Here is a 144,179-nt window from a genome sequence, read left to right on the forward strand (position 1 = left end):
CTATAGGGGATTATAATGAGAGATTAAGACTATTCTACACTATAGGGGATTATAATGAGAGATTAAGACTATTCTACACTATAGGGGATTATAATCAGAGATTAAGACTATTCTACACTATAGGGGATATATAATGAGAGATTAAGACTATTCTACACTATAGGGGATTATAATGAGAGATTAAGACTATTCTACACTATAGGGGATTATAATGAGATATTAAGACTATTCTACACTATAGGGGATTATAATGAGAGATTAAGACTATTCTACACTATAGGGGATTATAATGAGAGATTAAGACTATTCTACACTATAGGGGATTATAATGGGAGATTAAGACTATTCTACACTATAGGGGATTATAATGAGAGATTAAGACTATTCTACACAATAGGGGATATATAATGAGAGATTAAGACTATTCTACACTATAGGGGATATATAATTAGAGATTAAGACTATTCTACACTATAGGGGATATATAATGAGAGATTAGGACTATTCTACACTATAGGGGATTATAATGAGAGATTAAGACTATTCTACACTATAGGGGATTATAATGAGAGATTAAGACTATTCTACACTATAGGGGATTATAATGAGAGATTAAGACTATTCTACACTATAGGGGATTATAATGGGAGATTAAGACTATTCTACACTATATGGGATTATAATGAGATATTAAGACTATTCTACACTATTCCTCTCCCTCGTCAGAATGGAGCTATTACCTCAGGTGTGTTCCTCCCCCTGTCAGAATGGAGCTGTTACCTCAGGTGTGTTCCTCCCCCTGTCAGAATGGAGCTGTTACCTCAGGTGTGTTCCTCCCCCTGTCAGAATGGAGCTGTTACCTCAGGTGTGTTCCTCCCCCTGTCAGAATGGAGCTGTTACCTCAGGGGTGTACCTCTCCCTGTCAGAATGGAGCTGTTACCTCAGGTGTGTTCCTCCTCCTGTCAGAATGGAGCTGTTACCTCAGGTGTGTCCCTCCCCCTGTCAGAATGGAGCTGTTACCTCAGGTGTGTTCCTCCCCTTGTCAGAATGGAGCTGTTACCTCAGGTGTGTCCCTCCCCCTGTCAGAATGGAGCTGTTACCTCAGGTGTGTTCCTCCCCCTGTCAGAATGGAGCTGTTACCTCAGGTGTGTTCCTCTCCCTGTCAGAATGGAGCTGTTACCTCAGGGGTTTTTCTCCCCCTTTCAGAATGGAGCTGTTACCTCAGGTGTGTTCCTCTCCCTGTCAGAATGGAGCTGTTACCTCAGGTGTGTTCCTCTCCCTGTCAGAATGGAGCTGTTACCTCAGGTGTGTTCCTCTCCCTGTCAGAATGGAGCTGTTACCTCAGGTGTTTTCCTCCCCCTGTCAGAATGGAGCTGTTACCTCAGGTGTGTTCCTCCCCCTGTCAGAATGGAGCTGTTGCCTCAGGTGTGTTCCTCCCCCTGTCAGAATGGAGCTGTTACCTCAAGTGTGTTCCTCTCCCTGTCAGAATGGAGCTGTTACCTCAGGTGTTTTTCTCCCCCTGTCAGAATGGAGCTGTTACCTCAGGTGTGTTCCTTCCCCTGTCAGAATGGAGCTGTTACCTCAGGGTTTTTTCTCCCCCTGTCAGAATGGAGCTGTTACCTCAGGTGTGTCCCCCCCCCTGTCAGAATGGAGCTGTTACCTCAGGTGTGTTCCTCCCCCTGTCAGAATGGAGCTGTTACCTCAGGTGTGTTCCTCTCCCTGTCAGAATGGAGCTGTTACCTCAGGGTTTTTTCTCCCCCTGTCAGAATGGAGCTGTTACCTCAGGTGTTCCTCTCCCTGTCAGAATGGAGCTGTTACCTCAGGTGTGTTCCTCTCCCTGTCAGAATGGAGCTGTTACCTCAGGTGTGTTCCTCTCCCTGTCAGAATGGAGCTGTTACCTCAGGTGTTTTCCTCCCCCTGTCAGAATGGAGCTGTTACCTCAGGTGTGTTCCTCCCCCTGTCAGAATGGAGCTGTTGCCTCAGGTGTGTTCCTCCCCCTGTCAGAATGGAGCTGTTACCTCAGGTGTGTTCCTCTCCCTGTCAGAATGAAGCTGTCATGTAATGTAATCCTGTAGATTACATATATCATCCTAATGGAGGAGTAGATTACATCTATCATTCTAATAGAGGAGTAGATTACATCTATCATCCTAATGGAGGAGTAGATTACATCTATCATCCTGTAGATTACATCTATCATCCTAATGGAGGAGTAGATTACATCTATCATCCTAATGGAGGAGTAGATTACATCTATCATCCTGTAGATTACATCTATCATCCTAATGGAGGAGTAGATTACATCTATCATCCTAATGGAGGAGTAGATTACATCTATCATCCTGTAGATTACATCTATCATCCTAATGGAGGAGTAGATTACATCTATCATCCTGTATATTACATCTATCATCCTAATGGAGGAGTAGATTACATCTATCATCCTGTAGATTACATATATCATCCTAATGGAGGAGTAGATTACATCTGTCATCCTGTAGATTACATCTGTCATCCTGTAGATTACATCTGTCATCCTGTAGATTACATCTGTCATCCTGTAGATTTCATCTGTCATCCTGGAGATGACATTTGTCATCCTAATGGAGGAGTAGATTATATCTATCATCCTAATGGAGGAGTAGATTGGATTTCTCTTAATTCGACCAATGTCAACGTCTGCTTTAGTTCTAATACCAGGAGCTGTTGTAGATTTGACAGCTCTAACACAGTTCCACCTCTTGCACCATTGTTACAACAGCCTTCTCTTTGGCTCCCCCTCGCGTCCAGCTCAGGTGTTCGGCGTCGCCAGCCTTCTAGCTGCTGCCCAACCTGTTGCTGGCAAGCACCCTTCAGTCATCAATCCCGAACTTGTCTCGTCATCATTACACACCTGGTTCCAATCCCCACTCTATCACTGTATACGTACTCCCTCTGTCATTTGTCTTTGTCGGTCGTTGTAAATGTTGCTTGTTTTCCGGAGAGGAATCTCTCTTACTATTTCCTTAATAATTATTAATCGCCCTGTGCTTTTTTGTTTATGAAGACATATTTTTTTAGAACAACATCGTTTGGGTTTCGTCCAGCTTTGTTCAATGGTGGTTAAATAAATTCTGTAGCTCTAAACCTGCGAATGCCTCCTGCCTACTACTCCTCTCTACACCAGAGACAACCATCGAAACATCAACTTTGTGGATTTCAGCTGAAGCGGATCTGATTGAATCGAGCCCTAAGTTAACATATTGTAAAACTTTAACATCCAGAGGCATTTTTTTTTGCTTACATAACTGAACACAACAGCTGCTTCTTATTAAAGACAGGCTTCTATTTGAGCATCTTTTTTCTTAATGTTACCTCTTATTAAGTTAATTGTTTAATTCACTTCCTGCATTTTTAAAACATTTATTGTTATCATTTTCACACTGTGTCAAATTTATTTTCTCTTAATATGCCTCAATAAAAAAGTGACATTGACTATTCTGTCAAGGGAAATATTTAACCTCTTTGACTGTGCATTTTCGGCCGATTTCTGGGTGTTTGTGCTCCCAAAGTTGACTTTTTATGCTGTCGGTTCTCAGCTGTTATCAGTCGACGGCAGTTTCTTACTGGCGATAAAACGGATGATTGACGTCATTTTTTCGAGTCATTACTGAATTATTTTATGTAACAAAACAAACTTTAAACCTTGTAAATAATTAATAGTAATTAACGATAACATCGTGAACAATTAATTTATTTGAAACAGGTGTTTATTTGCTGAAATGTGTGTCTTTGCCCGGCTATTAAAAGGGACAGTCAACTTTCTGAGACAGCGTTTAATTGAAGTTTTATGGTATGTCAAATACATTAGCTCTACGCCCAAAACATTCAGACACACAAACCCATACACTTTGGCAAAAAAAACATTGAAAACATTCAGTGTAGCAGGATCGGACACACAAACCCATGCACTTTGGCAAAAAAAACATTGAAAACATTCAGTGTAGCAGGATCGGACACACAAACCCATGCACTTTGGCAAAAAAACATTTAAAAGCACATTTTTGGTAATTTACAAATAATTTACTGCAAGAAATATGAACAATATGTTACATGCAGAAAATGTATTGAGCATATTACAACAGGTATACAGGTATATAAAGTATCTCTGCTATTCATATTCTCGCCTCTAGAAAACAGTATTTAAAACATTTATCCATTCCCTATATCTAAATTAATAACACATTGACTTAAGTATGTGGACATCTGTTCGTCAAACTTCCAAAATCACGGCCATTGACTTGGAGTTTGTCTGCTCTAACTGGATCTCGCGTTGTGCAGCATTGTCATGCTGAAACAGGAAAGGGCCTTCCCCAAACTGTTGCCACAAAGTTGGAAGCACAGAATCACCTAGAATGTCATTCAATGCTGCATCGTTAAGTTTTCCCTTCACTGGAACAAAAAGGCCTAGCCCGAACCATGAAAAACAACCCCAGACCATTATTCCTCCTTCACCAAACTTTACAGTTGGCACTATGCTTTCAGGCAGGTATCAATCTCATGGCATCCACCAAACCCAGATTTGTCTGCGGACAGCGTGATTCGTCATTTCAGAGAACACTTTTCCACTGCTCCAGAGTCCAATGGCGGCGAACTTAGGCTTGTGTGCGGCTGCTCGGCCATGGAGACCCATATTATGAAGCGCCCGATAAACAGTTCTTGTGCTGACGTTGCTTCCAGAGGCAGTTTGGAACTCGGTAGTGATTGTTGCAACTAAGACAGACTATTTTAATGGCTGAGAAGCTGTTGCTCTTAGACGTTTCCACTTCACAATAACAGCACTTACAGTTGACCGGGGCAGCTCTACCAGGGAGGAAATTTGATGAACTGACTTATTGGAAAGGTGGCATCCTATGACAGTGACACATTGAAGGCAAGTGAGCTCTTCAGTAAGGCCATTGTACTGATATTGTTTGTCTAAGGACATTGCATGGCTGTGTGCTCAATTTTAAACACCTCTCAGCAATGGGTGTGCCTGAAATAGCTGAATCCACTCATTTGAAGGGGTATCCAACAAACGTTTGCAAAGTATTCAGGGCCCATTACTTTTTCCACATTTTGTTACGTAAAAGGCCCATGACAGCTTTCTTTCAGCTTGCTTTCAAAAGGCACCTAAAGACTCTCAGACCATGAGAGTCTGATCTGGTTTGATGAAACCCAGGTTGAACTATTTGGCCTGAATGCCAAGTGTCACGTCTGGATGAAACCTGGCACCATCCCTATGGTGAATCATGGTGGTGGCAGCATCATCCTCTGGGGATGTTTTTTCAGCGGCAAGGTCTGGGAGACTAGTCAGGATCAAGGGAAAGAAGGAACTGAGCAAAGTACAAAGAGATCCTTGATGTAAACCTGCTCCAGAGTGCTCAGGACCTCAGACTGGGACGAAGGTTCACCTTCCAACAGGACAACAACCCTAAGCACACAGCCAAGACAATGCAGGAGTGGCTTCGGGACAAGTCTCTGAATGTCATTGAGTGGCCTGGCCAGAGCCCGGACTTGAACCCTTTCTAACATATATGGAGAGATCTGAAAATAGCTGTGCAGCGACGCTCCCCATCCAACCTGACAGAGCTTGAGAGGATCTGCAGACAAGAATGGGAGAAACAACCCAAATACAGTTGTGCCGAGCTTGTAGCGTCATACCCAAGAAGACTCGAGGCCGCGGGGCCAGACGGATTACAAGGACGTGTACTCAAAGCATGCACCGACCAACTGGCAAGTGTCTTGACTGACATTTTCAACATCTCTCTAACCAAGTCTGTAATACCTACATGTTTCAAGCAGACCAACATAGTCCCTGTGCCCAAGAATAGCGAAGGTAACCTGCCTAAATTATTACCGCCCTGTAGCACTCACGTCTGTAGACATGAAGGTCTTTGAAAGGCTGGTCATGGCTCACATCAACACCATCATGCCGGAAGCACTAGACCCACCCAATATGCATACCGCCCCAACAGATCCACAGATGACACAATCTCAATCGTACTCCACACTGCCCTTTCCTACCTGGACAAAAGTAACAGTAACAAAAGTAACATTATTGAGTTTGCTGACGATACAACAGTGGTAGGCCTGATCACCGACAATGATGAAACAGCCTATAGGGAGGAGGTCAGAGAGCTGGCAGTGTGGTGCCAGGACAACAACCTTTCCCTCAATGTGAGAACGATGAAGGATCTGATCGTGGACTATAGGAAAAGGAGGGCTGAACAGGCCTCCATTAACATCGACTGGGCTGAAGTGGATGAGAGGTAGAGAGATTCAAGTTCCTTGGTGACCATATTTACTCAGGAGACTGAATGGGTCCCCAGATCCTCATTAAGTTATACAGCCGCACCATCGAGAGCACTGGTTGCATCACCGCCTGGTATGGAAACTGCTCGGAAGGCGCTACAGAGGGTAGTGTGTACGGCCCAGTATATCACTGGGTCCAAGCTTTAAAAAAAAGAAAAAAGTATTTAACTAGGCAAGTCAGTTAAGAACAAATTCTTATTTACAATGATGGCCTACCCCAGCCAAACCCTAACCCGGATGACGCTGGGCCAATTGTGCGCAACCCTATGGGACTCCCAATCACAACCGGTTGTGATACAGCCTGGAATTGAACCAGTGTCTGTAGTAACATCTCTAGCATTGAGATGCAGTGCCTTAGACCGCTGCGCCACTCGAGAGCTTCCTGACATCCAGGACCTATATACTAGGTGTTGTCAGAGGAAGGCCCCAAACATTGTAGAAGACTCTAGTCAAATGGCCACCGGACCATTAACATTGACACCCGCTTTGTTTTTATGCTGCTACTTTTCGCTGTTGTCTATGCATAGCCACTTTACAAATTACTTTGAGAAACCTGTGCCCTCTGCACATTGACTCGGTACCGGTACCCCCCCCCACCCCCCCCACCCAAATTGACTCGGTATCACCTGTATATAGCCTCATTAATGTTTTGTCATTTTCTTGTGTTACTTTTTGATATTTAATTTTTTCACATTAAGTATATTTAGTAAATATTTCCTGAACTCTTTCTTGAACTACATTGTTGGTTAAGGGCTTGTAAGTAATCATTTCACGGTAAAGTCTACGCTAAAGTCTACGTTATACTAGTTATTCATTATTTAACACCATGTCTGGTGTTTACCCTTCTAGACAGGTTGACAATCATCTGAAAATGTTGAGAGTATAGATTTGCCGCATCAAACAGTATGATTATCTTGAAGATTACCCGACAGAGTTTTCATGGCTACATCTAAGTCACTCAGTTACAAAAGTCATCTGAGTGACCCGGTGATGTTTTCTGACATCTCTGTAGTGACAGCCTTAATGCACAACCCTAATGCACAACCTTAACCCTAACTAATCCATTAGGATGTTAACCAACAGATAGTCCTTCCTGAGCTGTGAGAGAACCGTGTGCCAGCTAGTTGAGTATCCTCACTGTACACAGACGTCAATTCAACGTCTATTCAGCGTTAGTTCAACGTAACTTAATTGAAATGATTTGGAAACAACGTTGATTCAACCAGTGGGTCCAATCAAACCCAGTCCTCAACAGCAACACTACACTACCCCACATCAACCCACACTCTCCCTAAAATGGAGGAGGACAAGATCCAAGATGTCTGCTCAGTTTCTCTAGGTTTCCCTGGGTTGATATGGTTCTCCTGTCTGTAGTAGCTCACAATACGCCCTCAGGAGCAAACAGCAGTCTATCCTCTCTTCCTTATTTTTCTCTCTTCCTTTATTTTCTGCATTATAATTGTATTTCCCCTACCCAGAAACACCTGCGAGAAGCTACATGTGCATACGCCACTGTGAGATGTTAGACTAAAGTCTAAATCCAAGACTCTGTTAAAAAACGGCATGGTACATCCCAAAATGAGACGGTTCATTCCAAGAGGGTTCTATCCTGTTTGATAAAGGTTCCAGACAGACAAAAGTTCCAAAGGGGCGTGATAAGGTGTGGTATGTAGGGTGGTCAGGGCAGGCTGTGGCAGTTGTCAGCTGGGTCCTAGCACTCTACAGGTCTTGGTCCTCCTCTCCCCGGGCCTCCAGACCATTATGTAGAAACGCCTCTTTCTCAGGAGACATGGGCTCCATGTTGTGTGAGTGGCTGGCTATGTAGCCGTTCAGCTCTACATCAGACCCAGGACAGGAGCGGTCCAGAGCCGCCTCAGCACTGTGGTGGATCCCGTAGCCAAAGTAGATCACAAACCCTGCAATAAACAGAGGGGTTAATAATGGAATGTCTTGGAAGAGGATATATTTATTTTATTTTTGATTTAACCCATTGGGATATGTTTTTAGACCAGAGGACAGAGTGTCTCCAAAACCACTTCCAGCAGCATCTGGTCTCCCATCCAGGGACTGACCAGGACCAACCCTGCTTAGCTTCAGAGCCAAGCCAGCAGCATCTGGTCTCCCATCCAGGGACTGACCAGGACCAACCCTGCTTAGCTTCAGAGCCAAGCCAGCAGCATCTGGTCTCCCATCCAGGGACTGACCAGGACCAACCCTGCTTAGCTTCAGAGCCAAGCCAGCAGCATCTGGTCTCCCATCCAGGGACTGACCAGGACCAACCCTGCTTAGCTTCAGAGCCAAGCCAGCAGCATCTGGTCTCCCATCCAGGGACTGACCAGGACCAACCCTGCTTAGCTTCAGAGCCAAGCCAGCAGCATCTGGTCTCCCATCCAGGGACTGACCAGGACCAACCCTGCTTAGCTTCAGAGCCAAGCCAGCAGCATCTGGTCTCCCATCCAGGGACTGACCAGGACCAACCCTGCTTAGCTTCAGAGCCAAGCCAGCAGCATCTGGTCTCCCATCCAGGGACTGACCAGGACCAATCCTGCTTAGCTTCAGAGCCAAGCCAGCAGCATCTGGTCTCCCATCCAGGGACTGACCAGGACCAACCCTGCTTAGCTTCAGAGCCAAGCCAGCAGCATCTGGTCTCCCATCCAGGGACTGACCAGGACCAACCCTGCTTAGCTTCAGAGCCAAGCCAGCAGCATCTGGTCTCCCATCCAGGGACTGACCAGGACCAACCCTGCTTAGCTTCAGAGCCAAGCCAGCAGCATCTGGTCTCCCATCCAGGGACTGACCAGGACCAACCCTGCTTAGCTTCAGAGCCAAGCCAGCAGCATCTGGTCTCCCATCCAGGGACTGACCAGGACCAACCCTGCTTAGCTTCAGAGCCAAGCCAGCAGCATCTGGTCTCCCATCCAGGGACTGACCAGGACCAATCCTGCTTAGCTTCAGAGCCAAGCCAGCAGCATCTGGTCTCCCATCCAGGGACTGACCAGGACCAACCCTGCTTAGCTTCAGAGCCAAGCCAGCAGCATCTGGTCTCCCATCCAGGGACTGACCAGGACCAACCCTGCTTAGCTTCAGAGCCAAGCCAGCAGCGGTATATCTCTATAGAGGAGTTGATAATATTCTGATAATGTCTTGGAAGAGGATATCTCTATAGAGATGACATTGTTATAGAAAATAGTTTCTTACCTATAGCCATCCAGACAGCGAAGCGTATCCACGTGCCTCTGTCCAGTTGCATCATTAGGTAGACGTTGACAAACATGCTGACCACTGGGATGAACGGCAACAGGGGCACCTTAAGGGGTCGGAGGTAAAATACAAAGATTATGCAGAGGTCAGTGCGTCAGAAACAAGAGATGTAGTCGATATTCGAGTCGATATTCACCTTAAAATAAGAAATTCTCCTCAACCTAGCCCACAAATTGGAGAAAACAAATATTGTGTAAAAGAGCCTACTTTGTTGTCGATTTTCTGTCATACAGAAATAACAAAACATGCCAAAAATATATTGTGTTGTTCAGGTCAAACAAGGTAAAATATCCCTACCTAATCCCACGTAGGGATATATAGAGCCTGTGAGAAGAGTCTATTCGGTGTGGGAGACGGTGTCCAAGCAAGACACACGAAGGTATGTGTGTGGAAAACATTTAATCAGAGACATTTAACTTGTTTAGTATAGGCTGTTAGTAACTCCACTCACTATTTGTAGCTACAGTGGGGAGAACAAGTATTTGATACACTGCCGATATTGCAGCTTTTCCTACTTACAAAGCATGTAGAGGTCTGTAATTTTTATCATAGGTACACTTCAACTGTGAGAGACGGAATCTAAAACAAAATTCTAGAAAATCACATTATATGATTTTTAAGTAATTAATTAGCATTTTATTGCATGACATAAGTATTTGATACATCAGAAAAGCAGAACTTAATATTTGGTACAGAAACCTTTGTTTGTAATTACAGAGATCATAAGTTTCCTGTAGTTCTTGACCAGGTTTGCACACACTGCAGCAGGGATTTTGGCCCACTCCTCCATACAGACCTTCTCCAGATCCTTCAGGTTTTGGGACTGTCGCTGGGCAATACAGACTTTCAGCTCCCTCCAAAGATTTTCTATTGGGTTCAGGTCTGGAGACTGGCCAGGCCACTCCAGGACCTTGAGATGCTTCTTACGGAGCCACTCCTTAGTTGCCCTGGCTGTGTGTTTCGGGTTGTTGTCATGCTGGAAGACCCAGCCACAACCCATCTTCAATGCTCTTACTGAAGGAAGGAGGTTGTTGGCCAAGATCTCGCTATACATGGCCCCCTCCATCCTCCCCTCAATACGGTGCAGTCATCCTGTCCCCTTTGCAGAAAAGCATCCCCAAAGAATGTTTCCACCTCCATGCTTCACGGTTGGGATGGTGTTCTTGGGGTTGTACTCATCCTTCTTCTTCCTCCAAATACGGCGAGTGAAGTTTAGACCAAAAAGCTCTATTTTTGTCTCATCAGACCATATGACCTTGTCCCATTCCTCCTCTGGATCATCCAGATGGTCATTGACAAACTTCAGACGTGCCTGGACATGCGCTGGCTTGAGCAGGGGGACCTTGCGTGCGCTGCAGGATTTTAATCCATGACGGCATAGTGTTTTACTAATGGTTTTCTTTGAGAATGTGGTCCTGACGTGTAGTTCTGGGCTGATCCCTCACCTTCCTCATGATCATTGATGCCCCACGAGGTGAGATCTTGCATGGAGCCCCAGACCGAGGGTGATTGACCGTCATCTTGAACTTCTTCCATTTTCTAATAATTGCGCCTACAGTTGTTGCCTTCTTACCAAGCTGCTTGCCTATTGTCCTGTAGCCCATCCCAGCCTTGTGCAGGTCTACAATTTTGTCTCTGATGTCCTTACACAGCTCTCTGGTCTTGGCCATTGTGGAGAGGTTGGAGTCTGTTTGATTGAGTGTGTGGACAGGTGTCTTTTATACAGGTAACGAGTTCAAACAAGTGCAGTTAATACAGGTAATGAGTGGAGAACAGGAGGGCTTCTTAAAGAAAAACGAACAGGTCTGTGAGAGCCGGAATTCTTACTGGTTGGTAGATGATCAAATACTTATGTCAAATACTTATGTCAATAAAATGCAAATGAATTACTTAAAAATCATACAATGTGATTTTCTGGATTTGAGTTTTAGATTCCGTCTCTCACAGTTGAAGTGTACCTCTGATAAAAAAAATTACAGACGTCTACATGCTTTGTAAGTAGGAAAACCTGCAAAATCAGCAGTATATCAAATACTTGTTCTCCCCACTGTATATAGTCTGTTTGTTTGTGTTGTTGGTCTTGGCTAGCTTAATGCTCCGGTCGTTAGCTAGCTGGCACTCATTCACATGGCTGCTAGGACATCACAAGGGCATTTTATTTAACCTTCATTTAACTAAGTCTTATTTATAATGACGGTCTAGGAACAGTGGGTTAACTGGTCTAGGAACAGTGGGTTAACTGGTCTAGGAACAGTGGGTTAACTGGTCTAGGAACAGTGGATTAACTGGTCTAGGAACAGTGGATTAACTGGTCTAGGAACAGTGGGTTAACTGCCTTGTTCAGGGGCAGAACAACAGATTTTTACCTTGTCAGCTCGGGGATTAGATCTTGCAACCTTTTGAATACTAGTCCAACACTCTAACCACTAGGCTACATGCCTCTAACCACTAGGCTACCTTCCCTAACCACTAGGCTATGTTGCTCTAACCACTAGGCTACGCTGTTCTAACCACTATGCTACCTACTCTAACCATTAGGCTACCTACTCTAACCACTAGGCTACCTGTCTCTAACCACTAGGCTACCTGCCTCTAACCACTAGGCTACCTACTCTAACCACTAGGCTACCTGTCTCTAACCATTAGGCTACCTACTCTAACCACTAGACTACCTACCTCTAACCACTAGACTACCTGCCTCTAACCACTAGGCTACCTGCCTCTAACCACTAGGCTACCTGCCTCTAACCACTAGGCTACCTACCTCTAACCACTAGACTACCTACCTCTAACCACTAGACTACCTACCTCTAACCACTAGGCTACCTGCCTCTAACCACTAGGCTACCTGCCACTAACCACCTGGCTACCTGCTCTAACCACTAGGCTACCTACCTCTAACCACTACACTACCTACCTCTAACCACTAGACTACCTGCCTCTAACCACTAGGCTACCTGCTCTAACCACTAGACTACCTGTCTCTAACCACTAGGCTACCTACTCTAACCACTAGGCTACCTACTCTAACCACTAGGCTACCTACTCTAACCACTAGGCTACCTGCCTCTAACCACTAGGCTACCTGCCTCTAACCACTAGGCTACCTGCTCTAACCACTAGGCTACCTGCCTCTAAGCACTAGACTACCTACCTCTAACCACTAGACTACCTGCCTCTAACCACTAGGCTACCTGCCTCTAACCACTAGGCTACCTACCTCTAACCACTAGGCTACCTGCTCTAACCACTAGGCTACCTGCCTCTAACCACTAGGCTACCTACTCTAACCACTAGGCTACCTACCTCTAACCACTAGACTACCTACCTCTAACCACTAGACTACCTGCCTCTAACCACTAGGCTACCTGCTCTAACCACTAGGCTATCTGCCTCTAACCACTAGACTACCTACCTCTAACCACTAGACTACCTGCCTCTAACCACTAGGCTACCTGCTCTAACCACTAGGCTACCTACCTCTAACCACTAGACTACCTTTCTCTAACCACTAGGCTACCTGCCTCTAACCACTAGACTACCTGTCTCTAACCACTAGGCTACCTGCTCTAACCACTAGGCTACCTACCTCTAACCACTAGACTACCTGTCTCTAACCACTAGGCTACCTACCTCTAACCACTAGACTACCTGTCTCTAACCACTAGGCTACCTGCCGCCCCGCATGAGGGAAACCTTACAATATTATGTTTTTCTATGTAGTGAGAACACTCAGAAGCAGGCAGTGTTGAAAAAAAATATTTAGATATGTTGTACTTTTCTTAAATGTAGTTTTGTAGTTGACTAAAACAAGCAGACAACAAGTCAAATGGACAATTTGGTTTTCCGTTAAGAAAAAAATCATTAATTTACTCAGATTAATGGTCCAATTACCTATGTTGGAACGCTAGGGTCAGGCAATGAATGTATATCTACCACAGTCACACTCTTTACATTTTTTTTTAAACCTTTATTTAACTAGGCAAGTCAGTTAAGAACAAATTCTTATTTTCAATGACGGCCTAGGGACAGTGGGTTAACTGCCTGTTCAGGGGCAGAACGACAGATTTGTACCTTGTCAGCTCGGGGATTTAAACTTGCAACCTTCCGGTTACTAGTCCAACGCTCTAACCACTAGGCTACCCTGCCACCCCCCTTGAAGATACCTCGGCTACAACGTGTTTGTTTTTTCGTAAGGGTACACTACGACTTTATAAATGCCGACAATAAACCTTCTCTGGAGATAGTTTGGATGCGTCTCAATCCATCGCATCCAATAATGTCACACTTCCGCATGAAGATGGGGTGATGGAGGTGTTTGTCAGACCATGAGACATGTAGATGGGGTGTTGGAGGTGTTTGTCAGACCATGAGACATGAAGATGGGGTGTTGGAGGTGTTTGTCAGACCATGAGACATGAAGATGGGGTGTTGGAGGTGTTTGTCAGACCATGAGACATGCAGATGGGGTGTTGGAGGTGTTTGTCAGACCATGAGACATCCCAAAAATAGCTATTCTCACAAAATCGTTCACAGCATCCGAATGGTTAGGCCTATAAACTATTGTGACCTATCTATGGAAAGATGAGACTCTAACAAACACGATGGTGTTCTACGTTTTGCTTTACAGTCTGAAGTCAGTACAGCAGATCTGCCAACTTATGTCTGTGATTATCACAGTGAGTTCAGGAGAGGTGATTATCACAGTGAGTTCAGGAGAGGTGATTATCACAGTGAGTTCAGGTGTGACTAGTTGGCAGGAGAGGGGGCGTGTCAAGAGGGTGATTGGGAGTTTGTGGAATGGGCAGGACCCTTCAAAGCAGGCTAGATTGGCAGAAAGTTAACAGCTAGGAGGTTATTTGGTCCAATGTGCTTTATCTTGTTGGGGTGAGAGGTTTTAGTATGGGGTGGATTGGTCTTGGTGTTGGGGTCTTGGTGTTAGGGTCTTGGTGTTGGGGTCTTGGTGTTGGGGTCTTGGTGTTGGGGTCTTGGTGTTAGGGTATTGGGGTCTTGGTGTTGGGGTCTTGGTGTTAGGGTCTTGGTGTTAGGGTGTAGGGGTCTTGGTGTTGGGGTCTTGGTGTTAGGGTCTTGGTGTTAGGGTGTTGGGGTCTTGGTGTTAGGGTCTTGGTGTTAGGGTCTTGGTGTTAGGGTGTTGGGGTCTTGGTGTTGGGGTCTTCGTGTTAGGGTCTTGGTGTTAGGGTGTTGGGGTCTTGGTGTTGGGGTCTTGATGTTGGGGTCTTGGTGTTAGGGTCTTGGTGTTGGGGTCTTGGTGTTGGGGTCTTGGTGTTAGGGTCTTGGTGTTAGGGTGTTGGGGTCTTGGTGTTGGGGTCTTGGTGTTGGGGTCTTGGTGTTAGGGTCTTGGTGTTAGGGTGTTGGGGTCTTGGTGTTGGGGTCTTGGTGTTGGGGTCTTGGTGTTAGGGTGTTGGGGTCTTGGTGTTGGGGTCTTGGTGTTGGGGTCTTGGTGTTGGGGTCTTGGTGTTAGGGTCTTGGTGTTAGGGTGTTGGGGTCTTGGTGTTGGGGTCTTGGTGTTGGGGTCTTGGTGTTGGGGTCTTGGTGTTAGGGTGTTGGGGTCTTGGTGTTGGGGTCTTGGTGTTGGGGTCTTGGTGTTGGGGTCTTGGTGTTAGGGTCTTGGTGTTAGGGTGTTGGGGTCTTGGTGTTGGGGTCTTGGTGGGGTTAGGTATTGTATACCCACCTTAAAGGACAGCTTGGTCTTGCTCTCTGGTTGTCTCCAGATTATAAAGGTGAGGAGAACACACACCATGAAGATGACGGTCAGAGCTACGATGTTCCACACTGCAAATCCACCCTGTACTGCTAGTATACTGAACACCAGGATCAGAAGGCCTATAGGGGGAGGAGGAGGAGGAGGAGAGGAAGAGGGGAAGAGAGGGAGGAGAGGAGGAAAAGACACACCATGAAGATGACGGTCAGAGCTACGATGTTCCACACTGCAAATCCACCCTGTACTGCTAGTATACTGAACACCAGGATCAGAAGGCCTATAGGGGGAGGAGGAGGAGGAGGAGGAGGAGGAGGAGGAGGAGAGGAAGAGGGGAAGAGAGGGAGGAGAGGAGGAAAACACACACCATGAAGATGACGGTCAGAGCTACAATGTTCCACACTGCAGGGAGGCGGGAGGAGAGGGAGGGAGGGAGGAGAGGAGGTGGAAGAGGGGAGGAGAAGAGGAGAGGGAGGAGGAGGGAGGAGAGGAGGGCAGGCAATGGAGGAGAGGGCAGGCAATAGATGACAGAGGAGAGATAGAAAGGGATGAGAAGGGAGGAGACGACGGAGAAGGATGGGGTGTGTGTGTGTGTGTGTGTGTGTGTGTGTGTGTGTGTGTGTGTGTGTGTGTGTCTTATCTGTAGTCTTCCTGTACCCCCCTTTACCCATGAGGCTGACAGTGATGTTGACAGTGCAGCCAGACAGGGCTGAGGGTTCAGTGTTGTCAGGGAACAGGACAGTCTTCAGGCTGAAGTGCTCCTTCACACCAGGCAGGATGCCCATACTGGGGGCGGAGATACCATCATTTAGCTCCATCTCCTCCACGGTACTGGCCATCTGATAGGCCAAGGAGCTGGGATGCTCTGGTTGGTACCTGGAACAGAGAGGAGTTTTACTGTGTCTCAAATGTTCTCCTAACCTACTGTGTTAGTTCTCCTAACCTGCTATTTCCATATTGCAGTGTTTCTCAACCCTTCTCCTTGCGGACTCCCAGATGTTTCATGATTTTGTTGTAGCTCTGAAGTTTTGATTCAATTTTTTATTTATTTCACCTTTATTTAACCAGGTAGGCTGGTTGAGAACACCTTTATTTAACCAGGTAGGCCAGTTGAGAGCAAGTTCCCATTTACAACTGCTACCTGACCAAGATAAAGCATAGTGCGACACAAACAACAACACAGAGTTACACATGGGACAAACAAACGTACAATCAATAACACAATAGAAAAAAAATAAGTCTATATACAGTGTGTGTGAATGGCGTGAGGAGTTAGGCAATAAATATACCATAGTAGCGAAGTAATTACAATTTATCAAATTAACACTGGAGTGATAGATGAGCAGATGATGATGTGGAAGTGGAAATACTAGTGTGCAAAGGAGCAGAAAAGTCAAATAAAACAATATGGGGATGAGGTAGAATGGGTGCGCTATTTGCAGATGGGCTATGTACAGCTGCAGCGATCGGTTAGCTGCTCAGATAGCTGATGTTAAAAGGTAGTGAGGGAAATGAAAGTCTCCAGCTTCAGCAATTTTTGCAATTTGTTCCAGTCATTGGCAGCAGAGAACTGGAAGGAAAGGCGGCCAAGGGACAAGTTGGCTTTGAAAAAAACAGTGCCTTGCGAAAGTATTCGGCCCCCTTGAACTTTGCGACCTTTTGCCACATTTCAGGCTTCAAACATAAAGATATAAAACTGTATTTTTTTGTGAAGAATCAACAACAAGTGGGACACAATCATGAAGTGGAACGACATTTATTGGATATTTCAAACTTTTTTAACAAATCAAAAACTGAAAAATTGGGCGTGCAAAATTATTCAGCCCCTTTACTTTCAGTGCAGCAAACTCTCTCCAGAAGTTCAGTGAGGATCTCTGAATGATCCAATGTTGACCTAAATGACTAATGATGATAAATACAATCCACCTGTGTGTAATCAAGTCTCCGTATAAATGCACCTGCACTGTGATAGTCTCAGAGGTCCGTTAAAAGCGCAGAGAGCATCATGAAGAACAAGGAACACACCAGGCAGGTCCGAGATACTGTTGTGAAGAAGTTTAAAGCCGGATTTGGATACAAAAAGATTTCCCAAGCTTTAAACATCCCAAGGAGCACTGTGCAAGCGATAATATTGAAATGGAAGGAGTATCAGACCACTGCAAATCTACCAAGACCTGGCCGTCCCTCTAAACGTTCAGCTCATACAAGGAGAAGACTGATCAGAGATGCAGCCAAGAGGCCCATGATCACTCTGGATGAACTGCAGAGATCTACAGCTGAGGTGGGAGACTCTGTCCATAGTACAGCAATCAGTCGTATATTGCACAAATCTGGCCTTTATGGAAGAGTGGCAAGAAGAAAGCCATTTCTTAAAGATATCCATAAAAAGTGTCGTTTAAAGTTTGCCACAAGCCACCTGGGAGACACACCAAACATGTGGAAGAAGGTGCTCTGGTCAGATGAAACCAAAATTGAACTTTTTGGCAACAATGCAAAACGTTATGTTTGGCGTAAAAGCAACACCCTGAACACACCATCCCCACTGTCAAACATGGTGGTGGCAGCATCATGGTTTGGGCCTGCTTTTCTTCAGCAGGGACAGGGAAGATGGTTAAAATTGATTGGAAGATGGATGGAGCCAAATACAGGACCATTCTGGAAGAAAACCTGATGGAGTCTGCAAAAGACCTGAGACTGGGACGGAGATTTGTCTTCCAACAAGACAATGATCCAAAACATAAAGCAAAATCTACAATGGAATGGTTCAAAAATAAACATATCCAGGTGTTAGAATGGCCAAGTCAAAGTCCAGACCTGAATCCAATCGAGAATCTGTGGAAAGAACTGAAAACTGCTGTTCACAAATGCTCTCCATCCAACCTCACTGAGCTCGAGCTGTTTTGCAAGGAGGAATGGGAAAAAATGTCAGTCTCTCGATGTGCAAAACTGATAGAGACATACCCCAAGCGACTTACAGCTGTAATCGCAGCAAAAGGTGGCGCTACAAAGTATTAACTTAAGGGGGCTGAATAATTTTGCACGCCCAATTTTTCAGTTTTTGATTTGTTAAAAAAGTTTGAAATATCCAATAAATGTCGTTCCACTTCATGATTGTGTCCCACTTGTTGTTGATTCTTCACAAAAAAATACAGTTTTATATCTTTATGTTTGAAGCCTGAAATGTGGCAAAAGGTCGCAAAGTTCAAGGGGGCCGAATACTTTCGCAAGGCACTGTACCTGCTAGAGCGCGTGCTACAGGTGGGTGTTGCTATGGTGACCAGTGAGCTGAGATAAGGCGGAGCTTTACCTAGCAAAGACTTATAGATGACCTGGAGCCAGCGGGTTTGGCGACAGATATGTAGTGAGGGCCAGCCAACGAGAGCATAGAGGTCGCAGGGGTGGGTAGTATATGGGGCTTTGGTAACAAAATGGATGGCACTGTGATAGACTGTATCTAGTTTGCTGAGTAGAGTATTGGAAGCTATTTTGTAAATGACATTGCCGAAGTCGAGGATCGGTAGGATAGTCAGTTTTACAAGGGTATGTTTGGCTGCGTGAGTGAAGGCGGCTTGTTGCGAAATAGGAAGCCAATTCTAGATTTAATTTTGGATTGGAGATGTTTAATATGAGTTGGAAGGAGAGTTTACAGTCTAGCCAGACACCTAGGTATTTGTAGTTGTCCACGTATTCTAAGTTAGATCCGTCCAGAGTAATGATGCTAGTCGGGCAGGCGGGTGTGGGCAGCGAACGGTTGACAAGCATGCATTTGGTTTTACTAGCGTTTAAGAGCAGTCGGAGACCACGGAAGGAGTGTTGTATGGCATTGAAGCTCGTTTGGAGGTAACACAGTGTCCAATGAAGGGCCAGATGTAAACAGAATGGTGTCATCTGCGTAGAGGTGGATCAGGGAATTACCTGCAGCAAGAGCGAAGTCGTTGATATATACAGAGAAAAGAGTCGCCCCGAAAATTGAACCCTGTGGTACCCCCATAGACTGCCAGAGGTCAGGACAACAGACCCTCCAATTTGACACAGTGAACTCTATCAGAGAAGTAGTTGCTGAACCAGGCGAGGCAGTCATTTGAGAAACGAAGGCTGTTGAGTCTGCCGATAAGAATACGGTGAAAAAAAGCCTTGGCCAGGTCGATGAAGACGGCTGCACAGTAATGTTTCTTATCGATGGCGGTTATGATATCATTTAGTACCTTGAGCGTGGCTGAGGTGCACCCCTGACCAGCTCGGAAACTGGATTGCACAGCGGAGAAGGTACGGTAGGATTCGAAATGGTCAGTGATCTGTTTATTGACTTGGCTTTCGAAGATTTTAGAAAGGCAGGGCAGGATGGAAATCGGTCTGTAACAGTTTGGGTCTAGAGTGTCACCCCCTTTGAAGAGGGGGATGACCGCGGCAGCTTTCCAATGTTTAGGGATCGTGGACAATATGGAATAGAGGTTGAATCGACTGGTAATAGGGGTTGCAACAATGGCGGCGGATAATTTTAGAAAGAGAGGGTCAGATTGTCTAGCCTGGCTGATTTGTAAGGGTCCAGGTTTTGCAGCTCTTTCAGAACATCTGCTCTCTGGATTTGGGTGAAGGAGAAGCTGGGAAGCTGGGGAGGCTTGGGCAAGAGGCTGCGGGGGGTGCGGAGCTGTTGGCCGAGGTTGGGGTAGCCAGGAGGAAAGCATGGCCAGCTGTAGAAAAATGCTTCTTTAAATTCTCGATTATCGTGTACCTGATGATTTATCGGTGGTGACAGTGTTTCCTAGCCTCAGTGCAGTGGGCAACTGGGAGGAGATGCTCTTATTCTCCATGGACTTTACAGTGTCCCAGAGCTTTTTGGAGTTAAAGGATGCAAATTTCTATTTGAAAAAGCTAGTCTTTGCTTTCCTGACTGACTGCTTGTAGTGGTTCCTGACTTCCCTGAAAAGTTGCATATCGCCGGGACTATTCGATGCTAGTGCAGTCCGCCACGGGATGTTTTTGTGCTGGTCAAGGGCAGTCAGGTCTGGAGTGAACCAATGACTATATATTTTGTTAGTTCTACATTTTTTGAAAGGGGCATGCTTATTTAAGATGGTGAGGTAATTACGTTTAAAGAACAACAATGCATCCTCTACTGACAGGATGAGGTCAATATCCTTCCAGAATACCTGGGACAGGTCAATTAGAAAGGCCTGCTGCTCGCAGAAGTGTTTTAGGGAACGTTTGACAGTGATCAGGTGTGGTCGTTTGACCGCAGACCCATTAAGGCAATGAGGCAGTTATCGCTGAAATTCTGATTGAAAACAGCAGTTGTGTATTTGAAGGGCAAGTTGGTCAGGATAATATCGATGAGAGTCCCCATCTTTAGGGATATAGGGTTATACCTGGTGGGTTCCTTGATAATTTGTGTGAGATTCAGGGCATCTAGCTTAGATTGTAGGACTTCCGGGGTGTTAAGCATATCCCAGTTTAGGTCACCTAACAGAACAAACTCTGAAGATAGATGGGGGGCAATCAATTCACATATGTTGTCCAGGGTACAGCTGGGAGCTGAGGGGGTCTTTAACAGGTGGCAACAGTGCAAGACTTGTTTCTAGAGAGATTCATTTGTAAAATGAGCAGCTCGAACTGTTTGGGCACAGACCTGGAAAGTATGACAGAACTTTGCAGGCTATCTCTGCAGTAGATTGCAACTCCTCCCCTTTTGGCAGTTCTATCTTGATGGAAAATGTTGTAGTTGTGTATGGAAATCTCAGAATGTGTGGCGGCCTTCCTAAACCAGGTTTCAGAAATGGCAAGGACATCAGGGTTGGCGGAGTGTGCTAAGGTAGTGAGTAAAACCAACTTAGGGAGGAGGCTTCTGATGTTTTCATGCATGAAACCAAGGCTTTTTTGGTTACAGAATTCAGCAAATGAGAGCACCTGGGGACACACAGGGCCTGGGTTAACCTCCACATCACCCGAGGAACAGAGGAGGAGTAGGATGAGGGTATGGCTAAAGGCTGTCAAGACTGGTCATCTAGTGCGTTGAGGACAGAGAATAAAAGGAGCAGATTTCTGGACGTGGTAGAATAGATTCAGGGCTTAATGTACAGACAGGGGTATGGTGGGGTGCGGGTAAAGCGGAGGTAAGCCCAGGCACTGGGTGATGATAAGAGAGGTTGCGTCTCTGGACATGCTGGTTATACTGGGTGAGGTCACCGCATGTGTGGGGGGTGGGACAAAGGAGGTATCTGAGGCATGTTGATTGCGACTAGGGGCTCCACAGTAAACTAAAACAATGATAACTATCCTAAACAACAGTATACAAGGCATTTTGACATTTGAGAGAGACTTAAAGCGATGATGATTAATTGTTAAGTTGAATCAGGTGTGCTAGTTCTGGAATATATTAAATACATGGAACCGCTGGGGGGGTCCAGAGGAAAGGTTTGAGAAACACTGTCCTATTGTACTATGTAGGTAATCTGGTGGACAGACTATATAAACATAAATGGTAGCGTTGATCTGTCATGATACAACTAGATGCATATGAGATAACAAGCAGCAGTGCTTTGGATAAATCGTGATTTTGTATCTTTCACATTTCGGAAGGGGAGGCTCATGGACTTGCCCGTAACTTGCAAAGAGAGAGGGTGGAGCTCTTTGTTCTGGTGTTGTCACGTTCTGACCATCGTTCGTGTGTGTTTTCCTTGTTTTAGTGTTGGTCAGGACGTGAGCTGGGTGGGCATTCTATGTTGGATGTCTTGTTTGTCTATTTCTATGTCTGGCCTGATATGGTTCTCAATCAGAGGCAGGTGTTAGTCATTGTCTCTGATTGGTAACCATATTTAGGTAGCCTGGGTTTCACTGTGTGTTTGTGGGTGATTGTCCTTAGTGTCCTCTGTGTTAGTTTGCACCAGTTTAGGCTGTTTCGGTTTTCATTACGTTTATTATTTTGTAGTATTTGTATTTAGATTCGTGTTGCTATAGTTTAATAAACATGGATCGCAATCTACATGCCGCATTTTGGTCCGACTCTCCTTCACCCGAAGAAAACCGTGACAGAATCACCCACCACAACAGGACCAAGCGGCGTGTCAACAGGCAGGAGCAACAGGAGAAGCAACAGCGGCAGCAGGAGATACAAAATAAGGAATTCTGGACTTGGGAGGAGATCCTTGACGGAAGAGGACCCTGGGCTCAGCCAGGAGAATATCGCCGCCCCAAAGAAGAACTGGAGGCGGCGAAAGCGGAGAGGCGCTGGTATGAGGACGCATCTGGTCTCCAGTGCGTCTCCTTGGGCCGGCTTACATGGCACCAGCCTTGCGCACAGTGTCCCCGGTTCACCTGCATAGCCCAGTGCGGGCTATTCCACCTCGCCGCACTGGCAGGGCGACCGGGACCATTCAACCGGGTAAGGTTGAGCAGGCTCGGTGCTCAAGAGCTCCAGTGCGCCTGCACGGCCCGGTCTATCCGTCACCACCTCCACGCACCAGCCCTCCGGTGGCAGCCCCCCGCACCAGGCTGTCTCTCCGGCCCATCCTTACGGGGGCTCCCTCCTCTCCAGCGCTGCCGGAGCCTTCCTCCTCTCCAGCTCTGCCAGAGTCTCCCGCCTCTCCAGCGCTGCCGGGGCCTTCCTCCACTCCAGCGCAGCCGGAGTCTCCCGCCTATTCGGCGCTGACAGAATCACCCACCACATCAGGACCAAGCGGCGTGTCAACAGGCAGGAGCAACAGGAGAAGCAACAGCGGCAGCAGGAGATACAAAATAAGGAATTCTGGACTTGGGAGGAGATCCTTGACGGAAGAGGACCCTGGGCTCAGCCAGGAGAATATCGCCGCCCCAAAGAAGAACTGGAGGCGGCGAAAGCGGAGAGGCGCTGGTATGAGGAGGCAGCACGGCGACGCGGATGGAAGCCCGAGAGTCAGCCCCAAAAATGTATTGGGCAGGGGCCCACAGGGAGTAGGGCTACGCCAGGTAGGAGACCTGCGCAAACTCCCTGTGCTTACCGGGGGGCTAGAGAGACCGGGCAGGCACCGTGTTATGCTGTGGTGCGCACGTTGTCTCCAGTGCGGGTGCATAGCCCGGTGCGGTACATTCCAGCTCCGCGTATCGGCCGGGCTAGAGTGAGCGTCGAGCCAAGTGCCATGAAGCCGGCTCTACGCATCTGGTCCCCAGTGCGTCTCCTTGGGCCGGCTTACATGGCACCAGCCTTGCGCACGGTGTCTCCGGTTCGCCTGCATAGCCCAGTGCGGGCTATTCCACCTCGCCGCACTGGCAGGGCAACCGGGACCATTCAACCGGGTAAGGTTGGGCAGGCTCGGTGCTCAAGAGCTCCAGTGTGCCTGCACGGTCCGGTCTACCCAGTACCACCTCCACACCCCAGCCCTCCGGTAGCAGCTCCCCGCACCAGGCTTCCTGTGCGTGTCCTTGGCCCAGTACCACCAGTGCCAGCACCACGCATCAGGCCTACAGTGCGCCTCGCCTGTCCAGCGCTGCCAGAGCCTTCCTCCTCTTCAGCGCTGCCGGAGTCTCCCGCCTGTTTAGCGCTGCCAGAGCCTTCCGCCTCTACAGCGCTGCCGGAGTCTCCTGCCTGTTCAGAACTGCCAGTCTGCAAGGAGCTGCCAGTCTGTATAGAGCTGCAAGTCTGCATAGAGCTGCCAGTTTGCAAGGAGCTGCCAGTCTGCATGGAGCTGCCAGTCTGCATAGAGCTGCCAGTCTGCAAGGAGCTGCCAGTCTGCAAGAGCTGCCAGTCTGCAGGATGTCGCCAAAGCTGCCAGTCTGCATGGAGCCGCCAGAGCTGCCAGTCTGCATGGAGCCGCCAGAGCTGCCAGTCTGCATGGAGCCGCCAGAGCTGCCAGTCTGCATGGAGCCGCCAGAGCTGCCAGTCAGCATGGAGCAGCCAGGGCCGCCAGTCAGCATGGAGCAGCCAGGGCCGCCAGTCAGCATGGAGCAGCCAGGGCCGCCAGTCAGCATGGAGCAGCCAGAGCAGCCAGTCAGCATGGAGCAGCCAGAGCTGCCAGTCAGCATGGAGCAGCCAGAGCAGCCAGTCAGCATGGAGCAGCCAGAACTGCCAGTCAGCCAGACTCTTCCACATCTGCCAGTCAGCCAGACTCTTCCAGATCTGCCAGTCAGCCAGACTCTTCCAGATCTGCCAGTCAACCAGACTCTTCCAGATCCGCTAGTCAGCCAGGATCTGCCAGAACCGCCAGCCAGCCAGGATCTGCTGGATCCAACTACCTGCCTGGGCTTCCTCTCAGTGCTGAGCTTCCTCTCAGTGCTGAGCTTCCTCTCAGTGCCGAGCTACCCCTCAGTCCCGAGCTACCTCTGTCCTGAGCTGCCCCTCTGTCCCGAGCTGCCCCTCTGTCCCGAGCTGTCATTAAGGAGGGTAACCTATCTAGGGACGCTAAGGAGGTGGACTAAGACTATTATGGAGTGGGGTCCACGTCCAGCGCCAGAGCCGCCACCGCGGAGAGATGCCCACCCACACCCTCCCCTATAGGTTTAGGTTGTGCGTCCGGAGTCCGCACCTTGGAGGGGGGGTACTGTCACGTTCTGACCATTGTTCGTGTGTGTTTTCCTTGTTTTAGTGTTGGTCAGGACGTGAGCTGGGTGGGCATTCTATGTTGGATGTCTTGTTTGTCTATTTCTATGTCTGGCCTGATATGGTTCTCAATCAGAGGCAGGTGTTAGTCATTGTCTCTGATTGGGAACCATATTTAGGTAGCCTGGGTTTCACTGTGTGTTTGTGGGTGATTGTCCTTAGTGTCCTCTGTGTTAGTTTGCACCAGTTTAGGCTGTTTCGGTTTTCATTACGTTTATTATTTTGTAGTATTTGTATTTAGATTCGTGTTGCTATAGTTTAATAAACATGGATCGCAATCTACACGCCACATTTTGGTCCGACTCTCCTTCACCCGAAGAAAACCGTGACAGGTGTTATGATACTGATGATTTGTTGCCACGTTTGGCAACAAATCGTTGAAACGTTTACGTTTCTGGCTAGATGGATTAGGCCTACAGCTCTATCTAGTAGTGACATTGGGGACAACAATTAACTTTATCATTGTAGCAAAATCGAACCTTTTTCCTAACTTTAAACCTCATCCTTCTAACCTGCTAAATTAATTCAGCTAAACTGCTCAATTAGTTATCCTAGTCTGCCAATTTAATTATCCTAACCTGCTGTGTTAGTTCTCCTAACCTGCTGTGTTTGTTCTCCTAACCTGCTGTGTTAGTTCTCCTAACCTGCTGTGTTTGTTCTCCTAACCTGCCTTGTTAGTTCTCCTAACCTGCTGTGTTAATCATCCTAAACACTTGGTTTAGTTCTCCTAACCTGCTTTGTTAGTTCTCCTAACCTGCTGTCTTAGTTCTCCTAACCTGCTGTGTTAGTTCTCCTAACCTGATGTCTTAGTTCTCCTAACCTGATGTATTAGTTCTCCTAACCTGCTGTGTTAGTTCTCCTAACCTGCTATGTTAGTTCTCCTAACCTGCCGCGTTAGTTCTCCTAGCCTGCTGTGTTAGTTCTCCTAACCTGCCGCGTTAGTTCTCCTAACCTGACTCGTTAGTTCTCTTAACCTGCTCTGTTAACAGACCATCAGTATTACCACGCCAGTACTCTTAAGGTTAGAGGACATAGTCTGATCCTCGTTCAATCTCTTAGGTTTAGAGGACACAGTCAGAACGAGGATCAATCTCTTAGGGTTAGAGGACACAGGCAGACCATTACAGATGGAGATAATCCTTTTTTAATGGGCGTCATCTGTTGATAGATATGATTGTCCTCTAACCTGAGTACCAGAACACAGGGTTTAGGGTTTAGGATACTAACCTGAGTACCAGAACACAGGCTAACACCAGGGTTCAGGATACTAACCTGAGTACCAGAACACAGGGTGTAGGGTTCAGGATACTAACCTGAGTACCAGAACGCAGGCTGCAACCAGGGTGTAGGCCAGCAGAGTACCTATAGACATCAGATCTACCAGGTCCTTCAGGTCAAACAGAAAGGCCATGATAGCTGGGGGAGAGACAGAAAGGCCATGATAGCTGGGGGGGAGACAGAAAGGCCATGATAGCTGAAGGAGAGACAGAAAGGCCATGATAGCTGGGGGGGAGACAGAAAGGCCATACGGCCATGATAGCTGGGGGAGAGACAGAAAGGCCATGATAGCTGGGGGAGAGACAGAAAGGCCATGATAGCTGGGGGAGAGACAGAAAGGCCATGATAGCTGGGGGAGAGACAGAAAGGCCATGATAGCTGGGGGAGAGACAGAAACGCCATGATAGCTGGGGGAGAGACAGAAATTGCCATGATAGCTGGGGGAGAGACAGAAAGGCGATAAGGCCATGATAGCTGGGGGAGAGACAGAAAGGCCATGATAGCTGGAGAAGAGACAGAAAGGCCATGATAGCTGGGGGAGAGACAGAAAGGCCATGATAGCTGGGGGAGAGACAGAAAGGCCATGATAGCTGGGGGATCGTCAGAAAGGCCATGATAGCTGGGGGAGAGACAGAAAGGCCATGATAGCTGGGGGAGAGACAGAAAGGCCATGATAGCTGGAGGAGAGACAGAAAGGCCATGATAGCAGGGGGAGAGAAATAAAGGCCATGATAGCTGGGGGAGATACAGAAAGGCCATGATAGTTGGGGGAGAGAGAGAAATTGCCATGATAGCTTGGGAGAGACAGAAAGGCCATGAGGCCATGATAGCTGGGGGAGAGACAGAAAGGCCATGATTCCATGATAGCTGGGGGAGAGACCGAAAGGCCATTAGGCCACGATAGCTGGGGGAGAGACAGAAAGGCCATGAGGCCATGATAGCTGGGGGACAGACAGAAAGGCCATGATAGCTGGAGGAGAGACAGAAAGGCCATGATAGCTGGGGGAGAGACAGAAAGGCCATGATAGCTGGGGGAGAGACAGAAAGGCCATAAGGCCATGATAGCTGGGGGAGAGACAGAAAGGCCATAAGGGCATGATAGCTGGGGGAGAGACAGAAAGGCCATAAGGCCATGATAGCTGGGGGAGAGACAGAAAGGCCACGAGGCCATGATAGCTGGGGGAGAGACAGAAAGGCCATGATAGCTGGGGGAGAGACAGAAAGGCCATGATAGCTGGGGGAGAGACAGAAAGGCCATGATAGCTGGGGGAGAGACAGAAAGGCCATGATAGCTGGGGGAGAGACAGAAAGGCCATGATAGCTGGGGGAGAGACAGAAAGGCCATGACAGCTGGGGGAGAGACAGAAAGGCCATGACAGCTGGGGGAGAGACAGAAAGGCCATGATAGCTGGAGGAGAGACAGAAAGGCCATAAGGCCATGATACCTGGGGGAGAGACAGAAAGGCCATGATAGCTGGGGGAGAGACATAAAGGCCATGATAGCTGGGGGAGAGACAGACAGGCCATGATAGCTGGAGGAGAGACAGAAAGGCCATGATAGCTGGGGGAGAGACAGAAAGGCCACGATAGCTGGGGGAGAGACAGAAAGGCCATAAGGCCATGACAGCTGGGGGAGAGACAGAAAGGCCATTAGGCCATGATAGCTGGGGGAGAGACAGAAAGGCCATAAGGGCATGATAGCTGGGGGAGAGACAGAAAGGCCATAAGGCCATGATAGCTGGGGGAGAGACAGAAAGGCCACGAGGCCATGATAGCTGGGGGAGAGACAGAAAGGCAATGATAGCTGGGGGAGAGACAGAAAGGCGATGATAGCTGGGGGAGAGACAGAAAGGCCATGATAGCTGGGGGAGAGACAGAAAGGAAAAAGGCCATGATAGCTGGAGGAGAGACAGAAAGGCCATAAGGCCATGATAGCTGGCGAGAGACAGAAAGGCCTTAAGGCCATGATAGCTGGGGGAGAGACAGAAAGGCCATGATAGCTGGGGGAGAGACAGAAAGGCCATAAGGCCATGATAGCTGGGGGAGAGACAGAAATGCCATGATAGCTTGGGAGAGAGACAGAAAGGCCATAAGGCCATGGTAGCTGCGGGAGAGACAGAAAGGCCATGATAGCTGGGGGAGAGACAGAAAGGCCATGAGGCCATGATAGCTGGAGGAGAGACAGAAAGGCCATGATAGCTGGAGAAGAGACAGAAAGGCCATGATAGCTGGGGGAGAGACAGAAAGGCCATGATAGCTGGGGGAGAGACAGAAAGGCCATGATAGCTGGGGGATCGTCAGAAAGGCCATGATAGCTGGGGGAGAGACAGAAAGGCCATGATAGCTGGGGGAGAGACAGAAAGGCCATGATAGCTGGAGGAGAGACAGAAAGGCCATGATAGCAGGGGGAGAGAAATAAAGGCCATGATAGCTGGGGGAGATACAGAAAGGCCATGATAGTTGGGGGAGAGAGAGAAATTGCCATGATAGCTTGGGAGAGACAGAAAGGCCATGAGGCCATGATAGCTGGGGGAGAGACAGAAAGGCCATGATTCCATGATAGCTGGGGGAGAGACCGAAAGGCCATTAGGCCACGATAGCTGGGGGAGAGACAGAAAGGCCATGAGGCCATGATAGCTGGGGGAGAGACAGAAAGGCCATGATAGCTGGAGGAGAGACAGAAAGGCCATGATAGCTGGGGGAGAGACAGAAAGGCCATGATAGCTGGGGGAGAGACAGAAAGGCCATAAGGCCATGATAGCTGGGGGAGAGACAGAAAGGCCATAAGGGCATGATAGCTGGGGGAGAGACAGAAAGGCCATAAGGCCATGGTAGCTGGGGGAGAGACAGAAAGGCCACGAGGCCATGATAGCTGGGGGAGAGACAGAAAGGCCATGATAGCTGGGGGAGAGACAGAAAGGCCATGATAGCTGGGGGAGAGACAGAAAGGCCATGATAGCTGGGGGAGAGACAGAAAGGCCATGATAGCTGGGGGAGAGACAGAAAGGCCATGATAGCTGGGGGAGAGACAGAAAGGCCATGACAGCTGGGGGAGAGACAGAAAGGCCATGACAGCTGGGGGAGAGACAGAAAGGCCATGATAGCTGGAGGAGAGACAGAAAGGCCATAAGGCCATGATACCTGGGGGAGAGACAGAAAGGCCATGATAGCTGGGGGAGAGACATAAAGGCCATGATAGCTGGGGGAGAGACAGACAGGCCATGATAGCTGGAGGAGAGACAGAAAGGCCATGATAGCTGGGGGAGAGACAGAAAGGCCACGATAGCTGGGGGAGAGACAGAAAGGCCATAAGGCCATGACAGCTGGGGGAGAGACAGAAAGGCCATTAGGCCATGATAGCTGGGGGAGAGACAGAAAGGCCATAAGGGCATGATAGCTGGGGGAGAGACAGAAAGGCCATAAGGCCATGATAGCTGGGGGAGAGACAGAAAGGCCACGAGGCCATGATAGCTGGGGGAGAGACAGAAAGGCAATGATAGCTGGGGGAGAGACAGAAAGGCGATGATAGCTGGGGGAGAGACAGAAAGGCCATGATAGCTGGGGGAGAGACAGAAAGGAAAAAGGCCATGATAGCTGGAGGAGAGACAGAAAGGCCATAAGGCCATGATAGCTGGCGAGAGACAGAAAGGCCTTAAGGCCATGATAGCTGGGGGAGAGACAGAAAGGCCATGATAGCTGGGGGAGAGACAGAAAGGCCATAAGGCCATGATAGCTGGGGGAGAGACAGAAATGCCATGATAGCTTGGGAGAGAGACAGAAAGGCCATAAGGCCATGGTAGCTGCGGGAGAGACAGAAAGGCCATGATAGCTGGGGGAGAGACAGAAAGGCCATGAGGCCATGATAGCTGGAGGAGAGACAGAAAGGCCATGATAGCTGGAGAAGAGACAGAAAGGCCATGATAGCTGGGGGAGAGACAGAAAGGCCATGATAGCTGGGGGAGAGACAGAAAGGCCATGATAGCTGGGGGATCGTCAGAAAGGCCATGATAGCTGGGGGAGAGACAGAAAGGCCATGATAGCTGGGGGAGAGACAGAAAGGCCATGATAGCTGGAGGAGAGACAGAAAGGCCATGATAGCAGGGGGAGAGAAATAAAGGCCATGATAGCTGGGGGAGATACAGAAAGGCCATGATAGTTGGGGGAGAGAGAGAAATTGCCATGATAGCTTGGGAGAGACAGAAAGGCCATGAGGCCATGATAGCTGGGGGAGAGACAGAAAGGCCATGATTCCATGATAGCTGGGGGAGAGACCGAAAGGCCATTAGGCCACGATAGCTGGGGGAGAGACAGAAAGGCCATGAGGCCATGATAGCTGGGGGAGAGACAGAAAGGCCATGATAGCTGGAGGAGAGACAGAAAGGCCATGATAGCTGGGGGAGAGACAGAAAGGCCATGATAGCTGGGGGAGAGACAGAAAGGCCATAAGGCCATGATAGCTGGGGGAGAGACAGAAAGGCCATAAGGGCATGATAGCTGGGGGAGAGACAGAAAGGCCATAAGGCCATGGTAGCTGGGGGAGAGACAGAAAGGCCACGAGGCCATGATAGCTGGGGGAGAGACAGAAAGGCCATGATAGCTGGGGGAGAGACAGAAAGGCCATGATAGCTGGGGGAGAGACAGAAAGGCCATGATAGCTGGGGGAGAGACAGAAAGGCCATGATAGCTGGGGGAGAGACAGAAAGGCCATGATAGCTGGGGGAGAGATAGAAAGGCCATGACAGCTGGGGGAGAGACAGAAAGGCCATGACAGCTGGGGGAGAGACAGAAAGGCCATGATAGCTGGAGGAGAGACAGAAAGGCCATAAGGCCATGATACCTGGGGGAGAGACAGAAAGGCCATGATAGCTGGGGGAGAGACATAAAGGCCATGATAGCTGGGGGAGAGACAGACAGGCCATGATAGCTGGAGGAGAGACAGAAAGGCCATGATAGCTGGGGGAGAGACAGAAAGGCCACGATAGCTGGGGGAGAGACAGAAAGGCCATAAGGCCATGACAGCTGGGGGAGAGACAGAAAGGCCATTAGGCCATGATAGCTGGGGGAGAGACAGAAAGGCCATAAGGGCATGATAGCTGGGGGAGAGACAGAAAGGCCATAAGGCCATGATAGCTGGGGGAGAGACAGAAAGGCCACGAGGCCATGATAGCTGGGGGAGAGACAGAAAGGCAATGATAGCTGGGGGAGAGACAGAAAGGCGATGATAGCTGGGGGAGAGACAGAAAGGCCATGATAGCTGGGGGAGAGACAGAAAGGAAAAAGGCCATGATAGCTGGAGGAGAGACAGAAAGGCCATAAGGCCATGATAGCTGGCGAGAGACAGAAAGGCCTTAAGGCCATGATAGCTGGGGGAGAGACAGAAAGGCCATGATAGCTGGGGGAGAGACAGAAAGGCCATAAGGCCATGATAGCTGGGGGAGAGACAGAAATGCCATGATAGCTTGGGAGAGAGACAGAAAGGCCATAAGGCCATGGTAGCTGCGGGAGAGACAGAAAGGCCATGAAAGCTGGGGGAGAGACAGAAAGGCCATGAGGCCATGATAGCTGGAGGAGAGACAGAAAGGCCATGATAGCTGGAGGAGAGACAGAAAGGCCATAAGGCCATGATAGCTGGAGGAGAGACAGAAAGGCCATGATAGCTGGAGGAGAGACAGAAAGGCCATGGATAGCTGGAGGAGAGACAGAAAGGTCATGATAGCTTTGGGGAGAGACAGAAAGGCCATAAGGCCATGATAGCTGGGGGAGAGACAGAAAGGCCTTGATAGCTGGGGGAGAGACAGAAAGGCCATAAGGCCATGATAGCTGGAGGAGAGACAGAAAGGCCATAAGGCCATGATAGCTGGCGAGAGACAGAAAGGCCTTAAGGTCATGATAGCTGGGGGAGAGACAGAAAGGCCATGATAGCTGGGGGAGAGACAGAAAGGCCATGATAGCTGGGGGAGAGACAGAAAGGTCATAAGGCCATGATAGCTGGGGGAGAGACAGAAAGGCCATGATAGCTGGAGGAGAGACAGAAAGGCCATGATAGCTGGGCGAGAGACAGAAAGGCCATGATAGCTGGAGGAGAGACAGAAAGGCCATGATAGCTGGAGGAGAGACAGAAAGGCCATAATAGCTGGGGGAGAGACAGAAAGGTCATAATAGCTTTGGGGAGAGACAGAAAGGCCATAAGGCCATGATAGCTGGGGGAGAGACAGAAAGGCCATGATAGCTGGAGGAGAGACAGAAAGGCCATAAGCCATGATAGCTGGGGGAGAGACAGAAAGGCCATGATAGCTTGGGAGAGAGACAGAAAGGCCATAAGGCCATGATAGCTGGGGCAGAGACAAAGGCCATGATAGCTGGGGGAGAGACAGAAAGGCCATAAGGCCATGATAGCTGGGGGAGAGACAGAAAGGCCATGATAGCTGGAGGAGAGACAGAAAGGCAATGATAGCTGGAGGAGAGAGAGAAAGGCCATGATAGCTGGAGGAGAGACAGAAAGGCCATGATAGCTGGGGGAGAGACAGAAAGGTCATGATAGCTTTGGGGAGAGACAGAAAGGCCATAAGGCCATGATAGCTGGGGGAGAGACAGAAAGGCCATGATAGTTGGAGGAGAGACAGAAAGGCCATGATAGCTGGGTGAGAGACAGAAAGGCCATGATAGCTGGAGGAGAGACAGAAAGGCCATGATAGCTGGTGGAGAGACAGAAAGGCCATGATAGCTGGAGGAGAGACAGAAAGGCCATGATAGCTGGGGGGGAGACAGAAAGGCCATGATAGCTGGGGGAGAGACAGAAAGGTCATGATAGCTTTGGGGAGAGACAGAAAGGCCATAAGGCCATGATAGCTGGGGGAGAGACAGAAAGGCCATGATAGCTGGGGGAGAGACAGAAAGGCCATGATAGCTGGAGGAGAGACAGAAAGGCCATAAGGCCATGATAGCTGGAGGGGAGACAGAAAGGCCATAAGGCCATGATAGCTGGCGAGAGACAGAAAGTCCTTAAGGCCATGATAGCTGGGGGAGAGACAGAAAGGCCATGATAGCTTGGGAGATAAACAGAAAGGCCATAAGGCCATGATAGCTGGGGGAGAGACAGAAAGGCCATGATAGCTTGGGAGAGAGACAGAAAGGCCATAAGGCCATGATAGATGGGGGAGAGACAGAAAGGCCATGATAGCTGGAGGAGAGACAGAAAGGCAATGATATCTTTGGGGAGAGACAGAAAGGCCATAAGGCCATGATAGTTGGGGGAGAGACAGAAAGGCCATGATAGCTGGGGGAGAGACAGAAAGGCCATGATAGCTGGAGGAGAGACAGAAAGGCCATAAGGCCATGATAGCTGGGGGAGAGACAGAAAGGCCTTGATAGCTGGGGGAGAGACAGAAAGGCCATGATAGCTGGAGGAGAGACAGAAAGGCCATAAGGCCATGATAGCTGGCGAGAGACAGAAAGGCCTTAAGGTCATGATAGCTGGGGGAGAGACAGAAAGGCCATGATAGCTGGGGGAGAGACAGAAAGGTCATAAGGCCATGATAGCTGGGGGAGAGACAGAAAGGCCATGATAGCTGGAGGAGAGTCAGAAAGGCCATGATAGCTGGGCGAGAGACAGAAAGGCCATGATAGCTGGAGGAGAGACAGAAAGGCCATGATAGCTGGAGGAGAGACAGAAAGGCCATGATAGCTGGGGGAGAGACAGAAAGGCCATAAGGCCATGATAGCTGGGGGAGAGACAGAAAGGCCATGATAGCTGGGGGAGAGACAGAAAGGCCATGATAGCTGGAGAAGAGACAGAAAGGCCATAAGGCCATGAGAGCTGGGGGAGAGACAGAAAGGCCATGATAGCTTGGGAGAGAGACAGAAAGGCCATAAGGCCATGATAGCTGGGGGAGAGACAGAAAGGCCATGATAGCTGGGGGAGAGACAGAAAGGCCATAAGGCCATGATAGCTGGGGGAGAGACAGAAAGGCCATGATAGCTTGGGAGAGAGACAGAAAGGCCATTAGGCCATGATAGATGGGGGAGAGACAGAAAGGCCATGATAGCTGGAGGAGAGACAGAAAGGCCATGATAGCTGGAGGAGAGACAGAAAGGCAATGATAGCTGGAGGAGAGAGAGAAAGGCCATGATAGCTGGAGGAGAGACAGAAAGGCCATGATAGCTGGGGGAGAGACAGAAAGGTCATGATAGCTTTGGGGAGAGACAGAAAGGCCATAAGGCCATGATAGCTGGGGGAGAGACAGAAAGGCCATGATAGTTGGAGGAGAGACAGAAAGGCCATGATAGCTGGGTGAGAGACAGAAAGGCCATGATAGCTGGAGGAGAGACAGAAAGGCCATGATAGCTGGTGGAGAGACAGAAAGGCCATGATAGCTGGAGGAGAGACAGAAAGGCCATGATAGCTGGGGGGGAGACAGAAAGGCCATGATAGCTGGGGGAGAGACAGAAAGGTCATGATAGCTTTGGGGAGAGACAGAAAGGCCATAAGGCCATGATAGCTGGGGGAGAGACAGAAAGGCCATGATAGCTGGGGGAGAGACAGAAAGGCCATGATAGCTGGAGGAGAGACAGAAAGGCCATAAGGCCATGATAGCTGGAGGGGAGACAGAAAGGCCATAAGGCCATGATAGCTGGCGAGAGACAGAAAGTCCTTAAGGCCATGATAGCTGGGGGAGAGACAGAAAGGCCATGATAGCTTGGGAGATAAACAGAAAGGCCATAAGGCCATGATAGCTGGGGGAGAGACAGAAAGGCCATGATAGCTTGGGAGAGAGACAGAAAGGCCATAAGGCCATGATAGATGGGGGAGAGACAGAAAGGCCATGATAGCTGGAGGAGAGACAGAAAGGCAATGATATCTTTGGGGAGAGACAGAAAGGCCATAAGGCCATGATAGTTGGGGGAGAGACAGAAAGGCCATGATAGCTGGGGGAGAGACAGAAAGGCCATGATAGCTGGAGGAGAGACAGAAAGGCCATAAGGCCATGATAGCTGGGGGAGAGACAGAAAGGCCTTGATAGCTGGGGGAGAGACAGAAAGGCCATGATAGCTGGAGGAGAGACAGAAAGGCCATAAGGCCATGATAGCTGGCGAGAGACAGAAAGGCCTTAAGGTCATGATAGCTGGGGGAGAGACAGAAAGGCCATGATAGCTGGGGGAGAGACAGAAAGGTCATAAGGCCATGATAGCTGGGGGAGAGACAGAAAGGCCATGATAGCTGGAGGAGAGTCAGAAAGGCCATGATAGCTGGGCGAGAGACAGAAAGGCCATGATAGCTGGAGGAGAGACAGAAAGGCCATGATAGCTGGAGGAGAGACAGAAAGGCCATGATAGCTGGGGGAGAGACAGAAAGGCCATAAGGCCATGATAGCTGGGGGAGAGACAGAAAGGCCATGATAGCTGGGGGAGAGACAGAAAGGCCATGATAGCTGGAGAAGAGACAGAAAGGCCATAAGGCCATGAGAGCTGGGGGAGAGACAGAAAGGCCATGATAGCTTGGGAGAGAGACAGAAAGGCCATAAGGCCATGATAGCTGGGGGAGAGACAGAAAGGCCATGATAGCTGGGGGAGAGACAGAAAGGCCATAAGGCCATGATAGCTGGGGGAGAGACAGAAAGGCCATGATAGCTGGGGGAGAGACAGAAAGGCCATGATAGCTGGAGAAGAGACAGAAAGGCCATAAGGCCATGAGAGCTGGGGGAGAGACAGAAAGGCCATGATAGCTTGGGAGAGAGACAGAAAGGCCATAAGGCCATGATAGCTGGGGGAGAGACAGAAAGGCCATGATAGCTGGGGGAGAGACAGAAAGGCCATAAGGCCATGATAGATGGGGGAGAGACAGAAAGGCCATGATAGCTGGAGGAGAGACAGAAAGGCCATGATAGCTGGAGGAGAGACAGAAAGGCCATGATAGCTTTGGGGAGAGACAGAAAGGCCATAAGGCCATGATAGCTGGGGGAGAGACAGAAAGGCCATGATAGCTGGAGGAGAGACAGAAAGGCCATGATAGCTGGAGGAGAGACAGAAAGGCCATGATAGCTTTGGGGAGAGACAGAAAGGCCATAAGGCCATGATAGCTGGGGGAGAGACAGAAAGGCCATGATAGTTGGAGGAGAGACAGAAAGGCCATGATAGCTGGGTGAGAGACAGAAAGGCCATGATAGCTGGTGGAGAGACAGAAAGGCCATGATAGCTGGAGGAGAGACAGAAAAGCCATGATAGCTGGGGGGGAGACAGAAAGGCCATGATAGCTGGAGGAGAGACAGAAAGGCCATGATAGCTTTGGGGAGAGACAGAAAGGCCATAAGGCCATGATAGCTGGGGGAGAGACAGAAAGGCCATGATAGCTGGAGGAGAGACAGAAAGGCCATAAGGCCATGATAGCTGGAGGGGAGACAGAAAGGCCATAAGGCCATGATAGCTGGCGAGAGACAGAAAGTCCTTAAGGCCATGATAGCTGGGGGAGAGACAGAAAGGCCATGATAGCTGGTGGAGAGACAGAAAGGCCATGATAGCTGGAGGAGAGACAGAAAAGCCATGATAGCTGGGGGGGAGACAGAAAGGCCATGATAGCTGGGGGAGAGACAGAAAGTTCATGATAGCTTTGGGGAGAGACAGAAAGGCCATAAGGCCATGATAGCTGGGGGAGAGACAGAAAGGCCATGATAGTTGGAGGAGAGACAGAAAGGCCATGATAGCTGGGTGAGAGACAGAAAGGCCATGATAGCTGGAGGAGAGACAGAAAGGCCATGATAGCTGGTGGAGAGACAGAAAGGCCATGATAGCTGGAGGAGAGACAGAAAGGCCATGATAGCTGGGGGGGAGACAGAAAGGCCATGATAGCTGGGGGAGAGACAGAAAGGTCATGATAGCTTTGGGGAGAGACAGAAAGGCCATAAGGCCATGATAGCTGGGGGAGAGACAGAAAGGCCATGATAGCTGGGGGAGAGACAGAAAGGCCATGATAGCTGGAGGAGAGACAGAAAGGCCATAAGGCCATGATAGCTGGAGGGGAGACAGAAAGGCCATAAGGCCATGATAGCTGGCGAGAGACAGAAAGTCCTTAAGGCCATGATAGCTGGGGGAGAGACAGAAAGGCCATGATAGCTTGGGAGATAAACAGAAAGGCCATAAGGCCATGATAGCTGGGGGAGAGACAGAAAGGCCATGATAGCTTGGGAGAGAGACAGAAAGGCCATAAGGCCATGATAGATGGGGGAGAGACAGAAAGGCCATGATAGCTGGAGGAGAGACAGAAAGGCAATGATATCTTTGGGGAGAGACAGAAAGGCCATAAGGCCATGATAGTTGGGGGAGAGACAGAAAGGCCATGATAGCTGGGGGAGAGACAGAAAGGCCATGATAGCTGGAGGAGAGACAGAAAGGCCATAAGGCCATGATAGCTGGGGGAGAGACAGAAAGGCCTTGATAGCTGGGGGAGAGACAGAAAGGCCATGATAGCTGGAGGAGAGACAGAAAGGCCATAAGGCCATGATAGCTGGCGAGAGACAGAAAGGCCTTAAGGTCATGATAGCTGGGGGAGAGACAGAAAGGCCATGATAGCTGGGGGAGAGACAGAAAGGTCATAAGGCCATGATAGCTGGGGGAGAGACAGAAAGGCCATGATAGCTGGAGGAGAGTCAGAAAGGCCATGATAGCTGGGCGAGAGACAGAAAGGCCATGATAGCTGGAGGAGAGACAGAAAGGCCATGATAGCTGGAGGAGAGACAGAAAGGCCATGATAGCTGGGGGAGAGACAGAAAGGTCATGATAGCTTTGGGGAGAGACAGAAAGGCCATAAGGCCATGATAGCTGGGGGAGAGACAGAAAGGCCATGATAGCTGGGGGAGAGACAGAAAGGCCATGATAGCTGGAGAAGAGACAGAAAGGCCATAAGGCCATGAGAGCTGGGGGAGAGACAGAAAGGCCATGATAGCTTGGGAGAGAGACAGAAAGGCCATAAGGCCATGATAGCTGGGGGAGAGACAGAAAGGCCATGATAGCTGGGGGAGAGACAGAAAGGCCATAAGGCCATGATAGCTGGGGGAGAGACAGAAAGGCCATGATAGCTTGGGAGAGAGACAGAAAGGCCATTAGGCCATGATAGCTGGGGGAGAGACAGAAAGGCCATGATAGCTGGAGGAGAGACAGAAAGGCCATGATAGCTGGAGGAGAGACAGAAAGGCCATGATAGCTTTGGGGAGAGACAGAAAGGCCATAAGGCCATGATAGCTGGGGGAGAGACAGAAAGGCCATGATAGCTGGAGGAGAGACAGAAAAGCCATGATAGCTGGAGGAGAGACAGAAAGGCCATGATAGCTTTGGGGAGAGACAGAAAGGCCATAAGGCCATGATAGCTGGGGGAGAGACAGAAAGGCCATGATAGTTGGAGGAGAGACAGAAAGGCCATGATAGCTGGGTGAGAGAGAAAGGCCATGATAGCTGGTGGAGAGACAGAAAGGCCATGATAGCTGGAGGAGAGACAGAAAAGCCATGATAGCTGGGGGGGAGACAGAAAGGCCATGATAGCTGGGGGAGAGACAGAAAGGTCATGATAGCTTTGGGGAGAGACAGAAAGGCCATAAGGCCATGATAGCTGGGGGAGAGACAGAAAGGCCATGATAGCTGGGGGAGAGACAGAAAGGCCATGATAGCTGGAGGAGAGACAGAAAGGCCATAAGGCCATGATAGCTGGAGGGGAGACAGAAAGGCCATAAGGCCATGATAGCTGGCGAGAGACAGAAAGTCCTTAAGGCCATGATAGCTGGGGGAGAGACAGAAAGGCCATGATAGCTGGAGGAGAGACAGAAAGGCAATGATAGCTGGGGGAGAGACAGAAAGGCCTTAAGACCATGATAGCTGGGGGAGAGACAGAAAGGCCATGATAGCTGGGGGAGAGACAGAAAGGTCATGATAGTTTTGGGGAGAGACAGAAAGGCCATAAGGCCATGATAGCTGGGGGAGAGACAGAAAGGCCATGATAGCTGGGGGAGAGACAGAAAGGCCATGATAGCTGGAGGAGAGACAGAAAGGCCATGATAGCTGGAGGAGAGACAGAAAGGCCATGGTAGCTGGGGGGGAGACAGAAAGGCCATGATAGCTGGGGGAGAGACAGAAAGGTCATGATAGCTTTGGGGAGAGACAGAAAGGCCATAAGGCCATGATAGCTTGGGGAGAGACAGAAAGGCCATGATAGCTGGGGGAGAGACAGAAAGGCCATGATAGCTGGAGGAGAGACAGAAAGGCCATAAGGCCATGATAGCTGAGGGAGAGACAGAAAGGCCATGATAGCTTGGGAGAGAGACAGAAAGGCCATAAGTCCATGATAGCTGGGGCAGAGACAGAAGGGCCATGATAGCTGGAGGAGAGACAGAAAGGCCATGATAGCTGGGGGAGAGACCGAAAGGCCATGATAGCTGGAGGAGAGACAGAAAGGCCATGATAACTGGGGGGGAGACAGAAAGGCCATGATAACTGGGGGAGAGACAGAAAGGTCATGAGGCCATGATAGCTGGCGAGAGACAGAAAGGCCTTAAGGCCATGATAGCTGGGGGAGAGACAGAAAGGCCATGATAGCTTGGGAGAGAGACAGAAAGGCCATAAGGCCATGATAGCTGGGGGAGAGACAGAAAGGCCATGATAGCTGGAGGAGAGACAGAAAGGCCATGATAGCTGGGGGACAGACAGAAAGGCCATGATAGCTGGAGGAGAGACAGAAAGGCCATGATATCTGGGGGGGAGACAGAAAGGCCATGATAGCTGGGTGAGAGACAGAAAGGTCACGATAGCTTTGGGGAGAGACAGAAAGGCCATAAGGCCATGATAGCTGGGGGAGAGACAGAAAGGCCATGATAGCTGGGGGAGAGACAGAAAGGCCATGATAGCTGGAGGAGGGACAGAAAGGCCATAAGGCCATGATAGCTGGAGGAGAGACAGAAAGGCCATAAGGCCGTGATAGCTGGCGAGAGACAGAAAGGCCTTAAGGCCATGATAGCTGGGGGAGAGACAGAAAGGCCATGATAGCTGGGGGAGAGACAGAAAGGCCATAAGGCCATGATAGCTGGGGGAGTGACAGAAAGGCCATGATAGCTTGGGAGAGAGACAGAAAGGCCATAAGGCCATGATGGCTGGGGGAGAGACAGAAAGGCCATGATAGCTGGGGGAGAGACAGAAAGGCCATGAGAGCTGGGGGAGAGACAGAAAGGCAATGATAGCTGGGGGAGAGACAGAAAGGCCAAAAGGCCATTATAGCTGGTGAGAGACAGAAAGGCCGTAAGGCCATGATAGCTGGAGGAGAGACAGAAAGGCCATGATAGCTGGGGGAGAGACAGAAAGGCCATGATAGCTGGAGGAGAGACAGAAAGGCCATAAGGCCATGATAGCTGGAGGAGAGACAGAAAGGCCATGACAGCTGGGGAGAGACAGAAAGGCCATGATAGCTGGGGGAGAGACAGAAAGGCCATGATAGCTGGGGGAGAGACAGAAAGGCCATGATAGCTGGAGGAGAGACAGAAAGGCCATGATAGCTGGGGGAGAGACAGAAAGGCCATGATAGCTGGGGGAGAGACAGAAAGGCCATGATAGCTGGGGGAGAGACAGAAAGGCCATGATAGCTGGGGGAGATACAGAAAGGCTATGATAGTTGGGGGAGAGACAGAAATTGCCATGATAGCTGGGGGAGAGACAGAAAGGCCATGAGGCCATGATAGCTGGGGGAGAGACAGAAAGGCCATGAGGCCATGATAGCTGGGGGAGAGACAGAAAGGCCATTAGGCCATGATAGCTCGGGGAGAGACAGAAAGGCCATGAGGCCATGATAGCTGGGAGAGAGACAGAAAGGCCATGATAGCTGGGGGAGAGACAGAAAGGCCATTAGGCCATGATAGCTGGGGGAGAGACAGAAAGGCCATGAGGCCATGATAGCTGGGAGAGAGACAGAAAGGCCATGATAGCTGGGGGAGAGACAGAAAGGCCATAAGGCCATGATAGCTGGGGGAGAGACAGAAAGGCCATGATAGCTTGGGAGAGAGACAGAAAGGCCATAAGGCCATGATAGCTGGGGGAGAGACAGAAAGGCCATGATAGCTGGAGGAGAGACAGAAAGGCAATGATAGCTGGAGGAGAGAGAGAAAGGCCATGATAGCTGGAGGAGAGACAGAAAGGCCATGATAGCTGGGGGAGAGACAGAAAGGTCATGATAGCTTTGGGGAGAGACAGAAAGGCCATAAGGCCATGATAGCTGGGGGAGAGACAGAAAAGCCATGATAGTTGGAGGAGAGACAGAAAGGCCATGATAGCTGGGTGAGAGACAGAAAGGCCATGATAGCTGGAGGAGAGACAGAAAGGCCATGATAGCTGGTGGAGAGACAGAAAGGCCATGATAGCTGGAGGAGAGACAGAAAGGCCATGATAGCTGGGGGGGAGACAGAAAGGCCATGATAGCTGGGGGAGAGACAGAAAGGCCATGATAGCTGGGGGAGAGACAGAAAGGCCATGATAGCTGGAGGAGAGACAGAAAGGCCATAATGCCATGATAGCTGGAGGGGAGACAGAAAGGCCATAAGGCCATGATAGCTGGCGAGAGACAGAAAGTCCTTAAGGCCATGATAGCTGGGGGAGAGACAGAAAGGCCATGATAGCTGGGGATAGAGAGAAAGGCCATAAGGCCATGATAGCTGGGGGAGAGACAGAAAGGCCATGATAGCTTGGGAGAGAGACAGAAAGGCCATAAGGCCATGATAGATGGGGGAGAGACAGAAAGGCCATGATAGCTGGAGGAGAGACAGAAAGACAATGATAGCTGGGGGAGAGACAGAAAGGCCTTAAGACCATGATAGCTGGGGGAGAGACAGAAAGGCCATGATAGCTGGGGGAGAGACAGAAAGGTCATGATAGTTTTGGGGAGAGACAGAAAGGCCATAAGGCCATGATAGCTGGGGGAGAGACAGAAAGGCCATGATAGCTGGGGGAGAGACAGAAAGGCCATGATAGCTGGAGGAGAGACAGAAAGGCCATGATAGCTGGAGGAGAGACAGAAAGGCCATGGTAGCTGGGGGGGAGACAGAAAGGCCATGGTAGCTGGGGGGGAGACAGAAAGGCCATGATAGCTTTGGGGAGAGACAGAAAGGCCATAAGGCCATGATAGTTGGGGGAGAGACAGAAAGGCCATGATAGCTGGGGGAGAGACAGAAAGGCCATGATAGCTGGGGGAGAGACAGAAAGGCCTTGATAGCTGGGGGAGAGACAGAAAGGCCATGATAGCTGGAGGAGAGACAGAAAGGCCACAAGGCCATGATAGCTGGAGGAGAGACAGAAAGGCCATAAGGCCATGATAGCTGGCGAGAGACAGAAAGGCCTTAAGGTCATGATAGCTGGGGGAGAGACAGAAAGGCCATGATAGCTGGGGGAGAGACAGAAAGGTCATAAGGCCATGATAGCTGGGGGAGAGACAGAAAGGCCATGATAGCTGGAGGAGAGACAGAAAGGCCATGATAGCTGGGCGAGAGACAGAAAGGCCATGATAGCTGGAGGAGAGACAGAAAGGCCATGATAGCTGGAGGAGAGACAGAAAGGCCATGATAGCTGGGGGAGAGACAGAAATGTCATGATAGCTTTGGGGAGAGACAGAAAGGCCATAAGGCCATGATAGCTGGGGGAGAGACAGAAAGGCCATGATAGCTGGGGGAGAGACAGAAAGGCCATGATAGCTGGAGGAGAGACAGAAAGGCCATAAGGCCATGATAGCTGGGGGAGAGACAGAAAGGCCATGATAGCTTGGGAGAGAGACAGAAAGGCCATAAGGCCATGATAGCTGGGGGAGAGACAGAAAGGCCATGATAGCTGGGGGAGAGACAGAAAGGCCATAAGGCCATGATAGCTGGGGGAGAGACAGAAAGGCCATGATAGCTTGGGAGAGAGACAGAAAGGCCATAAGGCCATGATAGCTGGGGGAGAGACAGAAAGGCCATGATAGCTGGAGGAGAGACAGAAAGGCCATGATAGCTGGAGGAGAGACAGAAAGGCCATGATAGCTTTGGGGAGAGACAGAAAGGCCATAAGGCCATGATAGCTGGGGGAGAGACAGAAAGGCCATGATAGTTGGAGGAGAGACAGAAAGGCCATGATAGCTGGGTGAGAGACAGAAAGGCCATGATAGCTGGAGGAGAGACAGAAAGGCCATGATAGCTGGAGGAGAGACAGAAAGGCCATGATAGCTTTGGGGAGAGACAGAAAGGCCATAAGGCCATGATAGCTGGGGGAGACACAGAAAGGCCATGATAGTTGGAGGAGAGACAGAAAGGCCATGATAGCTGGGTGAGAGACAGAAAGGCCATGATAGCTGGTGGAGAGACAGAAAGGCCATGATAGCTGGAGGAGAGACAGAAAGGCCATGATAGCTGGGGGGGAGACAGAAAGGCCATGATAGCTGGGGGAGAGACAGAAAGGTCATGATAGCTTTGGGGAGAGACAGAAAGGCCATAAGGCCATGATAGCTGGGGGAGAGACAGAAAGGCCATGATAGCTGGGGGAGAGACAGAAAGGCCATGATAGCTGGAGGAGAGACAGAAAGGCCATAAGGCCATGATAGCTGGAGGGGAGACAGAAAGGCCATAAGGCCATGATAGCTGGCGAGAGACAGAAAGTCCTTAAGGCCATGATAGCTGGGGGAGAGACAGAAAGGCCATGATAGCTGGGGAAAGACAGAAAGGCCATAAGGCCATGATAGCTGGGGGAGAGACAGAAAGGCCATGATAGCTTGGGAGAGAGACAGAAAGGACATAAGGCCATGATAGATGGGGGAGAGACAGAAAGGCCATGATAGCTGGAGGAGAGACAGAAAGGCCATAAGGCCATGATAGCTGGAGGAGAGACAGAAAGGCCATAAGGCCGTGATAGCTGGCGAGAGACAGAAAGGCCTTAAGGCCATGATAGCTGGGGGAAAGACAGAAAGGCCATGATAGTTGGGGGAGAGACAGAAAGACCATAAGGCCATGATAGCTGGGGGAGTGACAGAAAGGCCATGATAGCTTGGGAGAGAGACAGAAAGGTCATAAGACCATGATGGCTGGAGGAGAGACAGAAAGGCCATGATAGCTGGGGGAGAGACAGAAAGGCCATGAGAGCTGGGGGAGAGACAGAAAGGCAATGATAGCTGGGGGAGAGACAGAAAGGCCAAAAGGCCATTATAGCTGGTGAGAGACAGAAAGGCCGTAAGGCCATGATAGCTGGAGGAGAGACAGAAAGGCCATGATAGCTGGGGGAGAGACAGAAAGGCCATGATAGCTGGAGGAGAGACAGAAAGGCCATAATGCCATGATAGCTGGAGGAGAGACAGAAAGGCCATGACAGCTGGGGAGAGACAGAAAGGCCATGATAGCTGGGGGAGAGACAGAAAGGCCATGATAGCTGGGGGAGAGACAGAAAGACCATGATAGCTGGGGGAGAGACAGAAAGGCCATGATAGCTGGGGAGAGACAGAAAGGCCATGATAGCTGGAGGAGAGACAGAAAGGCCATGATAGCTGGGGGAGAGATAGAAAGGCCATGATAGCTGGGGGAGAGACAGAAAGGCCATGATAGCTGGGGGAGAGACAGAAAGGCCATGATAGCTGGGGGAGATACAGAAAGGCTATGATAGTTGGGGGAGAGACAGAAATTGCCATGATAGCTGGGGGAGAGACAGAAAGGCCATGAGGCCAAGATAGCTGGGGGAGAGACAGAAAGGCCATGAGGCCATGATAGCTGGGGGAGAGACAGAAAGGCCATTAGGCCATGATAGCTGGGGGAGAGACAGAAAGGCCATGAGGCCATGATAGCTGGGGGAGAGACAGAAAGGCCATGAGGCCATGATAGCTGGGAGAGAGACAGAAAGGCCAATAGGCCATGATAGCTGGGGGAGAGACAGAAAGGCCATGAGGCCATGATAGCTGGGAGAGAGACAGAAAGGCCATTAGGCCATGATAGCTGGGGGAGAGACAGAAAGGCCATGAGGCCATGATAGCTGGGAGAGAGACAGAAAGGCCATGATAGCTGGGGGAGAGACAGAAAGGCCATGATAGCTGGGGGAGAGACAGAAAGGCCATGATAGCTGGGGGAGAGACAGACAGGCCATGACAGCTGGGGGAGAGGCAGAAAGGCCATGACAGCTGGGGGAGAGACAGAAAGGCCATGATAGCTGGAGGAGAGACAGAAAGGCCATGAGGCCATGATAGCTGGAGGAGAGACAGAAAGGCCATGATAGCTGGGGGAGAGACATAAAGGCCATGATAGCTGGGGGAGAGACAGAAAGGCCATAAGGCCATGATAGCTGGGGGAGAGACAGAAAGGCCATAAGGCCATGATAGCTGGGGGAGAGACAGAAAGGCCATAAGGCCATGATAGCTGGGGGGGAGACAGAAAGGCCATAAGGGCATGATAGCTGGGGGAGAGACAGAAAGGCCATAAGGCCATGATAGCTGGGGGAGAGACAGAAAGGCCACGAGGCCATGATAGCTGGGGGAGAGACAGAAAGGCCATGATAGCTGGGGGAGAGACAGAAAGGCGATGATAGCTGGGGGAGAGACAGAAAGGCCATGATAGCTGGGGGAGAGAAAGAAAGGCCATGATAGCTGGGGGAGAGACAGAAAGGCCATGATAGCTTTGGGGAGAGACAGAAAGGCCATAAGGCCATGATAGCTGTGGGAGAGACAGAAAGGCCATGATAGCTGGGGGAGAGACAGAAAGGCCATGATAGCTGTAGGAGAGACAGAAAGGCCATGATAGCTGGGGGGGAGACAGAAAGGTCATCATAGCTTTGGGGAGAGACAGAAAGGCCATAAGGCCATGATAGCTGGGGGAGAGACAGAAAGACCATGATAGCTGGGGGAGAGACAGAAAGACCATAAGGCCATGATAGCTGGTGGGAGAGACAGAAAGGCCATGATAGCTTGGGAGAGAGACAGAAAGGCCATAAGGCCATGATAGCTGGGGGAGAGACAGAAAGGCCATGATAGCTGGTGGAGAGACAGAAAGGCCATTATAGCTGGAGGAGAGACAGAAAGGCCATGATAGCTGGGGGGGAGACAGAGAGGCCATGATAGCTGGGGGAGAGACAGAAAGGCCATAAGGCCATGATAGCTGGTGGGAGAGACAGAAAGGCCATGATAGCTTGGGAGAGAGACAGAAAGGCCATAAGGCCATGATAGCTGGGGGAGAGACAGAAAGGCCATGATAGCTGGAGGAGAGACAGAAAGGCCATGATAGCTGGGGGAGAGACAGAAAGGCCATGATAGCTGGAGGAGAGACAGAAAGGCCATGATAGCTGGTGGAGAGACAGAAAGGCCATGATAGCTGGAGGAGAGACAGAAAGGCCATGATAGCTGGTGGGGAGACAGAGAGGCCATGATAGCTGGGGGAGAGACAGAATGGTCATGATAGCTTTGGGGAGAGACAGAAAGGCCATAAGGCCATGATAGCTGGGGGAGAGACAGAAAGGCCATGATAGCTGGGGGAGAGACAGAAAGGCCATGATAGCTGGAGGAGAGACAGAAAGGCCATAAGGCCATGATAGCTGGGGGAGAGACAGAAAGGCCATGATAGCTTGGGAGAGAGACAGAAAGGCCATAAGGCCATGATAGCTGGGGGAGAGACAGAAAGGCCATGATAGCTGGAGGAGAGACAGAAAGGCCATAAGGTCATGATAGCTGGGGGAGAGACAGAAAGGCCATGATAGCTTGGGAGAGAGACAGAAAGGCCATAAGGCCATGATAGCTGGGGGAGAGACAGAAAGGCCATGACAGCTGGGGGAGAGACAGAAAGGCCATGACAGCTGGGGTAGAGACAGAAAGGCCATGATAGCTGGAGGAGAGACAGAAAGGCCATGATAGCTGGGGGGGGAGACAGAAAGGCCATGATAGCTGGGGGAGAGACAGAAAGGTCATGATAGCTTTGGGGAGAGACAGAAAGGCCATTAGGCCATGATAGCTGGGGGAGAGACAGAAAGGCCATGAGGCCATGATAGCTGGGAGAGAGACAGAAAGGCCATTAGGCCATGATAGCTGGGGGAGAGACAGAAAGGCCATGAGGCCATGATAGCTGGGAGAGAGACAGAAAGGCCATGATAGCTGGGGGAGAGACAGAAAGGCCATGATAGCTGGGGGAGAGACAGAAAGGCCATGATAGCTGGGGGAGAGACAGACAGGCCATGACAGCTGGGGGAGAGGCAGAAAGGCCATGACAGCTGGGGGAGAGACAGAAAGGCCATGATAGCTGGAGGAGAGACAGAAAGGCCATGAGGCCATGATAGCTGGAGGAGAGACAGAAAGGCCATGATAGCTGGGGGAGAGACATGAAGGCCATGATAGCTGGGGGAGAGACAGAAAGGCCATAAGGCCATGATAGCTGGGGGAGAGACAGAAAGGCCATAAGGCCATGATAGCTGGGGGGGAGACAGAAAGGCCATAAGGCCATGATAGCTGGGGGAGAGACAGAAAGGCCATAAGGGCATGATAGCTGGGGGAGAGACAGAAAGGCCATAAGGCCATGATAGCTGGGGGAGAGACAGAAAGGCCACGAGGCCATGATAGCTGGGGGAGAGACAGAAAGGCCATGATAGCTGGGGGAGAGACAGAAAGGCGATGATAGCTGGGGGAGAGACAGAAAGGCCATGATAGCTGGGGGAGAGAAAGAAAGGCCATGATAGCTGGGGGAGAGACAGAAAGGCCATGATAGCTTTGGGGAGAGACAGAAAGGCCATAAGGCCATGATAGCTGTGGGAGAGACAGAAAGGCCATGATAGCTGGGGGAGAGACAGAAAGGCCATGATAGCTGTAGGAGAGACAGAAAGGCCATGATAGCTGGGGGGGAGACAGAAAGGTCATCATAGCTTTGGGGAGAGACAGAAAGGCCATAAGGCCATGATAGCTGGGGGAGAGACAGAAAGACCATGATAGCTGGGGGAGAGACAGAAAGACCATAAGGCCATGATAGCTGGTGGGAGAGACAGAAAGGCCATGATAGCTTGGGAGAGAGACAGAAAGGCCATAAGGCCATGATAGCTGGGGGAGAGACAGAAAGGCCATGATAGCTGGTGGAGAGACAGAAAGGCCATTATAGCTGGAGGAGAGACAGAAAGGCCATGATAGCTGGGGGGGAGACAGAGAGGCCATGATAGCTGGGGGAGAGACAGAAAGGCCATAAGGCCATGATAGCTGGTGGGAGAGACAGAAAGGCCATGATAGCTTGGGAGAGAGACAGAAAGGCCATAAGGCCATGATAGCTGGGGGAGAGACAGAAAGGCCATGATAGCTGGAGGAGAGACAGAAAGGCCATGATAGCTGGGGGAGAGACAGAAAGGCCATGATAGCTGGAGGAGAGACAGAAAGGCCATGATAGCTGGTGGAGAGACAGAAAGGCCATGATAGCTGGAGGAGAGACAGAAAGGCCATGATAGCTGGTGGGGAGACAGAGAGGCCATGATAGCTGGGGGAGAGACAGAATGGTCATGATAGCTTTGGGGAGAGACAGAAAGGCCATAAGGCCATGATAGCTGGGGGAGAGACAGAAAGGCCATGATAGCTGGGGGAGAGACAGAAAGGCCATGATAGCTGGAGGAGAGACAGAAAGGCCATAAGGCCATGATAGCTGGGGGAGAGACAGAAAGGCCATGATAGCTTGGGAGAGAGACAGAAAGGCCATAAGGCCATGATAGCTGGGGGAGAGACAGAAAGGCCATGATAGCTGGAGGAGAGACAGAAAGGCCATAAGGTCATGATAGCTGGGGGAGAGACAGAAAGGCCATGATAGCTTGGGAGAGAGACAGAAAGGCCATAAGGCCATGATAGCTGGGGGAGAGACAGAAAGGCCATGACAGCTGGGGGAGAGACAGAAAGGCCATGACAGCTGGGGTAGAGACAGAAAGGCCATGATAGCTGGAGGAGAGACAGAAAGGCCATGATAGCTGGGGGGGGAGACAGAAAGGCCATGATAGCTGGGGGAGAGACAGAAAGGTCATGATAGCTTTGGGGAGAGACAGAAAGGCCATTAGGCCATGATAGCTGGGGGAGAGACAGAAAGGCCATGAGGCCATGATAGCTGGGAGAGAGACAGAAAGGCCATTAGGCCATGATAGCTGGGGGAGAGACAGAAAGGCCATGAGGCCATGATAGCTGGGAGAGAGACAGAAAGGCCATGATAGCTGGGGGAGAGACAGAAAGGCCATGATAGCTGGGGGAGAGACAGAAAGGCCATGATAGCTGGGGGAGAGACAGACAGGCCATGACAGCTGGGGGAGAGGCAGAAAGGCCATGACAGCTGGGGGAGAGACAGAAAGGCCATGATAGCTGGAGGAGAGACAGAAAGGCCATGAGGCCATGATAGCTGGAGGAGAGACAGAAAGGCCATGATAGCTGGGGGAGAGACATGAAGGCCATGATAGCTGGGGGAGAGACAGAAAGGCCATAAGGCCATGATAGCTGGGGGAGAGACAGAAAGGCCATAAGGCCATGATAGCTGGGGGGGAGACAGAAAGGCCATAAGGCCATGATAGCTGGGGGAGAGACAGAAAGGCCATAAGGGCATGATAGCTGGGGGAGAGACAGAAAGGCCATAAGGCCATGATAGCTGGGGGAGAGACAGAAAGGCCACGAGGCCATGATAGCTGGGGGAGAGACAGAAAGGCCATGATAGCTGGGGGAGAGACAGAAAGGCGATGATAGCTGGGGGAGAGACAGAAAGGCCATGATAGCTGGGGGAGAGACAGAAAGGCCATGATAGCTGGGGGAGAGACAGAAAGGCCATGATAGCTTTGGGGAGAGACAGAAAGGCCATAAGGCCATGATAGCTGGGGGAGAGACAGAAAGGCCATGATAGCTGGGGGAGAGACAGAAAGGCCATGATAGCTGTAGGAGAGACAGAAAGGCCATGATAGCTGGGGGGGAGACAGAAAGGTCATCATAGCTTTGGGGAGAGACAGAAAGGCCATAAGGCCATGATAGCTGGGGGAGAGACAGAAAGACCATGATAGCTGGGGGAGAGACAGAAAGACCATAAGGCCATGATAGCTGGTGGGAGAGACAGAAAGGCCATGATAGCTTGGGAGAGAGACAGAAAGGCCATAAGGCCATGATAGCTGGGGGAGAGACAGAAAGGCCATGATAGCTGGGGGAGAGACAGACAGGCCATGACAGCTGGGGGAGAGGCAGAAAGGCCATGACAGCTGGGGGAGAGACAGAAAGGCCATGATAGCTGGAGGAGAGACAGAAAGGCCATGAGGCCATGATAGCTGGAGGAGAGACAGAAAGGCCATGATAGCTGGGGGAGAGACATAAAGGCCATGATAGCTGGGGGAGAGACAGAAAGGCCATAAGGCCATGATAGCTGGGGGAGAGACAGAAAGGCCATAAGGCCATGATAGCTGGGGGAGAGACATAAAGGCCATGATAGCTGGGGGAGAGACAGAAAGGCCATAAGGCCATGATAGCTGGGGGAGAGACAGAAAGGCCATAAGGCCATGATAGCTGGGGGAGAGACAGAAAGGCCATAAGGCCATGATAGCTGGGGGGGAGACAGAAAGGCCATAAGGCCATGATAGCTGGGGGAGAGACAGAAAGGCCATAAGGGCATGATAGCTGGGGGAGAGACAGAAAGGCCATAAGGCCATGATAGCTGGGGGAGAGACAGAAAGGCCACGAGGCCATGATAGCTGGGGGAGAGACAGAAAGGCCATGATAGCTGGGGGAGAGACAGAAAGGCGATGATAGCTGGGGGAGAGACAGAAAGGCCATGATAGCTGGGGGAGAGAAAGAAAGGCCATGATAGCTGGGGGAGAGACAGAAAGGCCATGATAGCTTTGGGGAGAGACAGAAAGGCCATAAGGCCATGATAGCTGTGGGAGAGACAGAAAGGCCATGATAGCTGGGGGAGAGACAGAAAGGCCATGATAGCTGTAGGAGAGACAGAAAGGCCATGATAGCTGGGGGGGAGACAGAAAGGTCATCATAGCTTTGGGGAGAGACAGAAAGGCCATAAGGCCATGATAGCTGGGGGAGAGACAGAAAGACCATGATAGCTGGGGGAGAGACAGAAAGACCATAAGGCCATGATAGCTGGTGGGAGAGACAGAAAGGCCATGATAGCTTGGGAGAGAGACAGAAAGGCCATAAGGCCATGATAGCTGGGGGAGAGACAGAAAGGCCATGATAGCTGGTGGAGAGACAGAAAGGCCATTATAGCTGGAGGAGAGACAGAAAGGCCATGATAGCTGGGGGGGAGACAGAGAGGCCATGATAGCTGGGGGAGAGACAGAAAGGCCATAAGGCCATGATAGCTGGTGGGAGAGACAGAAAGGCCATGATAGCTTGGGAGAGAGACAGAAAGGCCATAAGGCCATGATAGCTGGGGGAGAGACAGAAAGGCCATGATAGCTGGAGGAGAGACAGAAAGGCCATGATAGCTGGGGGAGAGACAGAAAGGCCATGATAGCTGGAGGAGAGACAGAAAGGCCATGATAGCTGGTGGAGAGACAGAAAGGCCATGATAGCTGGAGGAGAGACAGAAAGGCCATGATAGCTGGTGGGGAGACAGAGAGGCCATGATAGCTGGGGGAGAGACAGAATGGTCATGATAGCTTTGGGGAGAGACAGAAAGGCCATAAGGCCATGATAGCTGGGGGAGAGACAGAAAGGCCATGATAGCTGGGGGAGAGACAGAAAGGCCATGATAGCTGGAGGAGAGACAGAAAGGCCATAAGGCCATGATAGCTGGGGGAGAGACAGAAAGGCCATGATAGCTTGGGAGAGAGACAGAAAGGCCATAAGGCCATGATAGCTGGGGGAGAGACAGAAAGGCCATGATAGCTGGAGGAGAGACAGAAAGGCCATAAGGTCATGATAGCTGGGGGAGAGACAGAAAGGCCATGATAGCTTGGGAGAGAGACAGAAAGGCCATAAGGCCATGATAGCTGGGGGAGAGACAGAAAGGCCATGACAGCTGGGGGAGAGACAGAAAGGCCATGACAGCTGGGGTAGAGACAGAAAGGCCATGATAGCTGGAGGAGAGACAGAAAGGCCATGATAGCTGGGGGGGGAGACAGAAAGGCCATGATAGCTGGGGGAGAGACAGAAAGGTCATGATAGCTTTGGGGAGAGACAGAAAGGCCATTAGGCCATGATAGCTGGGGGAGAGACAGAAAGGCCATGAGGCCATGATAGCTGGGAGAGAGACAGAAAGGCCATTAGGCCATGATAGCTGGGGGAGAGACAGAAAGGCCATGAGGCCATGATAGCTGGGAGAGAGACAGAAAGGCCATGATAGCTGGGGGAGAGACAGAAAGGCCATGATAGCTGGGGGAGAGACAGAAAGGCCATGATAGCTGGGGGAGAGACAGACAGGCCATGACAGCTGGGGGAGAGGCAGAAAGGCCATGACAGCTGGGGGAGAGACAGAAAGGCCATGATAGCTGGAGGAGAGACAGAAAGGCCATGAGGCCATGATAGCTGGAGGAGAGACAGAAAGGCCATGATAGCTGGGGGAGAGACATGAAGGCCATGATAGCTGGGGGAGAGACAGAAAGGCCATAAGGCCATGATAGCTGGGGGAGAGACAGAAAGGCCATAAGGCCATGATAGCTGGGGGGGAGACAGAAAGGCCATAAGGCCATGATAGCTGGGGGAGAGACAGAAAGGCCATAAGGGCATGATAGCTGGGGGAGAGACAGAAAGGCCATAAGGCCATGATAGCTGGGGGAGAGACAGAAAGGCCACGAGGCCATGATAGCTGGGGGAGAGACAGAAAGGCCATGATAGCTGGGGGGAGAGAAAGGCGATGATAAGGCGCCATGATAGCTGGGGGAGAGACAGAAAGGCCATGATAGCTGGGGGAGAGACAGAAAGGCCATGATAGCTTTGGGGAGAGACAGAAAGGCCATAAGGCCATGATAGCTGGGGGAGAGACAGAAAGGCCATGATAGCTGGGGGAGAGACAGAAAGGCCATGATAGCTGTAGGAGAGACAGAAAGGCCATGATAGCTGGGGGGGAGACAGAAAGGTCATCATAGCTTTGGGGAGAGACAGAAAGGCCATAAGGCCATGATAGCTGGGGGAGAGACAGAAAGACCATGATAGCTGGGGGAGAGACAGAAAGACCATAAGGCCATGATAGCTGGTGGGAGAGACAGAAAGGCCATGATAGCTTGGGAGAGAGACAGAAAGGCCATAAGGCCATGATAGCTGGGGGAGAGACAGAAAGGCCATGATAGCTGGGGGAGAGACAGACAGGCCATGACAGCTGGGGGAGAGGCAGAAAGGCCATGACAGCTGGGGGAGAGACAGAAAGGCCATGATAGCTGGAGGAGAGACAGAAAGGCCATGAGGCCATGATAGCTGGAGGAGAGACAGAAAGGCCATGATAGCTGGGGGAGAGACATAAAGGCCATGATAGCTGGGGGAGAGACAGAAAGGCCATAAGGCCATGATAGCTGGGGGAGAGACAGAAAGGCCATAAGGCCATGATAGCTGGGGGAGAGACAGAAAGGCCATAAGGGCATGATAGCTGGGGGAGAGACAGAAAGGCCATAAGGGCATGATAGCTGGGGGAGAGACAGAAAGGCCATAAGGCCATGATAGCTGGGGGAGAGACAGAAAGGCCACGAGGCCATGATAGCTGGGGGAGAGACAGAAAGGCCATGATAGCTGGGGGAGAGACAGAAAGGCGATGATAGCTGGGGGAGAGACAGAAAGGCCATGATAGCTGGGGGAGAGACAGAAAGGCCATGATAGCTGGGGGAGAGACAGAAAGGCCATGATAGCTTTGGGGAGAGACAGAAAGGCCATAAGGCCATGATAGCTGGGGGAGAGACAGAAAGGCCATGATAGCTGGGGGAGAGACAGAAAGGCCATGATAGCTGTAGGAGAGACAGAAAGGCCATGATAGCTGGGGGGGGAGACAGAAAGGTCATCATAGCTTTTTGGAGAGACAGAAAGGCCATGAGGCCATGATAGCTGGGGGAGAGACAGAAAGACCATGATAGCTGGGGGAGAGACAGAAAGACCATAAGGCCATGATAGCTGGTGGGAGAGACAGAAAGGCCATGATAGCTTGGGAGAGAGACAGAAAGGCCATAAGGCCATGATAGCTGGGGGAGAGACAGAAAGGCCATGATAGCTGGTGGAGAGACAGAAAGGCCATGATAGCTGGAGGAGAGACAGAAAGGCCATGATAGCTGGGGGAGAGACAGAGAGGCCATGATAGCTGGGGGAGAGACAGAAAGGCCATAAGGCCATGATAGCTGGTGGGAGAGACAGAAAGGCCATGATAGCTGGAGGAGAGACAGAAAGGCCATAAGGCCATGATAGCTGGGGGAGAGACAGAAAGGCCATGATAGCTTGGGAGAGAGACAGAAAGGCCATGATAGCTGGGGGAGAGACAGAAAGGTCATGATAGCTTTGGGGAGAGACAGAAAGGCCATTAGGCCATGATAGCTGGGGGAGAGACAGAAAGGCCATGAGGCCATGATAGCTGGGAGAGAGACAGAAAGGCCATGAGGCCATGATAGCTGGAGGAGAGACAGAAAGGCCATGATAGCTGGGGGAGAGACATGAAGGCCATGATAGCTGGGGGAGAGACAGAAAGGCCATAAGGCCATGATAGCTGGGGGAGAGACAGAAAGGCCATAAGGCCATGATAGCTGGGGGAGAGACAGAAAGGCCATAAGGCCATGATAGCTGGGGGGGAGACAGAAAGGCCATAAGGCCATGATAGCTGGGGGAGAGACAGAAAGGCCATAAAGGCATGATAGCTGGGGGAGAGACAGAAAGGCCATAAGGCCATGATAGCTGGGGGAGAGACAGAAAGGCCACGAGGCCATGATAGCTGGGGGAGAGACAGAAAGGCCATGATAGCTGGGGGAGAGACAGAAAGGCGATGATAGCTGGGGGAGAGACAGAAAGGCCATGATAGCTGGGGGAGAGACAGAAAGGCCATGATAGCTGGGGGAGAGACAGAAAGGCCATGATAGCTTTGGGGAGAGACAGAAAGGCCATAAGGCCATGATAGCTGGGGGAGAGACAGAAAGGCCATGATAGCTGGGGGAGAGACAGAAAGGCCATGATAGCTGTAGGAGAGACAGAAAGGCCATGATAGCTGGGGGGGAGACAGAAAGGCCATAAGGCCATGATAGCTGGTGGGAGAGACAGAAAGGCCATGATAGCTTGGGAGAGAGACAGAAAGGCCATAAGGCCATGATAGCTGGGGGAGAGACAGAAAGGCCATGATAGCTGGTGGAGAGACAGAAAGGCCATGATAGCTGGAGGAGAGACAGAAAGGCCATGATAGCTGGGGGGGAGACAGAGAGGCCATGATAGCTGGGGGAGAGACAGAAAGGCCATAAGGCCATGATAGCTGGTGGGAGAGACAGAAAGGCCATGATAGCTTGGGAGAGAGACAGAAAGGCCATAAGGCCATGATAGCTGGGGGAGAGACAGAAAGGCCATGATAGCTGGAGGAGAGACAGAAAGGCCATGATAGCTGGGGAAGAGACAGAAAGGCCATGATAGCTGGAGGAGAGACAGAAAGGCCATGATAGCTGGTGGAGAGACAGAAAGGCCATGATAGCTGGTGGGGAGACAGAGAGGCCATGATAGCTGGGGGAGAGACAGAAAGGTCATGATAGCTTTGGGGAGAGACAGAAAGGCCATAAGGCCATGATAGCTGGGGGAGAGACAGAAAGGCCATGATAGCTGGGGGAGAGACAGAAAGGCCATGATAGCTGGAGGAGAGACAGAAAGGCCATAAGGCCATGATAGCTGGGGGAGAGACACTTACCCCTCTATCTCCTCTGTCTACACTAACCCCGCTATCTCCTCTGTCTACACTTACCCCTCTATCTCCTCTATCCACACTAACCCCTCTATCTCCTCTGTCTACACTAGCCCCGCTATCTCCTCTGTCTACACTAACCCCTCTATCTCCTCTGTCTACACTTACCCCTCTATCTCTAACTCCTCTCCCTACTATCTCCTGCCTCTCCCTACTCTCTACTCTCTCTCTTCTCCCTACTCTCTCTCTTCTCCCTACTCTCTCTCCTCTCCCTACTCTCTCTCCTCCCCCTACAATCTCTCCTCCCCCTACAATCTCTCCTCCCTCTACTCTCTCTCCTCCCCCTACTCTCTCTCCTCCCCCTACTCTCTCTCCTCTCCCTACTCTCTCTCCTCTCCCTACTCTCTCTCCTCCCCCTACAATCTCTCCTCCCCTACAATCTCTCCTCCCTCTACTCTCTCTCCTCCCCCTACTCTCTCTCCTCTCCCTACTCTCTCTACTCTCTCCTTTCCCTACGCTCTCTCCTCTCCCTTCACTCTTTTCAGTCGTATGCTTGATAATAGTTGTCAGATAAGTAAATATCACTGGCCCGAGACTTCTGAAAGAGTGACAACAATACTACAAACTGATGATGTGTGGTTCAAACACAGAACAGCTTGGCCACATCATCCACAGAGCTGGGGTCCAATCTGACTGTAGGTCCTCAGGTGACTAACTGGGTCACAGCACTCTGAACACCAGGTTGATTTATTATTATGCATTTATTAACTTTAACCTCTCTCTTCGAGGAGATGACAGCTAGGTAATCACAGCTAGGTAAACAACGACACCATGCAGCTGCTCGCTCTACCACTGTCTTCCCACCTCTAACTCTTGTAATTTAACCCCTGACGCTGCTTACCAGACATGACCCCAGCGGCCATGGTGGACATGATGGGTGTCTTCCCTAACCTCTAACCTCTAACCCCTAACCCCTGACGCTGCTTACCAGACATGACCCCAGCGGCCATGGTGGACATGATGGGTGTCTTCCCTAACCTCTAACCTCTAACCCCTAACCCCTGACGCTGCTTACCAGACATGACCCCAGCGGCCATGGTGGACATGATGGGTGTCTTCCCTAACCTCTAACCTCTAACCCCTAACCCCTGACGCTGCTTACCAGACATGACTCCAGCAGCCATGGTGGACATGATGGGTGTCTTCCTCTCACTGATGCGGGCCAAGAAGGAGAAGAGGAGGCCGTCGCGAGACATGGCAAATATTATACGAGGGAGAGGGAACATCGAGCCCAGGAGACTGGGGGGAGGAAGGGAGGGAGAGGAAAGGGATGAGGAGAGAGGGAACATAAACCCCAGGAGACTGGGGGGAGGAAGGAAGTGAGGGGAGAGGGTTGAGGAGAGAGGGAACATAAAGCCCAGGAGCCGGGGGGGAAGGGAGGTAGAGGAAAGGGATGAGAAAGGGATATTTTGGTAGAATGGTAGGTATAAGAGGGGTGAGGGTAAAGTGGGGGAACAGGGGAGGAGAATTTGGTAGAGAAGAGGAAGAAGGATTGAGGGGGGAGATATTTGATAGAGGAGGAGGAAGAGTTGAGGGGAGGAGGAAGGGTTGTGGGAAGGAGGAAGGGTTGATGGGAGAGAGACTTGATAGAGGAGAGGAGGAAGGGTTGAGGGGGGTAGGAAGAGTTGAGGGGGGTAGGAAGAGTTGAGGATCCCCACATAGCCTGGTTCCTCTCTAGGTTTCTTCCTAGGTTTTGGCCTTTCTAGGGAGTTTTTCCTAGCCACCGTGCTTCTACACCTGCATTGCTTGCTGTTTGGGGTTTTAGGCTGGGTTTCTGTACAGCACTTTGAGATATCAGCTGATGTACGAAGGGCTATATAAATAAATTTGATTTGATTTGATTTGATAAGAGGAAGGGTTGAGGGAGAGAGGAAGGGATGAGGGGGGGAGGAAGGGATGAGGGGGGGAGGAAGGGATGAGGGGGGAGGAAGGGTTGAGGAGAGGAGGAAGGGTTGAGGGGAAGACTTGATAGAGGAGAGGAGGAAGGGTTGAGGGGAGGAGGAAGGGTTGAGGGAAGAGATTTGATAGAGGGGAGGAGGAAGTGTTGAGGGGGGAGGAAGGCTTGAGAGAAGAGAGACTTGAAACAGGAGAGGAGGAAAGGTTGAGGGTAGAGAGACTTGATAGAGGAGAGGAGGAAGGGTTGAGGGGAGAAGGAAGGGTTGAGAGAAGAGACTTGATAGAGGAGAGGCGGAAGGGTTGAGGGGAGGAGGAAGGGTTGAGGGTAGAGATTTGATAGAGGGGAGGAGGAAGTGTTGAGGGGGGAGGAAGGGTTGAGAGAAGAGAGACTTGATACAGGAGAGGAGGAAGGGTTGAGGGTAGAGAGACTTGATAGAGGAGAGGAGGAAGGGTTGAGGGGAGGAGGAAGGGTTGAGAGAAGAGAGACTTGATAGAGGAGAGGAGGAAGGGTTGAGGGAGGGAGGAAGGGTTGAGGGGAGAGGAAGGGCTGAAGGGAGGAGGAAGGTTTGAGGGGAGAGAGACTTGATAGAGGAGAGGAGGAAGGGTTGTGGGAAGGAGGAAGGGTTGAGGGGAGAGAGAGACTTGATAGAGGAGAGGAGGAGGGGTTGAGGAAGGGTTGAGGGGCGAGGAAGAGTTGAGGGGCGAGGAAGAGTTGTGGGAAGGAGGAAGAGCTGAGGGGAGTAGGAAGAGTTGAGGGGAGGAGGAAGGGTTGAGGGGAGGAGGAAGAGTTGAGGGGAGGAGGAAGGGTTGAGGGGGGGAGGAAGGGTTGAGGGGGGAGGAAGGGCTGAGGGGAGGAGGAAGGGTTGAGGGGAGAGACTTGATAGAGGAGAGGAGGAGAGGTTGTGGGAAGGAGGAAGGGTTGAGGGAGGAGATTTGATAGAGGGGAGGAGGAAGGGTTGAGGGTGGAGGAAGGGTTGAGAGAAGAGAGACTTGATACAGGAGAGGAGGAAGGGTTGAGGGGCGAGAGACTTGATAGAGGAGAGGAGGAAGGGTTGAGGGGAGGAGGAAGGGATGAGAGAAGAGAGACTTGATAGAGGAGAGGAGGAAGGGTTGAGGGGCGGAGGAAAGGTTGAGGGGAGAGGAAGGGCTGAAGGGAGGAGGAAGGTTTGAGGGGAGAGAGACTTGATAGAGGAGAGGAGGAAGGGTTGTGGGAAGGAGGAAGGGTTGAGGGGAGGAGGAAGGATTGCGGGGCGGAGGAAGGATGGAGGAACCCCAAATATCCTGGTTCCTCTCTAGGTTTCTTCCTAGGTTTTGGCCTTTCTAGGGAGTTTTTCCTAGCCACCGATCTTCTACACCTGCATTGCTTGCTGTTTGGGGTTTTAGGCTGGGTTTCTGTACAGCACTTTGAGATATCAGCTGATGTACGAAGGGCTATATAAATAAATTTGATTTGATTTGATTAGAGGAAGGGTTGAGGGAGGGAGGAAGGGTTGAGGGGGGAGGAAGGGATGAGGGGAGGAGGAAGGGTTCAGTGGAAAGACTTGATAGAAGAGAGGAGGAAGGGTTGAGGGGCGGAGGAAGGGTCGAGGGAAGAGATTTGATAGAGGGGAGGAGGAAGGGTTGAGGGAAGAGATTTGATAGAGGGGAGGAGGAAGGGTTGAGGGGGGAGGAAGGGTTGAGAGAAGAGAGACTTGATACAGGAGAGGAGGAAGGGTTGATGAGAGAGAGACTTGATAGTGGAGAGGAGGAAGGGTTGAGGGGTGGAGGAAGGGTTGAGAGAAGAGAGACTTGATAGAGGAGAGGAGGAAGGGTTGAGGGGTGGAGGAAGGGTTGAGGGGGGAGGAAGGGTTGAAGGAAGGAGGAAGGTTTGAGGGGAGAGAGACTTGATAGAGGAGAGGAGGAAGGGTTGTGGGAAGGAGGAAGGGTTGAGGGGAGAGAGACTTGATAGAGGAGAGGAGGAGGGGTTGAGGGGCGAGGAAGGGTTGAGGGGCGAGGAAGAATTGTGGGAAGGAGGAAGAGTTGAGGGGAGTAGGAAGAGTTGAGGGGAGGAGGAAGGGTTGAGGGGAGGAGGAAGAGTTGAGGGGAGGAGGAAGGGTTGAGGGGCGGAGGAAGGGTTGAGGGGGGAGGAAGGGCTGAGGGGAGGAGGAAGGGTTGAGGGGAGAGAGACTTGATAGAGGAGAGGAGGAGGGGTTGTGGGAAGGAGGAAGGGTTGAGGGGAGAGAGACTTGATGGAGGAGAGGAGGAAGGGTTGAGGGGGGGAGGAAGGGTTGAGAGAAGAGAGACTTGATAGAGGAGAGGAGGAAGGGTTGAGGGGGAGAGGAAGGGTTGAGAGAAGAGAGACTTGATAGAGGAGAGGAGGAAGGGTTGAGGGGGAGAGGAAGGGTTGAGAGGGAGATATTCGGTAGGAGAGAGGAGGAAGGGTTGAGGGGGGGAGGAAGGGTTGAGAGGGAGATATTCGGTAGGAGAGAGGGTGAAGGGTGAGGGGGAGAGGAAGGGTTGAGAGGGAGATATTCGGTAGGAGAGAGGGTGAAGGGTTGAGGGGGAGAGGAAGGGTTGAGAGGGAGATATTCGGTAGGAGAGAGGGTGAAGGTTTGAGGGGGAGAAGAAGGGTTGAGAGGGAGATATTCGGTAGGAGAGAGGGTGAAGGGTTGAGGGGGAGAGGAAGGGTTGAGAGGGAGATATTCGGTAGGAGAGAGGGTGAAGGGTTGAGGGGGAGAGGAAGGGTTGAGAGGGAGATATTCGGTAGGAGAGAGGGTGAAGGGTTGAGGGGGAGAGGAAGGGTTGAGAGGGAGATATTCGGTAGGAGAGAGGGTGAAGTGACAGTCAAGGGAGGAGGAAGGTGACTGCTTAATAGAGGGTCAAACTAGTATAGAGCAAGAAGAGACAAGGAGTCAAACAACAAAATCCACCCTGTAATGTAGCTGTAACGTTGCTCCCTGTAATGTTGCTGTAATGTATGTCCCTGTAATGTAGCTCCCTGTAAAGTAGCTGTAATGTAGCTCCCTGTAATGTAGCTCCCAGGAATGTAGTTCCCTGTAATGTATCTCCATGTAACATAGCTCCCTGTAATGTAGCTGTAATGTAGCTAGCTCCCTGTAATGTAGCTGTAATGTAGCTCCCAGGAATGTAGCTCCATGTAACGTAGTTCCCTGTAATGTAGCTCCATGTAACATAGCTCACTGTAATGTAGCTGTAATGTAGCTAGCTCCCTGTAATGTAGCTGTAATGTAGCTCCCAGGAAAGTAGCTCCATGTAACGTAGCTCCCTGTAACGTAGCTGTAACGTAGCTCCCTGTAATGTAGCTTTAACGTTGCTCCCTATAACGTAGCTCCCTGTAATGTAGCTGTAATGTAGCTCCCTGTAATGTTGTTCCCTGTAACGTAGCTCCCTGTAATGTAGCTCCGTGTAACGTAGCTCCTTGTAACGTAGCTTCCTGTAATGTTGCTCCCTGTAATGTAGCTGTAATGTAAGTCCCTGTAACATAGCTCCCTGTAATGTAGCTGTAATGTAGCTCCCTGTAATGTAGCTCCCTGTAATGTAGCTCCCAGGAATGTAGCTCCATGTAACGTAGCTCCCTGTAATGTTGCTGTAATGTAGCTCCCTGTAATGTTGCTGTAATGTAGCTCCCTGTAATGTAGCTGTAATGTAGCTCCCTGTAACGTAGCTCCCTGTAATGTAGCTGTTACATAGCTCCCTGTAATGTAGCTCCCTGTAATGTTGCTGTAATGTAGCTCCCTGTAATGTAGCTCCCTGTAATGTAGCTGTAATGTAGCTCCATGTAATGTGGCTCCCTGTAATGTAGCTCCCTGTAATGTAGCTCCCTGTAATGTAGCTGTAATGTAGCTCCCTGTAATGTGGCTCCCTGTAATGTAGCTGTAATGTAGCTCCATGTAATGTTGCTGTAATGTAGCTCCCTGTAATGTAGCTCCCTGTAATGTAGCTGTAATGTAGCTCCATGTAATGTAGCTCCCTGTAATGTAGCTCCCTGTAATGTAGCTGTAATGTAGCTCCATGTAATGTTGCTGTAATGTAGCTCCCTGTAATGTAGCTCCCTGTAATGTAGCTGTAACGTAGCTCCCTGTAATGTAGCTGTAACGTAGCTCCCTGTAACGTAGCTCCCTGTAATGTAGCTGTAACGTAGCTAACTGTAATGTAGCTGTAATGTAGCTCCCTGTAACATAGCTCCCTGTAATCTAGCTCCCTGTAAAGTAGCTGCAATGTAAATCCCTGTAATGTAGCTCCCTGTAATGTAGATCCCTGTAATGTAACTCCCTGTAACGTAGCTCCCTGTAATGTAGCTCCCTGTAATGTTGCTGTAACGTAGCTCCCTGTAATGTAGCTCTCTGTAATGTAGCTTTAACGTTGCTCCCTGTAATGTAGCACCCTGTAAAGTAGCTCCCTGTAATGTAGCTGTAATGTAGCTCCCTGTAATGTAGCTCTGTGTAACGTATCACCCTGTAACGTAGCTCCCTGTAATGTAGCTGTAACGTAGCCCCTGTAATGTAGCTCCATTTAACGTAGCTCCCTGTAATGTAGCTAGATCCCTTTAATGTAGCTCCCTGTAATGTAGCTGTAATGTAGCTCCCTGCAATCTAGCTGTGACGTAGCTCCCTGTAACGTAGCTCCCTGTAATGTAGCTCCATGTAAAGTAGCTCCCTGTAATGTAGCTCCATGTAACGTAGCTCCCTGTAATGTAGCTGTAACGTAGCTCCCTGTAATGTAGCTCCCTGTAATGTATCTGTACCTTAGCTCCCTGTAACGTAGCTGTAATGTTGCTCCCTGTAATTTAGCTGTAATGTAACTAACTCCCTTACTAGACCTGACCCTTCCACCATTAACCTCTTGTGTCTAGTCTGGGTACCAGTCTGTTTCAGCATATCATGATCTTGGCTTCCGTTATTGATGTCCCTCTGTCTGTGTACCACCTTGTTGGTAGCGACAACCTTGTTGTTAGCGATAACCATGTTGTTAGCGACACCCATGTTTTTAGTGATAACCATGTTGTTAGTGATAACATGTTGTTAGAGATAACCATGTTGTTAGTGATAACCAGGCTGTTAGCGACAACCTTGTTGTTAGCGATAACCATTTTGTTAGCGACAACCTTGTTGTTAGCGACAACCATGTTGTTAGCGATAACCATGTTGTTAGTGATAACCAGGCTGTTAGCGATAACCTTGTCGCTAGTGATAACCATGGCGTTAACGATAGCCAATGTGTTAGTGATAACCATGTTGTTAGTGATAACATGTTGTTAGCGATAACCATGTTGTTAGTGATAACCATGTTGTTAGCTATACTGTGTCGTTAGTGATAAGCATGTTGTTAGTTATAAGCATGCTGTTAGTGATAACATGTTGTTAGTGATAACCATGTTGTTAGTTATAACATGATGTTAGCGATAACCCTGTTGTTAGCGATAACCTTGTCGCTAGTGATAACCATGGCGTTAACGATAGCCAATGTGTTAGCGATAACCATGTTGTTAGCGATAACCATGTAGTTAGAGATAACCATGTTGTTAGTGATAACCATGTTGTTAGTGATAACATGTTGTTAGAGATAACCATGTTGTTAGTGATAACCATGTTGTTAGAGATAACATGTTGTTAGAGATAACCATGTTGTTAGTGATAACCATGTTGTTAGAGATAACCATGTTGTTAGAGATAACCATGTTGTTAGAGATAACCATGTTGTTAGTGATAACCATGTTGTTAGTGATAACCATGTTGTTAGTGATAACCATGTTGTTAGCTATACCGTGTCATTAGTGATAACCATGTTGTTAGTGATAACATGTTGTTAGAGATAACCATGTTGTTAGCTATACCGTGTCGTTAGCGATAACCATGTTGTTAGAGATAACCATGTTGTTAGAGATACCATGTTGTTAGTGATAACCATGTTGTTAGTGATAACCATGTTGTTAGAGATAACCATGTTGTTAGTGATAACATGTTGTTAGAGATAACCATGTTAGAGATAACCATGTTGTTAGAGATAACCATGTTAGAGATAACCATGTTGTTAGAGATAACATGTTGTTAGAGATAACCATGTTAGAGATAACATGTTGTTAGAGATAACCGTGTCATTAGTGATAACCATGTTGTTGGTGATAACATGTTGTTAGAGATAACCATTTTGATAACCATGGTACCATGGTATTTTGGTGAGAGGGCTGATCTCTGCCATAAAGCCAGAGGTGAGGGTGGGGATTAGGGGTTTTTGGTGCTATGGTCTCTGCTATGTTCTTGAACAGCAGAACATCATTCGCCATGGCCCAGATCACACGAGGCATAGGGAACATAGCTCCCAACAGGCTGCACACACACAGACACATACAGGCACAAGATGAACGATCACACAGACGCATGCATGCACACACACACACACACATGCACAAACAGACACACACACACAGCTGGACAGCCGGACACATACAGACAGAATACAGGCAACGCCACGCAGGCCAGTCACGTTGGGAGTTAATCACAGAGCAGCTAACACATTCAATTGATTCCAAATAGTAGATAAATGAACATATTTCGTAATTGTTTTAGGCTTATGTTCTTTTGGAAGGTTTGAGTAGATTTTTTTTATGTTGATTCGTTGCAAGTGATTGAAGGTCCATGGATGGAGTTTTGGAAAGACAGTATCATTTGAACATTTTGGTTTGATTGGACTTTTATTTCCAAAGGGGTGTGATTTTCCCGCACTTACGACGTATGAGCAGGGTGCTGAGATTTGACTGAAGGCTGGGGCATCCAATCACAGGACTGAAAGTGTTAGCAGGCGGGGGTTACGATAGTGATGAAGGGTGTTAGTGAGAGCAATAACCATTTAAAATAGTTCATATTCCTTCATGCATAAACACAGAGTTAGAGGCTCAATCCCAAATGGCATCGTACTCCCTATATTGCACACTTCTTTAGACAAGACCCCTATGGACCCTAGTGCAATGTAGTGCACTATAAAGCCCTATGGACCCTGGTGTAATGTAGTGCACTATAAAGCCCTATGGACCCTGGTGTAATGTAGTGCACTATAAAGCCCTATGGACCCTGGTGTAATGTAGTGCACTATAAAGCCCTATGGACCCTGGTGTAATGTAGTGCACTATAAAGCCCTATGGACCCTTGTGTAATGTAGTGCACTATAAAGCCCTATGGACCCTGGTGTAATGAGAATAGGATGCCATGTGGGACAAACCCATAATCACGAAACAGGCAATTCAGAAAGAGAGATCAAGGTTGAAATAAAACACATTTCATATTGGAATATCAGGAGACGCTAATCATTTAGACATCTTATCACAGACACGGAATGGAACTACACCCTCAGGGAAAAAAGGTGCCCTCTAGAACCTAAAAGGGTTATTCGACTGTCCCCATAGAAGAACCCTTTGAAGAACACTTGTTGGTTCCAGGTAGAACCTTTTTGGTTTTAAGTAGAGCTGTTTTGGCTTCAACGTAGAATCCTTTTTACACAGCATTTTACATGGTACCCAAAATGGTTCTTCCTGGAACCAACAAGGGTTCTTCAAAGGGTTCTCTGACGGAGAACGGACGGAGAACCCTTTTGAAACATTGTTTTTCTAACGTCTGGGAATCAAATTAGAAGTCTACAAATGAATACAACTCAATGCCTTTAGAACCGCGAACGGGCTGAATAGTAATACATTTCATTTCTGTTTTTCAATAATTTAACATTTTTAATAGTTGAAATAGGAAGTAAGAGTGTATAGGTTTGTCATACTTAACCAATAAGGCCGAGGGTGTGTGGTATGTGGCCAATATACCAAGGCTAAGGGCTGTTCTTAAGCACGACGCAATGTGGAGTGCCTGGACAGAGCCCTTAGCAGTGGTATATTGGCAATATATCACAACCCCCCGAGAGCCTTACTGCTACTATAAACTGGTTATCAACTGAATTAGAGCAGGAAAACTACATGTTTTGTCATACCCGTGGTATACGGTCTGATATACAGTATATCCTGCCTGTTTGGCCCTATCCGGGGGTGTCATCAGACGGGGCCACAGTGTCTCCCAACCCCTCCTGTCTCAGCCTCCAGTACTTGTGCTGCAATAGTTTGTGTCATGGGGGCTAGGGTCAGTTTGTTATATCTGGAGTACTTCTCCTGTCCTATCCGGTGTCCTGTGTGAATTTAAGTATGCTCTCTCTAATTCTCTCTCTCTCTCTCTTGGAGGACCTGAGCCCTAGGACCATGCCTCAGGACTACCTGGCATGATGACTCCTTGCTGTCCCCAGTCCACCTGGCCGTGCTGCTGCTCCAGTTTCAACTGTTCTGCCTGTGATTATTATTATTTGACCATGCTGGTCATTTATGAACATTTGAACATCTTGGCCATGTTCTGTTATAATCTCCACCCGGCACAGCCAGAAGAGACTGGCCACCCCACATAGCCTGGTTCCTCTCTAGGTTTCTTCCTAGGTTTTGGCCTTTCTAGGGAGTTTTTCCTAGCCACCGTGCTTCTACACCTGCAGTGCTTGCTGTTTGGGGTTTTAGGCTGGGTTTCTGTACAGCACTTTGAGATATCAGCTGATGTCAGAAGGGCTTTATAAATACATTTGATTAATTGATTTCATATACCACGTCTGTTAGCCAATCAGCAATCAGGGCTCGAACCACCCAGTTTATAATGAACATGATATACCTGTTAGATTTATGGGATAATATGACAGATCTCTCTACTGATATTAATAGACAGCTGGGGAATCAAATACCCCCATGGTTAAATATATACTCACTAAGAGACACACACACGCACACACCTGGTGGTGTGAGCTAAACTCACTGATCACATCAGCAGGGTGTGTGTGTGTACATACAGGTTAGTTTGTCTAGGTGAGGCTAGGTGTGTGTTGAATCACCTTCTATACATAGATGTACAGTATGTGTACTAACCTGGTGGACAGAGCACACAGTGACCCTACAGCCACAGCGTAAGTGGCTCCCTCCCAGCCTACATATTTAAAGGCTGCGGGCAGAGGACTGTTGTTGTCTAGGAGGTAGTAGGGCATCATCATGGTGAGAGCAGCAGACACTCCGAAGTAGGCCACGAAGCAGATGAGGAGAGACGACACGATGCCTATGGGAATGGCCTTCTGAGGGTTCTTCACCTCCTCACCTGGGGGCAGAGGTCAGGAGTTAGAGGTCAGAGGTCAGATGTCAGGGGTTAGATTCCTCAAGATCTACACAACCTATTTCAAAGAGAAAGAAAGTTAATGTTCTAAATGAATGTCTTCGTTGCGTAGGTCTTCACACCCCAGAATTATAATTAATTATTGGTGGGAGCACCTTGGGCAGCCGTAATAGCTGTCAATCATTTTGAATACTATTCAAAAAATCTGTATATATTTTTAGTTGTTGTAATTTTTACTCCCCTTTTTCTCCCCAATTTCGTGATTAGGATCTTGTCTCATCTCTGCAACTCCCCAACGTGCTCGGGAGAGGCGTATGTCGAGTCAAGCGTTCTCCGAAACATGACCAAACCGTACTTCTTAATAATATCACCCATCCGCTTAACCAGGAAGCTGCACCAATGTGTCTGAGGCACTGTTTAACTGACGACCGAAGTCAGCCTGCACTTTCCCAGCCAACCCAAGGAGTCGCTAGAGCGCAATGAGCCAAGTAAAGCCCCTCCGGCCAAACCCTCCCCTAACCCGGACGATGCTGGGCCAATTGGGACTGCTGGTCACGGCCGGTAATGACACAGCTTGGGATTGAACCCCAGGTTGTCGTGTTGAATAATATTCTACCGACACAACAGTGCCTTCAGAAAGTATTCAGAACTACTCATTTATTCCACGTTTTGTTACATTACAGCCTTACATATATATATATTTTTATCCTCAGCAATCTACTCACAATACCCCATAATAACAAAGCGAAAACCGGTTTGGATAATTGTTTTGCACATTTATTAAAAATAAAAAACAGATACCTTATTTACATACATATTCAGACCCTTTGCTATGAGACTTGAAATTCAGCTCAGGTGCATCCTGTTTCCATTGATCATCCTTGAGATGTTTCTATGACTTTAGATTCCAAGATGGCGTAGAAGTCTTGGTCTTGTCCCGTCCCGTGTATATATCGTTTTCATCATACAGTGGGGAGAACAAGTATTTGATACACTGTCGGTTTTGCAGGTTTTCCTACTTACAAAGCATTTAGAGGTCTGTCATTTCTATTATAGGTACACTTCAACTGTGAGAGACGGAATCTAAAACAAAAATACTGTAGTTCTTGACCAGGTTTGCACACACTGCAGCTGGTCTGCCGACCATTCGATGAGGTTTAAACTCTTCCGTCCCATGCCCATCTGCCCGCTGTCTGAATCGCTGTGTCTCCAGCTCGCCTAGCATGGTACTGAATTGGCTCCCTGACTCAGGTATTGCTACTCACTGGACCCTATGATCACTCGGATACACATGCATCGCCCTAATGCCAGTATGCCTATTGCTGTTTTGGTTACTGATTATTATTAGTGCACTACATTGTCCATAGCTGTTTTTGTTAGTGATTGTCTTATTTCACTGTAGAGCCTCCAGCCCTGCCCAATATTCCTTGGCTAGCCCTTTAATTCCACCCCCCACACATGCGTGACCTCACCTGGCTTAAATGGTGCCTCTAGAGACAAAACCTCTCTCATTGTCACTCAATGCTTAGGTTTACCTCCACTGTACTTATATCCTTCCATAGTCTAAACATTATGCCTTGAATTTTTCTCCCGTGGCGAGAATTCTGCTCTTTTTACTCTCTGTTCCGAGCGCACTAGACGACCAGTTCTTATAGCCTTTAGTCGTGTCCTTATCCTACTCCTCCTCTGTTCCTCTGGTAATGAAGAGGTTAATCCAGGCCCTGCAGCCCCCAGCACCACTTCTATTCCCCAGGCGCTCTCTTTTGTTGACTTCTGAAACTGTAAAAGCCTTAGAAGCCACCTCCCTAAGTTTGTTTTATCGATTGCTTTAGCACACTCCATCAACCCGGATTTACTAGCCGTGTCTCAATCCTGCCTTAGGAAGGCCACCAAAAATCCTGAAATTTCCATCCCTAACTGTAACATTTTCCGACAAGATAGAACTGCCAAAGGGGGCGGAGTTGCAATCTGCTGCAGAGAGAGCCTGCAGAGTTCTGTCATACTATCCAGGTCAGTGCCCAAACAGTTCGAGCTTTAACTTTCAAAAAAATTCACCTTTTCAGAAACAAGTCTCTTACCGTTGCCGCTTGTTATAGACTCCCTTCAGCCCCCAGCTGTGCCCTGGACACCATATGTGAATTGATCGCCCCCCATCTATTTACAGAGGTCGTACTGTTAGGTAACCTAAACTGGGACATGCTTAACACCCCGGCTGTCCTACAATCTAAGCTAGATGCCCTCAATCTCACACTGATAATCAAGGAACCTACCAGGTAGAACCCTAAATCCGTAACCATGGGCACCCTCTTAGATATCATCCTGACCAACTTGCCCTCTAAATACACCTCTGCTGTCTTCAACCAGGATCTCAGCGATCATTCATTGCCTGCGTGCATAATGGATCCACGGTCAAACGACCACCCCTCATCACTGTCAAACGCTCCCTAAAACACTTCAGCGAGCAGGCCTTTCTAATCGACCTGTCCCGGATATCCTGGAAGGATATTGACCTCATTCCATCAGTAGAAGATGCCTGGTTGCTCTTTAAAAGTGCTTTCCTCACCATCTTAAATAAGCATTCCACATTCAAAAAATTTAGAACTAAGAACAGATATAGCCCTTGGTTCACCCCAGACTTGACTGCCCTCAACCAGCACAAAAACATCCTGTGGCTTACTGCATTAGCATCAAATAGCCCCTGCGAGTCAGGAACCAATTTACTCAGTCAGTTAGGAACCAATATACCCACCACTGCGACCTGTATGCTCTCGTTGACTGGCCTTCACCACATATTTGTCACCAAACCCACAAGCTCCAGGTCATCTATAAGTCTCTGCTAGGTAAAGCCCCGCCTTATCTCAGCTCACTGGTCACCATAGCAACACCCACCTGTAGCATGCTCTCCAGCAGGTATATCTCACTGGTCACCATAGTAACACCCACCTGTAGCACGTTCTCCAGCAGGTATATTTCACTGGTCACCATAGTAACACCCACCTGTAGCACGTTCTCCAGCAGGTATATTTCACTGGTCACCATAGCAACGCCCACCTGTAGCATGCTCTCCAGCAGGTATATCTCACTGGTCACCATAGTAACACCCACCTGTAGCACGTTCTCCAGCAGGTATATTTCACTGGTCACCATAGCAACACCCACCTGTAGCACGTTCTCCAGCAGGTATATTTCACTGGTCACCATAGTAACACCCACCTGTAGCACGTTCTCCAGCAGGTATATTTCACTGGTCACCATAGCAACGCCCACCTGTAGCATGCTCTCCAGCAGGTATATCTCACTGGTCACCATAGTAACACCCACCTGTAGCACGTTCTCCAGCAGGTATATTTCACTGGTCACCATAGCAACACCCACCTGTAGCACGTTCTCCAGCAGGTATATTTCACTGGTCACCATAGTAACACCCACCTGTAGCACGTTCTCCAGCAGGTATATTTCACTGGTCACCATAGTAACACCCACCTGTAGCACGTTCTCCAGCAGGTATATTTCACTGGTCTTTCCCAAAGGCCTTGGCCCCCTTTCCTTCCAGTTCTCTGCTGCCAATGACTGGAACGAATTGCAAAAATCACTGAAGCTGAAGACTTATATATCCCTCACTAACTTTAAGCATCAGCTGTCAGAGCAGCTAACCGATGACTGTACCTGTACACTGCCAATCTGTAAATAGCCCATCCAACTACCTCATCCCCATATTGTTATTTATCTTCTTGCTCACTATCTCTACTTGCACATCATCATCTATCACTCCAGTATTAATGATAAATTGTATTTGTTATTATCCTCTATGGTGTATGTATTGCCTACCTCCCTACTCTTACCTCATTTGCACACACTGTATATAGATTGTTCTATTGTGTTATTGACTGTATGTTTGTTTATGTGTAACTCTGTGTTGTTGTTTGTGTCGAACTGCTTTGCTTTATCTTGGCCAGGTCGCAGTTGTAAATGAGAACTTGTTCTCAACTGGCCTACCTGGTTAAACTAAGGTGAAATAAAAAAAATACTTGATTGGAGTCCACATGTGGTAAATTCAATTGATTGGACATGATTTGGAAATTCCCACACCTCTCTATAAAAGGTCCTACAGTTGACAGTGCATGTCAGAGCAAAAACCAAGCTATTAGGTTGAAGGGATTGTCCATAGTGCTCCGAGACAGGATTGTGTCGAGGCACAGAGTACTGAGTAAAGGGTCTGAATACTTATGTAAATGTGATAGATACATTTTTTTATATACTTTTGAAAAAAAATCTAAAAACCTGTTTTTCCTTTGTCATCATGGGGTATGGTGTGCAGATTGATGAGGAAAATAAACTTAAATAGTAATTTTGTAACATTACAAAATGTGTAAAAAGCCAAAGGGGTCTGAAAACTTTCCGTATCCACTGTCCACAGGTAAAACAGCCTGGTTCAACTGATTTAGAGGCAGTGGAAATGTAGGGTTAACCCTAACCCTAACCCAAGACCTCAATGACCTCTGACCCCTGTAGAACCTCCTAACCCTAAACCCTATCCCTAACCTTAACCCTAACCCTAAACCCTATCCCTAACCCTAACCCTAAACCCTATCCCTAACCTTAACCCTAACCCTAAACCCTATCCCTAACCCTAAACCCTATCCCCAACCCTAACCCTAAACCCTATCCCTAACCTTAACCCTTAACTTAACCACTCAGAATTAATACCTAAACTAAAGTTTTAGTTTAACTTTTGTGGAATTTGACTGAGAGCTAAGAACCCTAACCCTAACCCATGACCTCAATGACCTCTGACCCCTGTAGAACCTCCTAACCCTAAACCCTGTGACTGTCTGACTGGACAGCAGCTTAGCCCATGACCTCAATGACCTCTGACCCCTGTAGAACCTCCTGACCCTAAACCCTATCCCTAACCTTAACCCTAACCCTAAACCCTGTGACTGTCTGACTGGACAGCAGCTTAGCCCATGACCTCAATCACCCCCTTATCCACACCGTCTTCGTGGAACAATCGGTTTTAAATTCACTGCTTCACTGAGGATGGCCTAAATAAGTCCCTAGATATAATTGTATTTGTGGGCTACTGAGATTAGGTCGTCATTCAAACATGACGTGACTTGTTCAGCACATTTTTACTCCTGAACTTATTTAGGCCATAACAACAAAGAGGTTGAATACTTGACTCAAGACATTTCAGATTTTCATTTTTTAATTAATTTGGTAATGTTTAGAAAAATGTAATACCACTTTGACATAATGAGGTATTGTGAGGAGGTCAGTCACAACAACTCTCAAGGTTTTAAATTCAAGCTGTAACTCAACAAACTGTAGAAAATGTGAAGGGGTGTGAATACGTTCCGAAGAGACTGAATGTCTCCCTAAGAGTTGATTCAGGTTGGTAGAATACGTTCTGAAGAGCCTGAATGTCTCCCTAAGAGTTGATTCAGGTTGGTAGAATACGTTCTGAAGAGACTGAATGTCTCCCTAAGAGTTGATTCAGGTTGGTAGAATACGTTCTGAAGAGACTGAATGTCTCCCTAAGAGTTGATTCAGGTTGGTAGAATACGTTCTGAAGAGACTGAATGTCTCCCTAAGAGTTGATTCAGGTTGGTAGAATACGTTCCGAAGAGACTGAATGTCTCCCTAAGAGTTGATTCAGGTTGGTAGAATACGTTCTGAAGAGACTGAATGTCTCCCTAAGAGTTGATTCAGGTTGGTAGAATACGTTCTGAAGAGACTGAATGTCTCCCTAAGAGTTGATTCAGGTTGGTAGAATACGTTCTGAAGAGACTGAATGTCTCCCTAAGAGTTGATTCAGGTTGGTAGAATACGTTCTGAAGAGACTGAATGTCTCCCTAAGAGTTGATTCAGGTTGGTAGAATACGTTCTGAAGAGACTGAATGTCTCCCTAAGAGTTGATTCAAGTTGGTAGAATCATATTCCAAATGATTCCCAGCTGTAATGGCTGCCAAAGGTGTTTCCACCAAGTAATAACTCAGGGGGGTGAATACATATGCAATCAATTCATCTTCATTTTACATGTCTTAGAAATGTATAAAATGTTCACAACGTTTTATTTTGAAAATGTTTAGTAAGTTGTGTAGATCGATAGTAAAGAACAATCCTTTTTAGATGTAATTTGAAGACCGTGGAGGTTTCACCAGCGACGTGTGTTTCAGTACCTCCACTGGTGATGTAAGTTGGCGCCTCCCACACTGACCTGTCGTGGCGATGCAGTCGAATCCCACGAAGGCGTAGAAACAGGTGGCAGCGCCTGATAGGACACCGGTGAAGCCAAATGGCATGAACCCGCCCACTCCTAGACTCTCCGCCGACAGCAAGGGCTCTGTCATGCTGAGAGAAAGAGAGATCATTAAATACACACTGGTATACTCTGTGTGTGTGTGTGTGTGTGTGTGTGTGTGTGTGTGTGTGTGTGTGTGTGTGTGTTTACTTTTGGCTGGAGTTGTTGTGTAAGATGACATCAGGGTCCAGATGCCAGTTCTTCAGGGTTCCTTTGACCAGTCCAGAGACCACCATAAACAACAACACCAGGACGTTGATACACGTAAACACCTTGTTGACAACAGCTGACTCCTTCACTCCAAACGACAACAGACCTAGAGGGAGAGAACGTTTATAATAAGATAGGAAAAAGGGAAGAAGAGAGAGTTGAAGATTAGAGCTGAAAAGACGGGTGAAGGTGTGTGTGTGTGTGTGTGTGTGTGTGTGTGTGTGTGTGTGTGTGTGTGTGTGTACCTGTGAGGGTAATGATGATGAGCACAGCGAACATGTCAGGGTACTCTGCCAGTATCCCAGGTGCTTTCATGGTCATGTACTGTCTGCAGAACGCCTCTATATGTTTCCCTGTCAACTCATCAAACGTTGCACTCCATGCCCGTGCTACACTGGAGGTACCTGGGGAGGGAGGGACAGACACAGAGACAAACAGAGAGACAGATAGAGGGAGAGACAGAGAGGGAGAGACAGAGGGAGAGACAGAGACAGATAGAGGGAGAGACAGAGACAGACAGAGGAAGAGACAGATAGAGGGAGAGACAGAGAGGGAGAGACAGATAAAGGGAGAGACAGAGACAGATAGAGGGAGAGACAGATAGAGGGAGAGACAGATAGAGGGAGAGACAGAGAGGGAGAGACAGAGAGGGAGAGACAGAGAGGGAGAGACAGAGACAGAGACAAACAGAGAGACAGATAGAGGGAGAGACAGAGAGGGAAAGACAGAGAGGGAGAGACAGAGACAGATAGAGGGAGAGACAGATAGAGGGAGAGACAGATAGAGGGAGAGACAGAGAGGGAGAGACAGAGACAGATAGAGGGAGAGACAGATAGAGGGAGAGACAGATAGAGGGAGAGACAGAGAGGGAGAGACAGAGACAGATAGAGGGAGAGACAGAGACAGATAGAGGGAGAGACAGACAGACAGAGACAGATAGAGGTAGAGACAGAGACAGGGAGAGACGGAGACAGAGACAGATAGAGGGAGAGACAGAGACAGATAGAGGTAGAGACAGAGACAGGGAGAGACGGAGACAGAGACAGATAGAGGGAGAGACAGAGAGATGAAAAGAGAGTGAAATGTATGAACCAAACATTTGCATATAGAATTTATTTAAAGAACCAACGCAACCCCTAGCCCGTTCTAAACTACCTAACTCTCTACCCAACTCTCTACCAAACTCTCTACCCAACTCTCTACCCAACTCTCTACCCAACTCTCTAACCAACTCTCTACCCAACACTCTACCCAACTCTCTACCCAACTCTCTACCCAACTCTCTACCCAACACTCTACCAAACACTCTACCCAACTCTCTACCCAACACTCTACCCTCCACTCTGCCCAACACTCTACCCAACTCTCTACCCAACTCTCTACCCAACACTACCCAACTCTCTACCCAACTCTCTACCCAACTCTCTACCCAACCGTCACCACATATGAAGCAAGTTAGTGATATAACAATAAAAGCTCTGTCTTTACACTGAGTATGCAAAGCGTTAGGAGCACCATGACATTGACTGACCAGGTGAATCCAGGTGAAATATATGATCCCTTATTGATAAATCCCCTTAAATCAGTGTAGATGAAAGGGAGGAGACGGGTTAAAGAAGGATTGTAAAGTCTTGATAGAATTTAAACATGGATGATGTATGTGTGCCATTCATAGGGTGAATGGGCAAGACTATAAAAGGGCCTTTGAACAGGGTATGGTAGTAGGTGCCAGGTGCACCGGTTTGTGTCAGGAACTACAACTCTGCTGGGCGTTTCATGTTCAACAGTTTCCTGTGTGTATCAAGAATGATCCACCAGCCAAAGAACATCCAGCCAACATGACACAACTGTGGGAAGCATTGGAGTCAACATGGGTCAGCATCTCTGTGGAAGGCTTTCCACACCTTGTAGAGTCCATGCCCCAACGAATATATTAGGAAGATGTTCTTAATGCTTTGTACACTCAGAGTTTTCTTCAGTTTCTCCTGTCCTATCCGGTGTCCTGTGTGAATTTAAGTATGCTCTCTCTAATTCTCTCTTTCTCTCTTTCTTTCTCTCTCTTGGAGGACCTGAGCCCTAGGACCATGCCTCAGGACTACCTGGCATGATGACTCCTTGCTGTCCCCAGTCCACCTGGCTGTGCTGCTGCTCCAGTTTCAACTGTTCTGCCTGTGATTATTATTATTTGACCATGCTGGTCATTTATGAACATTTGAACATCTTGGCCATGTTCTGTTATAATCTCCACCCGGCACAGCCAGAAGAGGACTGGCCACCCCACATAGCCTGGTTCCTCTCTAGGTTTCTTCACTTTGAGATATCAGCTGATGTACGAAGGACTTTATAAATACATTTGATTTGAGTTTCATCGCCCAGCTTGTAGCTGATAAACATTTTCACATCTGGTGAAAATAAAGGTAGATGGACACAAAGCACCACAGATATTGAGATCAGCTTGATGCTTGACTTCCACATTCCTTCATACGGTGTCTGTGGTGCGCTTCATGCTGCTACGGGACGGGACGAAAACAGAGGACAAGTTTAGCCTCTTTCTTCAACACTCTTAGTTGTTGTGGAAATTAATCCGCTTTGTGTTTACTTTGTGCATGCAACAGCACCTTGATTAGTCTACCTTTTAATAATACCAATGTCTGCCTGTCTCACCGATAACGTAAGAGAGGATGAGGTTCCATCCCGTGATGAAGGCCCAGAGTACTAATATATTACCACTATATTACTACTATATTACTACTAATATATTACTACAATATTACCACTATATTACTACTATATTACTACTAATATATTACTACTATATTACCACTATATTACTACTATATTACTAATATATTACTACTATATTACTAATATATTACTAATATATTACCACTATATTACTACAATATTACTAATATATTACTAATATATTACTAATATATTACCACTATATTACTACAATATTACTAATATATTACCACTATATTACTACTATATTACTAATATATTACCACTATATTACTACTATATTACTAATATATTAACACTATATTACCACTATATTACTAATATATTACTAATATATTACTACTATATTACTAATATATTACTAATATATTACTACCATATTACCACTATATTACTAATGTATTACAACTATATTAGCACTATATTACCACTATATTACTAATATATTACCACTATATTACTGCTATATTACTAATATATTAACACTATATTACTACTATATTACCACTTTATTACTAATATATTACCACCATATTACTACTATATTACTAATATATTACCACTATATTACTAATATATTACCACTATATTACTACTATATTACCACTATATTACCACTATATTACTACTATATTACTACTACATTACCACTATATTACTAATATATTACTACTATATTACTAATATATTACTACTATATTACTAATATATTACTACTATATCACTAATATATTACTACTATATTACTACTATATTGCCACTATATTACTACTATATTACCACTACATTACTAATATATTACTACTATATTACCACTATATTACTACTATATTACCACTATATTACTAATATATTAACACTATATTACTACTATATTACTAATATAATACCACTATATTACCACTACATTACTACTATATTACTTCTATATTACCACTAAATTGCCACTATATTACTAATATATTACTACTATATTGCCACTATATTACTAATATATTACCACTATATTACTGCTATATTACTAATATATTACTACTATATTGCCACTATATTACTAATATATTACCACTATATTACTGCTATATTACTAATATATTAACACTATATTACTACTATATATTACCACTATATTACTGCTTTGTACACTCAGAGTATTCTTCAGTTTCTCCTGTCCTATCCGGTGTCCTGTGTGAATTTAAGTATGCTCTCTCTAATTCTCTCTTTCTCTCTTTCTTTCTCTCTCTTGGAGGACCTGAGCCCTAGGACCATGCCTCAGGACTACCTGGCATGATGACTCCTTGCTGTCCCCAGTCCACCTGGCTGTGCTGCTGCTCCAGTTTCAACTGTTCTGCCTGTGATTATTATTATTTGACCATGCTGGTCATTTATGAACATTTGAACATCTTGGCCATGTTCTGTTATAATCTCCACCCGGCACAGCCAGAAGAGGACTGGCCACCCCACATAGCCTGGTTCCTCTCTAGGTTTCTTCACTTTGAGATATCAGCTGATGTACGAAGGACTTTATAAATACATTTGATTTGAGTTTCATCGCCCAGCTTGTAGCTGATAAACATTTTCACATCTGGTGAAAATAAAGGTAGATGGACACAAAGCACCACAGATATTGAGATCAGCTTGATGCTTGACTTCCACATTCCTTCATACGGTGTCTGTGGTGCGCTTCATGCTGCTACGGGACGGGACGAAAACAGAGGACAAGTTTAGCCTCTTTCTTCAACACTCTTAGTTGTTGTGGAAATTAATCCGCTTTGTGTTTACTTTGTGCATGCAACAGCACCTTGATTAGTCTACCTTTTAATAATACCAATGTCTGCCTGTCTCACCGATAACGTAAGAGAGGATGAGGTTCCATCCCGTGATGAAGGCCCAGAGTTCTCCCACTGTGACGTAGCTGTACAGGTAGGCTGAGCCCGTCTTGGGGACGCGGGCCCCAAACTCAGCATAACACAGACCAGCCATCACAGAGGCCAGCGCTGCGATGAAGAAGGATAGGACAATGGCAGGACCTGGGGACAGGGAGATTGTTGGGATGATAATCAGATTTAGTCAAATCCAGTAAATATACTTCAGCTTCCAGAGTAATACCCCCACGTATTACCACTATATTACTAATATATTACTAATATATTACTACTAAATTACCACTATATTACTACTATATTACTACTAATATATTACTACTATATTAATACTATATTACTAATATATTACACCTATATTACTAATATATTACTAATATATTACCACTATATTACTAGTATATTACTACTAATATATTACTACTATATTACCACTATATTACTACTATATTACTACTATATTACTAATATATTACTACTATATTACAACTATATTACTAATACATTACTACTATGTTACTAATATATTACTACCATACTACTATATTACTACTAATATATTACTACTATATTACCACTATATTACTACTATATTACTAATATATTACCACTATATTACTACCATATTACCACTATATTACTACTATATTACTAATATATTACCACTATATTACTAATATATTACTAATGTATTACTAATATATTACCACTATATTACTACTATATTACTACTAATATATTACTACAATATTACCACTATATTACTACTATATTACTACTAATATATTACTACTATATTACCACTATATTACTACTATATTACTAATATATTACTACTATATTACTAATATATTACTAATATATTACCACTATATTACTACAATATTACTAATATATTACCACTATATTACTACTATATTACTAATATTTTACCACTATATTACTACTATATTACTAATATATTAACACTATATTACCACTATATTACTAATATATTACTAATATATTACTACTATATTACTAATATATTACTAATATATTACTACCATATTACCACTATATTACTAATGTATTACAACTATATTAGCACTATATTACCACTATATTACTAATATATTACCACTATATTACTGCTATATTACTAATATATTAACACTATATTACTACTATATTACCACTATATTACTAATATATTACCACCATATTACTACTATATTACTAATATATTACCACTATATTACTAATATATTACCACTATATTACTTACTATATTACCACTATATTACCACTATATTACTACTACATTACCACTATATTACTAATATATTACTACTATATTACTAATATATTACTACTATATTACTAATATATTACTACTATATCACTAATATATTACTACTATATTACTACTATATTGCCACTATATTACTACTATATTACCACTACATTACTAATATATTACTACTATATTACCACTATATTACTACTATATTACCACTATATTACTAATATATTAACACTATATTACTACTATATTACTAATATAATACCACTATATTACCACTACATTACTACTATATTACTTCTATATTACCACTAAATTGCCACTATATTACTAATATATTACTACTATATTGCCACTATATTACTAATATATTACCACTATATTACTGCTATATTACTAATATATTACTACTATATTGCCACTATATTACTAATATATTACCACTATATTACTGCTATATTACTAATATATTAACACTATATTACTACTATATATTACCACTATATTACTAATATATTACCACTATATTACTACTATATTACTAAAATATTAACACTATATTACTGCTATATTACCACTCTATTACTAATATATTACTACTATATTACTACTATATTACTACTATATTACTACTATATTACTAATATATTACTACTATATTACTACTATATTACCACTATATTACTAATATATTACTACTATATTACTACTATAGTACTACTATATTACCACTATATTACTACTATATTACTACTATATTACTAATATATTGCCACTATATTAATACTATATTACCACTACATTACTAATATATTACTACTATATTACCACTATATTACTAATATATTACCACTATATTACTACTATATTACTAATATATTATCACAATAGTACTACAATATTACCACTATATTACTAATATATTACTACAATAGTACTACAATATTACCACTATATTACTAATATATTACCACTATATTACTACTATATTGCCACTATATTACTAATATATTACCACTATATTACTACTATATTACCACTATATTACTAATATATTACCACTATATTACTAATATATTACCACTATATTACTACTATAATACCACTATATTACTAATATATTACCACCATATTACTAATATATTACCACTATATTACTACTATATTACCACTATATTACTAATGTATTACCACTACATTACTAATATACTACTACTATATCACTAATATATTACTACTATATTACCACTATATTACTAAACTATTACCACTACATTACTAATACATTACTACTATATCACTAATATATTACTACTATATTACCACTATATTACTCATATATTTCCACTACATTACTAATATATTACCACCATATTACTAATATATTACTACTATATTACCACTATATTACTAATATATTACTACTATATTACTAATATATTACTACTATATTCCTAATATATTACTAATATATGACCACTATATTACTAATATATTACTACTATATTACTAATATATTACTACTATTTTACTACTATATTACTACTAATATATTACTACTATATTACTACTATATTACTAATATATTACTACTATATTACTACTATATTACTACTATATTACTAATATTCTACTACAGTGCATTACCTGCATTTTCTCTGGCCACGGCTCCAGCTAGGACTTAAATCCCAACTCCCAGAGTACCTCCCACCACCAAAATAGTACTACTATACTATTATTATACTAATACAGTACTACTGTACTACTATACTACACTATACTGCCACTATACTAATACATCACTACTACTACTGTGCCACACTCTAATACTATTACTATACTAATGCAGTACTACTTCTACCACACTATACTATTCCTACTACTACTACTACTATTACTACTACTACACTAACGCGGTACTACTACTACTATAATACTGCTACTATATTAATACAGTACTACTACTCCTATGATACTGCTACTATATTAATACAGTACTACCACTACTACTACCACTACTACTACACTAAATCACACTACCACTGCTACTACTACTACTACACTAATGCGGTACTACTGCTAATATAATACTACTATACTACTACTATATTAATACAGTATTGCTACCACTAATACTACTACTATACTAAACCACAATACTATTACTACTACTACTACTATACTAAACCACACCACCACTACCACTACTATACTACACTACTACTACTACTACTGCTATACTAATACAGTATTACTACTACTATACAACACTATACCACTACCACTACTGTTACTATACTACACTACTACTACTACTACTATACTAAACCACACTACCACTACCACTACTGTTACTATACTACACTACTACTACTACTACTATACTAAACCACACTACCACTACCACTGCCGGTACTATACTACACTACTACTAGTACTATACTAAACCACACTACCACTACCGTTACTATACTACACTACCACTACTACTACTGCTATACGAATACAGTATTATTACTACTATACAACACTCTACCACCACTACTACAACTACTACTATTAGTACTACTACTACTATACTAATACTATACTGATACAGTATTACTACTACTATACAACACTATACCACTACTACTACAACTACTACTATTAGTACTACTACTACTATACTACTACTACACTAATATAGTACTACTACTACTACAATAAACCATACTACCACTACTACTACTACTCTACACCTAACCCTCAGCCCCTCCCATCTATCTCTGAAGACCATACCGTTTTGATTTCTATTTGCCATATATTTTCCCACTGTGCTGTGATGTTTCACAAAAGTTCTGAACCTTCTAATAGTTTCTACAGATAGCAAAACAACCATTTAATTTACAAAGTGTATTATTATGTTATTGATTTTCAAGACAGTGTTATCTGCAGTGTATTATTATCGTATTGATTTTCAAGAGTGTTATCTGCAGAGTTTAAATATTACAATTCTTCAGCCATTCCTGAATCTGTGACCAAAAACTAGCTACATAAGGACGGTACCAAAACAAATGATCTAATGATTCTGTCTCTTCACAGCAAAATCTACAGAGCTGGAAAGGTTGTATCCCCCATATAGAGAAGTTTGGACACAACTACTCATTCCACAGTTTTTATTTTTTTGGTTACTACATGATTCCATATGTGTTATTTCATAGTTTTGATGTCTTCACCATTATTCTACAATGTAGAACCTGTATGGAACAGCTGTCAACCTGTATGGAACAGCTGTCAACCTGTATGGACCAGCTGTCAACCTGTATGGAACAGCTGTCAACCTGTATGGAACAGCTGTCAACCTGTATGGAACAGCTGTCAAACTGTATGGAACAGCTGTCAAACTGTATGGAACAGCTGTCAACATGTATGGAACAGCTGTCAACCTGTATGGAACAGCTGTCAACCTGTATGGAACAGCTGTCAACCTGTATGGAACAGCTGTCAACCTGTATGGAACAGCTGTCAACCTGTATGGTACAACTGTCAACCTGTATGGTACAACTGTCAACCTGTATGGAACAGCTGTCAACCTGTATGGTACAACTGTCAACCTGTATGGAACAGCTGTCAACCTGTATGGAACAGCTGTCAACCTGTATGGAACAGCTATCAACCTGTATGGCACAACTGTCAACTTGTATGGAACAGCTGTCAACCTGTATGGCACAACTGTCAACCTGTATGGCACAACTGTCAACCTGTATGGAACAGCTGTTTTTGGGTCCTTAAATTAAACTGGTATACTTTTTTATTTATCACAATTTTCTTAAGCCAATGTTGCTCTTTAATGCCGACAGACAAGTTCCTTACCTACTCCCACTTGCCTGTAATCCTGCAATCAGTTGGTTTTACTTTTGGATAGAGCAGATATTTCCATATATTTTTGTTAGCTGCTTGTATGACATAAGTCCACCAATCCTATTGGTTATATCCTTTACATATTTATACATTATACAATACGTTTTTTTTTGTCAATTAGTATATTTGAGTTGAACCACAATATTTGTGGTAATATTTGTTCTGTCTTTTCTGATGGATTAAACTGAAATTGCAACCAACTTTCTATCGCTTGTTTTAAAAATTGCGATATTTGGAGATGTTTTTATTTGAAAATAATTCAAAGTGAGAGGTTGTTATCTGAATAAAGGGAAAACATGGGGTAAGCCATTCTTACTAATCTGCTACAGATCCAGTCGGATTAAAGAATATTTTTTTGTAAGACTGAAGCCTTTAGTGAGAGGTCCAATGCTTTAATATTGAATCATTTCTGCCCTCCGAATTCGTATTCAGGTATTCTGTTTAATTTTGTCTGGCTTGCTGTTCCAAATAAAGTGGAATATTCTTTGCTCATAAAATTATTAAAACTAATCGTTAGGTGTAGGCTGGGCCATAAGTAAATAGGTTAACTGTGACATGACAATAGAATTAATCAGGGTGATTTTTTTCCACAAATAGACAGGTGTTGTCCTTTCCACGGTAGCAAGATTTGATCTAATTTGGCTAACTTTCTATTAAAATATATTGTAGTGAGATTATTTATTTATTTTTGGATATGAATACTGAGTTTGTCCACTTGTATTTTTTTGTGAATCAATATGTAATATGAAACAATATATAATATATAAGTAATATATACTTTGGGTTGTAATCCAGAGAGGTTAGAAAAATTATCTAGATCCTCTATGAGGCTGTGGAGGGATCCAAATTGAGGATTTAAGGGAAAATATCAATCGTCAACACCTTTGTTTTTAAGCCCATTGATGCTACTGTTGGATCTAATTTAACAGCTAACATTTTGATGGCCATGGTAAATAAATATGCTAAAAGTGAAAAACCTTGTTTTTACTCCTCTTGACAGTTTAATACTGTACATAACTTTACCCCATTGTGTAAGAGATTCTCCAAAATCAAAGTATTCCAGGCAATTAGGTATATATAAACTCCAGTCCTACTTTATTAAAGGCCTTTTCAACGTCATCTATGAACACCAGGCCTAGTTTCCCAGATTGTTCATAGTGTTCGATTGTTTCCAATAATTTGATTGAACCTATATTTAACTAGACAAGTTAAGAACAAATTCTTATTTACAATGACGGCCTACCGGGGAACAATGGGTTAACTGCCTTGTTCAGGGGTAGAACGACAGATTTTTACCTTGTCAACTCGGGGATTCGATTTAGCAACCTTTCAGTTACTGGCCCAATGCTCTAACCACTAGTCTACCTGCTGATTACTGGCCCAATGCTCTAACCACTAGGCTACCTGCTGGTTACTAGTCCAACGCTCTAACCACTAGGCTACCTGCTGGTTACTAGTCCAACGCTCTAACCACTAGGCTACCTGCTGATTACTGGCCCAATGCTCTAACCACTAGGCTACCTGCTGGTTACTAGTCCAACGCTCTAACCACTAGGCTACCTGCTGGTTACTAGTCCAACGCTCTAACCACTAGGCTACCTGCTGATTACTGGCCCAATGCTCTAACCACTAGGCTACGCTGCTGGTTACTGGCCCAATGCTCTAACCACTAGGCTACCTGCTGATTACTGGCCCAATGCTCTAACCACTAGTCTACTTGCTGATTACTGGCCCAATGCTCTAACCACTAGTCTACCTGCTAATTACTGGCCCAATGCTCTAACCACTAGGCTACGCTGCTGGTTACTGGCCCAATGCTCTAACCACTAGGCTACGCTGCTGGTTACTGGCCCAATGCTCTAACCACTAGGCTACGCTGCTGGTTACTGGCCCAATGCTCTAACCACTAGGCTACCTGCTGATTACCTGCCCAATGCTCTAACCACTAGGCTACGCTGCTGGTTACTGGCCCAATGCTCTAACCACTAGGCTACGCTGCTGGTTACTGGCCCAATGCTCTAACCACTAGGCTACGCTGCTGGTTACTGGCCCAATGCTCTAACCACTAGGCTACCTGCTGATTACCTGCCCAATGCTCTAACCACTAGTCTACCTGCTGATTACTGGCCCAATGCTCTAACCACTAGGCTACGCTGCTGGTTACTGGCCCAATGCTCTAACCACTAGGCTACGCTGCTGATTACTGGCCCAATGCTCTAACCACTAGGCTACGCTGCTGGTTACTGGCCCAATGCTCTAACCACTAGGCTACGCTGCTGGTTACTGGCCCAATGCTCTAACCACTAGGCTACGCTGCTGGTTACTGGCCCAATGCTCTAACCACTAAGCTACCTGCTGATTACTGGCCCAATGCTCTAACCACTAGTCTACCTGCTGATTACTGGCCCAATGCTCTAACCACTAGGCTACGCTGCTGGTTACTGGCCCAATGCTCTAACCACTAGGCTACCGCCCCACTTATATTATCTCCAATGTATCGTCCATGTAAAAAAAACTGTCTGATTAGGATGAATAATATCTGACAATTCCTTTTTAATTCAATGCATCACTACACCTATATTTAACTAGACAAGTTAAGAACAAATTCTTATTTACAATGACGGCCTACCGGGGAACAATGGGTTAACTGCCTTGTTCAGGGGTAGAACGACAGATTTTTACCTTGTCAACTCGGGGATTCGATTTAGCAACCTTTCAGTTACTGGCCCAATGCTCTAACCACTAGTCTACCTGCTGATTACTGGCCCAATGCTCTAACCACTAGGCTACCTGCTGGTTACTAGTCCAACGCTCTAACCACTAGGCTACCTGCTGGTTACTAGTCCAACGCTCTAACCACTAGGCTACCTGCTGATTACTGGCCCAATGCTCTAACCACTAGGCTACCTGCTGGTTACTAGTCCAACGCTCTAACCACTAGGCTACCTGCTGGTTACTAGTCCAACGCTCTAACCACTAGGCTACCTGCTGATTACTGGCCCAATGCTCTAACCACTAGGCTACGCTGCTGGTTACTGGCCCAATGCTCTAACCACTAGGCTACCTGCTGATTACTGGCCCAATGCTCTAACCACTAGTCTACTTGCTGATTACTGGCCCAATGCTCTAACCACTAGTCTACCTGCTGATTACTGGCCCAATGCTCTAACCACTAGGCTACGCTGCTGGTTACTGGCCCAATGCTCTAACCACTAGGCTACGCTGCTGGTTACTGGCCCAATGCTCTAACCACTAGGCTACGCTGCTGGTTACTGGCCCAATGCTCTAACCACTAGGCTACCTGCTGATTACCTGCCCAATGCTCTAACCACTAGGCTACGCTGCTGGTTACTGGCCCAATGCTCTAACCACTAGGCTACGCTGCTGGTTACTGGCCCAATGCTCTAACCACTAGGCTACGCTGCTGGTTACTGGCCCAATGCTCTAACCACTAGGCTACCTGCTGATTACCTGCCCAATGCTCTAACCACTAGTCTACCTGCTGATTACTGGCCCAATGCTCTAACCACTAGGCTACGCTGCTGGTTACTGGCCCAATGCTCTAACCACTAGGCTACGCTGCTGATTACTGGCCCAATGCTCTAACCACTAGGCTACGCTGCTGGTTACTGGCCCAATGCTCTAACCACTAGGCTACGCTGCTGGTTACTGGCCCAATGCTCTAACCACTAGGCTACGCTGCTGGTTACTGGCCCAATGCTCTAACCACTAAGCTACCTGCTGATTACTGGCCCAATGCTCTAACCACCAGTCTACCTGCTGATTACTGGCCCAATGCTCTAACCACTAGGCTACGCTGCTGGTTACTGGCCCAATGCTCTAACCACTAGCCTACCTGCTGATTACTGGCCCAATGCTCTAACCACTAGGCTACGCTGCTGGTTACTGGCCCAATGCTCTAACCACTAGGCTACCGCCCCACTTATATTATCTCCAATGTATCGTCCATGTAAAAAAAACTGTCTGATTAGGATGAATAATATCTGACAATTCCTTTTTAATTCAATGCATCACTACACCTATATTTAACTAGACAAGTTAAGAACAAATTCTTATTTACAATGACGGCCTACCGGGGAACAATGGGTTAACTGCCTTGTTCAGGGGTAGAACGACAGATTTTTACCTTGTCAACTCGGGGATTCGATTTAGCAACCTTTCAGTTACTGGCCCAATGCTCTAACCACTAGTCTACCTGCTGATTACTGGCCCAATGCTCTAACCACTAGGCTACCTGCTGGTTACTAGTCCAACGCTCTAACCACTAGGCTACCTGCTGGTTACTAGTCCAACGCTCTAACCACTAGGCTACCTGCTGATTACTGGCCCAATGCTCTAACCACTAGGCTACCTGCTGGTTACTAGTCCAACGCTCTAACCACTAGGCTACCTGCTGGTTACTAGTCCAACGCTCTAACCACTAGGCTACCTGCTGATTACTGGCCCAATGCTCTAACCACTAGGCTACGCTGCTGGTTACTGGCCCAATGCTCTAACCACTAGGCTACCTGCTGATTACTGGCCCAATGCTCTAACCACTAGTCTACTTGCTGATTACTGGCCCAATGCTCTAACCACTAGTCTACCTGCTGATTACTGGCCCAATGCTCTAACCACTAGGCTACGCTGCTGGTTACTGGCCCAATGCTCTAACCACTAGGCTACGCTGCTGGTTACTGGCCCAATGCTCTAACCACTAGGCTACGCTGCTGGTTACTGGCCCAATGCTCTAACCACTAGGCTACCTGCTGATTACCTGCCCAATGCTCTAACCACTAGGCTACGCTGCTGGTTACTGGCCCAATGCTCTAACCACTAGGCTACGCTGCTGGTTACTGGCCCAATGCTCTAACCACTAGGCTACGCTGCTGGTTACTGGCCCAATGCTCTAACCACTAGGCTACCTGCTGATTACCTGCCCAATGCTCTAACCACTAGTCTACCTGCTGATTACTGGCCCAATGCTCTAACCACTAGGCTACGCTGCTGGTTACTGGCCCAATGCTCTAACCACTAGGCTACGCTGCTGATTACTGGCCCAATGCTCTAACCACTAGGCTACGCTGCTGGTTACTGGCCCAATGCTCTAACCACTAGGCTACGCTGCTGGTTACTGGCCCAATGCTCTAACCACTAGGCTACGCTGCTGGTTACTGGCCCAATGCTCTAACCACTAAGCTACCTGCTGATTACTGGCCCAATGCTCTAACCACCAGTCTACCTGCTGATTACTGGCCCAATGCTCTAACCACTAGGCTACGCTGCTGGTTACTGGCCCAATGCTCTAACCACTAGCCTACCTGCTGATTACTGGCCCAATGCTCTAACCACTAGGCTACGCTGCTGGTTACTGGCCCAATGCTCTAACCACTAGGCTACCGCCCCACTTATATTATCTCCAATGTATCGTCCATGTAAAAAAAACTGTCTGATTAGGATGAATAATATCTGACAATTCCTTTTTAATTCAATGCATCACTACACTGATGTGTAAGGGGTCCCCAGTTGTTTTTAAATGGATTGGATCTTTATATTTACCACCTGGGTCCTGTTACTGTTCTTCTTGCTGAGTATTTGATAGTCTGCCATTTTATAGGAGTGGTTAAAACATGAGTACATTAAAACAAGGTTTGATCAACTGCTATGACATCCAGCCCTGGAGTTTTCCAGGACTTAAAGATTTTAATTGCATCAAGAAGTACCTCTGTATTTTGGCTTTCACATGAGTCTTTCTCTACAGATGTTCATTTGACATTATTAATAGAACAAACAAATCTTTCCAATTACTCTATGTTGTTGTCTTAGGTTTCTCTTTATGAAGTGGTGTGTTGTCTCTTGTCGTGATGTGTGTTTTGTTCTACATACTTCACCTCAGTTGTACTCCATCTAGCTATTAAAAAATACAAACTTGATTATCTTAATTTATTCCCACAATTGACAAATAATACGCATAATAATATAAGCCCTTCAATGAAGGATTGTTACCCGTATACTACCACTATACTACTATACTACTACTATTTTACTACTACTATACTACTGCTATACTAATATTATACTACTACCATACTACTCCACACTGCTACAGTATTACTACTATTATACTACCACCATACTACTATACTACTACTATTTTACTACAGCTATACTATTGCCATACTAATACTGTACTACTACTATACCACTCCACACTGCTACAGTACTACCACTATTATACTACCACTATACTACTATACTACTACTATTGTACTCCTACTATACTACTGCTATACTAATACTATACTACTGCTATACTACTACGGTACTATTACTATTACACTACCACTATGCTATTCTACACCAATACAATTACACTACCACTATACTACTCCACACTACTACAGCACTACTACTATTATACTACTACTATACTACTACTATTATACTACCACCATACTACCACTATTATACTACCACCATACTACCACTATACTACTACCATTATACTACCGCTATAATACTACCACTATACTACTACTAATATTCTAACACAATACTACTACTATTATACTACCACTGCACTACATATTTTATACTACCACTATACTACCGATATTATACTACCACTATACTAATATTATTATACTACCACCATACCACTACCATTACACTACCACTATACTACTACTATTATACTATGACTATACCACCACTATACTACTAATATTATACTACCACTATACTGCTACTATTATACTACCACTATACTACTACTATTATACTACTACTATTATACTACCACTATACTACTGCTATTATACTACTACTATTATACTACCACTATACTACTACTATTATACTACTACGATTATACTACCGCTATACTACTACTATTATACCATCACTATACTACCACTATACTACTACTATTATACTACCCCTATACTACTACTATTATACTACCACTATACTACTACTATTTTACTACTGCTATACTACTACTATTATACTACTACTATTAGACTAATAATACCACTTCTACAGTACTACTACCACTACTACTATTACTACTACTACTATTAAAGTACACTTTACTACTACTGCTACTACAGTACTGCTACTATACAACTACACTACTACTACTACAACTATTTTGCTACTATTAGTACTACTACCACTACTACCACTACTATAACTACTACTACAACTACTATTACAACTACTAAAACTCCTATTACTGCTACTACTACTGCAGTACATTACCTGCATTCTCTCTGGCCACGGCCCCAGCCAGGACGTAGACCCCAGCTCCCAGAGTACTGCCCACCCCCAAAGCCACCAGGTCGAAGGTGTTGAGACATCGGGACAGACGGGAATCTTCACTGTTACAGTCCACAACCTTGACACGCAGCAGCTGCTTCCCAAAGCCTAGCAGCTTCTCCAGGGCCATGCTGAGGGGTCACAGTCAGACGGAGGTCAAAGGTCAGAGGGGAGAGGTCACATACACCTGAGGACGAGAGAGGACGAGAAAGAGGATGGGACAGATTGAACACATTAGAATGCTGATAAGAACACAGTAGCAGAACTGCAGCCCTCCAATGTAGGGACTGTTGACATGCTCCTCCTGTCACTCCCCCCCTTCCACCTCTAACCCCTCTTTCTCCTACCCCCGCCTTCCACCAATACTATATATTGGTATTCACTGAGGCAACAGTAGGCAAAGAGAGAGGAAAAGGAAGTGACAGGACAATGTACAGATGTAAACAGAGAGGAAGAGGAAGTGACAGGACAACGTACAGATATAAACATAGAGGAAGAGGAAGTGACAGGACAACGTACAAATGTAAACAGAGAGGAAGAGGAAGTGACAGGACAACGTACAGATGTAAACAGAGAGGAAGAGGAAGTGACAGGACAACGTACAGATGTAAACAGAGAGGAAGAGGAAGTGACAGGACAATGTACAGATGTAAACAGAGAGGAAGAGGAAGTGACGGGACAACGTACAGATGTAAACAGAGAGGAAGAGGAAGTGACAGGACAACGTACAGATGTAAACAGAGAGGAAGAGGAAGTGACAGGACAACGTACAGATGTAAACAGAGAGGAAGAGGAAGTGACAGGACAATGTACAGCAGCTTGAGAACGGTCATGTTGTTATGATCTCCTCATATAAGTGGAGGCACTTGGCATCCAGTCAACTCTGAGAAAAACTACTTTAAATAGGACTTGTGCAAGTTGTTTATATGCCTGCTCCTGGTGTTGTGTGTTTTCCGAGCATTGTGTTGCATTATGATGTGTTGTGGTGTGTTGTGGTGTGATGTGTTGTGCTGTGTTGTGATGTGTTGTGCTGTGTACGTTGTTGTGTGTACGTCCGTATGTTTCTGTGTTTCACTTCTCTGTGTCCAATGTTTACATAAAGTTTGTTTTGAGTGGTTGGTAGGTGGGCTAGTCAGGGATTTCCTGTCCCTAGAGTGATGAAGACAGCAGGAGACCCTTTATAGGGATAAGAGACGGTCCACCAGAATGATCATGTCTCCAGGTCACAACAGCACAACTCATTTAAACTGGTAATAATTACACAACAACACAGGCCCTCTTTTATACCTTTATTTAGCTAGGCATGTAACTTAAGAACAAATTCTTATTTTACAATGATGACATACCCCGGCAAAACCCTCCACTAACCCAGACGACGAGAGGCCAACTGTGCGCCGCACAATGAACTGGTAATAATAACAGAACAACACAGCTAATTTAAACCGGTAATAATTACACAATAACACAACTCATTTAAACTGGTAATAATAACACAACTAATTTAAACTGGTATTAATAACACAACTCATTTAAACTGGTATTAATAACACAACTAATTTAAACCGGTAATAATTACACAATAACACAACTCATTTAAACTGGTAATAATAACTCAACTAATTTAAACTGGTATTAATAACATAACTCATTTAAACTGGTAATAATAACACAACTCATTTAAACTGGTATTAATAACACAACTCATTTAAACTGGTATTAATAACACAACTCATTTAAACTGGTATTAATAACACAACTCATTTAAACTGGTATTAATAACACAACTCATTTAAACTGGTATTAATAACATAACTCATTTAAACTGGTATTAATAACACAACTCATTTAAACTGGTAATAATAACACAACTCATTTAAACTGGTATTAATAACACAACTCATTTAAACTGGTATTAATAACACAACTCATTAAAACTGGTATTAATAACACAACTCATTTAAACTGGTATTAATAACAAAACTAATTTAAACTTTTAATGATAACACAACTCGTTTAAACTGGTATTAATGACACAAGTCATTTAAACTGGTATTAATACCACAAAAACACAACTCATTTAAGCTGGTATTAATAACACAACTCATTTAAACTGGTATTAATAACACAGCTCATTTAAACTGGTATTAATAACACAACAACACAACTCATTTAAACTGGTATTAATAACACAGCTCATTTAAACTGGTATTAATAACACAACAACACAACTCATTTAAACTGGTATTAATAACACAACTCATTTAAACTGGTATTAATAACGCAGCTCATTTAAACTGGTATTAATAACACAACTCATTTAAACTGGTATTAATAACACAACTCATTTAACTGGTAATAATAACACAGCTCATTTAAACTGGTATTAATAACACAGCTCATTTATACTGGTATTAATAACACAGCTCATTTAAACTGGTATTAATAACACAACTCATTTAAAATGGTATTAATAACACAGCTCATTTAAACTGTTATTAATAACACAACTCATTTAAACTGGTATTAATAACACAGCTCATTTAAAATGGTATTAATAACACAGCTAATTTAAACTGGTAATAATAACACAACAACCCAACTCATTTAAACTGGTATTAATAACACAACTCATTTAAACTGGTAATAATAACCCAACTCATTTAAACTGGTATTAATGACACAACTCATTTAAACTGGTATTAATAACCCAACTTATTTAAACTAGTATTAATACCACAACAACCCAACTCATTTAAACTGGTATTAATAACACAACTCTTTTAAACTGGTATTAATAACACAACAACACAACTAATTTAAACTGGTATTAATAACTCAACTAATTTAAACTGGTATTAATAACATAACTCATTTAAACTGGTAATAATAACACAACTCATTTAAACTGGTATTAATAACACAACTCATTTAAACTGGTATTAATAACACAACTCATTTAAACTGGTATTAATAACACAACTCATTTAAACTGGTATTAATAACACAACTCATTTAAACTGGTATTAATAACACAACTCATTTAAACTGGTATTAATAACACCGCTCATTTAAACTGGTAATAATAACACAACAACCCAACTCATTTAAACTGGTATTAATACCACAGCTCATTAAAACTGGTATTAATAACACAACTCATTTAAACTGGTATTAATAACAAAACTAATTTAAACTGGTAATAATAACACAACTCGTTTAAACTGGTATTAATGACACAAGTCATTTAAACTGGTATTAATACCACAAAAACACCACTCATTTAAGCTGGTATTAATAACACAACTCATTTAAACTGGTATTAATAACACAGCTCATTTAAACTGGCATTAATAACACAACAACACAACTCATTTAAACTGGTATTAATAACACAGCTCATTTAAACTGGTATTAATAACACAACTCATTTAAACTGGTATTAATAACGCCGCTCATTTAAACTGGTATTAATAACACAACTCATTTAAACTGGTATTAATAACACAACTCATTTAACTGGTAATAATAACACAGCTCATTTAAACTGGTATTAATAACACAGCTCATTTAAACTGGTATTAATAACACAGCTCATTTAAACTGGTATTAATAACACAACTCATTTAAAATGGTATTAATAACACAGCTCATTTAAACTGTTATTAATAACACATCTCATTTAAACTGGTATTAATAACACAGCTCATTTAAACTGGTATTAATAACACAGCTAATTTAAACTGGTAATAATAACACAACAACCCAACTCATTTAAACTGGTATTAATAACACAACTCATTTAAACTGGTAATAATAACCCAACTCATTTAAACTGGTATTAATGACACAACTCATTTAAACTGGTATTAATAACCCAATTCATTTAAACTAGTATTAATACCACAACAACCCAACTCATTTAAACTGGTATTAATAACACAACTCTTTTAAACTGGTATTAATAACACAACAACACAACTAATTTAAACTGGTATTAATAACACAACTCATTTAAACTGGTATTAATAACACAGCTCATTGAAACTGGTATTAATAACACAACTACACAACTAATTTAAACTGGTAATAATAACACAACTCATTTAAACTGGTATTAATAACACAGCTCATTTAAACTGGTAATAATAACACAGCTCATTTAAACTGGTATTAATAACACAACTCATTTAAACTGGTAATAATAACACAATTCATTTAAACTGGTAATAATAACACAGCTCATTTAAACTGGTATTAATACCACAACTCATTTAAACTGGTATTAATAACACAGCTCATTTAAACTGGTATTAATAACACAACAACACAACTCATTTAAACTGGTATTAATAACACAGCTCATTTAAACTGGTATTAATGACACAACTTATTTAAACTGGTATTAATAACACAACTCATTTAAACTGGTATTAATAACGCAGCTCATTTAATCTGGTATTAATAACACAACTCATTTAAACTGGTATTAATAACACAACTCATTTAACTGGTAATAATAACACAGCTCATTTAAACTGGTATTAATAACACAGCTCATTTATACTGGTATTAATAACACAGCTCATTTAAACTGGTATTAATAACACAACTCATTTAAAATGGTATTAATAACACAGCTCATTTAAACTGTTATTAATAACACAACTCATTTAAACTGGTATTAATAACACAGCTCATTTAAAATGGTATTAATAACACAGCTAATTTAAACTGGTAATAATAACACAACAACCCAACTCATTTAAACTGGTATTAATAACACAACTCATTTAAACTGGTAATAATAACCCAACTCATTTAAACTGGTATTAATGACACAACTCATTTAAACTGGTATTAATAACCCAACTTATTTAAACTAGTATTAATACCACAACAACCCAACTCATTTAAACTGGTATTAATAACACAACTCTTTTAAACTGGTATTAATAACACAACAACACAACTAATTTAAACTGGTATTAATAACTCAACTAATTTAAACTGGTATTAATAACATAACTCATTTAAACTGGTAATAATAACACAACTCATTTAAACTGGTATTAATAACACAACTCATTTAAACTGGTATTAATAACACAACTCATTTAAACTGGTATTAATAACACAACTCATTTAAACTGGTATTAATAACACAACTCATTTAAACTGGTATTAATAACACAACTCATTTAAACTGGTATTAATAACACCGCTCATTTAAACTGGTAATAATAACACAACAACCCAACTCATTTAAACTGGTATTAATACCACAGCTCATTAAAACTGGTATTAATAACACAACTCATTTAAACTGGTATTAATAACAAAACTAATTTAAACTGGTAATAATAACACAACTCGTTTAAACTGGTATTAATGACACAAGTCATTTAAACTGGTATTAATACCACAAAAACACCACTCATTTAAGCTGGTATTAATAACACAACTCATTTAAACTGGTATTAATAACACAGCTCATTTAAACTGGCATTAATAACACAACAACACAACTCATTTAAACTGGTATTAATAACACAGCTCATTTAAACTGGTATTAATAACACAACTCATTTAAACTGGTATTAATAACGCAGCTCATTTAAACTGGTATTAATAACACAACTCATTTAAACTGGTATTAATAACACAACTCATTTAACTGGTAATAATAACACAGCTCATTTAAACTGGTATTAATAACACAGCTCATTTAAACTGGTATTAATAACACAGCTCATTTAAACTGGTATTAATAACACAACTCATTTAAAATGGTATTAATAACACAGCTCATTTAAACTGTTATTAATAACACATCTCATTTAAACTGGTATTAATAACACAGCTCATTTAAACTGGTATTAATAACACAGCTAATTTAAACTGGTAATAATAACACAACAACCCAACTCATTTAAACTGGTATTAATAACACAACTCATTTAAACTGGTAATAATAACCCAACTCATTTAAACTGGTATTAATGACACAACTCATTTAAACTGGTATTAATAACCCAATTCATTTAAACTAGTATTAATACCACAACAACCCAACTCATTTAAACTGGTATTAATAACACAACTCTTTTAAACTGGTATTAATAACACAACAACACAACTAATTTAAACTGGTATTAATAACACAACTCATTTAAACTGGTATTAATAACACAGCTCATTGAAACTGGTATTAATAACACAACTACACAACTAATTTAAACTGGTAATAATAACACAACTCATTTAAACTGGTATTAATAACACAGCTCATTTAAACTGGTAATAATAACACAGCTCATTTAAACTGGTATTAATAACACAACTCATTTAAACTGGTAATAATAACACAATTCATTTAAACTGGTAATAATAACACAGCTCATTTAAACTGGTATTAATACCACAACTCATTTAAACTGGTATTAATAACACAGCTCATTTAAACTGGTATTAATAACACAACAACACAACTCATTTAAACTGGTATTAATAACACAGCTCATTTAAACTGGTATTAATGACACAACTTATTTAAACTGGTATTAATAACACAGCTCATTTAAACCGATAATAATAGCTGTTTACTCTGCTGTCATAATATAACATGTGTGGTCCTGGTGATAGCTCTTTACTCGGTGTAAGGTCGTTCAGTTAATATTCCGCAAACGTGTGTGTGTGTGTGTGTGTGTGTGTGTTATAAGAGTTTTGTGATTACTAATACTTGGTATTTTAATATGTATTATGGGTGTAATCTGTTTTTAATGATCGTTAAGATGTGTAGAACCCCGGTTTCAGCTTGCACATGATAATCACACAACAACGTGACCTCTGCATTTACATTCAAGTGATTGGTTGTCTAGCAGTCATACTGTATGTAGGGTGTGTGTGGTGGGGTGTGTGTATAGGGTACCCTATGTAGGGTGTGTATGGTGGGGTGTGTGTATTGGGTAGCCTATGTAGGGTGTGTATTGCGTACTGTATGTAGGGTGTGTATGGTGGGGTGTGTGTATTGTGTACTGTATGTAGGGTGTGTGTGGTGGGGTGTGTGTTTTGGGTACTGTATGCAGGGTGTGTACGTTGGGGTGTGTGTATTGTGTTCTGTATGTAGGGTGTGTATGGTGGGGTGTGTGTCTCGGGTACTGTATGTAGCAGTGGAGGCTGGTGAGGGGAGGACAACTCATAATAACGACTGGAATGGAGTGTCTGATGTATTTGATACCATTCCACCTATTCCGCTCCAGCCATTACCACAAGCCCCGTCCTCCCCAATGAAGATGCCACCAACTTCCTGTGGTATCTAGGGTGTGTATTGGGTAGAGTATTTAGGGGTGTAGTGGGTACAGTATGTAGGGTGTGTAGTGGGTACAGTATGTAGGGTGTGTAGTGGGTACAGTATGTAGGGGGTGTAGTGGGTACAGTATGTAGGGGGTGTAGTGGGTACAGTATGTAGGGTGTGTAGTGGGTACAGTATGTAGGGTGTGTAGTGGGTACAGTATGTAGGGGGTGTAGTGGGTACAGTATGTAGGGGGTGTAGTGGGTACAGTATGTAGGGTATGTAGTGGGTACAGTATGTAAGGGGTGTAGTGGGTACAGTATGTAGGGGGTGTAGTGGGTACAGTATGTAGGGTGTGTAGTGGGTACAGTATGTAGGGGGTGTAGTGGGTACAGTATGTAGGGTGTGTAGTGGGTACAGTATGTAGGGGGTTTAGTGGGTACAGTATGTAGGGTGTGTAGTGGGTACAGTATGTATGGGGTGTTGTGGGTACAGTATGTAGGGGGTGTAGTGGGTACAGTATGTAGGGGGTGTAGTGGGTACAGTATGTAGGGGGTGTAGTGGGTACAGTATGTAGGGTGTGTAGTGGGTACAGTATGTAGGGTGTGTAGTGGGTACAGTATGTAGGGGGTGTAGTGGGTACAGTATGTAGGGGGTGTAGTGGGTACAGTATGTAGGGGGTGTAGTGGGTACAGTATGTAGGGTTTGTAGTGGGTACAGTATGTAGGGGGTGTAGTGGGTACAGTATGTATGGGGTGTAGTGGGTACAGTATGTAGGGTGTGTAGTGGGTACAGTATGTAGGGTGTGTAGTGGGTACAGTATGTATGGGGTGTTGTGGGTACAGTATGTAGGGGGTGTAGTGGGTACAGTATGTAGGGGGTGTAGTGGGTACAGTATGTAGGGGGTGTAGTGGGTACAGTATGTAGGGTGTGTAGTGGGTACAGTATGTAGGGGGTGTAGTGGGTACAGTATGTAGGGTGTGTAGTGGGTACAGTATGTAGGGGGTGTAGTGGGTACAGTATGTAGGGGCTGTAGTGGGTACAGTATGTAGGGTGTGTAGTGGGTACAGTATGTAGGGGGTGTAGTGGGTACAGTATGTAGGGGGTGTAGTGGGTACAGTATGTAGGGTGTGTAGTGGGTACAGTATGTAGGGGGTGTACGCCTGAAAGCTCCCTGTTGACAACTACAAGATCAACAACACACTCCACCTTCACCCCTCACCCCTCTCCCCCTCCTCACCCCGAACTCCACCCATACCACCACCACACACTCCACCTCTCCCTGTGTCACTCCTTCCCCCCCCCCCCACATACTAAGTTGTACCCACTGTACCCACTACACCCCCTACATACTGTACCCACTAACACCCCTACATCCTTTACCCAATACACCCCTACATACTGTACCCAATACACCCCTACATACTGTACCCACTACATACCCTGCATAATGTACCCACTACACACCCATACATACTGTACCCAATACACCCCTACATACTGTACCCAATACACCCCCTACATAATGTACCCAATACTCCCCTACATACTGTACCCACTACATACCCTGCATAATGTACCCACTACACACACATACATACTGTACCCACTACACCCTACATACTGCACCCAATACACCCCCTACATACTGTACCCACTACACCCTACATACTGCACCCACTACACCCCCTACATACTGTACCCACTACACCCCCTACATACTGTACCCACTACACCCCTACATACGGTACCCAATACACCCCTACATACGGTACCCAATACACACCCTACATACTGTACCCAATACACCCCCTAAATACTGCACCAAATACACCCCTACATACTGTACCCACTACACCCCCTACATACTGTACCCACTACACCCCCTACATACTGTACCCACTACACCCCTACATACTGTACCCAATACACACCCTGCATACTGTACCCACTACACACCCTACCTTCCACAGGAGGTTGGTGGCATCTTCGTTTGGGAGGACGGGCACGTGGTAATGGCTTGAGCGGAATAGGTGGAATGGTATCAAATACATCAGACACTCCACTCCAGTCGTTATTATGAGTCATCCTCCCCTCACCAGCCTCCACTGGCACATACAGTACCCAATACACATACCACACCACACACACCCTACATACAGTACCCAATACACACACCCCACCATACACACCCTACATACAGTACCCAAAACACACCCTACATAGGGTACCCAATACACACACCCCACCACACACACCCTACATCCAGTACCCAATACACACACCCCACCACACACACCCTACATACAGTATGACTGCTAGACAACCAATCACTTGAATGTAAATTAAGAGGTCACGTTGTGCTCTCTCTAATTCTCTCTTTCTTTCTCTCTCTCGGAGGACCTGAGCCCTAGGACCATGCCCCAGGAATACCTGACATTATGACTCCTTGCTGTCCCCAGTCCACCTGACTGTGCTGCTGCTCCAGTTTCAACTGTTCTGCCTTATTATTGTTCGACCATGCTGGTCATTTATGAACATTTGAACATCTTGACCATGTTCTGTTATAATCTCCACCCGGCACAGCCAGAAGAGGACTGGCCACCCCACATAGCCTGGTTCCTCTCTAGGTTTCTTCCTAGGTTTTGGCCTTTCTAGGGAGTTTTTCCTAGCCCCCGTGCTTCTACACCTGCATTGCTTGCTGTTTGGGGTTTTAGGCTGGGTTTCTGTACAGCACTTTGAGTTATCAGCTGATGTACGAAGGGCTATATAAAAATTAATTTGATTTGATTTGTGTGATTATCATGTGCAAGCTGAAACCGGGGTTCAACACATCTTACCGATCATTAAAAACAGATTACACCCATAATACATATTAAAATACCAAGTATTAGTAATCACAAACTCTTATAACACCCCCACACACACACACACACACACACACACGTTTGCGGAATATGAACTGAACTGAACGACCTTATCCCGAGTAAACAGCTATCACCAGGACCACAGCCTAACACATTTGTATTATGACAGCTTTCACAACATGGACTACAGCTCTGTCACACCATGGACTACAGCTCTGTCACACCATGGACTACAGCTCTGTCACACCATGGACTACAGCTCTGTCACACCATGGACTACAGCTCTGTCACACCATGGACTACAGCTTTGTCACACCATGGACTACAGCTCTTTCACACCATGGACTACAGCTCTGTCACACCATGGACTACAGCTCTGTCACACCATGGACTACAGCTCTGTCACACCATGGACTACACCTCTGTCACACCATGGACTACAGCTCTGTCACACCATGGACTACAGCTCTGTCACACCATGGACTACAGCTCTGTCACACCATGGACTACAGATCTGTCACACCATGGACTACAGCTCTGTCACACCATGGACGACAGCTCTGTCACACATTGGACTACAGCTCTGTCACACGATGGACTACAGCTCTGTCACACATGGACTACAACTCTGTCAAACCATGGACTACAGCTCTGTCACACCATGGACTTGGACTACAGCTCTGTCACACCATGGACTACAGCTCTGTCACACATGGACTACAGCTCTGTCACACCATGGACTTTAGGTCTGTCACACCATGGACTACAGCTCTGTCACACCATGGACTACAGCTCTGTCACACATGGACTACAGCACTATCACACCATGGACTACAGCTCAGTCACAACATGGACTACAGCTCTATCACACCATGGACTACAGCTCTGTCACACCATGGACTATAGCTCTGTCACACCATGGACTACAGCTCTGTCACACCATGGACTACAGCTCTGTCACACCATGGACTACAACTCTGTCAAACCATGGACTACAGCTCTGTCACACCATGGACTACAGCTCTGTCACACCATGGACCACAGCTCTGTCACACATGGACTACAACTCTGTCACACCATGGACTACAGCTCTGTCACACCATGGACTTGGACTACAGCTCTGTCACACCATGGACTACAGCTCTATCACACCATGGACTTCAGCTCTGTCACACCATAGACTACAGCTCTGTCACACCATGGACTACAGCTCTGTCACACATGGACTACAGCTCTATCACACCATGGACTACAGCTCAGTCACACCATGGACTACAACTCTGTCACACCATGGACTACAGCTCTGTCACACCATGGACTACAGCTCTGTCACACATGGACTACAGCTCTATCACACCATGGACTACAGCTCAGTCACACCATGGACTACAGCTCTGTCACACATGGACTACAGCTCTGTCACACCATGGACTTTAGCTCTGTCACACCATGGACTACAGCTCTGTCACACCATGGACTATAGCTCTGTCACACCATGGACTACAGCTCTGTCACACCATGGACTACAGCTCTGTCACACATGGACTACAACTCTGTCAAACCATGGACTATAGCTCTGTCACACCATGGACTACTGCTCTGTCACACCATGGACCACAGCTCTGTCACACATGGACTACAACTCTGTCACACCATGGACTACAGCTCTGTCACACCATGGACTTCAGCTCTGTCACACCATGGACTACAGCTCTGTCACACCATGGACTACAGCTCTGTCACACCATGGACTACAGCTCTGTCACACATGGACTACAGCTCTGTCACACCATGGACTACAGCTCTGTCACCCCATGGACTACAGCTCTATCACACCATGGACTTCAGCTCTGTCACACCATGGACTACAGCTCTGTCACACCATGGACTTGGACTACAGCTCTGTCACCCCATGGACTACAGCTCTATCACACCATGGACTTCAGCTCTGTCACACCATGGACTACAGCTCTGTCACACCATGGACTACAGCTCTGTCACACATGGACTACAGCTCTGTCACACCATGTATTACAAGTTCTGTAGTGACTATTCTGAAGTTAGATGCAACAAGTTCCTAAACACACAGGTTAGCAGAACAAGTTCCTTAACACACAGATTAACAGAACAAGTTCCTAAACACACAGATTAACAGAACAAGTTCCTTAACACACAGATTAACAGAACAAGTTCCTTAACACACAGATTAGCAGAACAAGTTCCTAAACACACAGATTAACAGAACAAGTTCCTTAACACACAGATTAACAGAAGGGAAGCATGTACTCACTCACAACCAACCGCCAGGAGTTATACTTGAAAGAGAGGACGGAGAGAGAGAGAGAGAGAGAGAGAGAGAGAGAGAGAGAGAGAGAGAGAAAGGAAGGAAGAGAGACGGACAGAGAGCATAGTAGATTGATTAGTTGGTATATCTGTTAACTCCTCCAGTGTGAGTGCTGGTGGTGTAGAGACCAGTGCTGTTCTAAAATAGAACCATGAGGAATCACATGGCAGCACAGCTATTCCAGGCAGCTAGCTCCTCTGACTGCAAGGCTACAGCTCCTCCCCACTCTAACACGGCCAATCTAACGCAGCTAGCTCCTCTGACTGCAAGGCTACAGCTCCTCCCCAATCTAATACAGTCTAACACACTGACAGAAAGAGGCATATAGGCACACGCTCACATGTACGAGCACACACACACAGACAGCTACAGTGACTACTCACCCACTGACCCACATTTCTTAGACTTCTTAGTACATACACACAAATCTCACACGAACATGGTGTGTGCTGTCATCAGTGATTTCTACACGTCCCAATCCCTCTGGAAGGCTGTGACAAACAACTAACGCAGCGATGCACAAACTCTCATGCCAGTCGGTATAGAATGCAAGAAAGAGGAGAGAAACATCTGTCTGGTGAAGTCCACAGAACCGGAGAGCAACCTCTGTCTGGTGAAGTCCACAGAACCAGAGAGCAACCTCTGTCTGGTGAAGTCCACAGAACCAGAGAGCAACCACTGTCTGGTGAAGTCCACAGAACCAGAGAGCAACCTCTGTACGGTGAAGTCCACAGAACCAGAGAGCAACCTCTGTACGGTGAAGTCCACAGAACCAGACAGCAACCTCTGTACGGTGAAGTCCACAGAACCAGAGAGCAACCTCTGTACGGTGAAGTCCACAGAACCAGAGAGCAACCTCTGTCTGGTGAAGTCCACAGAACCAGACAGCAACCTCTGTACGGTGAAGTCCACAGAACCAGAGAGCAACCTCTGTCTGGTGAAGTCCACAGAACCAGAGAGCAACCTCTGTACGGTGACGTCCACAGAACTAGACAGCAACCTCTGTTCGGTGAAGTCCACAGAACCAGAGAGCAACCTCTGTCTGGTGAAGTCCACAGAACCAGACAGCAACCTCTGTACGGTGAAGTCCACAGAACCAGAGAGCAACCTCTGTCTGGTGAAGTCCACAGAACCAGAGAGCAACCTCTGTACGGTGAAGTCCACAGAACCGGAGAGCAACCTCTGTACGGTGAAGTCCACAGAACCAGAGAGCAACCTCTGTCTGGTGAAGTCCACAGAACCAGAGAGCAACCACTGTCTGGTGAAGTCCACAGAACCAGAGAGCTACCTCTGTACGGTGAAGTCCACAGAACCAGAGAGCAACCTCTGTATGGTGAAGTCCACAGAACCAGACAGCAACCTTTGTCTGGTGAAGTCCACAGAACCAGAGAGCAACCTCTGTCTGGTGAAGTCCACAGAACCAGAGAGCAACCTCTGTACGGTGAAGTCCACAGAACCAGAGAGCAACCTCTGTACGGTGAAGTCCACAGAACCAGAGAGCAACCTCTGTACGGTGAAGTCCACAGAACTAGACAGCAACCTCTGTTCGGTGAAGTCCACAGAACCAGAGAGCAACCTCTGTCTGGTGAAGTCCACAGAACCAGACAGCAACCTCTGTACGGTGAAGTCCACAGAACCAGAGAGCAACCATTGTCTGGTGAAGTCCACAGAACCAGAGAGCAACCTCTGTACAGTGATGTCCACAGAACTAGACAGCAACCTCTGTTCGGTGAAGTCCACAGAACCAGAGAGCAACCTCTGTCTGGTGAAGTCCACAGAACCAGACAGCAACCTCTGTACGGTGAAGTCCACAGAACCAGAGAGCAACCTCTGTCTGGTGAAGTCCACAGAACCAGACAGCAACCTCTGTACAGTGATGTCCACAGAACTAGACAGCAACCTCTGTTCGGTGAAGTCCACAGAACCAGAGAGCAACCTCTGTCTGGTGAAGTCCACAGAACCAGACAGCAACCTCTGTACGGTGAAGTCCACAGAACCAGAGAGCAACCTCTGTCTGGTGAAGTCCACAGAACCAGAGAGCAACCTCTGTACGGTGAAGTCCACAGAACCGGAGAGCAACCTCTGTCTGATGAAGTCCACAGAACCAGAGAGCAACCTCTGTCTGGTGAAGTCCACAGAACCAGAGAGCAACCACTGTCTGGTGAAGTCCACAGAACCAGAGAGCAACCTCTGTATGGTGAAGTCCACAGAACCAGAGAGCAACCTCTGTACGGTGAAGTCCACAGAACCAGACAGCAACCTCTGTCTGGTGAAGTCCACAGAACCAGAGAGCAACCTCTGTCTGGTGAAGTCCACAGAACCAGAGAGCAACCTCTGTACGGTGAAGTCCACAGAACTAGAGAGCAACCTCTGTACGGTGAAGTCCACAGAACCAGAGAGCAACCTCTGTACGGTGAAGTCCACAGAACTAGACAGCAACCTCTGTTCGGTGAAGTCCACAGAACCAGAGAGCAACCTCTGTCTGGTGAAGTCCACAGAACCAGAGAGCAACCTCTGTACGGTGAAGTCCACAGAACCAGAGAGCAACCTCTGTACGGTGAAGTCCACAGAACCAGACAGCAACCTCTGTTCGGTGAAGTCCACAGAACCAGAGAGCAACCTCTGTCTGGTGAAGTCCACAGAACCACAGAGCAACCTCTGTCTGGTGAAGTCCACAGAACCAGAGAGCAACCTCTGTCTGGTGAAGTCCACAGAACCAGAGAGCAACCTCTGTCTGGTGAAGTCCACAGAACCAGAGAGCAACCTCTGTACGGTGAAGTCCACAGAACCAGAGAGCAACCTCTGTACGGTGAAGTCCACAGAACCAGACAGCAACCTCTGTCTGGTGAAGTCCACAGAACCAGAGAGCAACCTCTGTCTGGTTTTAGTCCACAGAACCAGAGAGCAACCTCTGTCTGGTGAAGTCCACAGAACCAGAGAGCAACCTCTGTCTGGTGAAGTCCACAGAACCAGAGAGCAACCTCTGTCTGGTGAAGTCCACAGAACCAGAGAGCAACCTCTGTACGGTGAAGTCCACTAAGCATATTGCATGTAACAGACATGACCTATAGCATGGTCAAGTAAGTTAATGTTAATGACAAGTAAACAATGACTACTAAACAACTATGGATTTAAAACTACAGAGATTTCCTGCAAGTCCCAGAGAAAACAGCACCATTTCAACAACAGGAGCTGCCTCCACTGTTCCAGTACCATTTCAACAACAGGAGCTGCCTCCACTGTTCCAGCACCATTTCAACAACAGGAGCTGCCTCCACTATTCCAGTACCATTTCAACAACAGGAGCTGCCTCCACTGTTCCAGCACCATTTCAACAACAGGAGCTGCCTCCACTGTTCCAGCACCATTTCAACAACAGGAGCTGCCTCCACTATTCCAGTACCATTTCAACAACAGGAGCTGCCTCCACTGTTCCAGCACCATTTCAACAACAGGAGCTGCCTCCACTGTTCCAGCACCCTTTCAACAACAGGAGCTGCCTCCACTGTTCCAGCACCATTTCAACAACAGGAGCTGCCTCCACTATTCCAGCACCATTTCAACAACAGGAGCTGCCTCCACTGTTCCAGCACCATTTCAACAACAGGAGCTCCCTCCACTGTTCCAGCACCAATTCAACTTCAACATTTCAACATCATCAAATCACCTACTGTATGTTTAGTCTCATACAGAGATAACTAAATTATACCAAAAATGCTGTGTGTGTGTGTGTGTGTGTGTGTGTGTGTGTGTGTGTGTGTGTGTGTGTGTGTGTGTGTGTGTGTGTGTGTGTGTGTGTGTGTGTGTGCAAGTAGAGACAACATGTTTACTCACCCTACTTGTAGAGAAACGCCAATCCATCCTCCTCTCTTTCATGTTGACCAAACGGTCTGTGACTCTGTTATACAGTACACACTTTTATTTTTTGTTGTCCTAGGCTACCTGGCTAAAATACTTGCTCGCCTGCCTGTCTTCCCTTCATGGTAAATGATACACCAGGCCATCTAGTTAACATTAGCCTTCTACGTCTAGCTACATTGAACTTCCATCCTCTCAGGCCAGGGACACAACAATGTACGAATTAATGGTTGGATCAGAATCGACAATATAATCATTAGCCAGTACGGAGAATTAAGCAAAACCACAAATCCTCATCCTCATCCGTGGTTAATTTAGGCAAGTGACGATTTTAGCTAGCTAGCTAGCCACTGGAGGACAACACAACAAGATGCAACAATTCAAGTTGTTTTCTGTCAATGACGTTTGGCTTCTGATGTGATGTGATTGGTGTGAAGTGTCGTGGAAATTTCCTCTATTTACCAAATCATGAGAGCAAACCACAACACAAGTCAGAGTTATCAAAGTCCATCTTTAATTATATGAGCTCTATCACAACCCTGTGACTCTCAGATCAATTCAGTGTCTATCAATGAATTCTCTGAGAGCCCCTTCCACATTTCAAATTAGGTCCTTTATAGTAAAGACACACACAGGATAAGACAGCATAGACATAATAAATCGTTCAGCTTTGTCTCCTTTCTCAAACTCAGAACCATAAACCAACCCTCCATATCAACAGGCATATATCAAATCCATCCTATCTTGACAAGATCACAGAGACACCCTGACTGGCACACAGACATTGTGGAGCCAAGAGATACACGCTTGACCTCTCCCCTCTCTGCGGCCCAAACAACTTAGTCTTGACATAGAACAGATACTGCAACCCCGCCACAGTATTATACAAACACATTCTGATGAGAAGTAACTTACAAACATATGATGAATATAAAACATCTTACCCATGTTACCAACTCATTATGATTATTCCAAAACAGAAGCCAAATCCAAACTGGCTTCTGATGTGATGTGATTGGTGTGAAGCCAAATCCAAACCGGCTTCCCTTGACACATTGTTTTGGTGCGCCAGGACCAATCACAGCTGAGCTCACACAGTATATCTCAATGCTGATTGGCTATTATTTGACCGTTTTTTTTTAGGGGGTCAAATGCTCACTGGCTTCCCTTCCATTCAATGCTACATGGGGCAACAACGTCATACTCTTTTCTGACCAGACAGCATTGGATAGATACGGATAGACAGACGCTTTTTTGTTCATCAGATGTTTTCTCCGGTGAGATACATTCAGCTTCTTGCAAATTGAAGGAAATTTATGAAACACAAAGAGAGATTATTTTGCATATTTTTGTCTTGGTAATTTTTTTGTTTTTTGGGGGGAGGAGGGGGGCGGTCTGGCTTCCCTTGGCATCCGTCATAGACGTTTGATTCATAGACGTTTGATTCATAGACGTTTGATTCATGGACATTTCATTCATAGACGTTTCATTCATAGACGTTTGATTCATAGTTGTTTGATTCATAGTTGTTTGATTCATAGTTGTTTGATTCCTAGTTGTTTGATTCATAGTTGTTTGATTCATATATTTTTGTGAGATTGACCATAATTTACAGCTTCACTGCCAGAGAGACGCTGTATGTTAGTAAAAGTTATGAAATCTGAAGACGGGTTACGTTAATTAACACATTAAACTGATCTTATTCACTGTTTCAGGTGTGTGGATCGTCTTTATTTTGTCTTTTCAATGCAATAAGCTCAGTGCTTTCTTTAACACAAGAGGACGCTGTTTTGCCTGATTTTTAACAAAAAAACAATAAGGAAGTCTGCAGTGCACAGACCCACACCCTCTCACCCACACCCTCACCCTGTCACCCTCACCCTGTCACCCACACCCTGTCACCCACACCCTCTCACCCAAACCCTCTCACCCACACCCACACCCTGTCACCCACACCCTGTCACCCACACCCTCTCACCCACACCCTCTCACCCACACCCTCTCAACCACACCCTCTCAACCACACCCTCTCACCCACACCCTGTCACCCACACCCTCTCACCCACACCCTCTCACCCACACCCTCTCAACCACGCCCTCTCAACCACACCCTCTCACCCACACCCTGTCACCCACACCCTCTCACCCACACCCTCTCAACCACACCCTCTCAACCACACCCTGTCACCCACACCCTCTCACCCACACCCTCTCAACCACACCCTCTCAACCACACCCTCTCAACCACACCCTGTCACCCACACCCTCTCACCCACACCCTCTCAACCACACCCTCTCAACCACACCCTGTCACCCACACCCTCTCACCCACACCCTCTCAACCACACCCTCTCACCCACACCCTCTCAACCACACCCTCTCAACCACACCCTCTCAACCACACTCTCTCAACCACAGCCTCTCAACCACACTCTCTCACCCACACCCTCTCACCCACAGCCTCTCACCCACACCCTCTCAACCACACCCTCTCACCCTCTCACCCTCTCACCCACACGGAAACTCACACCCTCTCACCCACACCCTGTCGCCCACACATGGACTCACACCCTCTCACCCACAGCCTCTCACCCACACGCGGACTCACACCCTCTCACCCACACCCTCTCACCCACACACATCTCAATTCACGGCCAGCTGGACCTTAATGAGCTATTTGAGATACATTACATGGCCAAAAGTATGTGGACACCTGTTCATCGAACATCTCATTCTGAAATCATGGGCATTAATATGGAGTTGGTCCCCTCTTTGCTGCTATAACAGCCTCCACTCTTCTGGGAAGGCTTTCCACTAGATGCTGGAACATTGCTGCTATAACAGCCTCCACTCTTATGGGAAGGCTTTCCAATAGATGTAGGAACATTGCTACGGGGACTTGCTTCCATTCAGCCACAAGAGCATTAGTGAGGTTGGGCACTGATGTTGAGCGATTAGGCCTGGCTCGCAGTCGGCGTTCCAATTCATCCCAAAGGTGTTTGATGGGGTTAAAATACACCTCATGGAACAGCGGGGACTGTGATGCAACACATAGGCACAGACACATGCATATACACACTCGCACATGATAACATAAACACTACAGACACACGTACACATGGATTTAGTACTGTAGATAAGTGGTAGTGGTGGGGTAGGGGCCTGAGGGTACACAGTGTGTTGTGACATTGTGAATTGTGAATTTATCGTAATGTTTTAATCAGCTTTAATTTTGCTGGACCCCAGGAAGAGTAGCTGATGCCTTGGCAGGAACTAATGGGGATCTATAATAAACCCCAGGAAGAGTAGCTGCTGCCTTGGCAGGAACTAATGGGGATCCATAATAAACCCCAGGAAGAGTAGCTGCAGCCTTGTCAGGAACTAATGGGGATCCATAATAAACCCCAGGAAGAGTAGCTGATGCCTTGGCAGGAACTAATGGGGATCCATAATAAACCCCAGGAAGAGTAGCTGCTGCCTTGACAGGAACTAATGGGGATCCATAATAAACCCCAGGAAGAGTAGCTGCTGCCTTGGCAGGAACTAATGGGGATCCATAATAAACCCCAGGAAGAGTAGCTGCTGTCTTGACAGGAACTAATGGGGATCCATAATAAATCCCAGGAAGAGTAGCTGCTGCCTTGACAGGAACTAATGGGGATCCATAATAAACCCCAGGAAGAGTAGCTGCTGCCTTGACAGGAACTAATGGGGATCCATAATAAACCCCAGGAAGAGTAGCTGCTGCCTTGACAGGAACTAATGGGGATCCATAATAAACCCCAGGAAGAGTAGCTGCTGCCTTGACAGGAACTAATGGGGATCCATAATAAACCTCAGGAAGAGTAGCTGCTGCCTTGACAGGAACTAATGGGGATCCATAATAAACCCCAGGAAGAGTAGCTGCAGCCTTGACAGGAACTAATGGGGATCCATAATAAACCTCAGGAAGAGTAGCTGCTGCCTTGACAGGAACTAATGGGGATCCATAATAAACCCCGGGAAGAGTAGCTGCAGCCTTGTCAGGAACTAATGGGGATCCATAATAAACCCCAGGAAGAGTAGCTGCTGCCTTGACAGGAACTAATGGGGATCCATAATAAACCCCAGGAAGAGTAGCTGCTGCCTTGACAGGAACTAATGGGGATCCATAATAAACCCCAGGAAGAGTAGCTGCTGCCTTGACAGGAACTAATGGGGATCCATAATAAACCCCAGGAAGAGTAGCTGCTGCCTTGACAGGAACTAATGGGGATCCATAATAAACCTCAGGAAGAGTAGCTGCTGCCTTGACAGGAACTAATGGGGATCCATAATAAACCCCAGGAAGAGTAGCTGCAGCCTTGTCAGGAACTAATGGGGATCCATAATAAACCCCAGGAAGAGTAGCTGCTGCCTTGACAGGAACTAATGGGGATCCATAATAAACCCCAGGAAGAGTAGCTGCTGCCTTGACAGGAACTAATGGGGATCCATAATAAACCCCAGGAAGAGTAGCTGCTGTCTTGACAGGAACTAATGGGGATCCATAATAAATCCCAGGAAGAGTAGCTGCTGCCTTGACAGGAACTAATGGGGATCCATAATAAACCCCAGGAAGAGTAGCTGCTGCCTTGACAGGAACTAATGGGGATCCATAATAAACCCCAGGAAGAGTAGCTGCTGCCTTGACAGGAACTAATGGCGATCCATAATAAACCCCAGGAAGAGTAGCTGCTGCCTTGACAGGAACTAATGGGGATTCATAATAAACCCCAGGAAGAGTAGCTGCTGCCTTGTCAGGAACTAATGGGGATCCATAAAAAACCCCAGGAAGAGTAGCTGCTGCCTTGACAGGAACTAATGGGGATCCATAATAAACCCCAGGAAGAGTAGCTGCTGCCTTGGCAGGAACTAATGGGGATCCATAATAAACCCCAGGAAGAGTAGCTGCTGTCTTGACAGGAACTAATGGGGATCCATAATAAATCCCAGGAAGAGTAGCTGCTGCCTTGACAGGAACTAATGGGGATCCGTAATAAACCCCAGGAAGAGTAGCTGCTGCCTTGTCAGGAACTAATGGGGATCCATAATAAACCCCAGGAAGAATAGCTGCTGCCTTGGCATTAGTTCCTGTGTTAAAGCATCTGTCTATATCGGCCAGTGAGACAGGCAGAGGCACATGTTGAAGCAGGAATCTGGAGACCTGCCACTGGTTTGGATAAAGTAGAACACTTAGTGATATACTACAGCCCCGAGAGATGGAGAGGGGGGGGGGGGGGGGGGGTTAAAATGCATAGCAGATGTGGAGAGAAATCGGGTGAGAAGGGAGGAGGAGAGAAGGGGGGGGAGAAGGGGGAGAAGAGAAGGGGGAGGAGAGAGGGGGGAGGAGAGACGGGGGAGGAGAGAAGGGGGAGGAGAGATGGGGGAGGAGAGACGAGGGAGGAATGAGATTAAGTAAAGGGGTCTGAATTCTCCTACAGTCCTCCACAGAACCCTCCAGCTCACCCTCCCATCCCCAACCCAAAGCATGTTGTGGTCTGAGAGGGGGCAGGTCCAGTGTGGTCCAATCAGATGGCTGGGTGTGTGAGTCAGAGCCTAGTAACAGAGGTACAGAGCAGGCAATCACATGTTCATCACCCAACAACACTGATAACTGTGTGTGTGTGTGTCTCCCTCTCTCTGTGTGTGTGTGTGTGTGTGTGTGTGTGTGTGTGTGTGTGTGTGTGTGTGTGTGTGTGTGTGTGTGTGTGTGTGTGTGTGTGTGTGTGTGTGTGTGTGTGTGTGTGTGTGTCTCTCTCCGAGTGTGTGTGTGAGCCCCAACCTAGAAAAGGGGGCTGGTCTGCTGTCGTCCAATAATATTGCTAGGTGTGAGAGTGGTAGCAGCACCCTCAGGTCATTACAAAATCCTAATGTACGGCCTGGAGAAAGACAGCAATGGGATTGGACCTGATGGATTCCTGTCAAGACTCAGCCCTAGATTACATAGAGCCATCAACAACACTCAGCCCTAGATTACATCAGCCATCAACAACACTCAGCCCTAGATTACATAAAGCATCAACAACACTCAGCCCTAGATTACATAGAGCCATCAACAACACTCAGCCCTAGATTACATCAGCCATCAACAACACTCAGCCCTAGATTACATCACCTATCAACAACACTCAGCCCCAGATTACATAGAGCCATCAACAACACTCAGCCCTAGATTACATAGAGCCATCAACAACACTCAGCTCTAGATTACATCAGCCATCAACAACACTCAGCCCTAGATTACATCACCTATCAACAACACTCAGCCCTAGATTACATAGAGCCATCAACAACACTCAGCCCTAGATTACATCTGCTATCAACAACACTCAGCCCTAGATTATATCTGCTATCAACAACACTCAGCCCTAGATTACATCAGCTATCAACAACACTCAGCCCTAGATTACATCCGCCATCAACAACACTCAGCCCTAGATTACATCAGCCATCAACAACACTCAGCCCTAGATAACATCAGCCATCAACAACACTCAACCCTAGATTACATCCGCTATCAACAACACTCAGCCCTAGATTACATAGAGCCATCAACAACACTCAGCCCTAGATTACATCCGCCATCAACAACACTCAGCCCTAGATTACATCACCTATCAACAACACTCAGCCCCAGATTACATAGAACCATAAACAACACTCAGCCCTAGATTACATAGAGCCATCAACAACACTCAGCCCTAGATTACATCAGCCATCAACAACACTCAGCCCTAGATTACATCCGCAATCAACAACACTCAGCCCTAGATTACATCAGCCATCAACAACACTCAGCCCTAGATTACATAAGGCATCAACAACACTCAGCCCTAGATTACATCAGCCATCAACAACACTCAGCCCTAGATTACATAGACCCATCAACAACACTCAGCCCTAGATTATATCAGCCATCAACAACACTCAGCCTTAGATTACATATGGCATCAACAACACTCAGCCCTAGATTACATCACCTATCAACAACACTCAGCCCCAGATTACATAGAGCCATCAACAACACTCAGCCCTAGATTACATAGAGCCATCAACAACACTCAGCCCTAGATTACATCAGCCATCAACAACACTCAGCCCTAGATTACATAGAGCCATCAACAACACTCAGCCCTAGATTACATCAGCCATCAACAACACTCAGCCCTAGATTACATCAGCCATCAACAACACTCAGCCCTAGATTACATCCGCCATAAACAACCATCAGCCCTAGATTACATCAGCCATCAACAAAACTCAGCCCTAGATTACATCAGCCATAAACAACATTCAGCCCTAGATTACATAGAGCCATCAACAACACTCAGCTCTAGATTACATCAGCCATCAACAACACTCAGCCCTAGATTACATCACCTATCAACAACACTCAGCCCTAGATTACATAGAGCCATCAACAACACTCAGCCCTAGATTACATCCGCTATCAACAACACTCAGCCCTAGATTACATAAACCATCTACAACACTCAGCCCTAGATTACATAGAGCCATCAACAACACTCAGCCCTAGATTACATAGAGCCATCAACAACACTCAGCCCTAGATTACATCAGCCATCAACAACACTCAGCCTTAGATTACATAAGGCATCAACAACACTCAGCCCTAGATTACATCAGCCATCAACTACACTCAACCCTAGATTACATCCGCCATCAACAACACTCAGCCCTAGATTACATCAGCCATCAACAACACTCAGCCCTAGATTACATAAGGCATCAACAACACTCAGCCCTAGATTAGATAGAGCCATCAACAACACTCAGCCCTAGATTACATCAGCCATCAACAACACTCAGCCTTAGATTACATAAGGCATCAACAACACTCAGCCCTAGATTACATCAGCCATCAACAACACTCAGCCCTAGATTACATCACCTATCAACAACACTCAGCCCCAGATTACATAGAGCCATCAACAACACTCAGCCCTAGATTACATAGAGCCATCAACAACACTCAGCCCTAGAATACATCAGCCATCAATAACACTCAGCCCTAGATTACATAGAGCCATCAACAACACTCAGCCCTAGATTACATAGAGCCATCAACAACACTCAGCCCTAGATTACATCAGCCATCAACAACACTCAGCCTTAGATTACATAAGGCATCAACAACACTCAGCCCTAGATTACATCAGCCATCAACAACACTCAGCCCTAGATTACATCACCTATCAACAACACTCAGCCCTAGATTACATCAGCCATCAATAACACTCAGCCCGAGATTATATCAGCCATCAACAACACTCAGCCCCAGATTACATAGAGCCATCAACAACACTCAGCCCTAGATTACATAGAGCCATCAACAACACTCAGCCCTAGATTACATCAGCCATCAATAACACTCAGCCCGAGATTATATCAGCCATCAACAACACTCAGCCTTAGATTACATATGGCATCAACAACACTCAGCCCTAGATTACATCCGCCATCAACAACACTCAGCCCTAGATTACATCACCTATCAACAACACTCAGCCCCAGATTACATCCGCCATAAACAACCATCAGCCCTAGATTACATCAGCCATCAACAACACTCAGCCCTAGATTACATCAGCCATAAACAACATTCAGCCCTAGATTACATAGAGCCATCAACAACACTCAGCTCGAGATTACATCAGCCATCAACAACACTCAGCCCTAGATTACATTACCTATCAACAACACTCAGCCCTAGATTACATAGAGCCATCAACAACACTCAGCCCTAGATTACATAGAGCCATCAACAACACTCAGCCCGAGATTACATCAGCCATCAACAACACTCAGCCCTAGATTACATCACCTATCAACAACACTCAGCCCTAGATTACATAGAGCCATCAACAACACTCAGCCCTAGATTACATCAGCCATCAACAACACTCAGCCTTAGATTACATAAGACATCAACAACACTCAGCCCTAGATTACATCAGCCATCAACAACACTCAACCCTAGATTACATCCGCCATCAACAACACTCAGCCCTAGATTACATCAGCCATCAACAACACTCAGCCCTAGATTACATAAGGCATCAACAACACTCAGCCCTAGATTACATAGAGCCATCAACAACACTCAGCCCTAGATTACATCAGCCATCAACAACACTCAACCCTAGATTACATCCGCCATCAACAACACTCAGCCCTAGATTACATCAGCCATCAACAACACTCAGCCCTAGATTACATAAGCCATCAACAACACTCAGCCCTAGATTACATAGAGCCATCAACAACACTCAGCCCTAGATTACATCACCTATCAACAACACTCAGCCCCAGATTACATAGAGCCATCAATAACACTCAGCCCTAGATTACATAGAGCCATCAATAACACTCAGCCCGAGATTATATCAGCCATCAACAACACTCAGCCTTAGATTACATATGGCATCAACAACACTCAGCCCTAGATTACATCCACCATCAACAACACTCAGCCCTAGATTACATCACCTATCAACAACACTCAGCCCCAGATTACATAGAGCCATCAACAACACTCAGCCCTAGATTACATAGAGCCATCAACAACACGCAGCCCTAGATTACATCAGCCATCAACAACACTCAGCCCTAGATTACATAGAGCCATCAACAACACTCAGCCCTAGATTACATAAGGCATCAACAACACTCAGCCCTAGATTACATCCGCCATAAACAACCATCAGCCCTAGATTACATCAGCCATCAACAACACTCAGCCCTAGATTACATCAGCCATAAACAACATTCAGCCCTAGATTACATAGAGCCATCAACAACACTCAGCTCTAGATTACATCAGCCATCAACAACACTCAGCCCTAGATTACATCACCTATCAACAACACTCAGCCCTAGATTACATAGAGCCATCAACAACACTCAGCCCTAGATTACATAGAGCCATCAACAACACTCAGCCCTAGATTACATCAGCCATCAATAACACTCAGCCCGAGATTATATCAGCCATCAACAACACTCAGCCTTAGATTACATATGGCATCAACAACACTCAGCCCTAGATTACATCCACCATCAACAACACTCAGCCCTAGATTACATCACCTATCAACAACACTCAGCCCCAGATTACATAGAGCCATCAACAACACTCAGCCCTAGATTACATAGAGCCATCAACAACACGCAGCCCTAGATTACATCAGCCATCAACAACACTCAGCCCTAGATTACATAGAGCCATCAACAACACTCAGCCCTAGATTACATAAGGCATCAACAACACTCAGCCCTAGATTACATCCGCCATAAACAACCATCAGCCCTAGATTACATCAGCCATCAACAACACTCAGCCCTAGATTACATCAGCCATAAACAACATTCAGCCCTAGATTACATAGAGCCATCAACAACACTCAGCTCTAGATTACATCAGCCATCAACAACACTCAGCCCTAGATTACATCACCTATCAACAACACTCAGCCCTAGATTACATAGAGCCATCAACAACACTCAGCCCTAGATTACATAGAGCCATCAACAACACTCAGCCCTAGATTACATCAGCCATCAACAACACTCAGCCTTAGATTACATAAGGCATCAACAACACTCAGCCCTAGATTACATCAGCCATCAACAACACTCAGCCTTAGATTACATAAGGCATCAACAACACTCAGCCCTAGATTACATCAGCCATCAACAACACTCAACCCTAGATTACATCCGCCATCAACAACACTCAGCCCTAGATTACATCAGCCATCAACAACACTCAGCCCTAGATTACATCCGCCATCAACAACACTCAGCCCTAGATTACATAGAGCCATCAACAACACTCAGCCCTAGATTAAATCAGCCATCAACAACACTCAGCCTTAGATTACATATGGCATCAACAACACTCAGCCCTAGATTACATCCGCCATAAACAACCATCAGCCCTAGATTACATCAGCCATCAACAACACTCAGCCCTAGATTACATCAGCCATAAACAACATTCAGCCCTAGATTACATAGAGCCATCAACAACACTCAGCTCTAGATTACATCAGCCATCAACAACACTCAGCCCTAGATTACATCACCTATCAACAACACTCAGCCCTAGATTACATAGAGCCATCAACAACACTCAGCCCTAGATTACATAGAGCCATCAACAACACTCAGCCCTAGATTACATCATCCATCAACAACACTCTGCCTTACATTACATAAGGCATCAACAACACTCAGCCCTAGATTACATCAGCCATCAACAACACTCAACCCTAGATTACATCCGCCATCAACAACACTCAGCCCTAGATTACATCAGCCATCAACAACACTCAGCCCTAGATTACATAAGGCATCAACAACACTCAGCCCTAGATTACATAGAGCCATCAACAACACTCAGCCCTAGATTAAATCAGCCATCAACAACACTCAGCCTTAGATTACATAAGGCATCAACAACACTCAGCCCTAGATTACATCAGCCATCAACAACACTCAGCCCTAGATTACATCACCTATCAACAACACTCAGCCCCAGATTACATAGAGCCATCAACAACACTCAGCCCTAGATTACATAGAGCCATCAACAACACTCAGCCCTAGATTACATCAGCCATCAATAACACTCAGCCCTAGATTACATAGAGCCATCAACAACACTCAGCCCTAGATTACATCTGCCATCAACAACACTCAGCCCTGGATTACATACAGCCATCAACAACACTCAGCCCTAGATTACATCAGCCATCAACAACACTCAGCCTTAGATTACATAGAGCCATCAACAACACTCAGCCCTAGATTACATAGAGCCATCAACAACACTCAGCCCTAGATTATGTCAACAATCAACAATACTCAGCCCTAGATTACATAGAGCCATCAACAACACTCAGCCCTAGATTACATCAACAATCAAGGGTGCGGACACGTCTGTCCTTTCTCTCCTCCTCTTGTGCCAGATAACATTTCTTGTCTACTGTAAGACAGAGTGGCACGTTGCCACAAGGGGTCTTATTTTCAAGCTTCTCAGCCTGTCCTTGGTGTACTTGAAGTAGGCAGTGGTGAGTAAATCCACGATTGTAATGGGGTTTGCAGTCCACCTCTTCAGCCACGGCAGCCAATTACCCTTTACGAGCCTCCTCTTCCTCCTAAACAGATGGATAGAGAGCTAGATTAATACGTTATTGAAAACCACTGGTAAAACCACTGGTAGGCTTAACAGACAAAACGAACTGGCAACAGACAAACAGAGAACACAGGCATAAATACATTGGGGATAATGGGAAGGATGGGCGACACCTGGAGGGGGGTGAAGACAAGCACAAAGACAAGTGAAACAGATCAGGGAGTGACAAGAACAGTTTCTGGTACCACTTTGGCATCTTCATCTACGTTTTTCCACTTCCAGAGGACATCAGACATCTCCCCCCACTAACCCTTGTGGTTAATGTTTTTGTTCTTCACCCAATGTTCTGATGGACCCACATCATTATTGGGTTTTTATAACAATACAGACATAACAATTTACCTAAAAATACTTAATACTTAAACTTTACATGAAAGGTAAATTCTAACGAAGTCAGTAGCCACGCCCAAGTGAATAGACATTGTTGAGACATGAGGAACCAACCCCTTTTCCACTCATGAATAAAAGCCTCCGTGACGTTCCTCAGCACCTCAGTTCCAAATACCGTGATGGTTTAAAAAGGCTCATTCTAATTTCAACTCTACAGTTCAGGAAACGTGACAGCTTGCTCCACATGTGAAATGGTATGAACTCTGAACTATTGATCACCTGAAGAAGAAGTGCATACTAAACTAGCATACAGTATATCATACTGCGTCTGAACATCTGAACACTGACCGACGCGGAAGCATCTCCAGAGTGAGACAAACCTCTCACACGACGACCTGGAAGATTCCACAAAGGACAATGGTGACATCGACTGGGCAAACCAGAGCCTCACATCACCAGCTCAACATCCGAAGCCAGCTACAATGCATTGCTTTACCGAATGAGCGATCGTTAGTGGCATATGTATTTATGTGAGAAAAGTGTTGTGTCTTTGGCTATGCCGGATTAATTGATAAGACATGCTATTCTATAAAATAATTTATCCAGTAATTAATATCACCTGATTGAGCTAATCATGTAAATGTAATTGACTAGAGAGTCGGGCACCACAAAATAATATTTATAGAGCTGTTATCTTACGAATAAACTCTTAAAGACCAAGTAATAGTAATATTTTACATCAACATCAATAGCAGTCAATATCAATCGTCATTTTACTTCAGTCTCATAATCTGAAAGTTGTAAATTCTTGGCTATCTGCAAGAACCCTGGCTAACAATTTGAATCAGCAATACAAAATTGGGTTAAATATTTATTTACTAAATATCAAACTAATCACACAGAATTACACATACACATAATTAAATCATAACTTGATTACAAATTACGTCATAAAGGAAAACGTCCCTAGAGGGCGGAACAGATATGAGAGCTTGTTACACAAAGGAAAAGGGGCTGGGTTTGAGTGAAAGAGCGGGAAGACTGAGGAACAAAGGGAAGAAGCTGTGCTATCGTAAATACAGTATCTTATGCATTCTAAATTACCGCCCATTTGGAAAAGGAAAATGCAATAAATATTTACTCTGAGCTGCGCCTCAGTAGGTTGGTGGTAGATGGAAGGCCGTGTTGCCAAACCGAGTCCTTTGTCCTTTGAAGAATGTCTCTTGTTGTCAATTGGATAAGTTGTAGTAACGTCGTTGGGTGATAGACGGGATACTCTGTCTGTTCCTTCCTAACCCTTGTTGCATCTGCTGTTGCTAACTCAACGGCTAGGAGGTATCACTTCTGTAGTGAATAAGAGTTCAAAGTTCATACCATTCGCAACCAAAGCTCACGCTGATGTTGGCTTCGTTCTGTAGTTATTATCTGAACCATTTTGACTTAGGACCGTCATCCCCACATCTTCGGAACAGGACGCTCTATTGTCGTCAAGGCTTTATATAGGAAGAGAGAAGAGGGCGTGTTTGAAAAGTTTTATAGCCCATGTCCCTTCACAGAGGCGGGCCACTGAGGGAGCAGCCCTAACTTATGAAAACCCACATCTCACATTTTAGAAGCTAAAATCACATTTCATCCTGTCACAAATAATTTCATATTCAAACATTTAAATTGAACAACAATTCCATGTGAATCCGATAACTCTGATGTGTAGACTTTCCACTGTAGAGTTTATGTCATCTTATCATTGATGATAATGTCTCAGATGACAACCAAACTGACATCATATTCATTAAGTACCACTGCATATGTTCAATTGTTCGGATTACCAAAATATAGTTAATTTCAACCCACCTACTGATGTTCCCAGAATCTCTATGTTTAAAAAAAAAATTAACCTCAGTAGAGTAGAGAGTGGAAAAAGGGGGGAAGAGGTATTTATGACTGTCATAAACCTACCCCAAGGCCAACTTCATGACAGTAGCTACCCAGGTACGATATAAACCCACGTTCCTTTGTCTTCCTTACAAAACCCCCTTCTCTTCTCTCTGAATCTATCATGTTATAACCAAACTGTTTTTGGTCTGTCCACTAGGGACGATACTTACAGTATAATGTTATTATGTATTGTATATTCTGTAATTGTTTAATTAATTAGTAAATAAATAATTGAGTCAATTTGTGTTGATTCATAAGTAAAGTCTGGGTTCTTACAGATAACCAATAACTTTACGACGTTCAGATGAGACTGATATTAGGTAAAACATTATTAATGACTGATTGACTGCTATTGATATATAAGTTATTCAGATCTTCAAGAGAGGACTCTTCACACATCGCAGAGCTTCTTCTTGTTGCTACCAGCTGCAATCCAGAACGATGAATTCAGGAATGTTACTAATGTCTCACTCACTCACTCACTCACTCACTTACATTTCTAGTTACAGCGGGCCAAGGTTGACATCACTCACACTTATGTCCGGTATTGGAGTTGTTGGTTCTGTGGGTCGGGCGGATGGGGCACCAGCATCCTCCTCCTGAATCCTCTTAACAATGGCTGCAGAAGCTGGGGTCCTTGGGATATGTTGCCTCCTCTGGATTTGAGGTCTTACCAATGCCTTGCCCAGCTCTGGAGCTTCCCCCTTCCAATTTGGGTTCAATGCCATTCCGATGCCAAACGCACCCCTAAACGGCATAAACTGCTCATCAACAGTAACGTTGAGCCCAGGGTTGTAAGACAGGGGAAGGCGGTCCACCCACTTGTCCCACACTGACCTGATATCAGCTACGGTAGCTTGTCTCTCTGCAGCCGTGCTGGTCCGGTGTCTCGGTTATCGAAGCGGATAATCCTGGAACTAATACGGAAGTTTTCCAGAGACATTGTTGCACAAAAAAGTTCTCTGCCAGTTTCTGCATCCCACAGGGATTCTGTGGATTCTCCATCGGATCTGAAGACACCAGCAAGGATAAGAACCCCAAGTATGCATGTAAATGAGTTTGGTCCATCTCCTTCCATCTCTCTCCAAAAACACACCTTCCCTCCAAATTGGTGCTGTCCAGAATGATTTTCTGGATGGTGTCTGGGATGAACTGTTCAAAAGAAGACTTAATGTCCTGTACATGAGTAACCTCCATCCGCTTCGGCCCTGGTTGCATCCTTATAACATTGGCAGCCATAAGGAGTGGCTCATTCCTTAGGCAAGAAGACCATTCAATATAACAAAAAAATTGGACATCCATATTTCTCCTCCTGGAGGCTGCTGATGAGCTGGTTGCTGACGGGCTGGTCCTGGGGCTGGTTGCTGACGGGCTGGTCCTGGGGCTGGTTGCTGATGGGCTGGTTGCTGACGGGCTGGTCCTGGGGCTGATCCTGGGGCTGGTTTGCTGATGGGCTGGTCCTTGTCCTGGTTGCTGATGGGCTGGTCCTGGGGCTGGTTGCTGATGGGCTGGTCCTGGGGCTGGTTGCTAAAGGTCTGATCCTGGGGCTGGTTGCTGATGGGCTGGTTGTTGGGCTGGATGCAGACGGGCTGGTCCTGGGGCTGGCTGCTGACGGGCTGGTCCTGGGGCTAGTCCTGGGGCTTGTTGCTGAAGGGCTGGTCCTGGGGCTGGTCCTGGTCCTGAGGCTGGTTGCTGACAGGCTGGTCCTGGGGCTTGTCCTGGGGCTGGTTGCTGATGAGCTGGTCCTGGGGCTGATTGCTGACAGGCTGGTCCTGTGGCTGGTTGTTGATGAGCTGGTCCTAGGGCTGGTTGCTGACGGTCTGGTCCTGGGGCTGGTTGCTGACGGGCTGGTCCTGGGGCTGGTTGCTGATGGACTGGTCCTGGGGCTGGTTGCTGATGGGCTGGTTGCTGACGGGCTGGTCCTGGGGGTAGCTGCTGACGGGCTGGTCCTGGGGCTGGCTGCTGATGGGCTGGTCCTGTGGATGGTTGCTGATGGGCTGGTCCTGGGGCTGGTTGCTGATAGGCTGGTCGTTGGGCTGGATGCAGACGGGCTGGTCCTGGGGCTGGTTGCTGACGGGCTGGTCCTGGTCCTGGTTGCTGATGGGCTGGTCCTGAGGCTGGTTGCTGATGGGCTGGTCCTGGGGCTGGTTGCTGATGGGCTGGTCCTGGGCTGGTTGCTGATGGGCTGGTCCAGGGGATGTTGCTGACGGGTTGGTATTGGGGCTGGTTGCTGATGGACTGGTCCTGGTCCTGGTTGCTGATGGGCTGGTCCTGGGGCTGATTGCTGATGTGCTGATCCTGGGGCTGGTTGCTGATGGGCTGGTCCTGGGGCTGGCTGCTGATCAGCTGGTCCTGGGGCTTGCTGCTCACGGGCTGGTCCTGGGGCTAGTCCTGGGGCTTGTTGCTGATGGACTGGTCCTGAGGCTGGTCCTGGTCCTGGGGCTGGTTGCTGACAGGCTGGTCCTGGGGCTGGCAGCTGATGAGATGGTCCTGGGGCTGGCTCTGACGGGCTGGTCCTGGGGCTTGTTGCTGATGAGCTGGTCCTGGGGCTGGTTTCTGACGGGCTGGTCCTGGGGCTGGCTGTGGATGGGATTGTTGCTGACGGGCTGGTCCTGGGGATTGTCCTGGGGCTGGTTGCTGACGGGCTGGTCCTGGGGCTGGTTGCTGACGGGCTGGTCCTGGGGCTGGTTGCTGATGGGCTGGTTGCTGACGGGCTGGTCCTGGGGCTGGTCCTGGGGCTGGTTTGCTGATGGGCTGGTCCTTGTCCTGGTTGCTGATGGGCTGGTCCTGGCGCTGGTTGCTGATGGGCTGGTCCTGGGGCTGGTTGCTGATGGGCTGGTCCAGGGGCTGTTGCTGACGGGTTGGTCCTGGGGCTGGTTGCTGATGGACTGGTCCTGGTCCTGGTTGCTGATGGGCTGGTCCTAGGGCTGATTGCTGATGTGCTGATGCTGGGGCTGGTTGCTGATGGGCTGGTCCTGGGGCTGGCTGCTGATGAGCTGGTCCTGGGGCTGGCTGCTGATGGGCTGGTCCTGGGGCTAGTCCTGGGGCTTGTTGCTGACGGGCTGGTCCTGGGGCTGGTCCTGGTCCTGGGGCTGGTTGCTGACAGGCTGGTCCTATGGCTTGTCCTAGGGCTGGTTGCTGATGAGCTGGTCCTGGGGCTGATAGTTGACAGGCTGGTCCTGGGGCTGGTTGCTGATGAGCTGGTCCTGGGGCTGGTTGCTGACGGTCTTGGTCCTGGGGCTTGTCCTGGGGCTGGTTGCTGACGGGCTGGTCCTGGGGCTGGTTGCTGACGGGCTGGTCCTGGGGCTGGTTGCTGATGGGCTGGTTGCTGACGGGCTGGTCCTGGGGCTGGTCCTGGGGCTGGTTTGCTGATGGGCTGGTCCTTGTCCTGGTTGCTGATGGGCTGGTCCTGGCGCTGGTTGCTGATGGGCTGGTCCTGGGGCTGGTTGCTGATGGGCTGGTCCAGGGGCTGTTGCTGACGGGTTGGTCCTGGGGCTGGTTGCTGATGGACTGGTCCTGGTCCTGGTTGCTGATGGGCTGGTCCTAGGGCTGATTGCTGATGTGCTGATGCTGGGGCTGGTTGCTGATGGGCTGGTCCTGGGGCTGGCTGCTGATGAGCTGGTCCTGGGGCTGGCTGCTGATGGGCTGGTCCTGGGGCTAGTCCTGGGGCTTGTTGCTGACGGGCTGGTCCTGGGGCTGGTCCTGGTCCTGGGGCTGGTTGCTGACAGGCTGGTCCTATGGCTTGTCCTAGGGCTGGTTGCTGATGAGCTGGTCCTGGGGCTGATAGTTGACAGGCTGGTCCTGGGGCTGGTTGCTGATGAGCTGGTCCTGGGGCTGGTTGCTGACGGTCTGGTCCTGGGGCTGGTTGCTGACGGGCTGGTTCTGGGGCTGATTGCTGATGGGCTGGTCCTGGGGCTGGTTGCTGACGGGCTGGTCCTGGGGCTGGTTGCTGATGGGCTAGTCCTGGGGCTGGTTGCTGATGGGCTGGTCCTGGTGCTGCATGATGATGGGCTGGTTCTGGGGCTGATTGCTGAATGGCTGGTCCTGGGGCTGGTTGCTGATGGGCTGGTCCTGGGGCTGGTTGCTGATGGGCTGGTCCTGGGGCTGGTTGCTGATGGGCTGGTCGTTGGGCTGGATGCAGACTGGCTGGTCCTGGGGCTGGCTGCTGACTGGCTGGTCCTGGGGCTAGTCCTGGGGCTTGTTGCTGAAGGGCTGGTCCTGGGGCTGGTCCTGGTCCTGAGGCTGGTTGCTGACAGGCTGGTCCTGGGGCTTGTCCTGGGGCTGGTTGCTGATGAGCTGGTCCTGGGGCTGATTGCTGACAGGCTGGTCCTGGGGCTGGTTGCTGATCAGCTGGTCCTGGTGCTGGTTGCTGATGGTCTGGTCCTGGGGCTGGTTGCTGACGGGCTGGTCCTAGGGCTGGTTGCTGATGGGCTGGTCCTGGGGCTGGTTGCTGATGGGCTAGTCCTGGGGCTGGTTGCTGATGGGCTGGTCCTGGTGCTGGCTGATGATGGGCTGGTTCTGGGGCTGATTGCTGATGGGCTGGTCCTGGGGCTGGTTGCTGATGGGCTGGTCCTGGGGCTGGTTGCTGATGGGCTGGTCATGGGGCTGGTTTCTGATGGGCTAGTCCCGGGGCTTGTTGCTTAAGGGCTGGTCCTGGGGCTGGTCCTGAGGCTGGTTGCTGACAGGCTGGTCCTGGGGCTTGTCCTGGGGCTGGTTGCTGATGAGCTGGTCCTGGGGCTGATTGTTGACAGGCTGGTCCTGGGGCTGGTTGCTGATGAGCTGGTCCTGGGGCTGGTTGCTGACGGTTTGTTCCTGGGGCTGGTTGCTGACGGGCTGGTCCTGGGGCTGGTTGCTGATGGGCTGGTCCTGGGGCTGGTTAATGATGGGCTTGTCCTGGGGCTGGTTGCTGATGGGCTGGTCCTGGTGCTGGCTGATGATGGGCTGGTTCTGGGGCTGATTGCTGACAGGCTGGTCCTGGGGCTGGTTGCTGATGAGCTGTTCCTGGGGCTGGTTGCTGACGGTCTGGTCCTGGGGCTGGTTGCTGACGGTCTGGTCCTGGGGCTGGTTGCTGACGGGCTGGTCCTGGGGCTGGTTGCTGATGGGCTGCTCCTGGGGTTGGTTGCTGATGGGCTGGTCCTGGTGCTGGTTGCTGAAGGGCTGGTACTGGGGCTGGTTGCTGACGGGTTGGTCCTGGGGCTGGTTGCTGATGGGCTGGTCCTGGGGCTGGTTGCTGATGGGCTGGTCCTGGTGCTGCCTGATGATGGGCTGGTTCTGGGGCTGATTGCTGAATGGCTGGTCCTGGGGCTGGTTGCTGATGGGCTGTTCCTGGGGCTGGTTGCTGATGGGCTGGTCCTGGGGCTGGTTGCTGATGGGCTGGTCGTTGGGCTGGATGCAGACTGGCTGGTCCTTGGGCTGGCTGCTGACGGGCTGGTCCTGGGGCTAGTCCTGGGGCTTGTTGCTGAAGGGCTGGTCCTGGGGCTGGTCCTGGTCCTGAGGCTGGTTGCTGACAGGCTGGTCCTGGGGCTTGTCCTGGGGCTGGTTGCTGATGAGCTGGTCCTGGGGCTGATTGCTGACAGGCTGGTCCTGGGGCTGGTTGCTGATCAGCTGGTCCTGGTGCTGGTTGCTGATGGTCTGGTCCTGGGGCTGGTTGCTGACGGGCTGGTCCTAGTGCTGGTTGCTGATGGGCTGGTCCTGGGGCTGGTTGCTGATGGGCTAGTCCTGGGGCTGGTTGCTGATGGGCTGGTCCTGGTGCTGGCTGATGATGGGCTGGTTCTGGGGCTGATTGCTGATGGGCTGGTCCTGGGGCTGGTTGCTGATGGGCTGGTCCTGGGGCTGGTTGCTGAGGCTGGACCAGAATACCACATATGCAATATAAATGTGTAAGGGGTCCATTGGACCAGAACACCACATATATAATATAAATGTATAGGGGGGTCCAGAGGACCAGAACACCACATATGTAATATAAATGTATAGGGGGTCCAGTGGACCAGAACACCACATATATAATATAAATGTACAGGGGGTCCAGTGGACCAGAACACCACATATATAATATTAATGTACAGGGGGTCCAGACCAGAACACCACATATATAATATAAATGTACAGGGGTTCCAGACCAGAACACCACATATATAATATAAATGTATAGGGGGTCCAGTGGACCAGAACACCACATATATAATATAAATGTATAGGGGATCCAGTGGACCAGAACACCACATATATAATATAAATGTATAGGGGGGTCCAGACCAAAACACCACATATATAATATTAATGTATAGGGGGGTCCAGACCAAAACACCACATATATAATATAAATGTATAGGGGGTCCAGACCAGAACACCACATATATAATATTAATTGATAGGGGGTCCAGTGGACCAGAACACCACATATATAATATTAATGTATAGGCGGGTCCAGACCAGAACACCACATATATAATATAAATGTATAGGGGGTCCAGACCAGAACACCACATATATAATATTAATTGATAGGGGGTCCAGTGGACCAGAACACCACATATATAGTATAAATGTACAGGGGGTCCAGACCAGAACACCACATATATAATATGAATGTATAGGGGGGTCCAGACCAGAACACCACATATATAGTATAAATGTACAGGGGGTCCAGACCAGAACACCACATATATAATATTAATTGATAGGGGGTCCAGACCAGAACACCACATATATAATATAAATGTATAGGGGGTCCAGACCAGAACACCACATATATAATATAAATGTATAGGGGGTCCAGTGGACCAGAACACCACATATATAATATTAATTGATAGGGGGGTGCACAGTGTGCACTCAATGGAAATGTGTTATTTTACATGTTCTTCACAGAAAACGAGCCGAGGCCAATGAGTCTCAGATTGAAAAAATAATGAATTGTATTATTTTCCTTTCAGTAAACATTGAAAATGGGTCCCACAGATGCGAACACAAGGGTTAAGCTGTTAAATGCCCTCACTGGTGCTGGGATACAACGAGGGGTCCATTTCCCATCATGGTTACTGACTCTCTGCTGACTGAGTCACCTTGTGGATGGAGGAGAGCATGGTAACATCCCGGGTGCCCTTCCACTGGATGTACAGTAGTGACCCATCTGATGGTCCCCTTGTCTGCCTTCTCTCGGTTGCAGGAGAGTCCAATACGGGTCTTCCTGAAAGTGCCACAGGTGCCGTACTTCAACCTGTGCAAGTGGTGGAAGAGGGCTGTGCTGGTGTAGAAGTTATCGACACATGAAACCCTGTTGCAAGGTATGCCACTCTCAGAAGGTCCACGTGGTTATCTTCATCTCTTTGTACTTTCAACTTGTCGTCATGGTGACTGTTTGACTAATTTCAGAAAAAAATAAAAATAATACCTAGCTAGCTATGTATCTCTCCTACTTGCTGCTTTCAACTTGTCATCGTGGTGACTCGTTGACTGCAGAATTTCTCATTTTTCAAGCTACATCACTACGTCACGTTTCTACATAAAGGGACCCGTGCAAAATATAGTCAAAAAAGGCGAAGCTAGCTAGCTAAAGCTACGGGAATGATTGAGGGATGGAGATCACAAAAAATCTAGGACAAGATGGAAACTCCGGTGAATGTTAACTTTTGCTAACAACCAAATTTAGCTAGCGTATACATGTTTAGCTCATAACACGTTTCCATGGCGCTAGTGCCGAAGTGCATATAGCTAGCTAGCCACCGTTAAGAAGTTATACATTATCTTGTAATTTGGAGGTAACATTAGTTTAAGTCAAGTTAATTTGTTGGTGAGCTGGCATGAGGATTTAGCTAGCTACTGTCACTGTGTTAGCCCAGAACACATATTGTGGCTTTCTCTGGGACAGACGCTCACAATCCTAATCTGTCAAAAAAAAATCCATAGCAGAATTTCCAGAACCTTGACAAACCTCTGACGGAGTAAAGTAAGAAACAGCGACCTCACAAAATGTGAGTTCTCATCTTTTGATAGGACTGACACAGTTGTTATAGTGCTGTGCAAAGTTGATATGACGTTCATAAAGATATATATATATATATATATATATATATATATATATATCTATATATGTATAATATTTTTAATTTTAATTATTTGTATTTTTTGTCATTTCAAGAGGCAAAATAATGTATCAGAGGAGCAGAGGATCGTAGTCTGGCTGAGGTGAGTGGGACCTGTGAATGGTTCTGTATGCCCCAATGTTAGAGGAATTTAACTCCTATATATTCAATTAAAACACTCTGTCCATTTCTAAGAATTTGTAAGATACTTATTTGCATAAAATGGACAGAGACCAGTCTCAAAATCAATTAACAGCGTTTATTCTCGAGTGTAGTGAACATAATCACAAAGTACAGTTATTTTATATAACACACATTGCGTCATGTCTTGCGAAAATGTCCCTCCTCCTCCTGGACCATGACAAAGCTGTTTTTCAATTCATTCCAACACATTGCTTATATTCTGCTACCATATGTTCTACAATCTACTACACACCCAACGGGTTTCTCCCCTCCCTGGTTGGGGACAAGACATATTTCCTGTTGTTAGTTTCACTGTGATCACGAGTTGTCTGTTGACCCTTCCTCTTTGCCTATGTACCAACATATTATTTAACAGACAACATATAACTCTGTTAGTTATAACTCTATGCCAAATGTATACATTATTTAGTCATTATTGACTAAATTCCTTCAACACACAATTAAGTGATTGTGTTTGTAAAGGTCTCTGAATTGGTGGTCCATTGGTAGATTGGCATTATTCATCATTGACTGGTTTTCCTAATCAGTTCAATATGTTGGTATTATCACAGGGTCAACTAGGATTTATCCCTGTCTCTCTCTGTCTCTATTTCAATCCCTCTCTTTTTGTCTCTTTCTTCATCTCCCTCTTTTTATACACCCGCCCTTTCTCTCTCTCTGCTCCCCCATCTCACTCATTCATGTTTTTTACATGAGGGAGCGCAGAGTAAATCATTGATAACAAGGTCGCTGATGTGGCCCCTTGGTAGAGAATTATAGATTGGAATTATACATTAATTAACATAGCTTGATCAAAACAGTCAAATATGTTGGTATTACCGCAGGATCAACAAATCTGTCTCCGTCTCTCTCGCTCTCTCCCTCTCTTGATTGGAGACAAGCTAGGGTAATTTAAAATGATTGGACATGATTTGGAAAGGCACACACCTGTCTATATAAGGTCCCATAGTTCGAAGAGCTCTGATACAGTATTATGTCAATGCACAGATCTGGGGAAGGATAGACAAAACATTGCTGCAGCATTAATGGTCCCCAAGAACACAATGGCCTCCCTCGTTCTTAAATGGAAGAAGACTCTTCCTAGAGCTGTCCGCCCGGCCAAACTGAGCAATCGGGGGAGAAGGGCCTTGGTCAGGGAGGTGGTCACTCTGTCAAAGCTCCAGAGTTCCTCTGTGGAGATGGGAGAACCATCCATAAGGGCCATCTCTGCAGCACTCCAACAATCAGGCCTTTATGGTAGAGTGGCCAGACGGAAACCACTCCTCAGTAAAAGGCATCGAGCTTTCCAAACGGCACTTAAAGGACTCTCAGACCATGAGAAACAAGATTGTCTGGTCTGATGAAACCAAAATGTAACTATTTGGCCTGAATGCCAAGCGTTACGTCTGGAGGAAACCTGGCACCATCCCTACGGTGAGGCATGTTCATGGCAGCATCATACTATGGGCATGTTTTTCAGCTGCAAGGACCGGGACACTAGTCAGAATTGAAGGAAAGATTAACAGAGCAAAGTACAGAGAGATCCTTGATGAAAACATGCTCCAGAGCATGAGAGCATCAGCAGAGAAGAATAAGAGAAACTCCTCAAATGTAGGTGTGTAGCGTCATACCCAAGAAGACTCAAGGCTGTAATTGCTGCCAAAGGTGCTTCAACAAAGTACTGAGTAAAGGGTCTGAATACTTATGCACATTTGAGATTTCTATTTTTTATTGCCAAAAACCTGTTTTTGCTTTGTCATTATGGTGTATTGTGTGTAGATTAATGAGGGAGAAAAAAACAATTTAATCAATTTTAGAATAAGGCTGTAACATATTTTTTTGTTGAAAAAGTCTAGGGGTCTGAAAACTTTCCGAATGCACTATATGTTGTCCAAATCAGTAAAATATTTTGCTATTACTATAAGGTCAACTGGTATTCATTTATCCCTCTCTCTCTCCCTCTCAAAGTTTTCTGACAGACAAACAAAGTAATGAGAAAATACACATTACTATAAACACACTTCCCCTCCCTCTCTCTGTCTCATGTCTGGTTCTGGCATGTGTGTTGTGGCATTATTCCTTTTTTAACCAGAGTACAGTAGAACAGAGTACAGTAGAACAGAGTACAGTTGACCAGAGTACATTAGACCAGAGTACATTAGACCAGAGTACAGTAGAACAGAGTACATTAGACCAGAGTACAGTAGAACAGAGTACAGTAGAACAGAGTACAGTAGCCCAGAGTTCAGTAGACCAGAGTACAGTAGACCAGAGTACAGCAGAACATAGTACAGTAGACCAGAGTACAGTAGAACAGAATAAAGTTGACCAGAGTACAGTATAACAGAGTACAGTAGAACAGAGTACAGTATAACAGAGTACAGTAGACCAGAGTATAATAGAACAGAGTACATTAGACCAGAGTACTGTAGACCAGAGTACAGTAGACCAGAGTACAGTAGACCAGAGTACATTAGACCAGAGTATAATAGAACAGAGTACAGTAGACCAGAGTACAGTAGACCAGAGTACAGTAGACCAGAGTACAGTAGAACATTGTACAGTAGACCAGAGTACAATGGCTGCCTAAATATAATCCCCAATCGGAGACAACGATAAACAGTTGTCTCTGATTGAGAACCATACCAGGCTACCATACCAGGCTAGCATACCAGGCTAGCATACCAGCCCACCTTCCTTCCAGGCTAGCATACCAGGCTACCATACCAGGCTACCATAGAAATACAAAACACCTAGATGACCCACCCAAGTCACAATCACGCCAAAACCAACACAGAGAATAAACAGCTTACTATGGTCAGGGCGTGACAGGTGGTGCCATTTTCGAGCATATGAGTTTAAATAAACAAGCTTTCAATGTCACACCCTGATCTGTTTAACCTGTCCCTGTGATTGTCTCCACCCCCTCCAGGTGTTGCTTATTTTCCCCAGCGTATTTATCCCTGTGTTTCCTGTCTCCCTGTACCAGCGTATTTATCCCTGTGTTTCCTGTCTCCCTGTACCAGCGTATTTATCCCTGTGTTTCCTGTCTCCCTGTACCAGCGTATTTATCCCTGTGTTTCCTGTGTCTCTGTACCAGTTTGTCTTTGTATGTTCAAGTCAACCAGTGTGTTTTTCCCGTGCGCCTGCTTTTCTATTCTCTTTTACTAGTCCTCCCGGTTTTGACCTTTGTCTGTTTTCTGGATTCCCACCTGCCTGACCATTCTGCCTGGCCTGCCCTGACCTTGAGCCTGCCTGAAATTCTGCCTTACCATTCTGCCTGACCATTCTGCCTGCCCTGCCCTGACCTCAAGCCTGCCTGACCATTCTGCCTGCCCTGACCTGACCTCGAGCCTGCCTGACCATTCTGCCTGCCTGACCATTCTGCCTGCCTGACAGATAGAGTACAGTATATACATATGAGATGAGTAATGTAGGGTATGTAAACAAAGTGGCATAGTTTAAAGTGGCTAGTGATACATGTATTACATAAAGATGCAGTAGACGGTATCGAGTACAGTATATACATATGAGATGAGTAATGTAGGGTGTGTAAACATTATATAAAGTGACATTGTTTAAAGTGACTAGTGATACATGTATTACATAAAGATGCAGTAGATGCAGTAGACGGTATCGAGTACAGTATAGACATATGAGATGAGTAATGTAGCGTGTGTAAACATTATATTAAGTAGCATTGTTTAAAGTGGCTAGTGATATATTTTACATCAATTCCCATTATTAAAGTGGCTGGAGTTGAGTCAGTGTGTTGGCAGCAGCCACTCTATGTTACTGGTGGCTGTTTAACAGTCTGATGGCCTTGAGATAGAAGCTGTTTTTCAGTCTCTCGGTCCCAGCTTTGATGCATCTGTACTGACCTCGCCTTCTGGGTGATAGCGGGGTGAACACGCAGTGCCTCGGGTGGTTGTTGTCCTTGATGATCTTTATGGCCTTCCTGTGACATCGGGTGGTGTAGGTGTCCTGGAGGGCAGGTAGTTTGCCCCCGGTAATGTGTTGGGCTGACCGCACAACCCTCTGGAGATCCTTACGGTTGTGGGCGGAGCAGTTGCCGTACCAGGCGGTGATACAGCCTGACAGGATGCTCTCGATTGTGCATCTGTAAACATCTGTTGATTGCTTTTGGTGACAAGCCAAATTTCTTCGGCCTCCTGAGGTTGAAGAGGCTGCTGTTTCCTGAAGTCTAGGCCTGCAGCCTTGCGAGGGTTAACACGTTTAAATGTTTTACTCACGTCGGCTGCAGTGAAGCCTCCTGTGTTTGTATCTGGGTCTTTATGTTCAAGCTTCAGCTGTCATAGAAGTAGAAACCATAAAAATTCACACACTTATAGATTTTCGAAAATCTATAACAGCAGAAACTGTCAAACAACATTGACCGCTGATCTAGAGGCAGGGACTTCCTGGTCTGATACATGTCAGAGGAGAGGAGCAGAGAGAATGTAGATGGTGAAATACTTGAACATCTCTGTTTTTATGTATGCAAAACATTTTACAAGTTTCTAAAAGTGCAACACTGAACATAATTGAAGAATTTCAAGATATTTTGTACAGTAACAAATTTCATATGCTTCGAAATATCAAAGATACTTGCTAAACGAAACATACAAATCGCAGATGGTCCTGTTCAAAAAGTTACTGATAAAACATTACTAACAAATACTTTTTGATTTGTTTTCATCAACAGATCTCTGAGTTTAAGCGCATCAACAACTCATCACTCACCTCTCACCTCTCACCACTAACCACTCACCTCTCACCACTCACCACTCACCTCTCACCTCTCACCTCTCACCTCTCACCACTCACCACTCACCTCTCACCACTCACCACTCACCTCTCACCTCTCACCTCTCACCACTCACCTCTCACCACTCACCTCTCACCTCTCACCACTAACCACTCACCTCTCACCACTCACCACTCACCTCTCACCTCTCACCACCCACCTCTCACCACTCACCTCTCACCTCTCACCTCTCACCACTCACCTCTCACCACTCACCACTCACCTCTCACCTCTCACCTCAAACTATACAGAGCCAGAAGGGGAGCTCTTCGACAGGAGATGGAAGATATCCTAGACAATCTCGATCGGCAGGTAACTTCTTAACGAAATGTAGGTTCATTTTATATTATTTACAAAAATGGACTTTGGTTCTGGTCAAGACTGGAACTACTTGTTTGCCATGTTTTACTAGCTAGTTGAACACCTCTTAATGGTTTTCAACTACAGTTACAGAATGTTTGTACTACAAACTGTGGGAATAAAACATTTTAACTGGAAAGGTTCTGTTTAGTGAGGTTTACTGAATACTTTCACGGCAAACGTGTCTTCTGAATGTTTCAGATATGCAACAGTGAGCTTAAGGAGTTTAATCTGTTTTGATACGCATTTTTGTGTTGTGAAATTTAGGGGTGTGGTTTTGAAAAAGACAACTCTTAGTGAGTTCATACAAAAGTTAAATGGTTCAAAACGACTTCCTGTGTGCACTGGTTTCTCAGTGGATTGTGGGTCCATTATAGTCTTCATGAAAATTGGGCACTATTATGATTAACCCTCATGATTAGCAGCAATATACCAGAAAATGAGTCTGATTGGATATATTGATGGACCTTTAAGAGATTGCTGATCTGGTATTCTCCACATAAAATATTGTGAATTATTGACTTTTGTGCAATGTTTGCTGATTGGACTTTGGGTCTGGTCAAGACTATATGTTTGGCATGTTTTACTAGTCAGTGTTTAACTAGTCAATGTTTAACTAGTCAGTGTTTAACTAGTCAATGTTTAACTAGTCAGTGTCTGAAGTTTCTAAAACTGTTTGAATTATGTCTGTGAGTAAAACAGAACTCATATAGCAGGCAAAAACCTGAGAAATTCCATTTCCTGTTATTTTTTCTGGGGGTGGCAGATTTTTAAACCAAGTTCTCATTGAAATTACAGCGCGATATGGATGAGTTTTCACTTCCTAAGCCTTCCACTAGATGTCAACAGTCAATAGAACTTTGTCTGATGACTCTAATGTGAAGGGGGGTCGAATGACACAGGAAATAGTCCCCACTGCCACGAGTTGACCATGCTTTCACTATGCGCGTTCACAGGGGAAGCACCTACGTTCCACCGCTCATCTGAAGTCATTCTAATTCTCTCTGGTATACAACCTTCTAAAGATTGATTCAGTACATCGTTTGACATGTTTCTACTGACGTTATAGTGGACGCGCTTTGTGACTTTGGAATTGTTTACCAAACGCGCTAACCAAAGTAGCTAATTGGACATAAAAAACGTCAATTTTCAAACAATTTAAGCATTTATTGTGGACCTGGAATTCCTAGGACTGCATTCTGATGAAGTTCATCAAAGATAAGGAAACATTTATCATGTATTTTCTGGTTTCTGTTGACTCCAACATGGCGGCTAATTTGGCTTCTGTTCTGAGCTCCGTCTCAGATTATTGCATGGGTTGCTTTTTCCGTAAACTTTTTTTGAAATCTGACACAGCGGTTGCATTAAGGAGAGGTATATCTATAATTCCATGTGTATAACTTGTATTATCATCTACATTTATGATGAGTATTTCTGTTGAAACGATGTGGCTATGCAAAATCACTTGATGTTTTTGGAACTAGTGAATCTAATAAACCAATGTAATCTCAGATTTTTTTATATAAATATGAACTTTATCAAACAAAACATGCATGTATTGTGTAACATGAAGTTCTATGAGTGTCATCTGATGAAGATAATTCAAGGTTAGTGATTAATTTTATCTTTATTTCTGCTTTTTGTGAATGCTATATTTCGCTGGAAAATGGCTGTGCTTATTGTGGTTTGGTGGAGACCTAACATAATCGTTCGTAGTGCTTTCGCTGAAAAGCCTATTTGAAATCTGACATTTTGGTGGGATTAACAACAAGATTACCTTTAAAATTATATAAAACACATGTATTTTTCAGGAATTTGAATTATGAGATTTCTGTGGTTTGAATTTGGCGCCCTCTATTTTCACTGGTAGTTGTCATATCGATCCCGGTATTGGGACTGCAGCCATAACAATTTTTCAAGCGCAGTCCATGTACATAAACAAAATATAGAACTAACTTTAAAATCAACGGTTTTAGTTTGGCATAAATTTGTACGTAAAAATCTGAGTCTCATCGCAATTCCGTAACCGTGGAATTGCCCAACTCACTCTATGTGGCATTCTGTCCTGCCGTTCTGTGACCTTCAGAACCACAAAATGACAGTCTGGTACCGTTTCAAACGACTGAGACATACAGAAGAACCAAACACTCACACACACGCACTATAACCACCAGAGGGGGCTGTGTTATATTTATGCATTAGATCTACAGCGGGAAACAGAGGGATTGGTGATTTGATTTACAGCTTGTCAATATTTATACACACGTATAATTTGAACTGGATCGATTGAATTATATTGTGTGTGTTTGTATGTTTAGACTTCCTGTTGGGTATTCATCTCTATAGAGCTGAGATTAGCGTATAGACTTCCTGTTGGGTATTCTTCTCTATACTGCTGAGAGTAGCGTATAGACTTCCTGTTGGGTATTCATCTCTATAGAGCTGAGAGTAGCGTATAGACTTCCTGTTGGGTATTCATCTCTATAGAGCTGAGAGTAGCGTATAGACTTCCTGTTGGGTATTCATCTCTATAGAGCTGAGAGTAGTGTATAGACTTCCTGTTGGGTATTCAAGCCAGTCCAGCTTCCCTGCCCCATCCACCGCTGCCCCTTGGACACTGATCACTTGGCTACATAGCTGATGCATGCTGGACTGTCCATTAATCACGGTAATCCATTCTGCTTGTTTATGTTTTATCTGTCGGCCCCAGCCGCACTTAGGCTCTGTGTGTAGTTAATCCGACCCTCTCTGCCTAATCAATCGCCATTCTACCTGCTGTTGTTGTGCTAGCTGATTAGCTGTTGTCTCACCTACTGTTTTAGCTAGCTCTCCCAATTCAACACCTGTGATTACTGTATGCCTCGCTGTATGTCTCTCTCAAATGTCAATATGCCTTGTATACTGTTGTGCAGGTTAGTTATCATTGTTTTAGTTTACAATGGAGCCCCTAGTTCCACTCTTTATACCCCTGTTACCTCCTTTGTCCCACCCCCCACACATGCGGTGACCTCACCCATTACAACCAGCATGTCCAGAGATACAACCTCTCTCATCATCACCCAGTGCCTGGGCTTACCTCCGCTGTACCCGCACCCCACCATACCCCTGTTTGCGCATTATGCCCTGAATATATTCTACCATGCCCAGAAACCTGCTCCTCTTATTCTCTGTCCCCAACGCCCTAGGCGACCAGTTTTGATAGCCTTCAGCCGCACCCTCATACTACTCCTTCTCTGTTCCGCGGGTGATGTGGAGGTAAACCCAGGCCCTGCATGTCCCCAGGCACCCTCATTTGTTGACTTCTGTGATCGAAAAAGCCTTGGTTTCATGCATGTCAACATCAGAAGCCTCCTCCCTAAGTTTGTCTTACTCACTGCTCTAGCACACTCTGCTAACCCTGATGTCCTTGCCGTGTCTGAATCCTGGCTCAGGAAGGCCACCAAAAATTCTGAGATTTCCATACCCAACTATAACATCTTCCGTCAAGATAGAACTGCCAAAGGGGGAGGAGTTGCAGTCTACTGCAGAGATAGCCTGCAAAGTAATGTCATACTTTCCAGGTCCATACCCAAACAGTTCGAACTACTAATTTTGAAAATTACTCTCTCCAGAAATAAGTCTCTCACTGTTGCCGCCTGCTACCGACCCCCCTCAGCTCCCAGCTGTGCCCTGGACACCATTTGTGAATTGATCGCCCCCCATCTAGCTTCAGAGTTTGTTCTGTTAGGTGACCTAAACTGGGATATGCTTAACACCCCGGCAGTCCTACAATCTAAGCTAGATGCCCTCAATCTCACTCAAATCATCAAGGAACCCACCAGGTACAACCCTAACTCTGTAAACAAGGGCACCCTCATTGACGTCATCCTGACCAACTGGCCCTCCAAATACACCTCCGCTGTCTTCAACCAGGATCTCAGCGATCACTGCCTCATTGCCTGTATCCGCTACGGAGCCGCAGTCAAACGACCACCCCTCATCACTGCCAAACGCTCCCTAAAACACTTCTGTGAGCAGGCCTTTCTAATCGACCTGGCCCGGGTATCCTAGAAGGACATTGACCTCATCCCGTCAGTTGAGGATGCCTGGTCTTTCTTTAAAAGTAACTTCCTCACCATTTTAGATAAGCATGCTCCGTTCAAAAAATGCAGAACTAAGAACAGATATAGCCTCTGGTTCACTCCAGACCTGACTGCCCTCGACCAGCACAAAAACATCCTGTGGCGGACTGCACTAACATCGAACAGTCCCCGCGATATGCAACTGTTCAGGGAAGTCAGTAACCAATACACACAGTCAGTCAGGAAAGCTAAAGCCAACTTCTTCAGGCAGAAGTTTGCATCCTGTAGCTCCAACTCCAAAAAGTTCTGGGACACTGTGAAGTCCATGGAGAACAAGAGCACCTCCTCCCAGCTGCCCACTGCACTGAGGCTAGGTAACACGGTCATCACCGATAAATCCATGATTATCGAAAACTTCAACAAGCATTTCTCAACGGCTGGCCATGCCTTCCGCCTGGCTACTCCAACCTCGTCCAACAGCTCCCCCCCCCCCCGCAGCTACTCGCCCAAGCCTCTCCAGGTTCTCCTTTACCCAAATCCAGACAGCAGATGTTCTGAAAGAGCTGCAAAACCTGGACCCGTACAAATCAGCTGGGCTTGACAATCTGGACCCTCTATTCCTGAAACTATCCGCCGCCATTGTCGCAACCCCTATTACCAGCCTGTTCAACCTCTCTTTCATATCGTCTGAGATCCCCAAGGATTGGAAAGCTGCCGCAGTCATCCCCCTCTTCAAAGGGGGCGACACCCTGGACCCAAACTGTTACAGACCAATATCCATCCTGCCCTGCCTATCTAAGGTCTTCGAAAGCCAAGTCAACAAACAGATCACTGACCATCTTGAATCCCACCGTACCTTCTCCGCTGTGCAATCTGGTTTCCGAGCCGGTCACGGGTGTACCTCAGCCACGCTCAAGGTACTAAACGATATCATAACCGCCATCGATAAAAGACAGTACTGTGCAGCCGTCTTCATAGACCTTGCCAAGGCTTTCGACTCTGTCAATCACCGTATTCTTATTGGCAGACTCAGTAGCCTCGGTTTTTCGGATGACTGCCTTGCCTGGTTCACCAATTACTTTGCAGACAGAGTTCAGTGTGTCAAATCGGAGGGCATGCTGTCCGGTCCTCTGGCAGTCTCTATGGGGGTGCCACAGGGTTCAATTCTCGGGCCGACTCTTTTCTCTGTATATATCAATGATGTTTCTCATGCTGCGGGCGATTCCCTGATCCACCTCTACGCAGACGACACCATTCTATATACTTCCGGCCCGTCCTTGGACACTGTGCTATCTAACCTCCAAACGAGCTTCAATGCCATACAGCACTCCTTCCGTGGCCTCCAACTGCTCTTAAACGCTAGTAAAACCAAATGCATGCTTTTCAACCGTTCGCTGCCTGCACCCGCACGCCTGACCAGCATCACCACCCTGGATGGTTCCGACCTTGAATATGTGGACATCTATAAGTACCTAGGTGTCTGGCTAGACTCTAAACTCTCCTTCCAGACCCATATCAAACATCTCCAATCGAAAATCAAATCAAGAGTCGGCTTTCTATTCCGCAACAAAGCCTCCTTCACTCACGCCGCCAAACTTACCCTAGTAAAACTGACTATCCTACCGATCCTCGACTTCGGCGATGTCATCTACAAAATTGCTTCCAACACTCTACTCAGCAAACTGGATGCAGTTTATCACAGTGCCATCCGTTTTGTCACTAAAGCACCTTATACCACCCACCACTGCGACTTGTATGCTCTAGTCGGCTGGCCCTCGCTACATATTCGTCGCCAGACCCACTGGCTCCAGGTCATCTACAAGTCCATGCTAGGTAAAGCTCCGCCTTATCTCAGTTCACTGGTTACGATGGCAACACCCATCCGTAGCACGCGCTCCAGCAGGTGTATCTCACTGATCATCCCTAAAGCCAACACCTCATTTGGCCGCCTCTCGTTCCAGTTCTCTGCTGCCTGTGATTGGAACGAATTGCAAAAATCGCTCAAGTTGGAGACTTTTATCTCCCTCACCAACTTCAAACATCTGCTATCTGAGCAGCTAACCGAACGCTGCAGCTGTACATAGTCTATTGGTAAATAGCCCACCCATCTTCACCTACCTCATCCCCATACTGTTTTTATTTATTTATTTTTCTGCTCTTTTGCACACCAATATCTCTACCTGTACATAACCATCTGATCATTTATCACTCCAGTGTTAATCTGCATAATTGTAATTATTTGCCTACCTTCTCATGCCTTTTGCACACAATGTATATATAGACTCCCCTTTTTTCTACTGTGTTATTGACTTGTTAATTGTTTACTCCATGTGTAACTCTGTGTTGTCTGTTCACACTGCTATGCCTTATCTTGGCCAGGTCGCAGTTGCAAATGAGAACTTGTTCTCAACTAGCCTACCTGGTTAAATAAAGGTGAAATAAAAATAAAAAAAATAAAAAAATCTCTATAGAGCTGAGAGTAGCGTATAGACTTCCTGTTGGGTATTCTTCTCTATACTGCTGAGAGTAGCGTATAGACTTCCTGTTGGGTATTCATCTCTATAGAGCTGAGAGTAGCGTATAGACTTCCTGTTGGGTATTCATCTCTATAGAGCTGAGAGTAGCGTATAGACTTCCTGTTGGGTATTCATCTCTATAGAGCTGAGAGTAGTGTATAGACTTCCTGTTGGGTATTCATCTCTATAGAGCTGAGAGTAGTGTATAGACTTCCTGTTGGGTATTCATCTCTATAGAGCTGAGAGTAGTGTATAGACTTCCTGTTGGGTATTCATCTCTATAGAGCTGAGAGTAGCGTATAGACTTCCTGTTGGTTATTCATCTCTATAGAGCTGAGAGTAGTGTATAGACTTCCTGTTAGGAATTCATCTCTATAGAGCTGAGAGTAGCATATAGACTTCCTGTTGGGTATTCATCTCTATAGAGCTGAGAGTAGCGTATAGACTTCCTGTTGGGTATTCATCTCTATAGAGCTGAGAGTAGTGTATAGACTTCCTGTTGGGTATTCATCTCTATAGAGCTGAGAGTAGCATATAGACTTCCTGTTGGGAATTCATCTCTATAGAGCTGAGAGTAGTGTATAGACTTCCTGTTGGGTATTCATCTCTATAGAGCTGAGAGTAGTGTATAGACTTCCTGTTGGGTATTCATCTCTCTTATTCATCTCTCTTCATATTTTTTGTGGCTCCCCCCTCCATCTCTGGTCTACAGTCTTCAGTCCTAGAGGATTTGAGGTAAACCTTTTCTAAAGTCATTGTGACACACATGCTGTTGCCTCCTCAGCTCCCGGTATAGCATGCATTTGTCCACAGACAAAGAGTATAAGGTCACAGACAGGGACAGAGCTACAGCACTCTCTTTCACACACACAGAGAGAGAGGGACAGAGTGGTTGAGAGGTGTGTGTATATGTATATATATATCCAGAGAGAGAGAGACTACCATTCAAAAGTTTGGGGTCACTTAGAAATGTCCTTGTTTTTGAAAAGAAAAGCACTTTTTTTTTAATGGAATATAGGTGCCCATTCAAGTTTATCATTTTAAAGGGCTAATTGATAATTAGAAAACCCTTTTGCAATTACAGTATGTTAGCACAGCTGAAAACTGTTGTTCTTTTTAAAGAAGCAATAAAACTGTCCGTCTTTAGACTAGTTGAGTATCTGGAGCATCAACATTTGTGAGTTCAATTACAGGCTCAAAATGGCCAGAAACAAAGACCTTTCTTCTGAAACTCATCAGTCTATTCATGTTCTAAGAAATGAAGACTATTCCATGCTTGAAATTGCCAAGAAACGGAAGATCTCGTACAACGCTGTGTACTACTCCCTTCACAGAACAGCGCAAACTGTCTATAACCAAAATAGAAAGAGGAGTTGGAGGCCCCAGTGCACAACTGAGCAAGAAGATAAATACATTAGAGTGTCTAGTTTAAGAAACAGACACCTTACAAGTTTTAACGGGCAGCTTCATTAAATAGTACACGCAAAACACCAGTCTCAACATCAACAGTGAAGAGGCAACTCCGGGATGCTGGCCTTTTTGGCAGAGTTCCTCTGTCCAGTGTCTGTGTTATTTTGCCCATCTTAATCTTTTATTTTTATTGGCCAGTCTGCGATATGGATTTTTCTTTGCAACTCTGCACAGGATCGGAACATCCGAACATCACACCTGCGGGACAGGTAAAGGATGGCAACAACAACTGCCCGAGTTACACCAGGAATACAAAATACCTCCATCAGAATGTCTACAGTAGGCTGAGAGAGGCTGGATTTAGGACTTGTAGTCCTTGGAAAGGCAGGTCCTCACCAGACATCACCGGCAACAACATTGTCTATGGGCACAAACCCACTGTTGCTCACCAGACAGGACTGGCAAAAAGTGCTCTTCACTGGCGAGTCTCGGTTTTGTCTCACCAGGGGTAATGATCAAATTCGCGTTTATCGTTGAAGGAATGAGCGAGGCCTGTACTCTGGAGCGGGATCAAGGTGGATGGTGTCAGGGAAATATTACATACCTACCTGATTTGTTTTGATACTTCTTAGCGCACGGATCCCGCTAGCGGGAAGAAATTCGACAACATCCGGTGAAATTGCAGAGCGCCAAATTCAAAATAAAAAATCGTAATATTAAACATTCATGGAAATACAAGTGTCTTACATCATTCAAAAGCTTTGAATCTTGGTAATCGAACTGTCAGATTTCAAAAAGGCTTTACAGCGAAAGCATAGCATTCGATTATCTCAGGACAGCGCCATATTTTTCAAACCCGCACAGGTGTCACAAAATCACAAATAGCGCTAAAATAAATCACTTACCTCTGTGTTTGCAATCCCAAGGGTCCCAGCTACACAATGAATGGTTGTTTTGTTCAATAAAGTCCTTTATAACCATAAAAGAATGTTTAGGTGGCGCCATTGATTTCAGTAATCCACTCGTTCAACATGCAGACAAAGGAATCCAAACAGTTACCGCTAAAGTCTGTCCAAACAAGTCAAACGATGTTTCTAATTAATCCTCAGGTACTCTAATATCCAAATAAAACATCTTATTTAATAAGGAGAATAGTATGTTCAAA

The 144,179-nt window shown here is 46.2% G+C and overlaps 2 protein-coding genes across 5 annotated transcripts; both read right to left on the bottom strand.

The window, feature by feature from the left end:
* Positions 1-3,045: 3,045 nt before the first annotated feature.
* On the bottom strand, positions 3,046-103,458 carry LOC139417911 (high affinity cationic amino acid transporter 1-like). 4 transcript variants are annotated; one of them, XM_071166896.1, is made up of 13 exons: positions 103,173-103,458; positions 90,668-90,911; positions 78,181-78,363; positions 73,834-73,992; positions 73,529-73,694; positions 73,295-73,428; positions 66,837-67,059; positions 57,111-57,247; positions 26,195-26,297; positions 15,981-16,189; positions 15,287-15,438; positions 9,532-9,640; positions 3,046-8,249 (listed from the first exon to the last, which is right to left on the bottom strand). In XM_071166896.1, exons 2-13 carry the CDS (start codon positions 90,852-90,854, stop codon positions 8,053-8,055), a joined length of 1,959 nt encoding a protein of 652 aa, XP_071022997.1. In that variant the 5' UTR covers positions 90,855-90,911; positions 103,173-103,458; the 3' UTR covers positions 3,046-8,052. The 4 variants fall into 4 exon arrangements, with proteins under 4 accessions (XP_071022997.1, XP_071023000.1, XP_071022998.1 ...); XM_071166899.1 differs by lacking the exons at positions 78,181-78,363; positions 90,668-90,911; positions 103,173-103,458 and adding an exon at positions 76,253-76,295; XM_071166897.1 differs by lacking the exons at positions 26,195-26,297; positions 57,111-57,247 and having other exon boundaries at positions 3,047-8,249; positions 103,173-103,429.
* Positions 103,459-123,218: 19,760 nt separating this feature from the next.
* On the bottom strand, positions 123,219-128,628 carry LOC139419785 (transcription factor SPT20 homolog). Its single transcript, XM_071169771.1, has 6 exons — positions 128,591-128,628; positions 127,304-127,435; positions 126,637-127,006; positions 125,549-125,775; positions 123,996-124,254; positions 123,219-123,389 (listed from the first exon to the last, which is right to left on the bottom strand). The coding sequence occupies exons 1-6, from the start codon at positions 128,626-128,628 to the stop codon at positions 123,219-123,221; spliced, it is 1,197 nt and encodes a 398-aa protein (XP_071025872.1).
* Positions 128,629-144,179: the final 15,551 nt, after the last annotated feature.

Source organism: Oncorhynchus clarkii, chromosome 10 (genome assembly GCF_045791955.1).
Source record: "Oncorhynchus clarkii lewisi isolate Uvic-CL-2024 chromosome 10, UVic_Ocla_1.0, whole genome shotgun sequence".
NCBI classification, from domain to species: Eukaryota; Metazoa; Chordata; class Actinopteri; order Salmoniformes; family Salmonidae; genus Oncorhynchus; species Oncorhynchus clarkii.

Coding starts and splice junctions, on each gene's coding strand:
- LOC139419785 (XM_071169771.1), bottom strand. CDS start 128,628: ATGATGGGAAATGGACCCCTCGTTGTATCCCAGCACCA. Junction 125,776..126,636: donor ACCAGCCCCAGGACCAGACC/GTCAGCAACCAG, acceptor CCCCAGGACTAG/CCCCAGGACCAGCCAGTCAG. Junction 123,390..123,995: donor GCCTCAGGACCAGTCCATCA/GCAACAAGCCCC, acceptor AACCAGCCCTAG/GACCAGCTCATCAACAACCA.
- LOC139417911 (XM_071166896.1), bottom strand. CDS start 90,854: ATGGCCCTGGAGAAGCTGCTAGGCTTTGGGAAGCAGCTGCTGCGTGTC. Junction 78,364..90,667: donor CGTGGCCAGAGAGAATGCAG/GTAATGTACTGC, acceptor CCCTGTCCCCAG/GTCCTGCCATTGTCCTATCC. Junction 73,993..78,180: donor CATCCTCTCTTACGTTATCG/GTGAGACAGGCA, acceptor CTCCCTCCCCAG/GTACCTCCAGTGTAGCACGG.